General features: G+C 42.4%; 2 protein-coding genes across 2 annotated transcripts in view; one reads left to right on the forward strand and one right to left on the reverse strand.

The window, feature by feature from the left end:
• ASCL1 (achaete-scute family bHLH transcription factor 1) overlaps positions 1-2,154 on the reverse strand; it is a 2,183-nt gene extending 29 nt beyond the window's left edge. Inside the window, exons 1-2 of the mRNA XM_055336568.1 lie at positions 1,365-2,154; positions 1-1,022 (exon numbers count right to left, since the gene is read on the reverse strand). The exon at positions 1-1,022 is cut by the window's left edge and continues 29 nt beyond it. Coding sequence (XP_055192543.1) covers positions 1,412-2,110 — 699 coding nt within the window. The 5' untranslated portion in view covers positions 2,111-2,154 and the 3' untranslated portion in view covers positions 1-1,022; positions 1,365-1,411. The remainder of the gene's footprint in view (positions 1,023-1,364) is intronic.
• Positions 2,155-26,706: 24,552 nt separating this feature from the next.
• On the forward strand, positions 26,707-100,513 carry PAH (phenylalanine hydroxylase). The gene is made up of 13 exons (XM_055336510.1): positions 26,707-26,865; positions 32,861-32,968; positions 50,442-50,625; positions 64,522-64,610; positions 77,089-77,156; positions 81,664-81,860; positions 84,034-84,169; positions 85,242-85,311; positions 90,743-90,799; positions 92,663-92,758; positions 93,220-93,353; positions 96,445-96,560; positions 98,682-100,513. The coding sequence occupies exons 1-13, from the start codon at positions 26,809-26,811 to the stop codon at positions 98,723-98,725; spliced, it is 1,356 nt and encodes a 451-aa protein (XP_055192485.1). The 5' UTR covers positions 26,707-26,808; the 3' UTR covers positions 98,726-100,513.
• The last annotated feature ends 43,666 nt before the right edge of the window (positions 100,514-144,179 follow it).

Consider the following 144,179-nt stretch of genomic DNA (forward strand, 5'->3'; position numbering starts at 1 on the left):
ACCTATCAAAACCAACTGGCTGCCACACTTGACGTTTGGACAGTAGCTGCATAAACTTTGTTCTTCTTGAACAGTATTTAATAACATCATTAATACATTAACAAACTTTCTATAAAGTAAGACACATTGGTGCTGAAGTACATCTGGTGGCCTTTTGATCTCACCTATGAGGAGAGTTCTTTACAAAACCACATAGGAGAAATGGCAGTTGTAACGTGAACTACACATCTAAAATATGCAGAGGTAATAGCATTACATGTTAAAGTATCAAGATATACACATTTTAAACCATTTGTACAAAACTCTATAAATTTTTTCTCTTTCTCTCTTATGTACAAAAATATCTTAATATATCCCCAAACTGGTTAGGATAGATACAAATAGATTTTTCTTATAATAAAAAAATTCACAAAAGATTGGAAGCATTCTATGATGAAAATGGTAGAAAAGATGATGTGAGGAAATGGGGATGTAGGGAGCCCCCCCCCGCCCCCGCCGAGGATCGGAGTTTCAAAGGACTGAGTAGAGCATAATTTCACTGCAGACAGATGTCCACAGCTTACAGGGATAGGATGGGGGATGCTTCGAAGAGAGACACCAACCCATTTCTATAGGGCTAAGAACTGCGCTTTCACAGAGGGCAGGGAGGTGAAGGCATCCTAGCGAGTGCTTTCGGTGGTTCTGCCTGTTACTGGTGGGTGGGAGTTTCTATAGGGCTCTGCTGCTCCCTTCTGCCGGGAGCCCAGTGCCTTTGCACACAAGCTGCCTTCTGCGCGTTGACTCAGGTCCTAGTCACCCTTCAGAGCTCCGGCGACAATTGGAGTGCAAAGATACAGTTCTGAGCGCATCCCTGTTTTGCCAGAGCCTTGCTTCTCAGGCAGGCAATGCTTGGTTGGTCTTGGGGTCGGTTGCCTGATGTTATTTTATTTTTTTCCCTTCTTTTCTTCTTTTCCTTTTTTTCTCCCTTCTGACATCACTGGCAAGAAAGCATGAAAGATGCAGGTTGTGCGGTCCCCCTGTAACTTAAGAAGAAGGGGAGAGGTTAGTGTGAACTTGGTGGTGTGTGTGGGGGGAGTGGAGGTCTGGGAGAGGATCTGTCAGGTAGAGCACCTCTTCTGACAGGTCGGAGCATCTCCCCACCTCACCCCACCCTGAGGTCTTGGAGAACTGGGCAAAGCCCGCTCAGAGGCCAACACTGAAACTCACACACCAGAATCTGAAGTCGACAAAGTTTAACAAATTCTTTAACTGGGCCCCGCGAATCTCCGTGGAGACACCCCCCCACACACACACACAGACACTAAGACGGAGGGAAAAAGGTGTAGGAAAGGAAATCGTCCCGTTCGCTCCCAAATGCCACCTACCTGCTTCCAAAGTCCGTTGGCACCAGGGCCTGGCCAGGCCGAGCCCCTCAGAACCAGTTGGTGAAGTCGAGCAGCTCCTGCTCCTCGGGGCTCAGGGGGTCGTAGGAGCCCTCGTCGGACGAGTAGGAGGAGACCGGCGAGCCGGCCATGGAGTTCAAGTCGTTGGAGTAGTTGGGGGAGATGGTGGGCGACAGGACGCCCGCCTGGAAGGCGGCGCTCACCGCGTCGTGCTCGTCCAGCAGCTGCTGCAGCGCGCGTATGTACTCGACCGCCGAGCGCAGCGTCTCCACCTTGCTCATCTTCTTGTTGGCCGCGCCGTTGGGGACGTGCTCCCGCAGGGTGGCGAAGCCCAGGTTGACCAGCTTGACGCGGTTGCGCTCGCGCTCGTTGCGGCGCGCCACGGCGGCCGGCTGCTGCTGCGGCAGGCTGTAGCCGAAGCCGCTGAAGTTGAGGCGGCGTTTGCAGCGCATCAGTTCGGGCGAGGACGAGCGCTGTCGCTTCACTTGCTTGGACGCTGACTTGTGACCGCCCCCTGAGGGCTGGCCGTCCGCCGCCGGGCTCAGCTGCGGCGCCTGCTGCGGCTGCGGCTGCTGCTGCTGCTGCGCGCTCTGCGCCGCCGCCGCCGCCGCCGCCGCCGTGGCGAAGAAGCAGGCTGCGGGCGGCAGGAAGGGCTGCGGCTGCGGCTGCGGCTGCGGCTGCGGCTGCGGGCCGGCGCCGCCGCTCTCCATCTTGGCAGAGCTCTCCATGCGCAGCGGCCGCGGAGGAGTCGCGGAAGGGGAGAGGCGAGGCCGCGAGGTGCGGGCGCGCGGGGGCGGGGGGGGGGGGGGCGCAGGCAGGACCCGGGTGCGCGAACAGAGAGGGGAAGAAGGGGAGAGCTGAGCAGTGAGGCCGGAGGGAAGTTAAAAAAATACAAAATCCCCGGAGACTTCTTAGGGTGGGAGCAGAAGAAGGTGCAAACGCTTTTCCTCCTCCCTCCACTCCTCCTCCTCCCTCCCCTCCTCCCTTCGCGGGTTGGCTTCAGGAGCCTCGCGTGGCGCTCGCGTGTGAGGCTGCCGCTAGCGCCTTCTTGTTTAAAAAAAAAAGAAGAAGAAGAAGCAGCAGCAGCAGCAGCAAAAGTCAGTGGCGAGCACGCTCTGCCGAGTCTCCCGCTCCTCGCCCCCTAGGGCTGCGCTCTCTTGCGCCGGCTTTCGGTCTCTCCAGCCGTGGCTCAGGCTGTTTTTATTATTTTGTTAACTCCCTTCCTTTCTCTTTTCCTTCTTTAACTCGCCCTCCCTGGCCGCTTCCCCGTCGGTGCGCCGTCCACGTTCCCTGGCCAGAAGTGAGAGAGTGCTGGGCGGCTGGAGTGCGGCCGCCTTTTCAATGGGACACCCAGCCCCGAGCGCAGCGCTGGCCCCGCCTCGCCCCCCACTCCCCGCTGCTGCAGCGGGCGGCTGCGGCCCCCGCTCCCTCCTCCTCGCACCTCCTCCTCCCACCCACTCCCTAAACTCTCCCTCCGCCTCCCCCCTCCCCCCGCCCATTCCTTGCGCCCGCTCCTTGCAAACTCTCCATTCAGCCGGGTTTGTTGTTGCAGTGCGTGCGCCTGGCGCGTGCCGGACTCCAGGCTGAATAAACAGGCGGCGCGCTCAGGGCGGGCTGCGGCCGGGGGTGGCTCTAGAAAGGGGGGGCCAGCGTCGCTGGAGTGGCCAGTGGCCCTGGGAGTTGGGGGTGTCTGGGGTAAAGGGTTTGGGGTGAAGGGCCTCGGGATTCTCCTGAGAACGTGGAGCAAAGCCCAGAGAAGTGTTTGAGCCAAAAAAGTGCCAACGGGCGGGCTGCGTGCGGGTTGGGGACAGTGGGGCTCTATTTTTCCTGCTCTCTTCTCCTATTTACTGTCATTCTCTTGGGGGTCTTCACTGTTTGAGGGTGCTGAAGCAGATTTGCGATTGGAGTAGCAAGATGGGGAGAGGAGAACTCCATGGGAATTACTGGACTAATAATTAAATTATTACTGGACTTGTAAATAAAAGTACTGTGGAGACTGGGTCTCGCTAGCTCTGTGGCCCTTGATAAGCGGCATCCTCTCCGAGCCTCAGTTTCCTCATCTGCAGCAATAGAAGTTTGAATGAGATGGTCTCTAATGTCCCACCCAGGTGTGGAAACTAGGATTTGCTCCCCTTGGCTGAGCAAATGTAGGGAGGTGATGTCACTGAGGGGTGATTGTGATCAGCGCTTTAGGTAGCTGGAGGGCAGTGATACCCCCCAGGATGACCTCAGTTGCCTCTAGCATCGCCCCCCCCCCAGGATTATTTCCGGACCAGCTGGGGGATGCCTAAGAGGGGAGCCCTCTGGGCTATTCCTAGGGTGAATCCGAGAAAAGAGATGGGGGTGGTGGAGGTTGAGGGGCCGGAGGAGCTTTTCTGGTTGGTCGGCGCCGCCGCAGGCACCTCGGCGGCCTTGGCGCAGCTTCCATCCCGCCCCAGGCGTGTGCCCGGCGGGCCGGTGGCAGGCGACTGGGAGCGGAGCCCGGCGGGGCCGCGTGCTGGCGCCGCGAGGGAGGGGGAGGCGCTTGCAGCGGTCGCTTGGCCGCTTGGACAGCGCCCACCCAGGCGCCCTTCCTGGGCCTCGGCCCTGGCGCTTTCGGGCCGCAGCCAGGTCCAGCTTTGAGACGCCTTGGGACGCGGCTCTGCGGAGAATGAGGACCAAGCCACCGGGCCCATCCCTGCGCATCTCTGGGGGAGTCGGGGGAAGGAGGCTGGGGCGCGTCTACATGGAAGGATAAAGAGGCTAATCATTCGGTTGACTTGTTCAGTAGAGATAGTTTTGATCAGAGGCCTGCAAGCAGGGATGATTGTGGGGAATTATCCAAATAATTGCTTCCCGTTGGACTTCCCTTTGTGGAGAAGGGTCTTTCTAAAGGATCTGTGGGGGTGATCCAAGGAGCCACCTTTAGTTTGTGTGACTGGCTGCGGGTGTTGCCAGAACAATAGCGCTGGTGATGGGCTGCTAGGACCGATGGCTCGGGGATGAAGCTCCTCTCTTCTCCGGCTCACTTTTCTCTTTGAAAATGGGCAAGTTTGGGAAGCAGCAGAGGAACCCTGCGTGCAGAGAGCAGTTCTGTAAACTTCCTACCGCACAGTCCCCTCTCCGCCCTCCCTCCCCCGAACCTCAGGACTGCAGGGCTCCAGGCTCTGGGGGCTCGGTGGGATTTACACCTCTGTTCTCTCCCCCCACCCCAACCCACGCCAGAAAAGGTGTTGGGAGGACTCCAAGATCACTTGTCTTCCCTTCTGGTGAGGACAGGAGGTTGTGGGGCCTTGAACAGAGCCACACCACCCCTTTCCTCCCCAGGAAGCCTCAGACCATCTGGCCAAGCCTTGGTTAGGAAGGCCCTTCTCCCCACCTATGTGCCCCAGCGGAGGGGGGTGGTGCAGGCCTCTAGGAGGCATCTAGGAAAAACCTCCTGGACCCGACCCACTTCTCGTGAGCAAAATGTGGGGAGTAGCTAACACTGAGGCCTCTGAATGCTTTTTCTCTTGCAGGCTGATTCAAGCTCCTTTCCTTCCAGTTCAGTCTCTGTCATTCCATGTTTGATGAAGGTCCACAGCCTTGGCTCTGGCGTGATTTTGTGTTGCAACTTGGAACAAGCCCCTCTTCCTCCACCACCCTCAGTTTCTCCATCTGTGCATGCGGCATACACACCCCGGCTCATTTTGAGATGTATCTAGGACTGTGGAGAATCTGCCAATAGCCAGCAGGCTCAGTTTCCATTTCAGTGCGGACTTCTCAAAGAAGGCATAGAGATCCTAATTATCAGGGACTTCAAGGCCAGAGCCTACTCCCAACCCCCCCACACACCATCAAATGGGCGCCCAAATGGAAGCTCCAACTCATGAAGCCCTGCATTGTAGTGGCCCTATGCCCAGGAGAAAAGACAATGGGCCTGGGATCCTTCCGCCCGCCCCGAAACATTTGTCCCTATTCTCCCCACTCCAGCCCAGAGCCAAATCTCATCGTCACCCTCCCCACTCCTGCATCCTCAGCCTGCTTCTATACCGGTTTTGCAAAATCTCCTGGAACTCAGGTGTTCCCTTCTGCCTTCTGGATTAACGCGAAGAATGTTCCTCCTCGCCCTATCCCTCCCTAACCCAGCAGTGTCCTCTCCATCTTTTCCAACGGGGAGGCAGAGTGGCTCAGCATAGTTTTGTTAGGTGCCTGGCCTCTGCTCTGGGGACTGTGCACTGCCAAAGGGAGCTTTCCACTGAAATTGCCTTTCTGGTGGTGTCACCAGTTTCGAACAAAAGACTGGGGCTTAAGAGCCCCTGAGAATCCTGCCTCTGACCCAGAGACCTAGATTATGACCCACTCCTGCATGCACACACATACTTGCATACACACTCTTGAGAGAACCACCATGTACTCTTGTGATGGGGTGGTGGCAGGACACTGACCTCCTTTGGTGGGTATTTTCCAGAATGTAGACATCCCAGAAAAATGGGAAGGTTTCTCTTTTTCCTCCCAAACAATAGAAGCCCTTACCTTCTGTAGCATCTCAGGCCACTCTTCTATGTTAGGGAATCCTGGAAGTGGACCAAACCTTAGATGAAACCTTGCCTGCCTTCAGCACTGGTATCTACATGGGGAGACACTTTCCTAGTATTGCCGGGGGACCTGCTGCCTGATGCCCCAAGTCTGCCACTTTAATTTCCACTCACACACCATCCTCAAGCTCCAGAATTGTGCACCTTCTCTCTGTGGAAAGGAGAGATGCTGCATCTTTTTAAAAAGGCTCCATCTGTGCTTTTTCTTTATGGGAGAGGGGAGTGAACATTAAAAGTGAAACTAGATTTTTCCATTGAAAAGATCACTTAATAAAATTTTATTTGTAACTGCATCCCAAACAAAGAGCAAATAAAGTATAAAGAAGAACAGAGGCCTTTGATTCTTTATGTGGAGATAAGATTTTAAGTGCAGCCCTCAATTTGGGTGAGCGCTAAGCCCCAGAAGCCACAGACGCTTCAAGAAAAGTGAGTATATGGGGTGCCATAGCAGATACTCGCTTTCCAGTAACTTATAACACAGTGCCTCCGTCCTGGGGTGGAAGTTGCTCTAAGCTTGTACTTGACACCCAGGAAAGAGGAAAAGTTTCTTACTGCTTAATCTCTTTTCTCCAAGCTCACCCTTCCCAAGGTAACCTCAGAAACCTGCTGCCCAGGCTGAGTTGGGCCTCATGGGCCTGGAATGGCCTGAAAAAAGGGGGGGGGTAGTGGGAGGCAGGCCAAATACCATAAACCACGGATTTGGCTTAGCTTCTTGGTCACAGCATCCAGGCCTGCACCTGCATTAAGGAATCCAGGCTTCAAACAAATCTATTTGCTTATTCAATATGCCTTTAAAAGGAAAAAAAAAAAGCTGGAAAAACAACAACAACAAAAAGCACAAACTATTATTTTATTGTGGCTTTTTTGGTTAGGGAGGGGAGATTCCGGTGGGGTGAGGGAGTAATTTGCAGCCACTCTCACAAGTCCTTTTGAAGTTCTCCAAATAAGGAGAAGTAACGCTGCTAAATCTTTATTTTTTCTAAAGCCCCATTTATATTATGATTAAATACCTTCCTGGGATAAGCATAAAGAAAGTCGTTAATCTATATAGCTCTCCAAAGAATCAATACATTCTAAACTTTTGTAGGATTTGTTACACTCTATTTTGTTACAGTAGGCCAGCTCCTCTCTCGGTCTAGGCACATGGCTCTCTTTCCCTCCCCACTCCCCACCTCCTCCAAGAATGAAAATAAAGTAAAGGTCTTTCAGGGTAAACAAAACCAGCTGATTCTTCACAGAGACCCCATGAATAGCTGGGAAAGAAAAAAAAAAACTTACAATAAATGGTGCATTTTTTTCTCTGCTGGGTATAGTATTCAAGGATCAGGACAGTATTCAAACAGAGGTCCATTTTTTGCTCAGCAAGAGAGTTTAGAAAAGAAGCGTGGGGTCCATTGAGAGCTTTCCCCCCTTCACAATCACAGGGTTCTATGAAACCTATATTCCATGCCTTGTCGGAGTGTTTCTGGGGACCAATTATTGCTTTGTTGCAGGGCTTCTTTGCTGAATCTTTGAGCAGCAAGAAAAAGCGCTCTCGAGTCTACCCTTATTTTGACCATTTCAGTCATTACTCAGTGTAATAATTAATATGACAACTGGACGCTTGAGTTTGTATAGAAACACCTCAGCTATAGGAGCGAGCGTGCAGTGGGTGGTAACGAGCCGCACATCAGCCAGAGAAGCCACACACACAAAAAAAGGAATGAATGGCCAGAGAGAAAGAGAAGGAATAAAGATAAAATAGTTGGCACAACGCAGAGGAACATAAAACAGACTCGAACTAACGGAGAGCGGGAGGGGCTGAGGGACAATTAGAAGGGGAGGAGGGGAAAACACCCTACAGAGGTTAACTTATTTTGAAACTGTTTTCTGAATAGAACCCTGGACGGGAGTGGCTGGCTTTCAGCGGCGCGTGTCTCAACGCTCTTGGGGGCGGGGGGCAAAGGAGGGATCCCCCAAGCTTTAGGTTCCCTCCAGGGCAGGCACCCAGCAGACACCAACCCACCTTCCAGCTCCTCATTTGGCCAACATTTTTTCCCTTTTGCAAAAATCCTGTTCCCTGCGTTCAACTTCGGTCTTTGGAATTGGCAATAGAGAGAAGATCAGGCGCCAAGTGTAGACGAAGGAGATGAGTGGGATGGATTCTGGGGAGAGGGCCTTTCTGCTACACCCCGACGCAAGGCCGCCTCAGGAACAGCGCCCTGCGGGGCTCCCAGCAGGGAGAGTCGGGCCCTGGGAGCTCCGGGCCAAGATGCACCCACGCCCCAGCCCCGCGCACTGCCCGCCTCTGCGGGTCCCCGCAAGTGCGCCCCGGGGTTGCGACCTGCTACGTGAAGGCATAATAAATAATTAGAGGGTTTAAGCGTGTTAGCCACAGCTCATGCTAATGAGCCAGATAAGGGCTCAAGGCTAACTCGAAGTGACAGTTTGCATATAGGAGGGAAGAAAAAAAGCCCTGCTATTTTCCCCCAACTTGATTGCTCCTTCTCAAATTCAGACTCCCTCAACCACCTTCCCCCTTTCTCTCCTCCTACTTCCCTACCTCCCATTGCACACACAACACACACTCCACCCTTTATGACCCTTCTGTGGGGTTTCACCCAGCCCGGTGTCACAAAATCCCTGGGTGCCCCCATTTGACTTGCGGAGCAAGTTTGCTCCCATCGCGGCCTGGCAGCTCTCAGCCTGGAGAGGAAAAGGTTCATGAGCCTTTCCTGACACAGTGGGGAATGCACCCAGGCTCCCATGCTCCGGAAAAGACTTTAAAGCTCAGGGTTAGGGGCCTCGGAGAGCCCTGGGGGGCCCCCCTGAGCGACCCTTGGGTGCTCTCTGCACTCAACAAGGTGTGGGGAACTCTTGCCCGGAGCAAAGGATGCAGGCTCCTGGGGTTCTGGAGTTCCTGAAGCGCTCCTGCCACCTCCCTAAAGCAGAGGCAGTTTGCCGAAGTGGCTGAGGTCAGTCGTGTGTCCCCATTGTGTGGCCACGTGTCCTGTGTCCATCATCATCTCCTGAAGTCCGAGCTCAGCCCGACTCCTTGCGGCGCTGCCCGGGAGTGCTGTGGCCTATAAATCAGGCAGGCGGCTGTGAGCCGCCTCCACCTCAGTGAAGACCTGGACCACTGCCCCAACCACTGCCTGGAGGGCCCAGGGGAGAGTCTGCTTATGGGAGGTTAGGAAGGAGGCCACCACTGGGCCCGCTGTCTACCTGGGAAACTGCCAGCGCCCAGGTGGGTTGATTAACTCTTTCTTTCCCACCACTCTTCCCTAGGCCTGGTATGTAGAGGGTCTTTTGGGGGAAGAGGAGGTGGAGGGTGAGGAAGAGGGTGATTTCTGATACATTGATATTTCTGACATGGGACCTTAAAGAAACAGCAACAAAACCAAAATTAAATGAGTTGATATTTGTAATGTGGTGAAAACAGTATCTGGCACACAAACACCGTCTGTGCATTTGTTAGATAAGTGCAAGAATACTGAATAGAAACAGGAGGTATGTGCTAGTCATGCAAGACGTTAGAAAATGCCACTTTGATCCAAAAATGATCAAGGATGGTACGCCCATTGATCCATCAAACAACGACAGAACATAGTTAGAGATAAATAAGACAATCATTGCCTTCAATAAGCTTTTAGTTTAACAGGCAGAAAAGGAGGCATGTAAGAAAAGAAGGTCTGTTAAAACCACAGTAGGACAACAATGGAGAGCCCTCTGTCGAAAACCCCCTTAGCCTGGACTCTCAACCTCCCTTGTCCAACAGGTTACCCTCAAGTAAACACACAATCTAGTTAAGAAGGGTGGATTTGTTGTATAAACACATCTTAAAGTCATCCAGCTCCTCCTCCCCAACCAAATAGTCATCCGAGGCTTCTTCCAAGTCATAAGCAGACCCCAGTGAACTAAACACATGGACACCTATAGTGTTAGGTGCAGCGAAAAAGCAAGTGACTTGAAGTCAAGACACAGATTCCAGGTTCTGGAACCTTCTAGCTCTGTGTCCTCTGGCAAATTACTCATCCTCTTCCTAGACTGTTCTTCATCTACAAAATGAGGGACTGTAAGATACCTCCCCTCAAGCTCTGACTGTATAGACAATACAGGCATCACCATGGGACCCTCTAGTGGCAATGGTGCCCCTCTTTGAGCAGACAAACATCATTTCCAGTTTTTTTTATGGGAAGAACCTTTAGGGAGCAAGTGACCTCATCCACAAACTCATGATGTAGACCAGCACCTGCTGGTACCAGGATTATGGCTCCAGGGGAAAGAGAAAGAAGTGAGCCATTGGCTCACCAGGATTCAGGTGTAAAGGGAAGAAACACCTCACTCTCACCAACAGCTTTGCTAGGGAAACAGGATTGTCCTTTACAGGCCAGAGCAGGTTTTGGTCAGGGATTCCGAGACCAGGAAAGCTAACAGTCTTCCTTTGTGGGTTGTGGGAGTCGCTCGCCACCTGCCGTGTATTTCTAAAACTGCAGGGAGGACTGCATGAAAATCTTGCAATTAGATTCCTTCCTTAGGGGTCCGTTCTATAATTTGACCCTGTATGGTAATTCAGTTCAACCATACAGGTCCCTACAATATCCACATTAGGGATAAATGAGGTGCCTGTTAATTCTCAGATTACTTCGTTCCAGTCAAGTGACAATCTGGGGTCAATCCGCCTTTTTGATAAGCTATAAACTTTTTGTATTCTGAAGATGGAGTACTAGTACTCTAGAGGTTTTCGAGGTGATAAGATACAGCATCCATTGTTCAGAGCTGTAAATAACGTACCTCTTCTGATAAAGAAGTTACACTAGCCCCACAGATACACTTTCTTGGCAAAAAGGCATGCACTAGTGACTTCTGCAGGGGGTGGAGAGGATTGGTAAGTTATTACAGAGATAGTCTTTGATATTGGCCATATCTGTGTTGCATCCCTGACTTCTGAGATTCCAGCAACCTTAACCTCCACTCCCCTTTGGCCACTCCTTTTTGGGCCATGTCTTGGGCTTTGTCTACAACCAGAACAGCTCCACCTGGGAAATCTTCGCTTTCCATTCTCCACTCTGATTCCTTCTCATTCTCATTTCTGGACATCTCTCCAACCTCCTTTCCTAAGTTCTTTTTCTTCCTAATCTGATCTCTCCTCAAGTCAGCCTGGAAAGCTGTGACCGGTTAATTCCTAGCCCTATAACATAAAATGCTTATCTTCCATCCTAAAAAATAGTCAACCCATTCCTTGATCTTATGACCACCTTCACCTCTCAGTCAAATATCTTAGAACAATACTCTACACCACAGTTCCATTTATTTAACTCCAACTGTCCTTCTAAGGTTTGTCCCCGTCCCCACCCCCCAGAGTCCCTCACTTGGAAGGTTAGTTTTACAGTCAACTTGACTGGACCATGGGTTACTCAGTTATTTGGTTAAACATTATACTGGGTGTGTATCTGAGGGCAAAATTAACATCTGAGTTGGTAGACTGAGTAGATTGCCCTCCCCACTGTGGGTGGGCATCTTCCAATCCACTGGAAGCCAGAAAACACCAAAAAGCATGAGTAAAGGAGACTTCTGTCTCTTTTTCTTTCTTTTTCTCTCCCTAAGCCTTTGGACTCAGACTAGAACTATACCATTTTTTTCTTCTGGGTGTCCAGCTTCCTGACTGCAGCTTTTGGGGGACTTTTCAGCCTTCATAACCATGTGACCAATTCCTTATACTCTCTCTCTCTTTTTATCTATTATCTATCTGTACAAATATAGATAGATACATGGGATGCCTGGGTGGCTCAGTGGTTGAGCATCTACCTTTGGCTCAGGGCATGATCCCAGGATCCTGGGATCGAGTCCTGCATTGGGCTGCATGCAGGGAGCCTGCTTCTCCCTCTGCCTGTGTCTTTGCCTCTCTCTCTCTATGTCTCATGTGAATAAATAAATAAAATCTTTAAAAAAATAGATACAGATATCTCCTATTGGTTCTGTTTCTCTGAAGAATACACACTAACACATTCAACAATACTCCATTTTGTTAAATGTAATAGCTACTGAAAGTCCTGCACGTGGCCCTGTTGATTGCTGACCTCTTTTTGATGTTCTCTCTTCCTTTGGCCACCATGATTCTTATCCCTTGGTAATTTTTTTCTCAGTACTAGTTTTTAGTTTTCCATTCCCAGAATAAAGTCTCCCAATGGCACATATTGTCTGTAAGTTTTAGCTTTCATGTCTTTTGCTGATGACTCTCAAATTCTTATTTTTACCCTGGACCTCTCTCTGGGTCTCAAACTGAGTGACCAGCATTGCCACTGGGGTGCTCCACTGGTATATCCAGTGTCACATGTGTAAAACCGGACTCATTGTTCTGACTCCCTCCAATCTTTACCTCCTTTTTGTTCTGTAATTCAGGGCTTGGCACCATTGACCCATGAACTGAAAAAAAAAATTGTGGGAGTTGTCCTACACTGTCACTGTTCTCTCACACTGTCTCCAGAGTTGCTGAGTCTTAACTGTACATAACTTATTTCATTGTCTGTTCATATAATTTATATAGTTATATCTACCAATTTATATAAAATCACATATTTATATAATTAAATATTATATTTATATAAATAAATAAATATCATTTCCCTCCTGTCTATTTTCTCCTCCCTTTTTGTGCTAGTGTGCCTCTTGATGGATTTACACAATGAGAAATCCAAGACTTTGTATTTTATCAGTCACTCATTGAATTGTGTGCATTTTGAGATATAATTCTTTTATGATTTTAAAAATGATTTTTTATGGTTGCATCTATTATATGAATGAACTATAATTTAATTATTCCCCTACTGCTGAAGTTTTAATTTCTCCCCAAACCTTTTTGCCCTGAACAGTTTTGTGTATGTTTTTCTACATTTATGATTAAACTGATATGAATTGAGTACTTAGTATGGATCAGGCATGATGCTTAGTCTTAGAATTTAGAAAGACTAAGATTTGATCTCTGATCTAAGAGCTCTTAATCTAAAGGGAAGGGACAGAAGAGTGACAATAAGACAAGAGAGTTTATGAGTTTAATTATAAAGGAAGTTTCAAGATGCTCTCTGAGTTGATTTGGGGCAGTGAGTCAGAGGCAGCTTTTTGGAAGCGGTACTTGGGTTAACCAATTGAGTATTAATACTTAGTCCTGAGTCTCACCACTGAGGCAGCCTCCCTTGGCTTTGACTTTGGATTTTTCTTTCTTTTCCTTCTTTTTCTAAGATCTTATTTATTTATTCATGAGAGACACAGAGAGAGACAGATACACAGGCAGAGGGAGAAGCAGGCTCCCTTCAGGGAGCCCAATGTGGGACTCGATCCCAGGACCCTGGGATGATGACCCAAGCCAAAGGCAGATGCTCAACCCCTGAGTCACCCAGGTGCCTGACTTTGGATTTTTCTTCACACTGAATCTCACCCTGATCTGCTTAGATTTGGTGTTGTTACCCCGTTGACCAATAGCTGAGCCCATTCTGCCCTAAAACATTTTCAGTTACTGTGCGACATTGTTGTCCTGCCCTCTGAGGAATCTGGCTTCAACCCAGTCCTGCTTGTATTTTGCAGCCATAGTTATAGTTCAATGGGATGTGGTAAATGTGTAGCAGAGGACTGACTCTACTCCTGATTTGTGGTGTATGCTGATTTCCATGGTGCAAATATTCCCACTATGGCAGATTTCAGGCTACCAATGTGAACGTGTTGCTGAGGAGAGATGTGCAGTAGCATATTATTATGCAGTATTTATACCACACACATGTAACAGGCATAAAGAACCTGGAGAGCATGAACAATGACTCAGTAAAATAATTATGAAATGAATATTCATTATCTTGTTTTTAATATACTTATTTAATTTTAAGTTTCCATGATTTAGTTTTTAATCATGGATGTGTTTAGTAACAGTCTCACAAAACCTCTGGAAAATCAGCTGTCACAAGTCTGTGTGAGCTGGCTTAATACACTATTGGTCGTAAACACAAGAACTGGGCCTACCCACCTCTTCTTCTTCTTTTTTTTTTTTTTTGTATAATTTTTGTTGGAGTTCGATTTGCCAACATATAGCATAACACCCAGTGCTCACCTCGTCAAGTGCCCCCCTCAGTGCCCGTCACCCAGTCACCCCATCCTCCCGCCCACCTCCCCTTCCACTACCCCTTGTTTGTTTCCCAGAGTTAGGAGTCTCTCATGTTCTGTCACCCTCTCTGATTTTTCCCACTCATTTTCTCTCCTTTCCCATATAATCCCTTTCACTATTTTTTATATTCCCTGTATGAGTGAAACCATATAATGTTCGTCCTTCTCTGATTGACTTACTTCACTTAGCATAATACCCTCCAGTTCCTCTCAATAGATGCAGAGAAAGCATTAGACAAAGTACAGCATCCATTCCTGATCAAAACTCTTCAGAGTGTAGGGATAGAGGGAACATTCCTCAGCATCTTAGGAGCCATCTGTGAAAAGCCCACAGCAAATATCATTCTCAATGGGGAAGCACTGGGAGCCTTTCCCCTAAGATCAGGAACACAACAGGGATGTCCACTCTCACCACTGCTATTCAAGATAGTATTAGAAGTCCTAGCCTCAGCAATCAAACAACAAAAAAGAAATAAAAGGCAAAGAAGAAGTCAAACTCTCCCTCTTCGCAGATGACATGATACTCTATGTAGAAAACCCAAAAGCCTCCACCCCAAGATTGCTAGAACTCATACAGCAATTTGACAATGTGGCAGGATACAAAATCAATGCCCAGAAATCAGTGGCATTTCTGTATACTAACAGTGAGACTGAAGAAAGAGAAATTAAGGAGTCAATCCCATTTACAACTGCACCCAAAAGCATAAGATACCTAGGAATAAACCTAACCAAAGAGATAAAGGATCCATACCTTAAAAGCTACAGAACACTTCTCAAAGAAATTGAGGAAGACACAAAGAGATGGAAAAATACTCCATGCTCATGGATTGGAAGAATTAATATTGTGAAAATGTCAATGGTACCCAGGGCAATTTATACATTTAATGCAATCCCTATCAAAATACCATGGACTTTCTTCAGAGAATTGGGACAAATCATCTTAAGGTTTGTGTGGAATAAGAAAAGACCCCGAATAGCCAGGGGAATATTGAAAAAAGAAAACCAAAGCCAGGGGCATCACACTGCCAGATTTCAGGTTGCACAGATTTCAAGCTGTGATCATCAAGACAGTGTGGTACTGGCACAAAAACAGACACATAGATAATTGAACAGAATAGAGAACCAGAAATGGACCCTCAAATCTATGGTCAACTAATATTCAACAAAGGAGGAAATACTATCCACTCGAAAAAAGGACAGTCTCTTCAATAGATGGTGCTGGGAAAATTGGACATCCACATGCAGAAGAATGAAACTAAATCATTCTCTTAACCATACACAAAGATAAACTCAAAATGGATGAAAGATCTAAATGTGAGACACGAATCAATCAAAATCCTAGAGGAGAATACAGGCAACACCCTTCTTGAACTTGGCCACAGCAACTTCTTGCAGGATACATCTATGAAGGTAAGGGAAACAAAACCAAAAATGAACTATTGGGACTTAATCAAGATAAAAAGCTTCTGCACAGCCAAAGAAACAGTCAACAAAACTGCCCACCTCTTCAAACTCAGCACACACCTCTCTCCTCTCCATTCTTTCTACTTCAATCACAACGGGCGTTTGTCCCTAAAAGAAGTCCCATGTGTTCATTATTTCAGAGATTTTGTACAGAGTTTCCTTTCACTGGGAACCTCTTCCCTCAGGTCTTTGTATTTAGAGTGAAGCCTTCCAATAATTCAAACAATGCCATGTTGAATAGGTCTTCTTGTGCATCCAACTTAAATCAGCCCCTCCAAAACCAATCACTTCTATAATACCTCTTAAAAGTATTAAAACTTTAAACTTTATTTCTTCTTAGTCATTATCAGTACTGAGTATATCTTGCCTTTTTTTTTTTGTCCGCTTGTGTACTGGGAACTGTTGTTCCCTAATAGAATGTGAAATCAATGAGAGCATTGACTGTCCTGTGCATTATTATGTCAAACAGTGCCTGACACATAGTACATTCTCAACAAATATTTGTTGAATGAATGAACATATGAATGATAGCACTCAGTGACCTCACTCTGATGTTGCCAAGAAGGAATGCTAATGTAATGGCTTCGAAAGTCTCCAGAATACACACACACACACACACACACACACACACTTCATTTCATTTAATAAACCTTTTATCAAATGCACTTGATTTGCCAATTGATTTTATTATAATCCAAAGAAATGTCTAAGTTCTCCCCAGACTTCCAGGAATAGCCTGCTTTGAATTTTTTTTTTAAATTTATTTATGATAGTCACAGAGAGAGAGAGAGAGAGAGAGAGAGAGAGAGAGGCAGACACACAGGCAGAGGGAGAAGCAGGCTCCATGCACCGGGAGCCCGACGTGGGATTCGATCCCGGATCTCCAGGATCGTGCCCTGGGCCAAAGGTAGGCGCCAAACCGCTGCGCCACCCAGGGATCCCTCTGCTTTGAATTTTATTTTGGTTAAAACCACAACTTCACACATTGATTGCATTTGGTTTATGTGGGCATTTGTGGATGGTGATCTTCAGGTTTCTGGGTTGTCTGTGTGGGAGAGGTTATACTAAGAAGTACACCATAGAAATGAGGACCTGAAGAAGCTTGCTGAGAACTGATTTTGCTGGGTGAGAACTTCCTAGTTGTTACAATGAGACATTGCATTATTCTCTAAATCCGGATGAGAAAACAGGAGCTCTTGGACAGAGAAGTTCATTATAAATATCATTTCTGTGTCTCTCGTATTGTCAGAATTGGATTTGGCTGTGAGTGACAAAAATTTCAAAATAACAAGAGTTTAAACAAAATAGAAGTAAATTTGTCCGTATATCCAAGTCTAGTCAGAAGTCCAAGGCTGCTGGGGTAAAGCTCCATGGTGTCACGAACCAGGCTCCTTTTATCTCTATCCTTCCCTCTTTTTATTCTGAAAACTGCAGCCCCCATTCCTACATTTACCTCATAATCCAACATGGCTGCTCCAATTCCAGTCAACATTTCTACATTCCAAACTGCAAGAAGGAAAAAATAAAAGAAGAAGGGCATGCCTCCTGTAGGGACACTTCTGAGATGTTGCAGACCTCTACTTTTTCTGTTTCTTTGGCAAAATATTAGACCTGCAGTTACATCTAACTTGAAAGAAGGAAGGAGAGTGTAGTGTTTTATTCTGTGAAGTCTTGGGTTTATCTGGCTAACATTTGGAGCTTCTATTTCCATGACAGAAAAGGAAAGAAAATGCTGGCCATTATTGCCACATCTCTTTTTTTTCCCCCATCAAGTAGATCAAGTATTTCCTAAACATCAGTGTAATTCTTAGGATGAATTGCCATACTTCCATGAAATTGGCCAGCAAGGAAATAAGCCCAGTCGATATAGACTGTTTACTGCTCAAAGTGGGCAACATGCTTGTCATGTTTATATTGGTTCCAGAGTAGATCCAGGTGGATGCTGAGTATACACTGGATCTGTGTCACAGCTGAGGAATGTTGAGGTTAGGAAACCCGTATCTTCTATGGGGGCAATGGCAACTCTCCCATCCTCCTTGCCAAAGAGAGGCATCATCTTTACTATGGGATGCAAGCATATTTTCTCCAGGGAGAGGGGAAGATTTTATTACTATGGAATATCTTTAGGGAAGAGATCTCAATCTCTCATACCGGTCAAGAACCAAGTCTGCCCTTGGACCCAGAGGGAGACACCATTTTCCCTCTTCCAAAGCTGTTGCTGTGCAAATGTCCTTGAAAAAGCAGTCCAAGACATAGTCCAAGAAATGTCAGGGAAATACCTCTCAATTTTCCCCTTCTCCAAATTCTGCATACATGCATAGACCTAATTAAGTATTTAAGGGAATATTTCAAATTTAAAAACATCCATTTGTCTAGTTACTACTCTGATTATGTTAAATGTGGTTGTTTTGTGGCCATTATTTTGGATTCTCAGACTTTCTATGCAGGACTTGCTAAGCGATGGTAAAGCCCATTTTGCAATCCTTGACTCAACACTCACTTTAAAGATTTTTAAGGGCCTACTAGGACACTGACCCAAGTGACCAGAGAGAAAGAGGTTTATTAAAGAGAAGTTTATTAGTGTGCTGTGACATTTCTCTTTTCTTTCCAGACATCCCTTTTCTTCACCTTATGCCAAATCTAGGAGGGTAAAAAGAACCTATCAGAGAACTCAGCCTATGTCCTCTGAAATTTGAGGGATGTAGGGAGTATGCCCAACTCATGTATAAAGCTAGGAAGCTATCTAGCTTCTTTGAATATTAAACATGGACAGATGGTCACAGTGAGGACAAGCTGGACTCCACCATTGGCAGGACAAGGTATGTTTTTCTTGAACTAGCTTGCACCATGAGATGACCCCCAAAGAAACAGAAATTTATTGTGATATATCCTTCTTTTAGTCAGGAGCTATTACCTGAACTATGTTTAAAAGCTCTCAATGGGTAATCTTCTGGGCACTTACAAAACTCCCTATGAGAAAAATAATCAGAATTTGGATATTTTTTTTGGTCCCAGATGACAACAGTACTAGATTGTGACTGCAGATGCTTCCATGAAGAACATATATCTTCCATGGTGCAGTGTATCTGAGTTGTGGGTGGGAGGTAAGAATGAAGCTTAGGCCAGTGTCCTGCCTGGAGATTTCAAAAATAAAGGGTAGGGATCTAATCCAAGGTACAGATGGTTCACAGAAAAGTAAATAGAAATAACCTTGCTCAAAACAAAAGATTTGTAGTGAAACTATAATGAGTTTTTTGTTCTCCAGATTATCAAAGACTTAAAAATCTGAACTGCAGGAGGAGCTCATGGCTGGTCTAAAGGCCACATGTCTTGGTATCTAACAATTATTCTGGTCCCATAACAATAAATCTGTAAATGTTCTTAGCCAAGCAGTTTACATTAGTGTGAAGAGTTTGAATGTGATACGTGGGAAGCTGGTTCTGAGTTTGCTAAGTTTATGCTGTAGCCTCTTCATCAGCCTGTGCCATGTACAGCTGAGATCAATGAGTTGGATCAATGAAGTTATGCTTAGTCCAGGCAAGATCCTGTCCAGAACTACTTTAATCTCATGGCCGTTAGTTGGGTATAAGGCGGGTGCTGAGCTTCCAGAGGTAAGATATATCTCTCATTCACTCAGATACTATCACCCACAAGTGTATACTCTTTGGTGAGGTTTATGGGCTGGAAACTTATACCCCTTTTTGTTCCAAGATAATATTGATGATCTTTTTGCTGTGCATATTGACTCAGCAGACTTGTTTGATTTACTCAAGTGATGTCTGGTCTTTTTGTGTATCTGAGCATACTTGCTGACATTTCTTAATACTGAGGTAAGCAACCTCATATGGGTTGGAAAAGTTATAAAGAAATAGACAGTATCACATTTTTTCTTGTGTAAATAGGTAGAACACATATGGATTGGGGGACCATACATAGCAGTTTGCCTGTGATAGTCTTGGTTGATACCTGTTGTCTCCTTATCTATACCAAAAGTACCTCTTTTAGTCTCAAAAAATTCCAGTTTGGGTAGTGAATCATATGGCCACTGGAGGAGGATTTGTCAATAGCTATTAAAATGATAAATGCCCATATTTTTTGACCCAGAAATGCTGCTTACAGCATATTTTCATATAGACATGTTCTGATATGTGTGCAATGGTGCACGTGCAAAATTATTCATCATGGCATTATCTGTAATAGCAAAAGACTAGAGACAACAACAGTGTTAACAGAGTACTGATTAAATTATGATAATCCATACAAAGAAACACGATCTATTAAAAAAAAATTCAGGAAGATTTTTCATGTCATAAACAAGGTGATCTCAATATACATAAGTTAAACACGTATTTTTTTTAAATTTTAAAGAATTTTAAAATTTATTTACTCATGAGAGACACACAGAGAGAGGCAGAGACAGAAGCAGGCTCCCTTTGGGGAGCTTAATGCAGGACTTGATCCTAGGACCCCGGGATCATGACCTGAGCTGAAAGCAGATACTCAACTGCTGAGCTCCCCAGGTGCTCCATAAGTTAAACATTTAAAATGGCAAGGTGCATAACCATGTACACAATATTGCCATCTGAAAGGGTGAGGAATATACACACACAAATACAAGCACATATTTACTTAAAAATCTCTGGAAGGAATTTAAAAATATCATATATACATACACACATCTATATCTTCAAGAAACAAAGAATACCCATTCTTCGCCAGCATACCTGAAAAATTACACAAATGGACCATGTACACCTGGTTACAAAGCTTTTTTTAATTTTTTTTTAATTTTTATTTATTTATGATAGTCACACACACAGAGAGAGAGAGAGAGAGAGAGAGAGAGAGAGGCAGAGACATAGGCAGAGGGAGAAGCAGGCTCCATGCACCGGGCAGATCCACCACTAGGTGAAGGCCTCCTCTCTGGTTTGCAGATGGCCATCTTCTCATCATGGTAGAGAACCCCACTCCTAAGGGCTCCACCCTCATGACTTAATTACCTCCTGAAGGCTCCAAACACCATCACACTGGGGATTAAATATTCAACATAGGAATTAGGTAGGGCAGGGAGACACAAACATTTCAGTCCCTAGCAGCCAGAAGAGGAATAAAAATAGAAAGGATAACTTTCAAATCAGCAAGAGAAAACCTTTCCTCCAATGGAAGGTTAAAAAGGAGAAAATAAATAGAAAGTATGGGAAGTGGAAAATATGAAATAAAATGGCAGAAATATGAACTGGCATAAAAGTTTTTATAATAAAAGTCATGGGCCAAACTTACTAATAAAAGAAACTATTAGATTAGATTAAAATACAAGTTATATATATATATATATAATCACACATATTTGTAATCTATGTATAAACACATGCTCTGCAACTTTGACTGATTTATTAATTTCTGAAATAGGAATTTAAAAATATCATATATACATACACACATCTATATCTTCAAGAAACAAAGAATACCCATTCTTCGCCAGCATACCTGAAAAATTACACAAATGGACCATGTACACCTGGTTACAAAGCTTTTTTTAAATTTTTTTTTTAATTTTTACTTATTTATGATAGTCACACAGAGAGAGAGAGAGAGAGAGAGAGAGGCAGAGACATAGGCAGAGGGAGAAGCAGGCTCCATGCACCGGGAGCCCGATGTGGGATTCAATCCCTGGTCTCCAGGATCACGCCCTGGGCCAAAGGCAGGCACCAGACCGCTGCGCCACCCAGGGATCCCCTGGTTACAAAGCTTTGATAAATTCCAAGGAATCAAAATCATGAAGACTGGGTTCTTTAACCGTAATATAATGCAGTTAGAAATTTATAAAAACGAAAGAAAACCAAACATATCTCAAGTAACTAGAATTTAAATAATATACTTCTAATAACCTTTGGGTTATTGAGAAAATTGTATTCCAAACTTAGAGCCAAACTCAAGACTGTATTAAATTAATGACACACAGCTAAAACACTACTTAGAAAAATCTCATTTTAAATGCATTTCTGAGGAAACAAAGAATGTTGAAAACAAGCTAAGTGTTCAATTCAAGAAGTTGGGCAAAAGCAACAGAGCAACAAAGCAAGCTCAAACAAGGAAATAATAAAGAAGTGGGGAGAAAATGCAATAAAAAACAGCACAAACATTAGAGGAGATCAGTCTTATGAATGCTGATTCTTGGTGGGCAACATGTGGCAAGATGATGGAAGATGCAAATAAATATGGAACTAAAAAGAGAAAATTAATACAGGTACGATAGACCTTTTAAAAATAAGAGAAGAAAAAAATAAAAATAATAAAAATAAGAAAAGAATGCTATGAACCGGAATATGTCACTTTTGTTGAGACCTTAACAGACTGACTTAATTCTTGAATGAGAAGAAATAGAAAGCATAAATAGGCCAATAAGAGTTAAATGAACTAAAATATAATCTTCTACTTTTCCTGACCCCTCAAATTTTAGATCCAATGTATTTATAAGAGGTCTTACCAAATTTTCAAGGAACTAATAATTTCCATCTTCTATAGATGTTCCAAAAATCACAAAAATAGGGAAAATTTTTTACAGCTCCTTGAGTAAGGCTACTGTAGTCTTGATTTCAAAGTAAGATAATGACAGTACAAGTAATAAAGTGGCAGTCTCATTTCTGTAATAAACATAAATGGTAAAATCTTACATAAAATATAAGTTGACCATATCTAATAATGTAGTAAAAAATAATAAATCAGAAAAAAGGAAAGTTTATCCTAGTACGTAAGACCTTACACCCAGAAACTCTACCAATGTAATTTGCCATGTTAATAGACTAGGAGGGATCCATCATGTAATTTTGCAGAAAAGGCCAACTTGCTAAGTTCAACACTTTGTGATAAAAACAAACAAACCTCAGTATACTAAGGACAGAGAGGATTTCATAAATTTTAATGATGGTTCGGACACCAAAACCCTATATCATGCATAATACTAATGGAGAAATTTTGGCTGCATTTATCATAAACTGGAATCCAGCATGTACATCTGGTATTACTACTATTATTTGACACAATGTCCACAGATTAACCAGTAAATTCAGAGCCAAATCAATAAAAATTTCAGCTATAATATGGAAGAACAAGTGTGCATTAACAGATAAGTAAACTGGGGAAAATAAGAGCAAGAAGGGAGACTTGCCTACTCAATATTAAGGTACACTACCAAACCATTCTGTAATATTAATAAATGCAGTATGATAATGACATAGGAGGAGACATAATGGAATAAGCCAATGGAATAAAATTAAAATCTCAGAGATAGATTCAAGTATAAACGGTGATTTGAAAAATTGTACACATGGTACCAAAAATCAAACGGGTGACTCTTAATATGCATCTCTGAGAAGAGGTCATTTCATCTCAGTTCAGAAAATTCTGATGTAAAAATTCAGTGAGGAAAAGTCTTTGTCCATATTGTCAAAAAACTGATTCATGACATGAAGAGAGGAGAGAGAGAGAAAAACAAAACAAAACAAAACAAAACCCTGGGTCATGACTGTATCCCATTCACAAAGATGCAGATAGATTAAAGATCCAAATGTGAAAGAGAAAACTAACGATGATGAAAGAAGAGAATATCTTTGTGACTTAGAGATGAGGAAGCGCTTCTTAAATAGACCCCCCCCAAATTTCAAAATATGTATTTTTATTACATCAGAATTATTTTTTTTTCTCAAGGAAGAATGCCAGTTGACAGTTAACTGGCAGTGATGTATTAGGACAGACAGACTAGTGACTGAGAGAGGCAGTGCTAATATCTAGACTCTACAAATTATTCCTGCAAGTCAACATGGATAAGTAGGAATCCCTTCAGAAAAATAGGCAAAGTATATAATGAACCATTCACAGCATTGGAAATCCAAGGGGCATTAATGTTTAAAGAGAGGCTCAAACCCAGTTGTCATAAGAGAAACGCAAAATATGAACAGCAAGGGCACACTTCTTCACTTTGATCAGATTGGCAAAGAATCAGATGTTTGGAAAATGCCAGATATTGGGGATATCCACCACCAAGAAGCATTTGGCCTTTGGTAGGGATGTAGACTAGTATGAGCCATTCAAGGGACCATCTGACACTCATGCAGTGAAGAATGCATGTTCTCTCTGACTGGGGATCCCACCCGTCTATTCAAGACAAATTCTCACACAGGTCCCTAAGGGGACAGCATGAAGATGTTTATCACAGAATTGTTTGGGGTGGGGAGAGTTAGGGACAGCCTAGGGAAATGGAGAAGTCAAGTGTGGTGGACACTGACGACAGAGGACTCTACACCAGTTAGGAAAGCAAAGACCTAGATGCACATTCACAGCATCCTAAGAACAGGGTGAAAGAAAGAGAAACTATGAGATCTAAAGTACATCTATGTTCTATAGCAAAGCTATGCTACAGCATCACTTATATCTATGAAGAGTACACTTGTGCACCGATATTCCCCTGCAATTAAAAAATCCAAGCCTGGGTATTAGAAATTTTAAGGGTTGTCACCTCTGGGAGAAGGGAGTGGAGGTAGGGAACGAAGATAAAAGAGAACGAATAAATAAAACAAGAAGGGACCTTGTAGTTTTTGATTATGTGCCATGAAACAGTAGATTATGATTAACTCAACCCTCCACATAGGAGGTTAAAATGAAAAGGGATTGATAACCTGCAGCGGTTGGGAAATCTTCAACTTTCAAATCAGCGAAGGTCAGCTCTAAGTGTACCAGCTACACAGCTTGCGACACGGTGTCCCTCTGCGTGGCCATCCACAGCATCTGAGTGGCCTGCAAGGCTGAACTCTGGGATGCTCCTTTGAATTAAACAAGAAGAGTTTAAACACCCTCTACAAACTGCATATCACAAGCAATGGGGGTTTTTATCTTAGTGCCTAGAGAAATTTTCCCTTTTTTATTTTTTTATTTATTTTTAAAGAAGGTGATCACTGGTTTTCTGAAGTAGCTGAAAATTAACTGTGCTCTACTCCCACTCCAGGTCTGGGGCATTTTTAGGTGAAATTGGATAAAGACTTCCGATTTGGAGAAAAGAGATGTACTATTATTTTGCTGTTGTAGAAATAACTGTTGTTTGTATCTCAAAAAGGAAGAAAGGAGTATTCAAGAGCAAGCATCTTGGAATTGGGTGGAAGGTGGTTTGACTTTGGACTGCTTGTTTAAACTTCCCGGGGCTCAGTTTCCTTATATGTAAAGTGGGGATGCTTCGGGCTTGAGGTTGTTGAGCAGAAGAAATGACACAATGTGTGTGGAGAGCTTGGCTCACACACGGTGTGAGCGTAAATAAGTAGCTGTCATTGTTCGCTTTCATCCGCGGCCTGCCCCTGGAGTACAGGTGTCGTCACACTCCTCGTTCTCTGCAGTACGACAGAGAGGGATGAATGCTGCTTGTCAGGCAGCTCCAGGGCTGAGAAAAACTCATTTCAGGTCTACCACATGAAAAAAAACACTGGAGTCCATGGAAGGATACAGAATCTCCTGTGGGTGGAGGTCAGGGTTTGCCCTCCCATGTCCAACAACACCAAATTTCCAATTTACCAGATATTAATATTAGGAAATATTAATCAGATGCTCAAGGGCTCCCTTTGGACAGAAATCACACTTCATGATGTCTATATTCTTAGCGGCCAGTTGGAAGCCTGACACCTCATAGAGACTCAAGGAATCCTGCACAACAACCCTTAAAATCCCCATTTTAAAGACTAAGAAACTGAGGCACGAATTTGAGCAAAGCTACACGGCTCATCAAGGGTGGAACCGATAGTCTGTTTGTTTTGAATCTCAAATATGACAATTTTTTCCCCTTTGGCAAATGCTTGATGGCTCTCACAGAATGTGGGAGGGGCAAGGGGTGGATTTCTAGCAACCTCTATTATTGGTTTGTTTTCTGGCCATCAAGGCTTTGATGTTCCTGGTTTTTTTCCACATCTTTTGTGAACCTCTGACTTTGTGGTATCCTTTTTCTTTTCCTGCTGGCAATGAATGCCTCATCTCAGCCTCCTCATCTGAACAGACCGGGGTGCATGATGTCTTCCCACCTACTTGGAGTCTGCTCTCCAATGTCCACCAGCTCAGTCCCAGCCCCTACTCCTGTTGTATTTTCTTCTGAAGGCTGAGCTCTGACTAGGTTCATTTACTAATTCATTTTCTGTCGCACACACATAACAGTAGCCTGGCTGGGGAGGCAGGGCCCTCGGTTTCACTCGCTGCTTTTTCTTCGGTGCCTGGAATGCCACCTGGCCCCACAGGAGAGGTGCTTGGTGACCCATTGTCCCACACTTTAAAATAGGCTCTTCTATTTATTGAGCGTGAGGCTATTCGGCAAGAACCGTATTCAATGCTTAATGCGTTTCCTCATTCTTTTTTTAATAATACATTTATTTTTTATTGGTGTTCACTTTGCCAACATACAGAATAACACCCAGTGCTCATCCCCTCAAGTGCCCCGCTCAGTGCCCGTCACCCATTCACCCCCCACCCCCCGCCCTCCTCCCCTTCCACCACCCCTAGTTCGTTTCCCAGAGTTAGGAGTCTCTATGTTCTGTCATTCTTACGCTTACTAATATTCTCACAAGATCCTGGCAGGGTGGCAATGCCACTGTCTTTTCGGGGCGCCCAGCAGGTGTGTGAACAGCTCAAGGACAGGCGACTGCATCTTGAACCAGGTTGTGCTCTTACCTTTGCTCTTTAGCTGCTGTTCTCAGCGTTTACAATGCTCCCTTCCCTCCTGATTAGCTCTCTGAAGTCAAAGCTCGGAAAGATAGTTGGCTTAATGGTTAATAGCGGGGACCCTGCCCGCACCAGTCATCGAAATCTAAATTAGGATCCTGGCTCTGCTCCTTTGGGGACAGGGGTCGGGGAAGAAAGGATGATTTCTTGCAACGCCTGTCACCTGTCACGAGCGGAGGCAAGGTCATTTGCACTGCAGAGAACCCACTCCCAGGCCTGCAGTCCTGGGTTGGCCAACCCCGCCTAACCCCGGAGGCTGCGGGGAGCCTCAGCTCCTTGCAGAGCTGGCAGCCAGGTTGGGGCTCCCCTCCCCCGCCCGCAGCACCCTCCCCTCCCCCCGGGGCGGCCCGTGCGCAGCCCTGCGCCCCTGCGTCAGGACAACGCCCACCGGGGGGCGTTGCCGTGGACATCCTTGGAATCTGTCCTCTCCTCCAGCACCAGGTTTAAAACCTCAGCAGCACGGGTCGCCTGAAGAACTGCCCGCCACCAAGGCCCCAGCGGTAGGGACCAGGTGCACAGGGGCCGGCATGTCCGCGGAGGTCCTGGAACACCGGGGCTCCGGCAGTAAGCTCTCCGACGGGCAGGTGCGTTGGGCGGCCTGGTTGCGCCAGGAGGGAAGGGAGTTTGGGCCTCGGTGGAAAAGGGCCCGAGCAATGCAATGGTGGGTGTATCCTCCTCCCTTAGAAGCTCACGGAGGAATCTGAATTTATTTGAAGGTGATAAAAATATCCAGGAAGCAACAGATAGCGCAGGCCCTCAATGCCTGTTCCCGAGGGAAGGACACTTGTCCTGTGCGGCTTTAAGGGAAACAGTGCTGTGATCTCCTAGAGTCTTGGATCAGAGCTGTGCGTCTCTGGGCAGGTCACTGTCCCTCTCTGTTGCCTGCTTTCTCTGTCCTGCCCTGCAGTGGCTGCATCTTAATGATCTGGAACGGGAGATGGGATTTTTCTAGATCCACTTTCCTGTAATATTCACGAAGTGCTCTCAGCCAGCTTTCAAAATGGCAAAATTGGAAGAAATTGTATCCTTCTTCAACTTCTGGAGAAAATGAGGCCCGAGGAAGTCTCAGACTTACTCAGACCTGGGGAAAGAGAAAATTAAACAGAGTGGAAGATGAAGAAGGCTTAGCCCTGAACTGGGAATGTGAGAGAATCCTAGATGTGACTGGGGATCACGCTCGGGGTGTGTTCTGTTCTCCGAGATTCATTGCCTTTTCTCTTGAGGTGAACAATTGCAGAATACACTCTGTGGCTGAGTATTGCACTCCTAGGCTCTAGGGTTCAGACTGAAAGCCCAGCTCTGGGAGATAACACCGGTTTATAGACGTGTGTCATCTGCAGGATTAGTGGGAGCGATCTAGAGAACAGATAGGCAGGCAGTGGGGGGAAGGATGGTTGATGTTTTAGTACAACTAGAGAGACCACAGAACTTTGGACTGATTTTATTTTTTTTTTTTTTGAGTCCTGTGAGAAAGACTTCCTTTGAAAAAGATGTGCGGTGCTTGGTAGAGAGACCTTCATGTTGAGGAGGGACAGGACATCAGACAAACCCCAGAACAAATGCTGGCTCTGTCATTGTTTAGTTCCAGTGCCATTGGCAGGGGGCCCCCACAACCATGGGGGGATGGGGGGAAGTGATCTGGTTAGGGAGCCATGGGAGGTTAGAAGACTGAGAACCATAGATTGTCACTCTTGATGACTGGGGGATAGGGAGGAACGTTTAGAGCAGGCCTGGCATTGAAAGCAGGATAGTTAACTTTGCAAAGCTTCAGGTTTTTTCATTTTGAAATTGGAATAAAAAACCCATGTCCTAGCATTGCTATAAGAATTAAATGAAATAGTATCTGTAAAGCTCTTAGCACAGTTCCTGGAGCATGGTGTCTAGCCAGAACTGGTTTGTTTGCTCAACAAAATGTGTCTGGAGCATTGGCAAGAGAGATAAGCACTGAGTCAAGCACCATGGTTGGTATACCTACACCAGGGTGGGATCCTGGGTATGGAGTCAGGAGCCGTGAGCTCGTGTCTTTGGGCTACTAAAGCTGTGGAGTGGGGAAGTCACCCAGCTAGGAGGAAGGGGCTCAGTCTGATATCTGTAAAACTGAGGTGGTGGTGGTTGAGGGGGGGCAGTTTGGACTAGGTTGAGGGGGGACAGTTAGGATTCCTTCCGGCTCTGAGAGTCTGCAAAAAAGACATAGTTTATGCCTTCTCGAAGCTCCCGACATAGATGAACAGAACATGCTAGACATAATTCGGACACGAGCCTGGAAAGCATGTGATATGTCAAGTGCTCTACACATAACAACCCTACAAGAGCTGTTTGGTCCATTCGTTCACCCAGCAGGCTCACTGTGCATCTACTATGTGCCAGGCACAGCAGAGTTTCTGCACCAGTGAAACGTGTATTCTAGTGGAGGAGAAAAATAAGACAAAAACTAATCAGACGGACACATCATTTCATGTAGAGAAAAATGCTGTGAAGAAAAATAGAACAGGGCAGTGGGGTACAAGGTGAGGGGAATCATAGCTCTGAACAGCGAAGCCAGTGATCAAATGCATATCTCACCTCCATACCTGGGGCACTCCTGGAGCACACAGCTTCCTCCCGCAGAGACGCACTGGAATCTAGAGTATGATGTGTCCACGGCAAGATGTCTGCATCTTGTTTCCTGTCATCTTGTACCGTGGGTGTGTACGCATTAATCACACACCTGATTACAAGCTTCCTACCATAGCTCCAGAAAGCACTAAGATTGAAAGTGCCCCTGGAATACCTAGCTAAATCTTGCGTGTGATTTTGAAAAATGCTCTTTTCCAAAGATTACAGAGTGTATTTGTTAGACACAACCATGGAGATTGTATTTTTCCTGTTAAGTGTATTGCCTTGTGATCAAAATTCTTTCCTTGCTGGGTGCTAGTAAAGTTAACTTTCTCTGCCCTATTTGGTTTCTGAGATACTTTTCTCTATTTTTACCCATCCTGGGTGTACATATATTTCTAAGTCTGCTCTCATGCCTTTTGAAAACAAGATATAGATGATGAGCCTATGTTCTGGAAGAGATTTGCCCAAGGCCCCATGCTGGATCAACATGGCGACACTAGGATCTGAATCCACCCAAGGCCATACCATATCACAAACATCCATGAGCTTTCTTTCATTTAAAGTCCCTCAAGTTTTGAAAAGGGGAGCTGTTGTCTCAGTTGGGTGTGTCACTAGGAGGCAGAAGGATGTGGAATTGTTGGATCTATGTTCAAGTCCAAGCTCTGTCCCTCATTAGCTGGGTGTCCTTGGACAATCCACTGAAACTTGCAGAGCTTATTTCATTATTTGCAAAATAATAGCACCCACCTCCTGGTGCTATTGTAAGGACTAGAGGGCTAATTACCTGTAAACTCTTGTAACAGTGCTAGTTGCTGCCAGCGATGATGTTCATTAGCTATAAAAAGCACCAAGTATGGCTCCTGGCACACAGTGGGTGTTCATTCAATGGCAAGTCCTATTATTAATATTAATAACAAGAAAGAGTAGTATCTTATCATATGGTAAATGTGAATTTGAAGATACATTTGGGAAAAGTCATAATTAAAAATAATCTGTGCATTTACCAGTGGTTTCAAAGTCTTCCATGGTTAAGAATCAGCTGGGGTCTTCTGAAAATGCAGATTCTAAGATCCTACCCCAGACACTCCAATTTAATAGGTTAGGGCGGTGGGGCCCAGGCATCTGCACTTGAACAGGGCATCATCCCCAGGTAATTTTGAAGTGGAGAAACAAGGAATACTCATTGAAGAACTCTGATCTAGGAAGCTTATGGGAAGAAAGTGAAGGGGACAGATGTGGGTAAGAGTAGGCTGTCAGGAGTAGTGTTGAATACCTGGTCTGCAAGAAACATGAGCCTTAATATGAATATATTGCCCGTAGCAGAAGGAATTATCTAGAATGATATTTAGGAGTCTGGGTAACTGACCTGCTACGTTCCACCTGTGGGACTTCAGAGGAGTCACCCCTTCCTTTCTCTGGCATTGTTTCCCCATCTGCCAACTACGGGGGTGGAACTAGATGAATTCTAAAGATAGGGCCAGCTCTGCGAGTCAAGTGTCATGTGGGCATCAGAAGCTGAACGGAATGCTTAGAACCAGGAGGGAGTATTCATGTCAGCTTGGGAATACTGAGGTCTCCTGTAAGGAGGAAGACCCAAGAGGACTTTTGAAGGGGGCTAAGATATTTGAAAAGGGAGGCAGGAGGGTGGTGCAGAGCATTTGCTTTAAGGAGAAGCTGAAAAGACAAGGAGAAAGCTGATTTGCTGGTGAGGTGAGTCCTGTGGGCGGAACTCGGGAGATGAGGTACTGAGATACTCCTGAATATCAGAAAGAGGTATTTTATCCTGCTGGCCATGGGGAGCCTTTAAAGAATTCTGAGCAGAAAGAGGACACAAGAGAAATTCTGTTAGGCTGGATGGATACAGATCACTAAGAGCTGGATTAGTGTGGGAGCAGTGGGAACAAAAGAAGGGCCTGACCTGACCCCGAGGGTCATTTCTGGAAAAGGTCAGTTAGGACTTGGACATGCACAGGAGCAGGAAGGTGGTGGTGATGGGAGGGTTGGGGAGGGGTGCATTCAAGGCTGAATTGCCCTAGTCATAGGTGGTGGCTGTTAAGGTGTACCTGGAATGTGTTACTTTTCTTGGAGGCCAACAGAAGAGAATGTTGCCAATGGACCCGAAACGGAAATCTTTTGTCATTTCAGTGAAACCAGGAAGGACTAGGGGCTCAGTGTGCTCTGGAGGAAGAAGAGTGGTGTCAGAGACTCCTGTGCATATCTCTGGCAGGGTTTAAAAAGGGGGAGGCAGGGCAGTGTCCTGCAAGAAGCTGTGAGTCACAGACGGATGTAGGCTGGGGTCCCATGGTGTGGGGTCCTGCCCTGGCTCTGTCGCTGACTGCATACCTAAGGGCAATTACTTACCTTCTCTGATACTTCTTTTTGTTGTCAATAAGAGCGGACACTTGGTAGATAATAAAACCTACCTCCTGAATCGTACCAACATTCAATGAGATGATCCGAATCAAGTGCTTGTTATAATGCCTGGAACATTACAGACTCTTCATACATGGTAGATTAACTATACTGGAATTAAAAAAAAAAGACAAAAAATCTGTATTCAAGAAAAATAACATCATGGTCCATTTAAGGGTATGTAACAGTTCAGTTTTCCCATTCACTGAAGCACCCTGCTGATGATTTTGGTTTTTGCCCCACACCTTTGGTTTTGGTGGAGTTCTTGGAAAATATTAATTTTTTGAATGAAAAGAATTTCATTTTGAGGGTCTCAATATTTCAGCAGGGCTTATGATGATGCTGAGTCACTGGGAGAGCGACTGGGAGAGTCATTGGGCAGGCTCTCAACAAGGCTTCTCACTGAGCTGATGTAAGGCCCATTCCACTAATTTCATTAACTTTCTTACAAGAGAGTAATTGTTCTGCATGGTTTGGTTTTGTTTTTCTTCCTGGTTTTAGGCACATGCTATTTATTTGTGGGTACACAGGGAACTTTAGATATTATTATAAAACTTGACTGTATAGTTTTTAAAGATTGCAGCAAACCCTGCAATGCCAACCCTAATTGCACCTTAGTTTGCTGTCATATGAAGGTGGAAAGTGCTATTTTATTGTCATATTTTATTTAGTGTAATATTTTATTCTGAATGATTCTGAATGATGAAAATAGTGTCATATTTTATTTAGTGTAAGACATCCATCTTCTGGCAGGTCATTTGTGTTACTTTTATGTATTTTTTGACTCTTTCAATAACTGGATATCTTAGATCCTAGCTTACAGGACATACAGCTTTCCTTTTTTTTTTTTCATACAGCTTTCCTGAGCATGATGCTTCCCTGAGATCCTTGCCAAAGGCCAAACAATCATTCTTGTGTATTTATAATATTTCCATCATTTTTATATGTAAACTGTTCTATTGTTTTTTTTCATCATGTGAATACTGCTTACAGAGCTTATTATTAGCATGATTTTCTAGATGAGGAAACTTAAAAGGCCAAGCTATTTGCCCAAAGTGTTTCAGCTGGTAATTGAAAGACAGAAGACTTCAACCCAGATCTTTGGTCTCAAACACCTATTTTTAGTACTTTGAACACTGTATTTTTCAGTGTTTTCCTGAACAATTTTTGAACTGTATTATACCATCTCTGAGGATCTCCGTGTTGTGTGTCTATTACGCCAAATATCGAGGCCCTGAAGGATGAGGCATTGTCTTATTCATTTTTGGATCTTAGAGCTATAATGGTGTCTGGCCCTTGGTAGGTGCTCATTAAAAGCTATTGAATCTATAGGATGACCGGTAACATCACTGAATAAAGGTTTCTGAAATTGAATTCTGACCTAGGACCATCATTGAAAATATCACTTCCCTTGACTTACTTATCTTCTCCCAGAAGTTGGGTCCTTCTGTGTAGAATATATGTAGCTTGTTGTATTCCAGGCCTTAATTAGAAGAGAAAGTTTATGCCAGACTCTTCCTTGAAGATTTCACAGGAAAACATTGTAATCAAGACTACTTCATCTTGTAGGAAACACGCTACATTGAAGACAACTCCAACCAAAATGGTGCCATATCACTGATCTTCTCACTCAAAGAAGAAATTGGTGCCCTGGCCAAAGTCTTGCGGTTATTTGAGGTAAACATTCATTTCTGCCTTGGACAATGCATAGCAGACTTCTGGGTTATTTTCTAATTGCCAGGAGAAGAACATGGGATCTGGAACTGAGAGGCTTGATTTTCAGCTCAGGCACTTAACATTAACCAACTGTGTGACCTTAGTGAAGTCTTCCATTCTGTCGAAACTGCTGTGTCTCTATTCACAGAATCAGAATCTGTGAATCATTCAGAATCACGAGTTGTACACATAGGAAGCTGGCCATGGTTTCAGACATCTTTTATCAAGCTTTTCCTGAATTAATTACTATCTTTTTGGTATTCCCAAAGCACTTTACTTTTAAAGTGCTTCAGGCAGAGAACCTTGGCTTAGTCATCTTTATATCCTCTACAGACCAGTTTTATGCATATTTAATGTTCACTTAAGAATGAAATTAATTAGAAGCAAAGCAAATTAGGCTTTATTTTATTTTTTAATTTTTTTGTCCTGGATTTTAAGAGGGAATATTTTTGAACCAATTATTTTTAACCCTAAATTCTTTAATAAAATTATATCGCATGGGTACCTAGGTAGCACAGTCAGTTAAGTGTCTGACTCTTGGTTTCAGCTGTGGTGATGATCTCAGGGTCGTGACATGGAGCCCCATGTTGGGCTCAATGTAGAGTCTGCTTGGATTTCTCTCTCCCTCTAACCCTTCCCCACCACCTCTCTCTCTCTCTCTCAAATAAGTAAATCTTTTAAAAAATTATATATGGTGACTGAATACATAAATCAACGGAGAAGAGACACATCTCTCATGCAGAAGAATTCCAAATAATTTAAGTGGATACTCTATACTCAAAGAAGAACAGCATCACTCTCCACTCTTTAAGTGTGGGGGGCACAGTGTGACTTTCTTCTAAATAGGACAGGATGGAAAGGGGATGGAGAACCCAATACACAGTAGCTCAGCCAGGTGATGAAGGTCAGTATCAACAGTGATAAGTCATGTAGGTAGGAAGAACCCTTGATAGGACTTGATAACAGCACTTTACCTTTGTGGTCTTCCTCCTCTGAAACCATAATCCCAATCTAGCTAGAAGAAAAACATCAGACAAGTCTCAATTAAGGGGCATTGTACAAAATACCTGACCCACACTCAACAAAACTATTTAGATCATCAAAACCAAAGAGTGTCTGAGGAACTGTCACAGTCAAGAGGAGGAGCCTAATAGGATATAACCTCTAAATGCCGTGTGGGTCTGGAGTGGGAGCCTGGTACAGGAAAAGGACATTAGATATAAAGGAAAAAATTAAAATACAGTATGGTCTTTAGTTCATGAACATGCATCAGTATTAGTGCATTGGTTCTACCACACATTCCACAATAACATATGGTGCTAATAGTAAGGGAAGCTGGGTGCAGAGTATACAAAAATTTTCTATATGTCATCTCAGTTTTTCTATAAATCTAAAACCTATCTAAAAAAATAAAGCCTATTTTTAAAAACATTGAACATGTCTATCCATAGGAGGTGGGGGGGAGGGGGATGTCTGCCTGAATGAGAGCAAGCAACAAAGAGAAGAAAGAGCACTTTCTGAATGACAAACTGTTCATAAGGAAAAATGAATCTGTAAAATGCTCCTGTGCAACATTCTAGCCTTTGTATTATACAGTTAATCAGCATTTTCCCTCGAGAGGTCAGGCCTTAATCAGTTAATAAATTAAATAATAGTAAATTAACAGGATGTTTTCAACCTAATAAATAAACCACAAGCAACTAAATTACCAGTACTAGATAAAATGCACCCGGAGGGTGTGTGTGTTGTGTGTCTGTGAGTGTGTGTACTCTGGATGAACTTTTTAAAGCATTATCTAAAACTCAACTGCCATGGTCAATAAGTGGTATTATTATATACATCTACAGAGGAGGAAGTAGAAGTCACCATACTGGGATTGGTGGAGGGGCTTTTTGTCAATGTGTATTGTGTTTTTTTTTTCAAATATATTTCAGAACTTGCTCTAGACATCAGCTTCCCTTCTGCCCTTCCAAACAGACTGGCAACATGCAGAGTTAAGTTATCCTCCTTCCTATCCTCATTGAAGGAAGATAGGAAATTGAATTCTAGGGCAGCCCCAGTGGTGCAGCGGTTTAGCGCCGCCTGCAGCCCAGGGTGTGATCCTGGAGACCCTGAATCTAGTCCCACGTCAGGCTCTCTGCATGGTGCCTGCTTCTCCTTCTAAGGCCTGTGTCTCTGCCTCTGCCTATCTCTCTCTCTCTCTCTTTCTCTTTCTCTTTCTCTCTCTGTCTCTATGAATAAATGAATAAAATCTTAAAAAAAAGAAAGAAAATTGAATTCTAGTGTCTGTGGAACCACTGTATGTGATGTACCAGGCATAGCAGATGCTTGATTCTGTCCCCATTCAACCTGGTGGAGAAGATATGACTATGTTTTATGTGTGAAGGAAGTGGGGTTCTGAAAGGTTGAGGCATTTGTTTGAGGTCACACAGCTAACCTATCGCGGTGACGGGATCCTGGATGGGCAAACCAGGAGCTCTCTCTGGTGCCCCATGCTTCTGCCCAAATACAAGTGTCCCTGCATATCTGAATACTTCTGGAGGTTTTTTTTTTTTAATGCAAATATCATGGCTCCATCCTCCTAGTCTTTGAGAGAAAGGGACCGGTCACTAGGTATTCCTTCTTTCTTTCAGATTGAAACAGGTATCAAAGCGCAAGAAAAATAACTACCTACGTCCCTCTCATCCCTATCAGCCACTATTAACATTTTGACAGGTGCACTTTCATTTTTTTTTCTTGTATGATTATGGTATCAAACATTACACATCTTTATAAAGAACTACAGCATTAAAGATGTGTGGCAATCCTTTCTGATCAATCCTGTCATGCTGCAGACTTCCTGGCCAACACAGCATTATTCTGAGTTTAGTATACTTTTTTCTATATTTCAGTCCTTAAAAAAAATGATATCTACATTGACAAGTGCTGTGCTGTTCACACTTGTCCTGCAGCCTCTTGGGGTCGGCTCAGTAGAGCCCAGAACATGGACTCTGCAGAGACAGCTGTGGCTTTGGGAAAATTGCGTAATTTCTCTGTGCTTCGTTTCCTCATAATAATACTAGCATTTGTTTCAAAGGGTAGTTGATAGGACTGAATGACTTACTGTAGGCAAAACCCTCTGAGTAGTTACACAATTAAATATTCAGGAAGAATTGCTCTGTATTCTTTTCCGAATGCAGTGATTTTGAGATACATACATGTTGATACATCCAGATCCACTTAATAATTTCTGAAGAGTAGTTCATACACGTACCATATATTATTTATCTGTCCCCCTATTTTGGGCATACGTGATATTTCTGATTTTCTGAAGTCACAGACAATTCTGCAGTACTTTGTTGTTGTTTTTGGTATGCAATGTGCAAATTTTGGGGGGGCATTCAATGAGTTAATCTTTATTAAACTATAAATATGAAGATCAATTATGCCTATTCTAAACAATAATGATAGAGAGCTTCTTAGATAAAAAAGAAAGAACTACAGAAAGAAACAGACAATAAAAATCCAGCACTTTGCTGTGTACACATTATAGAGCAAACAAAATATATGCACAAATTTTGAAAATAAAATGCTTAGCTAAATCAACTCACATGCAAATACAAATTGAAAAAAGCAAGGGCTTTGCTGAATGAAATAAGTCAGTTGGAGAAGGACAAACATTATATGGTCTCATTCATTTGGGAAATATAAATAATAGTGAAAGGGAATAGAAGGGAAGGGAGAAGAAATGGGTAGGAAATATCAGAAAGGGAGACAGAACATGAAGACTCCTAACTCTGGGAAACGAACTAGGGGTGGTGGAAGGGGAGGAGGGCGGGGGGTGGGGGTGAATGGGTGACGGGCACTGAAGGGGGCACTTGACGGGATGAGCACTGGGTGTTATTCTGTATGTTGACAAATTGAACACCAATAAAAAATACATTTATTCATAAATAAATAAATAAATAAATAGCAAGGGCCTTCAAGGATAGCATTTGGAAAAGAAAAATTTAAGCTAGAATTTTAATTGCTGGTCCTAAGGCTTGGACATTTTTAGTCTTATTTATTTATTTTTTTGAGAGAGAGGGAGAGAGACAGTGAGAGAGAGAGAGAGAGAGAGAGATGATGATGAAGGGGAGGGACAGGCAGAGGGAGCCCAACTTGGGTTCGGGTTCATGACCTGAGCCAAAGACTGATGCTTAACAGACTGAGCCACCAGGTGCCCCTCAATATATTGTTTTAAAAGAAACTTCTAAGTTGTCCTCTAAACTACTAAATTACCCTGTAACATTTATGCTACCTTTAGTTTGCTGCGGGAACACTCATTTCTCTATACTTTTAAGGTTATTTGCTTATCATTGCTTTTTAATCTTAGACAGTAGAAGGAGTAGGATGTACCATTCTATCATTTTAATTTTTGTTTCTCAGATTACAAGTGAGATGATAAGGTGTCTTTTCATATTACAGGACCTTAGATTTTATTCCTTTGTAAATTGTGACTTGTACATTCAGATTTTAAATTTTTTCTGTGGCAATTTTACCTTTTCCTTACAGATTTCTTGACATTTTATGTAATCTGAATACCATTCTGTAGAATGACAAATATTTCCTCCCAGACTCTTTATTTTACTTGAATTTATGGTATCATTATCATACTGAACTTTTAAATTCTAATGTAATTAATATTTTCGGTCACTTCTTCTATCCCTTCCACACGTGATCTATGAGCCCTGTCAGAAATCTTAGAAAAAGTATAAAGATCAGAAGGATGCTAGAAGACTAGAGAGAGCCCAAAGCCTTGATTTTTTATTTTTCTTTTCAAAACAAGGTAAAAAAAATCTAGAATGAATTACTTAATATAGTTTGTCAACGTTCAAAAGGAAATAACAAGGACCAAGAGTCAGGCAGGGCAGGGCCATTAGAGGAAACAAGAGTAGCTCAGTAGAGCAGAGAGACTGTGAGGGCCCCAGCGTGTTTGTTGTGTATTTACATCTCTCGTGATATCAGGGTGACTGAGGTGGAAGAGCAAGTATTAGATGGAAATACAGACAACACCCCTACGTCATGTAGTTGACACTAAACCTCTGGACCATATAAAATGAAGCCAAAGATAATAAAAGGTAAAACTAATGAAAGAATCTAAACTACACTTTATGCAGTGTTTCCTAAATAATATTCCTTCGAATTCTATATGTGAATAGGTATTTTATTAGAAGAGAGATCCAAGGGTGAATAAATCTGGAAAATTCTCTGTCTAGATTTTGGAAAGCCATCGCACACATAAACATATTAAAGGCCCTGGGAAGCCCTACAGAGAGGGTATTTATCCAAGGTTATGGTGCCCGGTATTTCCCAAATGTATTTGGCCAGGCAGTCTTGTTCAGGGAAGGCCTACTGATATTTTGCAGGCATTAGTGTTCCACTAGATTCATGCTGTTTTAGAGTTATGAGCTCCAGACCATCAGTTATAACCTAGGTTTTGGGGGCCCAAGGAGTAGAACAGCATTGGGTTAAGAGCATACTGTCTAGAACCAAACCGAGTTCAACACCTTGTTGCACTGCCTATGAGCTGGATGAGCTTGGAGCAGTTACATGACCTCTTTGTGGCTTAGTTTCCATATTTTTAAAAATAAAGGTAATAAGAATCTTTCACAGGGCTTCTGTGAAAATCAGATGAATTAATGCTTGTGGAGTGTTTGTTAGAGTACCTGACACATGGTAAGAGCACAATAAATGTTTATTCTCGTTTCTGCATATCAGTTTTAAAGAGCCATTGAACTTCAGGGAGTCTTAAGTTCTCAGCAATGTGAAAAGGTGTTAAAGGATTAGGATTATTTGTCTTGAAGAGGGAAGATGGAGCAAGGACATATTTGAAGGGCTATTCTGGGAGAGAAATACTACTTATTCTGTTGCTTCAGAGGTAAAAGTTAAAGGTGTAGAAATCACAAGAGGCATATTTGGAATCACTTAAAGGTAACATTTCTACTGTGGAAGGGTACCAGAAGGCATTACACAGAAGTATCCCCACTGTGAAAACAGCCAGTGAAAGGCAGGGCAGAATCTGAGCAAAAATCATGGTGTAAATAAGACTTACTTGTTCTTAATAGAGACAAAGGCCACAAATCTATCCAGCTCCCCTAAGATTGGTGATGGAGGGAGAACATTACATATGGAGAATCCCCTGTACCCTAGGAGTCCCTCACTGCAATCATATCCATTTTTTTTAAGATTTTATTTATTTATTCATGAGAAACACATAGAGAGAAAGAGAGGCAGAAACACAGGCAGAGGGAGAAGCAGGCTCCATGCAGGGAGCCCAACATGGGACTTGATCCTGGGTCTCATGATCAGGATCAGGCCCTGGGCTGAAGGCTGCACTAAACTCCTGAGTCACCCGGGCTGCCCAATCACATCCATGTTTGATGACAGGACCATCCTTCGATGGCTTGCAGCATAGCAGACATGCAGCAGGGACATTTAACTACACCTTAGTACATGTTCAGAGTAATAAACCAAGGACTAAGAGTTGTGTGAACCTAGATGACCTGGACCCCTGTCCCAACTCCATATGGTGACAGCTTCATTAGCCCCTCGCCGTCAAGAGTGCCTATGGCAATCCCAACTCCTCAAACAAAACCTGAGATCTGCAGAGTGAGGGCAGATTTCCATGGTCAGGCTTCATTCTCTCCCTGGGAGCCCATCTTTTCCTCGGATGATTAACACCAAAATCGCTGTCCCATGAAGGGAAGCTGTTACCTGCCAGTGGGCCTGTGGACTTGTTGACCTCAGCTAGTAACAATACCAGAATGTAACACAATCACTTGGGTATTTATAACAGAGATACAGAAGTACTGTGTTGGCTACATGGGGAGAGACTGAAGCAGATGTTTTCATGAACTGGGGTCAAATAGTTAGGAAGACACCAAGATGCCACCTGTGAACTTGAAAACATCTCACTGTCCTCAGTTGTTCTGATTTTCGATTCTTCATGCATTTATTTAAACATTATCTGTAGCTCTCTGTGTTTTTAGCCTCTACTAGCTCGTGTCCTGCTCCTTTGTGGAAAAATAGTCTCTTGAGAGTCTTCGCTGCAAGTGGCTTCGTAATAGGCTGTAAAATCAGATGTCAGGCCCCTGGGGAGGTTGCAAAGAAGAGGTCTCCCTCCCTCTGCTAGAATTCCACTAATCACCTTACTGTAAGTTCTCTAAGGAAGGGAACGAGCAAATACATGGATGGAGAGTACTGAGTTCATGGGTATTCTCAATTAGCACCTTCTACTTGATGAGGACACAGAGGTCCGACTAAGCAAGCTGCCCAAGGTTAGACACTTAACCAAAACTTCTTCAGAGGTCACCCCCTGTCTTCACGATGGACGGGGCTTTTGGAAACAAATGGAAAAGGCCCAGTCGGTATTGGCCACATTCACATCCTATGCTCCGCCTGTACCCAGAGGACCTGTGCCTTTTCCATATCAGATATTCAGTGAGCTCATCCTCTCATATTTATGCATTCAATTAATGCTTTTTTTTAAGCATCCACTGCTAACAGATCCTGTAAAGGTGCTGGGGAGATTGGGGAGAGTCATGGTTGTTCTCTGCCCCTACAGAAAAGAGAGAAGCTCAGGGGCCCACAAGGCAGAGTCAGCCAGGAAAGATTTCTTGCAGATGGAATGTTTGAGCTGACACCTGAAGGGGGTGGCCAGGAGAGAGAGGAGGGGGGAACTGAATTCCAGAACAAAGAACCACATCCCTTAAAGGGAGAGAATAAGCAAGCGGTCAGGCCGTAGAATCCTCACATCCTTTGTATCTGCCCACCTCAGAGTTCCTGGGGACAGAGGTTAGGTTGCAGGGTTACATGTAGGCAGATATGCCATGTTTACTATCTGAAGTTTGGACTTTAAGGTCCTGCCTGTAACCTCTGGGCCTGGAGAGCAGGAAAGGATCTAGAATGAATCACGAGGGTTGCCTTGACCCCACTGACCGTAGATCCAGAGCAGTCGTGAGTGGTAAAATGTCTACAGGAACACTGTTTCTTCAATCAAAATAAGAAGAACTTTGAGCTCCATTAAGGGTGGGGGAAAAAAAGTTCTTACCACCCAGATGACTTCTTAAAATTTTCTTTAAAGGCCCTAATATGGATCATGATACAAAGATCAGCCATGTAACTCACTCCCTGCTTAAGAAATGACCAAAGTCCCTGGGCTTCCTCCCCAGATGTAGGGATTAATCTGAATCTGATATTATTCCCACCCATCCTCTTAGACTGTGCTATATATAGCTGCCCATTAGTGATGTAGGGCACAGTGCTGCAAGCTTTGACTCTTCGTAAAGCTGGAATTGTATGACGACTGTCATTCTGCAGTTTTCTCTCCTGATGATGGCATGACAAACGTTGCCATGATGATCTGCTCAGTGTTCTCATTGGTTCTCCCTGCTGTGTGTTCATGTGCGACTGTACTGTATCCTGTCCCACTGGTGGGCATTTAAGTTGCTCTCATTGTCCACCCGCACAGGTGGTGCAGCACTAATCCTCCTGCACGGGCAAGGGTTGACTACAAGGACTTCATATTGAACACTGGTGCGGGTTTTAGCCGCTCAATCACTTAGTGCTGGACGTGTCTGAGAAAGAGCAACACAGGATATACTTTCTGAACCTTTATTATGAAATTCAATCCCACATGGTGACAATTTAAAGAGTGCCATGACCCCAATCACATGAGTTGTGATTGTTCTTCGGGAGCCCTGGACTGAAACTGGGCCTTTTCTATCTTGTGACCCTTGGGGTGAGCAAAAGTATGAAGAGGAACACAAGGACACAACTGTTCTTTTCTCTAAAGAGGCTGGATTACGCTGCTGCCCCAGTTCTCCCCAGAGAGGAGTCTCCCCTGAGTTGGATGCAACCCCAGCTAAATGAGGGGAAGGTGAAGGGATAATCTAACAGAGACGGAGAAGACAGAGGCCAGAAAAGGCCCAGAGATGACAACGGAGATTTTTCCAGTGGGATCAAGAGTGTGTCCCTGAGGACGGGCTCCAGAGGGCATGAATCTGGCTGATGGTGCAGCTTGAACCCACTTGAGGAGTCTTTTCCAGGGCAGGGTGGGCAAAAATATGGTGCTCACACCACAATTTCATCTTGTGGCCCACACTTTTCTGACGGTGTTTGATTTCCTGTTCATCCCAGTGGATTTACTTCCAGATTATTGCTCTACCAGGGTGGTTCCGGGCCCTCTCACAGGACAAGATGGGCAAAACATCTGAGAGGACCTGCCTGTCTCCCCCTCTCTCTACTCCTGTAACTATCATTTCTTACCCCAAATACTATAGGTGCCTCCAGACTGCTTCTGCCCTTGGCCCATGAGGCTACTCTTAAACAGACCACCTCTTTCAAAGTGCGAGTCAAGAAAGGTATCTTCTCTGCCTCATTACCTTCCAAAGCTTCTTATTACCACTCTGAGCGAAACGTGAAGTCCGGGGAAGGTCCCATAGGTCCCTGTCAGTGACGGCTCACCTCATGTCCTGTTGCCCATCCTCTTGCTCATTCTGCTCCAGACACTCTAGGCCTGCTTGGCCTTCCTCAGCCATATTGTGTGCTGTCTTACCGCAGGACCCTTGCACTTGTGGTTCCCTCATACTTTTCTCTCTTGTTGACTTCAGATCTGTACTTACAAATCATCAGTTTATTTTTTGAGCTGTTCCTGTTTAAAATAGCACCTTTGGGATCCCTGGGTGGCGCAGCGGTTTGGCGCCTGCCTTTGGCCCAGGGCACGATCCTGGAGACCCGGGATCGAATCCCACATCGGGCTCCCGGTGCACGGAGCCTGCTTCTCCCTCTGCCTGTGTCTCTGCCTCTCTCTCTCTCTCTGTGATTATCATTAATAAATAAAAAAAAATTAAAAAAATAAAATAAAATAGCACCTTTATGGCAGCCCCCCCACCCCAGAATATTCAATCCCTCCTTCCTGCGTTATTTTTCTCCATTCAATCTGAAGATTGTCTATTCTAAAAATAAGTAGAAATATATATATTTCTACTTATTTTTCATAGTTACTGTTAATCTTCTGCTTCAAGAATGTAAGCTCAGGAAGAGCAGGGATTTTTCCCACCCTGTTCGCACATATCCCAGCACCATGAACAGTGGCACATGGAAGATGCTTGGGTGAATGAGTTGTTGAACGCTCCTGTCGGTTTACGTGAGACCAATGATTTGGGACATTTTTAGTGAATGTCTTTGATTTTCCCCCAGAAACCTCTGGAATAGGCCAGAGCTTAACTTTGTTCAAGTTTATTCTAAGGCAACAGCCTGTAGTGGTGCAAGAGACTCTCCTTTCCCAGCCTAGTCTTGTCTGAAAGTATCTTCTGCTTTTCTCTCTCCTTTTTGAAACACGCTTTAAAGAAAGAAGCTGAGAAAAATTTAGGGTAAAGCAAATTAAAAGGGAGAAACATCTCATAAAACATAAGGCATCTTGCCTCCCTGGAGAATGTATATCTACATCAAGTTGAAAGAGGCGAAGCATAATAGTAAGTCTTTATTGTATATCCATCAATGAAGCCAAAATTGTGTGAGGTGCTTTTCTCCTCCCCCCCCGCCCCCGAGCTACGAGGTTATATTATTGTCTTTATTTTAACCATAAACCAAAGTTCAGGAGGACCAACTGTTGTGTCCAAGGGTGGAAAGCAGCAGAGCCAGAGCTTGAACTCAGGTTAGTTTCCAAAGCCCACTCTCCCCACTGTACCCTTCTCCTTTTCTCTAGCAGTGAAACAGAAGAAGAAGGAATGGACCCGAAGCCAGAAAAGACCCAGAAGGGCAAATCTATTTTTCACCGTTGTGAATTCTGTGCATCTGTAGTTTTATTCACTAGTGACCAAGCTCCCTATTTAGAAAAGTTTTCCTCAAGGATGGGAGCAGGAAGGGGTTTCTAGCTAATCCTTATTGAAATCAGAGGTTCATTTCAGTTTCTTTTTCTCTGAGTCCCCATGCTCTCTGCTCAGGCATCCTGATTAAGGTGTTACCTTGCTATCTTTTATGAGTTGATTCTGTTGGACAAATCATGAAATTGTCTTCACAATATCTACCTCCGAGCTTCCCTTGCCTTCACTCAGATGTCTGTGATGTGGTCAACTTGTAAACCTACACAGACCCCTTTGCCTAAAAATAAAAACTAATTTACTAAAAGGTAGCTGTGATCATAATTGGGTTTGGAGGTTCATCTCTAAAGCCTCTCTTAGCAACCAAAATTATTGGTATCTAAGGATCCACACTGATAAGCTGGACAAACTCCAGTAAGGAAATTGCATGCCAAACTTGAGAGTTATTTATTAAAAAATTGATTCAAATGGGAAAGAAATAGTTTAAAGAGTTTGGCGGGGTGTCCTTAGCTGAAAACTTCACTCACATTTAAAAGATAAATGTCTCTTTTCATTATAAGTCTGATATTATAAGGCTTTTGGCAACTAAATAGAAGTTATACGTAATCTCATAATAATTCACTTGGATGCATTTTATTCTAGTCTTTTTCTTTTGGCCCAGGCATAATTTTTTAAAATGTGTTTTAATTATCATATATGCATCCTGAGTATTTTCCCAAGTGGTTGTCATTGCAACTATTTAAGAAATAAATTTTTCATTATAAAAGTAATGTGTTGTTTTTAGAAAAGTCAAAGTATGATAAAAAATAGAAAGAAGGAAACAAAATTATCTGTAAATCCATCATCTGTAGACTACTACTGTTAACATATTTCGGAGTAGATTACTGACATGGCTTTATGCATGTTGTTGTTACTTGTTTTTTTTAAGATTTTATTTTATTTTATTTTGTGTGTGTGTGTGTGTGTGTGTGTGTGTGTGTGAGAGAGAGAGAGAGAGAGAGAGAGAGAGGGAGAGAGCATGCGCTGGGTGGTGGGGATTGAGGGCCAGAAGGAGAGGGAGAAGCACATACCCCCAGGACCGGGATCATGACCTCAGCCAAAGGCAGAGGCTCAACCAACTGAGCCACCAGGTGCCCCATTTGGTTTTTTATTTTAATTGACGTAAAATTTACATACACCCTGTCAGTTTAAGGTGCACACCATAGTAATTTGATATTTTTAAATTTTTCAAAATGATCCCCACCAGAAATCAGGTTACCATCGTCACCCTCCAAAGTCATTACCATAGTATTGACAAAGTCCCTGTGCTGTACATCACATGCCCATGACTTATTTTCTTTGTAATTGGAAGCTTCCACCTGTTAATCCCCTTCATCTATTTCTCCTGCCTCCCAACTCCTACTTCCTCTGGTAACCAACGTTTGTTTCCTGTATCTATGAGTCTGTTTCCGTTTTGTTTGTTAGTATTTTAAATTCCTCATGTATGTGAAGCCTTATGGTATTTGTCTTTCTTTGTCTGACTTATTTCACTTAGCATAGTACCTTCTAGGTCCATCATGTTGGTACAAATAGCAATCTTTTTCTTTAGAGTTTTCTTTTTTATGGCTGAGTAATATTCTACACACACACACGCGCGCGCACACACACACACACACCACATCTTCTTTACCCATTCACCCATTGATGGACACTTAGGTTGCTTGCACGTTTTTGGCTATCATAGTGAACATAGAGATGCATGCATCTCTTCAAATTGGTGTTTTTGTTTTACTTTTTTCAGATAAATACCTGGAAGTGGAATTGATAGACTGTATGGTAGTTCTGTTTTTATTTTTTTGAGGAACCTCCATACTGTTTTCCATAGTGGTTGCACCAATTTACGTTCCCACCAATGCTATCCAAGTTCCCCTTTTTCAACATCCTTGCCAACACTTGTTATTTCTTGTCTTTGTGATAATAGTCAATCTGACCAGTATGGTTTTGATTTACATTTCCTTGATAATTAATGATGTTCAACATCTTTTTATGTATCTGTTGGTATGTCTTCTTTGGAAAAAATGTCTATTCAAGTCCTCTGCCCATTTTTTAATTGAGGTGTTTTTTTTTGATATTACGTTATGTAAGTTCTTTATATATTTTGGATACTAACCACTTATTGGATGTATGGTTTGCAATTATCTCCTAGTTGCTTTTTGTTTTTGTTTTTGTTTTTTTTTGTTTTTTTTTTTTTTGTTTTTTTGGTGGTTTCCTTTGCTGTGCAAAAGCTTTTCAGTTTGATTTAGTCCTATTTGTTTATTTTAGCTTTTGTTGTCCTTGCCTGAAGAGATTGGTTCAAAAAATACTGCTAAAACCAGTGTCAAAAAGCTTATTGCCTATTTTTTTTTAGGACTTTTATGGTTTCAGGTCTTACATTCAAGTCTTTATTTTGAATTTATTTTCATGTATAAGATAGTGATTTAGTTTCATTCTTTTGCATGTAGATGTCCAGTTTTCCCAGCACCATTAATTAGGGAGACTCTCCTTTTCCACATTATATATTCTTTCTCCTTTGGCATAGATTAATTGACCATATATGCAAGGGTTTATTTCTGGGCTCTCTCTTCTATTTCATTGACCTATGTGTTCATTTTTTATATATCTTGTTTTATTTAAATTCAGTTAATTGATGTATAGCATATCATTAGTTTCAGATGTAGAGTTCAGTTATTCATCAGTTGCATCTAACACTCAGTGCTCATTACATCATATGCCCTCCTTAGTGCCAACCACCCAGTTACTCATATATGGAATTTAAGAAACAGAGGATCATAGAGGAAGGGAGAGGGGAAAATAAAATAAGATGAAATCAGAGAGGGAGACAAAGTATAAGAGACTATTAACTTAGGATCTGTGGGTTGTTTTCGTACCAGTACCATACTATTTTGATGACTATGGCTTCGTAGTATCATTTGAAATCAAGGCATGTAATATTTCCAGTTTTGTTCTTCTTTCTCAATTTCTTTGGCTACTTATGGTCTTTTGTAGTTCCATACAAATTTTAGGATTCATTGTTCTAGATCTGTGAAAAATGTCTTTGGAATTTTGATGGGGATTGTATTGAATCTGTTGATTGCTTTGGGTAGTGTGGACATTTTAACAATGTTAATTCTTCCAATTCATGAGCACAGTGTACCTTTCCATTTATTTGTGACTTCTTCAATTTCTTTCATCACTGTCTTCCAATGTATAGGTTTTTCACATCCTTGGTTAAATTTATTCCTAAGTATTTTATTCTGCTTGAGGTAATTGTAAATGGGATTGGTTTCTTAATTTTTATTCCTGATAGCTCATTATTAGTGTATAGAAACACAACTGATTTTTGCATGTTAATTTCCTCTTCCACAGTTTTACTGAATCTTTTTTTTACTAGTTCTAGTAGTTTTTTTGGTGGAGTCTTTAGGGCTTTCTATATGTTGTATCATGACATGTGCAAATGGTGATAGGTTTACCTTTTCCTTTCCAATTTGCATGCCTTTTATTTTTTTTCTTGTCCAATTGCTGTGGCTAGGGCTTCCATGTTTTGTTTTGTTCTTGGTCTTAGAGCAAAAAATTTCAGCTTTTCACTGTTGAGTATGAAGTTAGCTGTGATTTTCTCATATATGGCCTTTATTATGTTGAGTTATGTTCCTTTTATGTCTGTTTAGTTGAGAGTTTTTTGTCATAAACGGATGTTATATTTTGTCAAGTTGATTTTTCTGTGTCTATTGAGATGACTGTGTGATTTTAATCCTTTGTTTTGTTAATGTGTTAATGGTATATAGCATTGACTGACTTGTGAATGTTACTTGCTTTTCGTTGGTGGCATATCTCCATTGAGTGATTCCACTATAATTCTCCTAATCATTCCCCTATTGTGGGAGTTTAATTAGTTTATAAATTTTGGTGAATTTTTTCCCCATAAGTTAGATCTCCAGAATTATAAAAACTGAGTCATGGGGCATATGTTGTTTTATGGCTATTCCTAAAGTAAGAGGCTTCTCTCTGGAAGTGCTTTTGTGAAGGATGGAGTGTGGATGTTGAACACAACCACCAGTCTGTCTTCCAGGCTTTTTTCCACCTCCCACCTTTCTCATCCCTTACACCACCAGCTGTACTCTTGCCAAAGAGCATGCCAGAGGTGTGTCCACTCTTGGTTTATGGCCTTGCTGTATTTTCTGCTCTACATGAGGCAGGAATTGATTATTTCTTCCTTTAAACTTTCATCTTAGGTAAATAGCAGGTGGAACTTAACCCCTTCTCTTTCTATCTGAACCAAGAAGGATGACATTGCTCTTTGCTTTGTTTAGGAAATTACCTCTGTTTGTCTGGAAAGCTTCAGAGCAACTGCTATCCCTCTGATCTTACCTCCTCCACATACTTTTTCTCGCTTTAGTTGGGACCCTCACATTGGGCTACCCAGTCACCACTGTCAAGGGTGTATTTCAGCAGTTGGTGCCCATAAACAATGGCTCCATCATGTGCCCTTGGGGATTATGAAGAAGAGAGTGTGGCAAGAGTACCTGTGTGAGGTTACTTATTATTGTGCTTGCTATACTAAGGGGTTTTCATTTTTAGTGCTTTGCACATAAGTAAATAATAATGATAAAAGCTGATGTTTGTAGAATCCTCACTGTATCCCTGACAGGAAAGGCATTGAACAAGGTCAGAATACCAGTAACTTTCTGGCCACTTCTGACAAAGCACCATCATCTCTGATTTCATGTTTTACAACTTAACCTACTCACAGAACATAATTCTAAACTATGAAGTGATAATCAAAATGAAAAGATGTCATCATTTTAATTATCCATGTTTTCTCTTCAACTGTATGCCCTTAACAATCAAGGAGAAAATGCACTTCCTGGAGCACCTGGGTGGCTTAGTTGGTTAAGTGTCCTACTTGAGTGATTTTGGCTCAGGTCATGATCTCGGGGTAGTAAGAATAAGCCCTGTGTCGGGCTCCACACTGGATGTGGAGCCTGCCTGAGATTCTCTTTTACTCTCCCTCTGTCCCTCCCTCCTCTAAAAAAAATGATATACTTCCTGAACTATAATATTGATGAATTTCATTTTTTGGAATTTTAGAATTAGTCGAGGTAGATTTCTTTTCAGGGTACATTTTGTTCATTTAAATGTTTGGGACAACCTCTATCATTTATTTGTTTTAAGAAACTATAGAGCATATTCTTGGCTTTCCTCACAAAGAATGGCTCTGTCAATGAAATCAGACTTTCTGAATGAGAAGCAGATGACTACCATGCATTTAAATTTGAGAATCAAAATACATAAATGATTTTTTTTTCATGACAAAATTGATGATAGCTGAAACATCACCAGCCAAAGACACTAAAGTTGAGTAGCTATACTATTTTTTTTTGGCACTTAATAAAACCCACATATACATGAACCTTCCCATCTCAATTAGGCCTTGTGTGTCTACCCTATTTAGTACTGCAGCTTGTCCTTGCCTTCCCCCAGGACTGGCTATCACCTTCACTTGCTCTGCTTTGTGTTTTTCCCCTTGGCCTGGTTTTATCATAACCATTACAAAATAATACAGAAATCAGTTATCTTTTGTTTGTTATTTATCTCCCACAACTTAAATGTAAGCTTTGTAAAGGAAACTATCTTGGGTCTGTTTTTTTCACTGATATATATCAACAACCTGGGTTGATCAGTACCTGGAAGGTACAACATATATTTTTTGCATAACCTGAGTGAAAAGTAATTGTATAAAAATATGAATGGTAGCTATACTAGCTAATTTTCATTGAGCATTTACCATGTATCCGAGGGTATGTATACATCATCTCTACCAATGCTCCCAACAAATTTATGAAGCAGGTATCATTAATATCACCAAATTACAGACAGGAAAAGGGAGCTTTAGAAACATGAAAGTAAATTGTCTAATCTTATAATCCCTATGAGAACTTTGATATAAACCCAATAAGCCTGACTCTTAGGGACTCTATTTAAGCTGGGCAATGTTGCTTCTGTGTTATTAACTTACTGAGATATTATTATTGAGATTCTAGAGGATTTCATTTGGGAAGAAGGTTTCCCTATATAAACATTTTTGGCAACTGCTTCCCTAGGTATATGAACCAAACCAAAGTCTTAGGTTTACAACTCTAGGCCTTTAGCTGATTTACATGTGATTAAATTCTGTAGCATTTGCACTATTTCCCCCACTTTTGTTGCTTGGTTTTGTAAGGAAAAGTAAACAACTTTCGCTACTTTAAGGACTTTCTTTTATATATATATATATATATATATATATATATATATATATATATCCTGTTCTTCCTTTCTCTGTGTTTTATTGTGTTGTTTTACTTTGGTTGTGTGTGTGTGTGTGTGTATGTGTGTGCTTGTATTTCAGGTAGGCTCCATCCTGGGCATGGAGCCCAATGTTGGGCTTAAACTCATGACTTGAGATCAAGACCTGAGCTGAGATCATGGTTGGATGCTTAACCAACTGAGCCACCCAGACACCACCCTAGTTTCATGTATTTGTCTGTGTTAATTCCAGTGATTTTCTCCTTCACACTCCCTCTTCTCTTTTCTAGGAGAATGATATAAACCTGACCCACATTGAATCCAGACCTTCCCGCTTAAAGAAAGATGAGTATGAATTTTTTACCTATCTGGATAAACGTAGTATGCCAGTCCTGGGAAACATCATCAAGATCTTGAGGCAAGACATTGGTGCCACTGTTCATGAGCTTTCCCGGGATAAGAAGAAAGACACAGGTAAGAAACAGGGATTCTACAACACAAGCAACTCGACATTCTCATCAAAAAAATACTAGAAAAAATAATATCTACCACTGCAGGGGATTAAGCTACAGAAGGTATGTTAGGGACCTAGAGGAGTACGTAGCACATTTTAGACATTCAATAATTTTTTTTTCACTTCTTCAAGATAGTTATTTCTTATATTAATAATTTTCTTTCTCTTGCTGCAATTTTATATATTTTAAATTTTAGCAATCATGAATAAAGCTATTATGAACATTCATGTGCAGGTTTTTGTGTGGACATGAGTTTTTAGCTCATTTGGGTACTTAGGAGAGTGATTGCTGAGATGAACTGTTTTTTTCCCCAAAAAAATAATCAAAACACACTTTTTTCTACTGTAAAATCGAAAGTTTTTTTTCCCCCCAAACAGTGAAGACTTTGGATCAAGGGGGTTTCAAGCTCTGTAGCTGAAAATAACATTCTAATTGGCAGAGATGTCTTAAAATGAGGAAAGATGTGGGTCTTCCCTTTGCACAGGCCATTGAAACATTTTCTAAAAAATACCCCCAAGGCCTTCGCAGCAGATCTCTTCTCTTCCTGCCCTTGTCCTCCTGTGGCTATCACCAAGACAAGGAAAGTTTATTCCTGGATTTTGCCCCTGCAGAGTGTGGAAAGCCAAGCACACGGGCTCAGGTCACTGAGAGGCAAGCACTTGGAATTCCTCCTCAGATCAACCCTTATTTGCCTTCCTTTCCTTCCACCTCCCAAGCTGCTTTGCTGATGACCGCCTTCTCTTGCTGTTCCGGCCACCTGCTCGCAACAGGAGCTGCAGGCCCTCAGGACAAAGGGCCTGCCGGATCTTGGGGCAAACTCTGCCTCTGCTTGGAGCAGGTGGAGGCTGGGCCAGCTGGGGTCCTGGGGTAGGAAATCAAAGCAATTGATGAGCAGACAGGCAGCTCCTTGGGGAGCCAGGAAAGATGTATGTAGATCAGCTGAAGGGCGGGTAGCCTGAACTGGAGGCTCAGAAAAGAGGTTCTTAATGGAGATGTGCAAGAATAGTTAGGACTCCAGAGGTCCGGAACCAGAGAGTACTACACTTGGTGTGACTTTGGGCAAATGACTGACCTCCACGATCTCCCACTGCATCAAATGGGAGTAACAAGAGTCTTTACCTTGTAGGATTGATGAAATAACACTGGTGGAACATTGGGAACCCTGTAGAGTCTGTTTAAGAATTTAATAGATGTTCTCTATTCTTACCATTATCATCATTGTTATGATAAATCATGACCCAAGCACAGGAGCCATGAAAAGCCAGCCTGTACACAACTTTTTCTGAGAGTCTGAGAACTGGCAGATGACCTCAAAGGTCCTACAGCCCAACAGACTCCTTAATATTTCATTGTAAAAAATCAGAGGCCATGACTTGCCTTAAGGCACAGAGTAAACTATGTGGTTGTGGGTAAGCCTGTGTCAAGCCACCCCTGTGCAGCAGGCATCGCGGTAGGAGCTGGGGGGAGAAAGTCTCGATACTACCATTTTGGAGGCTGCAAGGGCAACAAGACACCTCGGTGAATACAGTCTAGGGACAGGTGTTATGATGAGGGCAAGGTGATGGAATCTGGCAGAGTGCTGACATTTGAAACAGTTGACATTTGAGCTGGTGAAGACAACACTGGTAGGTCTAACCCTTGAAAACAACACGTGTCTCATTTTATTTATTCAGGTTGTTGGTCATCCCAGTGCCTACTGGCTGCCCCTATCTGACACAGCTTCTGGACCCCAGTGTCCTCAGAACAAAATAGTGGCTCAGGGTGCCCAGTCCTGAAACAGCACTGTCATGCCCCTGCAGAGAAGGGTGGCTCTTTGGATTTCTCAGTTTTGTGAACTGGAGTGTGGGCCCAGAAACAGATCTTTATAGGGAAAACAACCATCCCTTTGCAGAGTTGTTCTTTCCATGGAACTCAGTGGGAGAATGATTAGAGGAAGAAAAGCATCATGGTAGACCTGAACCTTTGATTCTTTCACACGACAAAGTGCCCTTTCTTTTGAGGGGCTCAGATCTCAGGAGAGAGTCTGACAGCAGGTTGAAGTGGGAGATCTGAACCCCTTGAATCAATTAGGCTAAACCACTTTCCACTCTCATTTTTAAACCATTCAAAAGGCCATGTGGGTGATAGAAAATGAAAGTTTTCAGTTTCTTAATTGCTAAAGTTCCCCACCCAAAACAGCTTAAGGGAAGGTTAATTATGGTGACATGTTAAAGAAACCTCAACCTTCTAAAATGCCTCCTGGAGAAGCTGATGTGACTTTAATAGGATTTTAATCCAGAGAGTCTTTTGAATACTTGAGGTCTATTCTCTTGCTACCCTCTCTCCTGAGGACCTCAAATCCTTCTTCTACCCAACATGAAAGAGCATTAATATCTTCCATCGATCAATCTACTAATCCTTTTACCTTTCCCTTTGAGTCTTCTGCATGACATTATGTTTAGAGGGGGGATGGAAAATCCCTACGTGGAGGCAGATTGCAGGCAGGAGAAGCAGACGGACAGAATGTCTTGGCTAGACAGAGGTCTAGGATTATCACCTTTTGAGAAATTTATCCAATTGGAGCTATTTTCCAAGAGCAAATGGACATCTGGTGGATTTTGTTCAAGTTGTGGTAATTATAAGAGTCCTGCGGTAGAGGCAAAGGGAGTCCAAATTGCCAGTATGACTATATTTTCTGTGGGGAGTGGAAGTGCTGTTTATATATTTATTCATCTCTCTGTCTGTCTGTTTATCTGTGTTTCTATCTGTCTGGCCTGGGAACACTTAGGATTTTGTCTTTTTTATTTGTATCAATTCCTGAAGCAATGATTTAAGGGAAAAAGTTACTGTGAAGAGACAAGAGCAGCATCATTACACTCATTCCTTTCTCCTTCCCAACACCCCCCCCGCCCCCATCCTCTGGCCCCCTTGCTGCTCCAGCAGTACTGCCAGGATGGGCAGGGCCCTGAGAAGGCTGAGGCTTCAGAGAAGTTATGGGGGGAGGAAGGATAGAATTCCTTGGAGGAGCCTGAAAAGCCCCTAGGGTTGTGGGCAAGATGGTACACATGCGTGAGTTTCAAAGAGGTCATGGTTCCCAAGGAGGTGAGGACCCTTAGAGAGAAGCTGCTTAGGGCTGTAGGGGCTCCAGATGGCTGGGCCACCCATGCCTATCTTTCCTCTCTCCCTTCCTCTGTGCTTCCATTCTTGCTGCCCTCTTCCATTTGTCCTCTTCTTGGTTCCACATCTTCTCTTGTGTGTTTCACTTTGCCCCAGGGGCATCTCTCAGTGCTGAAGGTGCACATGGCTCTGGGTCTGCAGGAGACCAAGGATCTGCATGTGTGTAAAAGGATTGACAGCCTTTTTCAGTCTACCTGGATGCTTGCTGGGTGTGTGGATGTTGTCCTAAGTCATGACAGCTGGGGATGACACTTCTATTTCAGCAGAAAGCCTTATGGGCACAAGCAGACCCTTGGCTAAGAGGATAAGCCAAAGCAGGGGTGTGTGTACCAAGCCCAGAGATGGAAATGGAGCCTCTTGGTGTGGTTGGTATGGGGCTTGCTCCCTCACAGTCTATGAGAGGCAGCTCTATTTGCTGGTGAGCAAAGATCCAGGGCAAACCCAGTCCATTTGCCAGATCACATGGCTCCGAGCTAAGGAAAATCATAAATTTATAAGCACTCTCTCTGTAAGAGGGATCCCTCATTTGGCTGCCAAATCCAGTGTTTTCAGAATTCTTTCCTGTTAGATATTTAAGCTTCACCACAGTCATCTCAGATAACTAGAGCAAGCAGATGCCACTATTCTCATTTTCAATATTAGGAAATGAGACACAGTGCTCATTTGGGACAGTGGAGACTCCACAATCCATGTGGCCATTCCAGTTTACCCCGTCAAATACCTTTTCTCTGTGTGACAAGTGTGTTCCCTCGGTTGAAGGAGATGATAAGAGAATATGAGATGATTGTAACAACGTTGGTTTGCCATTCATGTTGGATTGAGGGAGCACATGATAGCCACTCAGAAAGGGCCATGAACGTTAAGAGTCAAGACTTAGGGTTTGGACTCCTATTCTGTGTACTGCCAGCTAGATTTGAATCCCATCTGACCCTCTGACAGCTGAGTGACCTCATTACCTCTTCTTCCTCATATGCAAGATAGATCTAAGACTGACTAGGCCACTTTTTAGGGCTTATGGGGAAGATCATGGAAGATAGTCTGAAGGTTATGGCATTTGATGGATTGAACTTGCTTGAGTTGAGTAGCCCTTGAACTTAAACATCTTCAGGCCTCAGTAGAGAGGGGCTCTATGACCTACAACACCAGCCCACCATCAGGCTACTTGACACCATGAGCTGCACCGGTAGGGGCACTGACCAAGGCTAATGATTTAGAGTTGATGGCAGACACACCCTGGCTGGGTCCAGCCTCCCCTGGCAGCCAGAGAGACTACTTCATGTGTGGGATGATGTGGGGGGGAGGGGCTCTGGGAATGACCTATCATTTCCAAACATTACTTCCTGTGAACACGATTTTGATGCTTCCCCTTAACCACTTGGCTGTGCGTCATGTTAGAAATAGCACTAGTCTAAGAGACAGAAGGCCAGCTTCTCCTGCAGGTTCCCTTCCTTCTTCACTACCTCCCTCTGTTCTTGCTTCCTTCTTTCTTTTCTTCTCCTCTTCCTTACCATTCTGACAATAACCATTACCCAAACCAGTATCGTCTTTTTTGGTTTGTTTGTTTTAATTCTCTTCAAAATATTTGTAGCATTTGGCCATGATACCCAAATCTTTAGTATTTTATAAATTATGTGGCTCCTACCTATTAAAATCCTAACTCTTGAGGGTTTCTTTCTCTTTCTTTCACTAACCATGGTTGGCTTTGCCATCTTCCACTCTTTCATTCATATCTATACCCTAATTCAGTTAATCATTCATCACTGAGCACCAACCCAGTGTCAACCACAGGATAGGGATGCAGTAGGAACAAAGATACTCACGGTGCCTAGACCCATGTGCCTTATTATCTAGTAGGTAGCTCCTAGGTGGCATGATATCTGTAGGAATAGGGAAGCGTGGTTTGCATCAGGGGCACTTAGGCACACAGAAGCCAGCCTCAGGCATGGTAGGGAGAAGGGGGAGCAGGATCAGGGAGGGACACCTGGAGAGACACAGACATGATAAGCAAGAGGCTTTAGATCGGCCATAACTCCGATCTAAAGATCTAAGACTGTAAGTGGCAGGTGCTCAGACTGAGTGCAGTGTAAGCTTTCAGGAACCAGAATTCAGTATCTGGGGATACAGTGGGCAAGTTGCTAGTATATTTGTTTATAAGATACGTGACATCTTCCAAAGGATATTGGAAGGATAGTGTCAGTTTAGGATGATAATTGGAAAAAGGATGCTGTGGGTCATTTTTTTACTTATTCATGATATCACACATTGCCATTCATCCATTCCATCATTGATTTATTTCAACACATTTTACCTCTTTACTTCATGCTAAGGTGCTTTCATTCGTTTGATTTTCATTCTTATTTTTTTTCACTCTTATTTTAACATATGAATGGAGAGATCACATGATCGGCCTGTCATGTCACTGATGAAAGTGAGCCCTGAACCTACCACTCCTCTGCTCTGTCTAGGAGGAGGCAGGAACACTTGGCTCACCCGATCTTGCCAAGACCCTCCTGAGAGGCATTCCTTCTCTGGAAAAAAAGCAGAAGCTCCTTAGAAGAGAAAAATAAAACCCTCAAAAGTCTTCATCCTGCAGGATGTTGGCACACTACCCTTTTCCTTTTTGGGGAGTTTCTCTGTGAGGCTGGAGGCCATTGCCTCAGAGGAGACATCCAGGAGCCTGGGATGACGGGGTGGGAGCACCCTTCTATTTTGGGTCTAGGAAAGGAGGATTTATTGCTCTCCCTGAGACAGGCTGGAGGCAGAAGTCGGGGGGAAGGCTGGGTGCCTCATTGACTAGACCCTGGGGCTGATGTACGTCTGTCTGGTGAAGGGAGGGGGTTCACCAGAACACTCAGCCTGCTCCTTGAACTGTTATAAACTTAATAGGCCTTCTCTGACCCATTGGTCAGGAAGCAGGCTCCCACCAGGCCTGTGGGGCCTCTTGCTCAGGAGCGCTCCTGAGCCAGCCACCCCTTGGCGTCCGGGCTGAGCAGTTGACCCCGACTTAATGAGACCACGACGTGGGTGTCCAGGGCCAGCTCTCTTGCAGGCTGCTTCCCTCGGAGCCAAATCAATATTTATTAATGATCTGTCCCCCTCCAGTGCCTCTGGCTTCACAGAGGGCCTCTGTTGTACCAGCCTGCCCGAGTCATTCATTAACGCCGAGCCTAGTGGCCGGTGAGGCGGTCAAGGGGCCCACAGAGGCCAGCCCACCGTGGAGATATTTGCAAAGGTCATTAATGAGCTAATCTGATTTAAGTTTTCAGGATGAAGGCCCGGGTCATTGGGGTCAGTCTCTATTCCCAGCACTCTGCCAGGGGTGGGCGGGGGAGAGGCCCACCACCGCCACTGAAGAAGAGAAAGGAAATGTGAAGGTGTCTCCGAGGAGCTGAGAGCTTTGCTGTTAAAAAGCTTCTATCCTTAGCTCCAGGGGGTCTTGGAATGGGAGATGAGGAGGACACAGGACTGTCTTAGGGATTTTCTTCCAGAGCTTTAGATTCCTTCTCTAGTTCATGGCCCCCTTTCCATCTCCAGCTGGGAGATCAGGAATCTAAAATCACCCCCCTGCGACCTCTCACCTTATTCTAAGCCTGCCCAGCAGAGTCCTCATTCTGTAGTGAGCTCAGTGGTCTTGAACAAGTCCCTTCCCTTCTTTGAGCCTCAGTTTGCTCATCGATAAAGCAAAGAATCACATCTACCCCCTAGCATTGCTTCAAGAATTAAAACAGACCATGGAAGTAATGCACTTAGCACAGTATCTGTTGCATCCTAAGTCCTCAAAAAATTAACTTCAAAGGAAAAAAACGGTAATTGTAATTTTTGGTGTAGAGGTTAGGGACTCAAGTATGAACTCCAACCCTGCCACCAGCGGTCTCTGGGACTATACTTAAGCAGAGAAGTGTCTCTGGGTTTTCTTCGTGAGATTCAAGTATAAGGATGGCAGATGGACCTACTGTGGGTAGGTTAATTCTCACCCCAACCAAGGAAGCAGGGCAGGGATTGGCTGCCTCACCAATTTCATAGAGGGGAAGCCAGAGTCTCAGGAATTTAGTAATTTGCTCAGAGTTACAGAGTTTGTGGGTGAGAGACAGGAAAGTTGGACACAGATCTGCCAGCTTCAAGCCTGGGGTGTGCACAGCATTTGTACAGGATGAGGTGTAGGCTCTGCAGCTGGGCCTGCAGCCATTTCACCTGCCCTGGGTCCCCTCAGCCTCTCCAGCTCTGAGGCCAGGTGAGTGTCTTCATCTACAGATGAAAGGGCCCTGCTTCTGCGGGACACCTGCTTCATCAAGGTGGAGGTGGCAAGAAGGACTCGCGTCTACCAACCATAGGCTTCCGCTGTTCCGCTGTTCTCTGAAAACTAGCCATCTGCCCATCCTTGAGGGGCCCACCTTTGGTCCCCTATGTTGTACATTGGCCTTCCCTTCTGTCTCCAGCCCGGTCTCCAGCCCTGGGGACTTCAAGCTCTGGCATCACACAAGAGATTAATGGTCTTGCAGCTTCATAGAAATAAATATGGATCTGTAGCCACAGAAACATGCAGTGGCTCTCCTAACTCTTGAGATACATACCTGCCTGCATATACGAGACACATACCTGCCTGCATATACGAGATGTATGATATATGCATATAAATACATGCATAATGTTGAAATAATTAAATGCAACAGACTGTAAAAAAAAAGTGCAGGCTTCATATAAATATGTCAAGGCTTGGTCCTGTGCTGTATGGGGTCCTCTGCAGTGTCCACACTGCTTGCTTCACAGCCTTGCTGAGAAGGACCTCGCGTCCCCCATTCCCAACTGCCAGAACCTGCCTCTCGGGTCTCATTTCCTTAAGCTGCGTCCTGCTATCTAAGGGCTTGGCTGGGAGACCCTTTCTCTTAGTTGTGAGGCCTGCCTGGAGGCTTCCTTCTCCCGCAGATGACACATAGGCTTTACCCAGCGACCTCTGGGAGATGATGCTTTAACCTCAGGTGAGGTCTGGAGAGGGGACAGGGGAATGAGTCCAAAGGCAGGGCTGAGCTGCTGCCTGGAGAGTGAACCAGAACCATCATTCCTTGTCAGTGGGCCTCCTACAATGACATAAGGATGATGATAAATCCAAATACCTACAAAGCACTTGCATGTGCCATGCACAGCACTAAGCATGATTCATGCGTTCATTCCTCTAACCGAGTGCACCCTGTTATCATAGTCATTTTACCAACAGGACCCTGGAGGGCAAAGAGGTTAAGTAGTTTGCTCAAAGTCCCAAAGCCACCAAGTAGCAGAGGCAGGATGTGGACCCAGGTGGTTCAGCTCTGAAGTCTGCACGGTAAGCCACTTGTGCAGCCTGGCTGTGTTCTGGGCCTTTTTTGGGTGGCGACAAGGCCCCAAGGGTGCAGGTGGGCGCCCCACAGCCTTGCAGGACTGCCTGCGAGTCCCTCACAGTCTCTGTGTCAAGGCCTTGGGCTCTATGGGCTGCTTCTACCTGTCTCCTCTTTGCTGAGACGTAAGTCCTGTGAGTTCTGCGACCTTATCATGTTCTTTGATTTTTTTTTTTTTCTTTTCCGTCTAGAGATCTAAACGAAGTCATGGGGTCCAACTCGTGTTCTCCCTTTGGAGGAGAAAACAAAACAAAACCTTCCCAGAGCTGAAAATATGCTGGTTCTGCTGCCCTCTAGTGTTGAGTAGGGGGAGGCCCGCACCTACCTCTGAATGGGTGCATCACCTCTCTCCCTGGGTGAGAGAAGAAAGGGAAATGGGATGGGAAGGAACACGGAGGCTGTCGTTCTGGAAGCAAGCAGGGTGGACACACTGGTGGAACTGCAAGAGTATTTTCATGTATTTCCCCTCTGGACAGCCTCAGCCTTTCACAGACATTCCTGCGGGGCTCAAAAGACAAAATCCAGAGGGGATTATGGCAGTACCCCAGGTGTAGAGAAGGTGGAAACGGAGGCCCAGGCTGGGGAGTCTGCTCATATCAGAGCTGGACTGCAACCCAGCTTCTGACTCCAGTCCGTGCCCCCCCCTTCTTCCTCTTCCTCCTTTTTCTTCCTTTTTATCATCATCATGAAAGTCTTTGCACCTTAATGGTTGATGCAGATAAGCACTTACTGTGGACCCAGTCACTGCGCTGGGATGTGTCACATTTGCTGTGACATGCAAAAGTGCAGTAATATCGAGAGATATTCTAATCCATATTGGGAATAAAAAGTCAGGCTCTGGGGCACCCGTGTGGCTCAGCGGACGTTTGCCTCTAGCTCAGGGCGTGATCCCCGCGTCCTGGGATCGAGTCCCACATCGGGCTCCCAGCAGGAAGCCTACTTCTCCCTCTGCCTGTGTATCTGCCTCTCTCTGTGTCTCTCATGAATAAATACATAAAAAATCTTTTAAAAAATCCACTCAGGCTCTGAGAGATAAAATACTTGCTCAGTTACACAACAAAATAAGCCACAGACTTTCTAGTCTTGCTGGAAGACTTCCTACTCTGCTCTCTGAGCTAAGGGCAGAGTCAAAAAAAAAAAAAATTCCAGGAGCTCACAGGTGAACAATAGCAGTACTCACTACGGGCCTGTGCGGTTGCTGGTGAACCCCACGTATCCCCTCCTTTTACCTTAGATTGTTCCAATGAAACAGGGCTGCAGGGAGCTACCATCATCCCCATTTCACAGCTAGGGAGACCGAGGCACGAAGAGAGTCAGTAATCCACTCTGGGTGCCCGGTGCTGAGTATGGGGACAGCACGCCAGCCTCAGGACTCAGCCTCAAGCCTTGTTCCACAGTCTTGGCGGCACTCGACTGACTGACCTTCCCTGAGGTAAAGGGAGGTAGGTAGCTGTGGACTCAGGATGGACCCAGGCTGCCCCAGACGCCCTGAGCTACGGTGGGCAGGCCAGTGTCAGGCCCAGACCCTCGCCCCGGGGCCCGGGGTCACAGGTGATGCATGAACCAGGGTCTCCCTTACTGCCTGTCTTCTCCTGCCACTGTGTCCGTGAGGAGCCTCCTGCCCTGTTACTTGTTTCCAGGTACTTACTGCTTCTCTCCTGTCACCCGCCCACTAGAATGAAAGCCCCACAGGGTTGGGACCCCCCTCACATCCTGTGCCTCCGGAGTAGGCCTTGGAGATGTGCTTGGGGCACCTTTCTGACAGGGTGAGGGGTGTCCTGAATCAGAAGGGGGGCAGCAAGATGAGGCCGGCGAGGCCAGTCCCTGGGGGCGGTGGCACCTGCTGGAATCATGGACTGATTCCCAGGGAAGAGACATGCCGGGCTGGGAAAGGGTGCCCTGGTGGGGAGCTGATGGGGTGCTGACATTGGGAGAAGCTGGAGTGGTCTCGGGGGGACCCTGAGCCCTACTTGAAGACAATAGGGTGTCCTGTCTCAGGTCCTTCCAAACCCCAGTAAGGAAAAGACCTCGTTTTCAGGGCTGACAACTGAGCTCCGCTGTACAAGGCAAAGAAGTGAAGGACTCAGGAAGAAAGAAAAGCCTGGGGAAAAGTCCAAGAGACCAAGTGGGGAGCCAGGTGCCATGTCAGGTGAGCTGGACACGGTCATCGCAGAGTCCAGAGTGCAGCAGTCGGGCCTCCAGTGGCCCACGGGCGGAAAGAATCATCCTGGTGGCTCCGTGTGCTCATCTGTAAAATGGGAAGTGAGGACACCCGGGCCTGGATGGCTGTGCGGGTCAGGCAAGGTGGCTCCCGTGATGGGTCTAGGACGGTGCCTGGTACCACATCAGGCCGGATAAGACTCTGCCGGAATCCTGCTGCAGGGTCCAGCCTCGAGAAAGGGCTGGGCCTTGAGGAGAGGCCTCCAGGCTGAGGGCCGTGGGCATGAGGCTCGGGATGCCAGCCACAGCCAGCTCCAACGCCCCACACTGGCGGGATGCATACGTGGTCAGGAGGGAAGCACTGGGTCGTCCAGGCCTGAGTGCGGATCCGGGCACCCCTTTTCCTACGGAGGAACCCAGTGTTGGGTCTGCCACCTGACCTCTCTACGCCCCCGTCTGCGGCCTGCGGACACCGCCAATGCCCGCCTCGCCAGTTAACCGTTCGGAACAGCGCTCGGTGTCGGTTGTCATCGCTCACGGCGGCGGCCGACGGTTTTGTGCCTCGTATGGATGGAACAGGGCTCTGGAGGGACCGTGGTTAGTGCTGTGGAAATGGCACCGTGCTGCGGTGGCTGCCTGCCTGCAGCGCGGACGGCCAGCACAGGTGGCACTTCCGCAGTCTGGCCACTAGATGGCAGGCGTGCGCTTCCCCGTCCGCCTGGCCCCGCGGACCCCAAAGACCTGCCCGACCTGCCCGGACCTGCGGACCGGACCGCGGACAGACAGAAGCTGCGCCCTATGCCTGCAATGTCCTGTGTCCTCGCGGTAACGCTCGGATTGAGAGATACCTGAAGGGATGAGCACTGGGTCTTAAACTGTACGTTGGCAAATTGAATTTAAATTTAAAAAATGTAAAATAAAAGAGCTATCCCACCAAAATGGTAAGTGCGGTGGCAGCGCACGGCAAGGCCTCGAAAAATCACCTGCTACTCTTCCTGTTGATGTTGCCATTATGGCCATTTTCACAGTTAGGACTGAGGCTCGAGAGCCGAGGATGCAGCCTGGATTCCGAGCCAGACCTTGCTGCCTACAAGGCAAAGAAGTGAAGCTTGGCTCTTGCTCTAAACCTCGTTTCATATAATGTTTGTTCTTCTCCGGAACGTTGTATGGTCTCATTCACTTGGGGAATATAAAAAATAGTGAAAGGGAATAAAGGGGAAAGGAGAGAAAATGAGTGGGAAATATCAGTGAGGGTGACACAGCATGAGAGACACCTAACTCTGGGAAACGAACTAGTGGAAGGGGAGGTGGGCGGGGTGGGGGGGCAGGGTGACTGGGTGACGGGCACTGAGGGGGGCACTTGACAGGATGAGCACTGGGTGTTATGCTATATGTTGGCAAATCGAACTCCAATAAAAAATGTAAAATAAATAAATAAATAAATAAATAAATAAATAAATAAAGTCTCATTTCTGGGGGAGCACCGGGGGGCCTTGGCGCCGCCCCCGCCGCTCCCCTCCTCCCCACCCCCAGGTCTCTCTAAGCTCTGTGACTTAGTTTCCCTAGAGCCACCGCTCACTTCACATCTTGTGTGGCTTCAACAGGTCGGGTCTTGTAGGCTTTCAGGGCCGCAGGGTTTCATCTGTACAGGAGAAACCTGACGCTTTCCTTGTTTTAGAGATTCTTCAGAAACTGCCAACTGGACCAGACCTGACACCCCAGGGATGGTTGCTGTCCTGAGCACCATGGAGTCAGCATGACCAGAGCTCCCTCTTCCTTCCTCGATCCCTTCTCCCCACCCCCTTCATTCCCTCTCCTCCCTGAGCACCTGAACTACAGTGTGCTCACAGGTCCTGGCTTCATGCACCTTATAGGGTGTCCTAGTCTCCCCCCATTCCTGCGACCATTGCACCCCACCTGTGTCTTCTTCCCCATAGGCCACACTGGCTTGTGCATCATCCCCTCTCCCCACTAGGGCAGCTCCAAAAAACAAGTCTGCAGATTCTTTACCTACTACGGGGCACCGTCAAATCCTAAATGGCTTGACTCCATTTTGCTTCATCAGTGACTTTCACACTGGCTTTGGCCTCAAAAGATTCTTCCAGGATGATGCCTGGGATCCCATAGGAGGGAAACATGTGATGGGAAGGTAGGATCACGAGGGGGGTCTTGTGGGCTTATCCTGGCTTGGAACAGAACAGCTCTGGTTTCATCTAATTTGTATTCTGAGGTTACATGCAATACTCTTCTACTAAAGAAAACCATAGGGGACACCTGGGTGGCTCAGTGGTTGAGCATCTGCCTTTGGCTCAGGGTGTGACCCCTGGGTCCCAGGATCAAGTCCCACATTGGGGTCCCCGCAGGGAGCCTGCTTCTCCCTCTGCCTGTGTCTCTGCCTCTCTCTTTGTGTCTTTCATGAACAAATAAATAAAGAAAGAAAAGAAAACCACCAGAAACCATGCTACTATACCATCATGGAGGGGAGGGAGGTAAATTTTGAGATAATTCAGAGAAAATCTTCAGGAAAGAGATTATACAGGGGAATATGTTCTAAAATTATTTTCCAAGGTGCTAAGTGAAATAAACCAGACAGGGAAAAACAAATAAAGCAAGGTATCCCCTATACGTGTACCTTAAAAAAAGCCTACCAACTCATAGACATAGACAGTAGGTGAGTGATCACCAAGGGCTGGGGGCTGGGAGAGGTAGGGAAGGGTTAGTAAAAAGGTATGTTTCAGCTCTAAGGTGTGTGAGATCTGAGGACCTAATGTAAAACACGGTGACTGCAGTTGATAATGCTGTATTATATAACCGAAGTTTGCTAAGATAGTAGAACTGAAATGTTTTTACTAAGATAAATATGTGTGAGTTGATGGATGTGTTAAGTAGATGGGGGAAATGTGTTCGTGATGTATATCCATGTAAGGTCATGATGACGTGCACTTTAAATATCTCATGATTTTATTTGTCAGGTATACCTCAACAATGCTGACATTTAGGAAAGTTAGTTTTCAAGGAAAACGGGAGTTAACTTTTGTATTAATCGGGTGGTTATATGGGATACCACTGGCCCCGCCAATTGCGGCTGATTCATGTTTCTGACCTTGGTGAGGCCTTTGGCCGTGTCCTGCCAACCTTCTGTTCAAGGCTTTGCCCTTTCTGTGTTTCAGTGCCCTGGTTCCCGAGAACCATTCAAGAGCTCGACAGATTTGCCAACCAGATCCTCAGCTATGGAGCTGAACTGGATGCAGACCATCCCGTGAGTCCCTGCGCTGGTGGCCCTCCCAATGAGATCCTCTCAGTCCTCCCTGCCCTGACTATGCTCCACTCCCTGATCCCCGGCAGTGTGTCTTCATCTGTTTGCTTATATGACAGACATGTATAGAGTGTCTTCTTACAGCCTGTCACCACCATTGTTTCATGGTCAATATCCTTGATGAAGCAAGTATGGATTGGCCTCCAGAAACCAGCGTGTGTGTATATACATGCACACACACACACACACACACACACACACACACATCTAAGTAATCTTTCTTTCTGACTTCACACAAGTACAGAGGTTTAATTCAGGAGTTTGGGAAACAGTAAACCACTGACAACTCTACGAGGAACAGCATGGCAGGGGTGACCTGGGAGCTGGGTCCTAACACCTGAGCAAAAAAATGCAAAGAGAACAGTATATGCAAAGGCTCAGTTTCCTGAAAGTATCCAGACTATTTTGTGAGGGCTGGCTGATACCTTAGGTGGGAGGGCCAGATTTTTAAAAGGTCTGATGTGGGGCCCCCGGGTAGCACAGTTCATTATGCACTGGATGCTTGGTTTTGGCTCAGGTCATGGTCTCAGGTCATGGTCTCAGGTCATGGTCTCAGGGTCATGAGATCAAGCTCCATATCGAGCCCTGCAGTGGGAGCTCTGAGCTCAACAAGGACTCTGCTAAAGCTTCTCTCTGCCCCTCCCTGTGCTTGCTCCCTCTCTCTCTCTCATTCTCTCAAATAAATAAATGAATAAATAAATAAATATTTAAAAAAGAAATAAAAAAACAAGAGTCCTGATGTATCAGACAAAGAAGTCAGACTTTGTCCTGTGTCCAGAGAGCAGGAGAGCAGGTCTTCTGGTTTCTGATAAGAGGATCAGGGTAGGGGAACTTCATCACCATTTTTCGTGAGGTGGAGAATTCAGTCTGGACTCAAGGCCAGGGCCCATTCTGACATTCTCCAGGTGAAAAATGCCACCATGATATTGGCTGTCACTCACTCTCTGCCCAGGCAAATGGCTTCTTAATCTCTACATGACTTGGAGCTGTTGTCAGCTACAGCAGTTTAGTGCAACTCTGAGAATGTCTGCATGTGGCCTGGAGTCTGTTTTCTTACATCTCCAGGGGCCTTTACAGGTGAGTAGTTGTGAACTTGCTCTTCACGAAGGCTCTTTGCAGTAAGCAGAGCAGATGTGTCCACTTCACAGACGCACTGAGGCCCAGTGAGAGTAAAATGACTTTTCTAAGGTCCTGTGCTAATCTTTGTGTCTTAAGACCTTTAACCCAGTGTTCGCTGTGCTAGAAGACAAAGGCCTAGCCAGGGGGCAGAAATTGCAGTGCTTTCCCAGAGGCAAAGAGAGCGCTATTTCTAGAGTAGGCCAGCATTTTAAAATACAAACAAGTGTTGCTAATTCTAGTTCACATAGTAAACCCCTTATTGTGAACTTAAAAATACAGAAAAGCATGAGGAAGAAAATGAAGATCACCCATAATTCCAATGATTTCTCTTTTCCTCTTGGTGGCATTTTGCACTTTTCTTTTTTTACAGTGAGAAACTGTTTTATTAACAGGAACAAAGGTGAATTCCCTTATGATACCCAGACTTCAAAATAGAAAAAAAAATTCACCTATTGTCACACTGTCCCGAAATAATTGGTGTTGATTTTGGTGTGCTTCCTCCCTCATCCCCCATCTCTTTCCCCCATCTCTTTCTGTTATTTAGATATTAATATATGTAATCAGATGAGGCATATCATGAAATTATTGTATATGTGATTTTTTTATGCAATGTCATAACTTACTAAGCAGCCCCTATCAGCAAGCGTGTTTCTAGTCTTCCCATTACAGTCGTTTTCTGGTCCTTGCATCCTGACAAGGAGGTCACACAGCTTCCTTGATTCTCACTTGTGAAGCGACTTAGTCTCAGGATAGGAATCATATTTTAGTTTCCTAACATATATATATATATATATATATATATATATATATATATATATATATACTTCAGTACCTTCTCCCCCAAAACACTAAAGGTAAGGTTGGATGATTTTGATCCCTCTTCACCTTTCTGGGGACAGTGCAGCCTTCTCCTTGTGAGGCCTAGGGGTACGAGACGTGCCCTCTGGGAGAGGCTCTAGATCCCCCTTGAGAGGTCTTTGGCGGTGGACTGTGGGAGCAAAGCATCTGCAAAGAGATCACTCCTCTGAAAAAGCCGTCTGGCCACATTGACCCAGTCGGTGGAGTCCACCCATCAGAACGTTTTCTCCTCTTACCAGCCTCCTGCCCTGACCCTAGATCCTTCTGTTGGCCACACTTGCTGCTCACTTGGGGTGGAAGGGAAAGAGGGAAGAGGCCCCAGACATGGACACGTCCTTCCTCTCATTCTTATGTCTCCTCAGGCAGATGAGCCAGTCTTAAAATTCTCTGGAATCTATTTCTCCTTGCAGACCCAGCCCACATTTTTGGTTCCCTGGCCTCTTGCTCTGATGAATTTTATCATAAAGGAACAATTTTGTCAGGTACATGGTCTTCCCTATAAGGAGGCCAGACTCTCTCTGTTCCGTCATTAGATCCTGGGAACCGATGGGCCAAGGACAGAGTAACCCTTCAGAGCGCTTCCCCACACCCTCTCAGGCCCCACAGAACTTGGCTGCCATGTGTGAGGAGTGACAGGATGTTCTTCCAGAAAGGACCCTCTGTTCTGCTCCATCATGGTGACGGGCAGTATGCTCTCCTGCCCTTGGCAGTGTACACTGATGTTTAACTCGACATTTCACTTCAAGGCCTCCAAAACAGCCGCCCTGAGGAATGCAGCCAAGGAAGGATTGTTCCTGAAATGGAGAGTAAAGGGCATTTGCCTCTCAGTGTCAGCCAAGTGGGAAAATGAGCTAGGAGAGCTACATCCCTCTCTGTCTTTTCTTTGGTTGCCAGTGTCTTGCCCTCCCTCCTCCCCTCTGCTGTCCTCCCTTCTCCGAGCACTTACTAATCAAACGATGTTCATAGCCTCCATTTCTAGAGCATACAATGGTGTGCCAGTCACTGCGCTAAGGGCTTTGGCAGCATTTTAAAAATTTAGCTGTCGTAGCCATCCCAGGACGGTTGTGTTTTCTCATTCGGATGGGAAATCGCAGACAGGGAGGGCCATGTGGCCCATACATGTGCGAGCTGCATCCCAGGGTGAGGAACGGAGCCTAAAATGATTCACAGTACATGACCCCTGTCCTCCAGGGGCCTCCAGGGCTGGAATACAGGGAGTGGCCATGTCTGCTCTTCCCAGAGGTGACTGGGTTACAGCTTCACAGTTGGACAGTTGCTTGGTAGGCAGAATCCAAGGGGTCTATTTGATTTCTGTGCTGAAATGACTCTTCTTTCTCCGGCCGTTCTCCAGCCTCAGGGGTCCTGTCCACGCTGTCTCCTTCACCTGGGATACCTTTCCTTATGCTCTCACCTGCTCTTTCCCTGCTGCAAAACCTCTACTCGTTTTGTAAGGCCCAACTCATACGTGCGCCCCCCTGAAGCCTTCTGGCTGCCTCTTTCCCAGGCCAGGTTCTTGACACTGATACCGTAGAACTGTGTGCATGGTGTTTCAGGGTATTGAAGACAAATAAATCCACTTCCTCATGATCTATGACTTCACAGAAGGTATAAGACATAGATGTATAGACATATAGATACACAGACACATACACACACGAGTGAAAGGGTTACATGCATTCTTTCCAAACAAATACGTGAAAAAAAATCTCATGATCAAACAGAGAAACACCATATGCTAGAACTCCATTTTAAGCATATGTGAGTCCTGTTATCTCATTAGAGACTTTGGAAAGTCCTGCAAACATAAGACTCAATCAACCTAATGTTCCTCAAACTTTTTTTGTTTTACTTACGGAACCTCCTTTTAATGGAATACCTAGCAACATTATCTTAAAGGGTAGTGTTCCATGAAATGCAGCTTGGGTAATATTTAGTTTAAATCATGAGGCATAAAAGTACATGATTAAACACTAAATTTAATGAATCAGATGGCATGTGCTATCAGTTCTAAGGTCACTGTGGACTGGAGTGGTTAGGGAGGACTTCTGAAAAGACGGAGATGTGGACTGAGCCCTCTTAACAACCACAGTAGGCTAGCCACTTATCAAATAATCCCCAAATCCTCATGGCTTAACCCAAGGGAGAGTTATTTCCAGTGTAGGTCAGTAAAGAAATTGCTGTACACAGTCTTGCAGAGACTAAGTCCCTTCTACTTAATGGCTACACTTTGCTCCAAGTCCTCAGAGCCCTTTTCATTCTGCCAGCACTTGGGGAAAAGGGAGCGAGAATTGCTCCCGGGTTTTTATGAGCCAGGTCTGGAGGCAACTCACATCTTTCACTCAAATTTTATTGACAGTAGCCCAGTCACATTGCCACTATGAACTTCAAAGGAGAATGAGAAAAAGTGGCGAATGATGTTCTATGAAAGGAGGATGAGACATAGAGCAGCCATGGAGCACCAGCGGCCTCTGCCACACAGACCCTAACCTCAGAGCTCCCTATTCTAGTTCCATTGGCACCTATGCCAGTGTTTAGGCTGAAGATCAGCATAGGGAAGCTTTTTGGGAGAGAAAATATTAGTCTACACAATTGTCCTTCTGCATTTATTTCTTCTACTATCTAAAGCTCTCAAACTATTTTTCAGTTTTTCAGATGTAGATGTTGAGTTTCTCTTCTCTCCAGAAAGAGCCTTGTACTTCCCAAGCTCAGGGCTATACTTCTGGTACTTCTCTCCTCTTTCTTTCTCCCACCTAAACTTCTTCACCTAAGGGCCTCAATGGAGTCTGTTCTAAGGATGTCAGCCAACTGAGTCATCAAAGACTTGTTGTGCTCCTCCTCAGCTGCTCTGCCAAAGCATAATTTTCAAAAAGTTAAAAACAACTGTCATACAGGTATATAGTCAACGTTTGTCAAAAAATCCATTAACTCAGGAGAGAGGAAACCAGCAAGATGAAACATTGGTGTGAAGGGAGCTACAAAAGACCAAAGTATGGATGGTTGTTGAAAAATCAAGTGCTGGAGTGAGATCATAGAGATAACTATACAAGTGATTAATGTTCTAGAAATTAATAAAGCCATAACTGTGAGTGTTCCTTTTTCTACTGGACAGAAATCATAACTTGATCATAAAATAGATATTTTGCTACTTGTCCATCTTCTATAAGTCAGCATCTCACTTTAAGAGTTTGCACCTTACTAAGTAATAAATTGCATATCAAATTAAGTATACATGCCCCTCAAGTGTATAGTGGCCTTGGTAAGCAGTGATTTAAATTTTTTGCATAATTTTTGATAGTTCCTATTCAGAAGTATGCTGAGTATGTCATGCACTGGAAATCCAGTGATAATTAAGACAAATAGAGTCCTGAGTTTAATGATATTAACAAGCATAATGATAGTCTAAAAGGAGAAATCCTCAGATTGCCAGGAAAGTGTATTATAGAAGAAAACCAATAAACTTGGAAAAAAAAAAAAAAACAAGGAAGGTCTTTAAAAATGAAGTTTAACCAGGATGGAAAGGCCAAGTAGTAGCTTATTGGTCTGGAAGAGTGGGGAAGAATATTCCCATAAGAGGTAATAGCATTGTGAAGGCCTTAATCAGAGAGAAAAACCTGGCATGTTTAAAGAATTAAAATAAGACCAAATTGGACAAATTTGGACTATAGTATGCAGAACTTCAACTGTAGTTCAACACAGAGCTGAAAACACAGGTAGAATCAGATTGTGCAAGACCTAGTGGACGGTGTTAAAAATTTTGGACTTTTCCTACAACTGATGAGAGGCCACTGGAAGCTTTTGAGGAAGGGAGCGACCCCACCAGATTTGCACTTTACAAATCTACTTCGGCTGCAAGCCTGGGGAGTCATGGAGAAGACACAAAGAAAGGCCACTTAGGAAGCAGTTGTGGTAGTCCAGGTGAGAAGTGATGGGGTCCTGAACTAAGGGATGGCAGCGAGAATAAGGTAAAAAGGACAGACTTAAGGTATTTGGAAGAAATAATGATTATCACAAAAACTGATTATCAGATATGAGAGAAGAGTGGAGGAGGAGAGAGGTAAAACAATGACCCCCAGGTTACTGGCTCGGACAACCAATTATCTGAATTCTTCCCAAAACAGACTTCTTGGCCTTATTGATGGCGGCCACAGCCAGCATCAGAGAGTGGGCAAGGGGCAGGGCTGCCCTGGTCTATTGGTTTGCAGATCTCTAGCCAGTGCCTGCAGGATGGCAACGGCAGATACTGTACCTTTTTGAAACTCTTACCTGCTGTGTGCCGTCCTTCATCCAGTTGGTGTGGGACTGATGGAATACAAAGAGCCTCTCGTTATTAGCATAGATGGAATAGAAATAGCAAGGTAAGAGTTCTACAAAGGCTGTTTAGAAGGCCTAAGATTGGGTGATGGGGCACAGTGACCCATTCCAAACTCTATCCTTTTTGTGTTCTGAGTCAGATTTCTCAGCTGTGGATTTCCCACCATTTTGCACAAATGGGTCATTTTTTTTTTTCTTTTTAGACTCAGAATTTTACTTGGTTCCCTGCCTATGTTACCTGATCTAACTCTCCCAACACTGTGAGGTAGCCCATGGTCTCATTTTACTGATGAAGAAACATGGGCTCTGAGAGTTAAACTGATCAACCTCAAGCCAAGCTCCTAATGACTGGGGTTAGTAATCCACCCAGCATGTCTAACTTGAAGCCACTCATTCTCCTGGCTAGTTTAAAGATGGCATTTCTAAGGTTTAACCTCAGCCATGAACATCAAGAAATGATTAAAGATCTTAGTCTAAAATACCCAGAAGACTTTTCCATGTAGTTACACACTCCCTGAAATTCCCACAAAAACAAAACCACACACTCCAACCCTCAAGTTGCAAAAATTCTGACATTAAGGAAAGTGATTGAATGCAGACTGCAGGTGATGTTCTAACTTTGCATCCTGTAGAATTCTCTCCATTTTGTCTCTTCTACTCCTCCCTACTTCCCCCTCCTCTCCACTCCTCCTTCACCAACAATATATTTTCCTGTCAAAACATACTTGGTTACATGCAGTGCAACCAAAATTGCTGCTATTAGCTTAATTGAGACGGGGTGATTATAAATAAATTACATGCAGTGCTACTGAAATTGCTGCTATTAGCCTAAATTGAGACAGGATGATTAGTCATCATCAAGTAAAGCTTAATTCAGAGTGTACTTAATTCAGAGTGTACTCCACACGGCTGCAGAGGCCCTGTGGTCATCTGGCAGCTCAAATGATGCAAGGCCAAACCACCAAGAGATGGACTTCAAAGCCACCATTCTTTTTCACTGGTAACTGAGGGACAAAGGTCCTTGTAGCCTGGTTGGTGGGGGCTTCTTAAAGGTTGTTAATGAACTTGTTAGGCACTTAGAACTAGAGAGGACTGTGGTTAGAAACTTTCCCTGTGGAGGATCTGTATAGTATGCTCTGCATGTGTGTGTTGATATATCTCAATGTGTGAATCTTGTGTTACTTCTTCATAATGATTTGAGATGGATTTGCAGTACTATTTTACTTTACTAAAGAAATCCACACTCACAGTACAAAACTTCAAAAGCATAAATAGTATAGAAGAATACCAGTTATTGTTTCCCATTGTCATAACATTTGTTAGACTCTGGTGTACTTTTTCCATCATTTCATTTGTGTGTTCCAACAGAGTTGATACCTACAGGATATACAATTCCACACAAAGCTTTTTTTTTTTTTTTTTACTGATGCAAATATCTTTGAACTACTAGACCAACTACCTAGATGAAGTACATTAAAGATCAAAGATGAAGAGCCAAATAGAGAAGAGAAATTGTCATGGGCATCTCATTCCTAAAGGCAGCCTGATAGAGTAGAAACCTGTGGGTTCAGGGAAGTCTTGCCTCCTCATCCTGGTTTCCTGCCTCAATTCTCAAACCTCAGTCTACCAGCATGGGTACAAACAGAAAACCCTAGGGGAGGTGCTGGTTCTGCAAATGGCTCTATCAGCTTCATTTTCCTCATATCTAGATCAAAATATAGAAACAGATATTCTCCAAGATGCCTTACAGGTGCAAAAGTCTGTATTATGATTTAAGGGTTGTAGAGAGCCATTTATTATTGTTAAGTAAGACTGGTAGGTGAAGATAACCGTGATGATCACTCCTTAATGATTGGCAAGCATTAGGTTTATATTTTGAGTCCTTAGTATGCCGATCTGTTCTTCATTTAGCCTGGTAGGTAGGTTCCTAAAGGGATACATTTAATGCTGCTTGGAAATTAAATCAGGGCACCTGGCTTCCTGACTGTATCATCTCAAGGCAACTTACCTTTGCCCAGTAGGAGTGCACCAAGGGTAGTTTTAAATTTTCAGATTCCTAAGCCTTCCTACCTGTAATTAATGATTCCAAACCATTCGGTACTCTAAGGAAAACAGAAGAGTGATGCTTTGTAGTAACTGTGTCATGGAATCTTTTCTAAACTAAATAATCACTTAATTTGGGAGTGTACTATTGTAGTTAGGTTTGTAATAAAAATATATGGTATTTTAATTTTCCAGTGTGAAACATTTACATTTATCCATTTCTCAAAATATATCTTAAGAAACAAATTCTTTCTTCCTTCCCTCTAATTGTCCCTCCCTCCTCCCCTCCTTCCTTCTTTCTGTCATTTCCTTGTAGTTCTTTCTGCATGACAGGCTCTATGCTACAGATTCTCAAACTATGTATATATATGGACCCCTGGTTCGTTGGAATTGCTGGCAAGCCCTGATTTAAAACAATGACAGCATAGGGGAAGAGAGGAAAAAATAAAACAAGATGAAATCAGAGGGAGACGAACCATAAGAGACTGTTAATTATAGGAAACAAACAGGGTTGCTGGAGGGGAGGGGGGTGAGGAGGTGGGGTCACTGGGTGATGGACATTAAGGAGGGCATGTGATGTGATGAGCACTGGAAGTTATATAAGACTGATGAATCACTGACCTCTACCTCTGAAGCCAATAATACATTATATGTTAATTAATTGAATTTCAATAAAATTTTAAAAAGAAGAAAAAAGAAGAAACAATGACAACAACCAACCAACCAGCCAATCAGATAAAACAAAGCAAAAAACAATATCTAAAAATCGGAGTATTTGTCCCTTGAGAAGACTCCTTTAAATATTACACTTCACATTGCAAGCTCTTGTTTATGATTCATTAACACCTTGGTTTGGAGGGATGGTGGGGCAGAGAAATTGCAAGGTAAAGTGCGTGGAAGGAACGAAGGAAGTTCTACAGTGATGATGCTAAGTCTCTAGTCTTTTTTTTTTTAAGATTTTATTTATTCATGAGACACACACAGGAGAGAGAGACAGAGACATAGGCAGAAGGAGAAGCAGGCGCCATGCAGGGAGCCCGATGTGGGACTCGATCCCAGGTTTCCAGGATCACACCCTGGGACAAAGGTGACGCTAAACTGCTGAGCCACTGGGGCTGCCCTCTAGTCTTTCTAAAATTCAGATTACAGTCGTTTCCTTTTTGTAAAATACCCCCTTTCCAGATGTATTAATATATATTTGACATATCACATTGCATGAGTTAAAAGTGTATATAATACAATTATTTGATAAACATATATATTGCAAAGTGATTATGACAATAAGATTACTTAATACTTTTATCACTTCACATGATTACCATCTGTGTATATGTGTGTGTGTGATGAGAATACGTAAGATCTACTCTCTTAGCAACTTTTGAGTATATAATACAGTATTATTGATTATAGTCACTATACTTATGTTAGGTTCCCAGAATTTATTCATGTTATAACTGTACATCTATACCCTTTGATCAATATCTGCCCATTTCTCCCAGCCCCAGCCCCTGACAACCACCATTCTACTTTGTTTCTATAAATTCGGCTTTTTTAGACTTTACATAGAAGTGAGAGGATACACTATGTTTTTTTTTTTTTTTGATACACTATGTTTTTGTCTGACTTATTTTACTTAACATAATAGCTTAGTCCATCGATGTTGGAAATGGTAGCATTTCCTTCTTTTATGGTTGAATAATATGATATATATTATGTCTGTGTTCTACTATTATACTAAATATCATATATTATAATATATATATTTTCTTTATCCATTCATCTATTGACAGACTCTTAGATTGTTTCCATATCTTGACTTTTGTGACTAATTCTGCAGTGAACATGAGAGTGCAGATGTCTCTTCAAGATCTTGCTTTCATTTCCTTTAGATACACCTCCAGGAATGAGATTGCTGGCTCATTGGTAGTTCTGTTTTTAATTTTTTGAGGAACCTTCATACTGTTTTCCACAGTGGCTGCACCAATTTCTACTCCCATCAACAGTATGTAAGGGTTCCCTTTCTTCCATATCCTTGCCAAAACTTGTTATCTCTTGACTTTAAAAAGAAAAGATTTTATTTATTTATTTGAGAGAGAAAGAGAGAGGAGATAGAGAGCAGAAGCAGTGGGGAGAGGGAGAAGCAGGCTGCCTGCTCAGGGAGTCCAACCCCAGGATTGGGATCATGACCTGAGCTGAAGGCAGACATTTCACCACCCAGGTGCCCCTCTCCTGCCATTTTTATGACAGCCATTCTAACAGGTGTGAGGTGATATCTCATTGTGGTTTTGATTTGCATTTCCCTGATAATGAGTGTTGGGCATCTTTTCAGGTACTTACTGGCTATGTGTATTTCATTTTTGGAAAATGCCTATTTAGTTCCACTGCTCATTGTTTTAATTGGAATTTTTTTGGCTGAGTTGTATAAGTTACTTGTACTTTTCAGGTATTAACCCCTTATTAAATATGTGATTTGCAAGATTTTCTCCCACTCTTTTGATCTCCTTTTGATTTTGTTGGTTGTTTATTTTGCTATGCCAAAACATTTAGTTTAATATAGTCCTGCTTGTTTACTTTTGCTTTTTGTTGCTTGTGCTTTTGGTGTCATATCCATAAAAATCATTGCCAAAAACAATGTCAAGAAGTAATCTTGAAAAGAAGAACAAAGGCAGAAGTATCACATTTCCTAATTGCAAATCGTATTACAAAACCATGGAAATCAAAACAGTGTGGTACTGGCATAAAACAAAACAGACCAACCAATAGAACAGAATCAAGAGCCCAGATATAAACCCATGTGTATGCAGTCAATATTTGGCAAGGTAGCCAAGAATACTCAATGGGGAAACGATGATATCTCTTCAATAAATGGAGTTGGGAAAACTGGACATTCACATGCAAAAGAATGAAATTAGATGCCTATCTTATAGCATTCACAAAAATCAACTTGAAATGCATTAAAGACTTAAATGCAAGACCTTAAACCATAGAACTCCTAGAAGAAAGTGCAGGGGAAATGCCCTTTTACTCAGTTAGGCTCCCTTCCGACTAAGGGATATGTTGCACTCACACTGAAAGGCACTGTTGGCTTCTTTTCACTGTTTAGAAATATGCTGCTAATGAACTGTTGGGGAAAGGCGACCTGCAGGTTAGCCTCAGAGAAGTGATCATCATCATCTCTATTGATTGAGCCCCTGCCATGGTGTAAAGTTTGACAATTATTGAATTGTAGTGAAAAGAGCATGAAACTGGGTGATTCAAACCCTCTCTTCATCTTCGCTTGACTCCTCTTTCCCTGGGTCACTGTTGATTTGAGAAGGATGGGGATAATCATACCGATCAACCGTACAGGTTTTTTGTGAGACTTATAAATAAAATAAGTCCCTAGCCCACACAGACAGGCACATAGTAAGCACTCAATGAATAGTATTTTAAAAAATTACAATAGCAGCAAGTGTGTATTTGTTTGTTTATTAAGAAGTCAGGAAGCAGTGCTAGACACATACCACTCGTTAGGAATTTAGTAGAAGGGGGGAGGGCGGGGGGTGGGGGTGAATGGGTGACGGGCACGGAGGGGGACACTTGACGGGATGAGCACTGGGTGTTATTCTGTATGTTGGTAAATTGAACACCAATAAAAATTAATTTATAAAAAAAAAAAGTTCAAGCAGAAGAGCTGAAATAAAGAGAGATGTTATCTGTTCCATACCTTCAAAAAAAAAAAAAGGAATTTAGTAGATATTGTATATTTTCATCATGAACGTTTATCCTACTAAGGGCCTAATTTAGCAAGTTTGTGAGTTAGAAATGCTATAGATGAGGGTTTTTTTTTTTTAAATCTGTACACTGTTTGCACTTTGAAGTTCCACAGCAGAGAGGCCTACTGAGTTGAAGGTGTTGCTAATGCTGTGCCATCCATAATACCCAGTGGGAGAGCTTACCCTTTGTTTCACTGAAGCTTTATTTTCAGAATGTAAATCTGAGGAAGGAGAGCTAGACTGTCAGGGCTCACAAGCCCCCATTCGAATCGTGCATAAATATGCTGGATGTCCCTGCTCAAGCCTTGAGAAATTAAACATCTTCTTTCTCCTAGGGTTTTAAAGATCCTGTGTATCGAGCAAGACGAAAGCAGTTTGCTGACATCGCCTACAACTACCGACAGTAAGTCAGCTCTGCTTTGTCTGGGGGAAAAGCGAAGAAGCACACACCTAGCTTACCTTTTCCTCATCCGAGTTTGGAGAATACTAGCATAGAGTCCTGCCTTCTGTGTGTGTGTGTGTGTTTAAACCTTCCCTTTAATAACACTTTTTTTTTTTTAAATGCTGGTAGACAAAACAAAATTACCCACTGCGCTGGGGCCCAGCCCTCTTCTCAGCTTTGTCCCGTCCTTAGGCACTAATGTCTGACGTAATTATAAAAGGCCTCAGCCTTGAATAAAACAGCCTCTGGTATTCTCCACATTAAACAGGGGGAAAGGAAAAAGAGAATCATTTGCATTCAAGGAGGAATTGGCTGCTTTACCGAAATAATGAATGAATCATTTGATGTTTCAGATAAGCCTTGCCTCAGTGTTCTACTTTTATATGACCCAGCTGTGTAGGATAATTTTTGGATGAGTTCCTTTTTTTTTTTTTTTTTTTTTTTCTCGTCTGGGATTCTACCCTATTTTAGCCAAAGGAAAATGCAAATATCAAGGATATCATTTGGGAAGAGAACTGTTTTTGCTATTTTGAGTCCTCAGGGACTACAGAAATGCCACCATGGGAAACATGGTGTTTGAGGCCTGAGCTCCATTCCTGAGTTAAGGACATGAGAAAAGACAGGTTCAAGAAGAGACTTAAAAGTTGACCAGAGCCCTGAGGGAATGGTACTTGAATAGCTTTGATAGACTATGGGGAAGATAAGGAAGAGGGTAGGGTTCTTTTTACTGGGTACAAAGTTATCTTCCAGATGGAAAGACCTCCAGAGAAAGTAAGACAATTTCCTTCTCTGAATGACTCCCAACAGTGGAAAAATTCAGAACTGTGCTGACCTTGGTTAAATCTAGGTGCCTTTGGGCCTTGGCTTATAACAAGCAAGAATCATGGAATATGGCAACCCGCCCTGTCCCTGTCTTTGCTTTAGCATGGTCGGGTGGACACCATCAAATCAGGTGTAGACAGGAATCCTTTTTCAGGTAATCAATAAGTAAATTGTATTTATGATCTCCTTGCTATGTCTGAGGCTTAGCTAAATGCTTTGCTTACATGATTTCATTATTTCATTTAGAATTCATAATAACTCCTTATGTTTCAGATTGGAAAACTAGTGTTTAATGCAGCTGAGTAACTTGCAGAGATCATATAATTCGTAGGTGGCATTGTCCAGTTTTGAACTCAGGTTTCTTCAACTCCAAAGCAAACTCATCCACTTCACTGAGTGCTGGGATTCTCAGTCAGGAGATCACATTTTTCATATAAGCCCGGGGCTTCTTAGGAAGTACATTCATTTACTGCTTAGCTGTCAGGATTTGAAGGAAGAAACTGATCCCCTAGCTTCTTTTCCATAAAAAATGTTAAACCTAATGAAGAATCATGGACTTGATTGAATGCCTCACCATCCTGGATGTTTATCAAGTAAGTTAAATTGATTATTGAGAACCATCTGTGGATGGAACCATCTGTGGCTGGCTCTCTGAGGAAATTTAGAGATCTAGTCAGTTTCTTGATTTTTACAGTTGAATCTCAGATGGTTAAGTGATGTGGCCAAGGCCATGTGATTAGTAGGGGTGAATTTGTTCTCAAATTCAGAGCCTATTTCAGAACTCATTTTAGTTCCTCTTTTTAAAATTTGTGATGCTGTTTACCATCCCTTTCTTCTTTAAAATAGTTTCTTAGCTCAGTATCTGGCACAGTGAATTCCCATTATTCAAGAATTATTTGCTTAGGGCAGCCCAGGTGGCTCAGCAGTTTAGCACTGCCTTCAGCCTAGGGTGTGATCCTGGAGACCCGGGACTGAGTCCCCTGTCAGCCTCCTTGCATGGGGCCTGCTTCTCCCTCTGCCTGTGTCTCTGCCTCTCTCTTTCTCTCTCTCTGTGTGTCTATGAATAAATAAATAAAATCTTTTTTTAAGAAAAGAATTATTTGCTTACATTTATTTGAGACCTCCAAGTCGATACTTGTGGCACTTCTGCAATTATTCCCAGACATGCACAGAATGGGGAAAAATTTGAGTTGCTTGCCTGATACACAAGTTTCCAGGTCGAACAAGGTGACACCACCTTCTTATTTCAGCTCTTATACTATAAATAACTACCTTTTGAGATCTATTTAGAGTCACGTTTGCCAAATTTTTGTACTTTTTGTTGATAATTTTAACATTTAAAATGGCCCCCCAACACCATGGTAAATAAAGTGCTGTGTGGGGTTTCGAAGTGCAAGATGGCTGGGATGTGCCTTTTGAAGAAAATGTGTGTGTTGGGTAAGCTTCGTGCAGACATGAGTTACCATGCTGTTGAGTTCAATGTTGATGAATCAACCATATATATTAAACAAGATTTCTTTATATAAAGGTCACACAAAACAAGGTTCAGTATTATCAGTTGATAAAAATGGGACCAGAAGCTCATGGGACCCTAGTCCTGTGTTTCCTTTTGGACCAGTGGTTTAGTGTTCAGAATTCATGATGACTATATGTAGGATAACTATCACATACAATGAGAATCGAATGTTTTCCCCACTCTCCACTGGTTTCCCTCCTTGACTTCTGGGGCTTCTTCTCAGTTCTCCCTGGCTTGTTCATCCCACCCCAGAAAATGTAATGTCTTTCAGGACTGAACTGTGGCCTTCTTCCTTGGCTTCTGCCAATAGCCCCCACATTCAGATCTCTGGGGCTTTCCTAATCATTATTCCACAAAGGGAATAAAGCATAAACTCATGCTTCATGAGTCATAGAATCACAGGATATTGATCAAGTGATAAAACATATCTACTAAGTTCCAGAGCCTATCCCAAAAGTAAGACAAACAGGGTCCACGTCCTCCGGGGGAATACTGAGGAAGACAATGACAAAAGTGCCGACACTTTTAATGACAATAAATGTGATAGGTATTACCGAAGTCAAAACTTGGGTGTCATGAGGCCATATCATTAGGAGTTTAAATGTAGACTGAATGAATGGGTCAGCAAGAAGTAACCTTTAGGCTGAGATTAAAGATTGAGTTGGAGTTTATAGCCAAAGAGAATGGAGGTAGTAAATGAGAGGAGGGGGCTTGTTAGCTCCCTGCAGAGATCCTGCTTCTCCCTCTGCTTGTATCTCTGTCTCTTTCTCCCTCTATGTGTGTCTCTTATAAATAAATAAATAAATAAATAAATAAATAAATAAATAAATAAATAAAATCTTTTTAAAAGTTTCTAGAGGCTATTCAGCTAGGCACTGTCAGAACCAACTAGTGAACCCATCCCTGTTCATCATCAAAGCCTGCTTTTTACTTCCATTAGCACTTAGCCCTAAAATAATGGTGCATCCTCAGGCAGGGGCTTACCTGATGTGCTCTTCACAATCCCTAGTGGCCATTATAGGGTCTTCTGAGATTATCCTGCTTCCAATTCTTAAGCAAAAATCTTTCACCCCTAATCCCTGCCTACCTTTCTGTGGAACATACAGTGACTGTGTTAATGCCCTTGGATGAGCTACAACTTTGAAAGGGCAGGAGAAACCTACTTTGGGACCTGAAGATGATCCATAATTTTGAAGTAAACAGCTCTGCCTTGTCCCAGACATTGTGTACCCTGTTAGGAAATAGGCCTACAGTGCAAAGAACAGTGATTGGTTTTTAAAGTCAGGCTTTGTTTGATTTCCATTTGTTTTTACTGTTGAGAACACAGTAAAATGTTTTTCAAAAATACCCTTTGAACTAATGACTCTCAAACTATACTCTGTCCCCTGGGAGCTTATTGGAATCCAGATGCCTTGGCTTTCCCTCCCCAACAGATTCAGGATCTCTGGGGCAGGATCCAACATAGACTTGAACCAGGTTCCTGTAGTTCTATGTGTCATAGCAGAAGATGCTACGTAGGCGGATCTTACACCTAGCATGTGTTTAAATACCTTTATAGCTTCCTAAGGTCAGAAATAGCAAATCTAGCCATGCTCACTAAGCAAGGGTCTCAAACTCACAGTCTACATATTAAATTCACTTTACCCCCCAAGATATAATTATGTTAGTTGACACAATAGAAACCAGGACATTGCTTTACTTGAACTTGGATGCCTTTATTTAGAAACAGGATGCATTCTTCAGTTGTCTTGGCTTCACCATCTTATTGTCCATACCTACTAATTTACCAATTCGTGTTACCTGCCGGGTCCCTGCAGTTAAGCAAACTTCCACCCTGGTAAAAATTGGAAAACTGGGAGAGCTGAAAGTCCAAGTGATTTCCAAAAGTGAGGCAGAGATCTTCTTGGTGTGGTTGGTGAGTTGAGAGCTTGTATCATTGCTTTAACCAAATTGTATGAATGTTTCCTATATTATGAAGTAGACTTTTCCTCTTACAGATAACTTTTGAAATCCCCTGTAGTCCGGGTGGCAGTAGCTCACAGACCCTGAACCTATCTCTCTCTGCTAATACTCCTTCCTCTTCTTTACACTTGCCCTACTGAGGTCAGATATTTCATACCTGTATTGCAGTGGGCAGCCCATCCCTCAAGTGGAATACACTGAGGAAGAAAAGAAAACATGGGGGACAGTATTCAGAACCCTGAAGTCCTTGTATAAAACCCACGCTTGCTACGAGCACAATCATATCTTCCCACTTCTGGAAAAATACTGTGGCTTCCGTGAAGATAACATCCCCCAGTTGGAAGAGGTTTCTCAATTTCTGCAGAGTAAGTCTACTTCAGGAACAAAAGTGAGGAGGAAAAGGGAGGGGAAAGGGAAGAAAGTAAATTGAGGCCAGTGTGAGTATATTTGTGGTAAATAATACATGCAAGTTGCTTCTCAGAAAAACAAAGTTCACTCTTGTGTCTTGCCTCACCATTATCTTCCACTTTTTGTGGAAGGCATCATCCAAGACAAGGCATCATGTGTAGATTTTCCCATATCCATGTCTCTGAAAAGCACTTTTTCCTGTACTCACAGCACCAGGTGCCCAGGAGGGGCTCTACTAGTAGTTCCCGCTGTGTTGTGAGATGGTTGCTATGTGCATTTGTGTAAGAAATGTACTCTCTGTGGCAATGCTGAAAGCCCTGTGCTCTAAGTCTGTGCATTCAACTGGTATGACTCTTGCTTTAACTGTCTCCAGTGGAGGAGGACTTGCCTCAGTTTTGTCATCTGTCAAATAGAGACTATCTCTTGGGGAAACTGTGGGAATAAAATAATACATTGCAGTTGAAAACACCCAGCATAGTGCTACATATACAGTAGGTGCTCAGTGAATCTGGACTGATTGGAATCTGAGTAGCTCTGTGGGGAAATACATTATTGGGATGACTGACCTCTGCATATTATTTCCAAGTGAGTTAAGTATTTTCCTCTCTACCAGGAAGCATTAATGAAACAAAACCAAAATAAAACTATCAGCTAACACATATTAAATGCCCAGTATGTGCCAGGTAGAATGAGAGAAAGTGGGAAGATAGACCACAGGTTTACAGAAATGAAAAAGTTTCTATGCCTCCGAGCTATGTGGAGATGGTATGTAGCCAGCTCTGGAGCAAAGAGCCAGGGAAATTCCGTGGCAGGGAGGAAAGTGGAGGCTGGGATAGTTTGGGGATGGGCTAGGTGACCTTTTGGGTCCCTTCTATTTAGATAGTCTCTAGTTATCAGATAAAGAAGGGAACAAGAGGTCAAGCAGGGTGAATTTCAGTCTGAAGTTCCAGAGAACATAGGAAGAGGGGCAAGGAGGTCCTAAAGACATTCTCTGGCTGATTATCCATGTTTCCATGGCCAACAGTGAGACAATAAAATGGTGATACTAGCAGCTGGGGAGTTATGGAGAAGTAATTAAGAGGATAGATTTTGAAGCCAGATTGATCATAGTTGTAACCTTGGACAAGAAATTTAACTTCTCTGTGTCTTAGCTTCCCCATCTGTAAAGAGGAAAGACTACGAGCCTATAACTTATAGGGTTATTAGGAGAATTGGTTAGTATTTATAAAGTTCCAAGAACAATGTATGACATATGGTGGGCAGTATACAGTGTTAGCTATCTTCTTCTTCATCATCATCATCATCATCACCATCATCACTGTGATTATTATTCTCCTTCCAAGTTTGAAACAAATTGACAGACAGATATAGGAGCCAGAGAGAGGATCAACATGTCAACTTTATTACTTCTAAAAGCTACTTGGAGAATGTAGTATGGATATACAAACAAAATGGAATTTCTAATGCTTCACCTCTGAATTACATAAACTTTCCTGCCAATTCACTGTTGAAGTGTAAATTCTGTTGCATGGCCCAAAGGAGACCAGAATGCTCTCTGTGCTCTTCTGTGGGAAGACAGTCAGGGGAGAAAGGGCCAAAGAGGTCAAACTGAGAATATTCCTTTTCTTTTCCCACATGTTCCAATCACAGAAGTTCCTGCTCTTTCTTGAGTGTAGTGTGTGAGGGGCAGTAGAGAAGCTGGAAGTGTTCCTTTCGTACTCTTCCCTTCTGGAAGAGGAATGAAAATTCCCTCCCCAGTCTAGATACTTGAGAAATAAGGAATACATATTTCATCTTAATAAACATTAATGAAAGCTAAATTTGTTAAATGTCTCCAATGTGCTAAGGCTCTGTGCTAAGCACTTTATTAGCTCACTTGATTCCTGAAATAACCCTAGTAAATATCTATTCACATTTTTCAGAGGAGGAAATGAGGCTCAGAGAAATGAAGTTACTTGACTCAAATTGCCCAGCCACAAAGTGTAGGGGCAGAGATGTGAAGCCAAATCTACCTGGCATCAACACTGATGCTGCTAGACAGCTGGGAGCATTGCTTCCTTACCCATAGGTATCCAGGAGCCTCTGGGCTCTGCCATGATGGGCTTTGAATTTTCTTTCTCTGCATCCCAGCTTGCACTGGATTCCGCCTCCGACCTGTGGCTGGCCTGCTTTCCTCTCGGGATTTCTTGGGTGGCTTGGCTTTCCGAGTCTTCCACTGCACTCAATACATCAGACATGGGTCCAAACCTATGTATACACCTGAACCGTGAGTATTATTCTCCTGTTACCAGTATCCAATCACAGTAAGCAGCATTGCTTGTCACTCCAGGAATGATGTTTGCATTCATGGATGGCTGATCCACAGGACTAGTTTTCTGAATGGTTTGGTGGTAGCACAAAGAGAGAGATCATCTCTCCTGGGTATTTTCTCTGTCCAAATAGATCATATTGATTGGTGATTTGGGCATCTTGTGAACCACCCATTCAGATCCTCCCTGGTCATGGGGATATGAGATAACATTCAAACGCCAAAGGGATTGTAGGAGTCAAAACTATGATGATCCAAATGTGAACAAGAACAAGTGGTGGCCAAACTATCTCAATACATCCAGAATATACATCTAGTTGATTCTCATCTTTTTATGTCTAGATGTGTCTTATCTCGAGGTAGAGAATGGCTGACCACTGTGCCCCTGACTTTGGGATTTAGCCATCTTCTTAATAAAATAGAACTTAAGCAATCTATACAAAACATCAGTAGGATGCCCCAAATGTTTTTTTTCCTGTCCACAAGGTTTATAACTACAAATCAGAAAAGATCTCTTCCCAATGAACCTGGCACATAAAGTGTCAAATAAATGTAAATTTTCTTTGCTGACTGACTGTTGCCCCCTTCTAGAATAAGAAAAGAACAGCACTATTGTTTAAATTTAATTTTTATTTCTCATGAGGAATAATTAAGCAAGTTGCATCTACCCAGGATGTCAATAACAAGATGAAGACTTAGGGTGGAAAGCGTTCGTGGTCCACAGTTTGCTCAGGTGTATGGGAGGAGGTCCATAGGAATATTGGCTCTTCTGTTCTGCACCCCACTGAGCATGTGCCTAAGACCCCTTGGTTGTTGTTCCCTGACTTGCCTCTTACTTTTATTTCCCCTTCTTCCTTTTCTTTTGTATGTTACCTCATCTGATCCCAAACTTTGTACACCACTATGAGTGGGAGTGAGATCATAAACAGCATACTTGCTTTCTACCTGCCCATTTCTCATGTAGAAAGACCGAGTCTGGCTTGGCTTATAACCCTAATTACTTTCAAGCTCTATGCTTTATTTCTTTCAGTGACATCTGCCATGAGCTGTTGGGACACGTGCCCTTGTTTTCAGATCGTAGCTTTGCCCAGTTTTCCCAGGTAAGGAATGGATCATTTTGGCCTTTTAATTAATCATAGGATTGAGACCTGGATTGCTCAAATGAATTGAACCCATGGAGGGGCCCTTGTGTCCTGAGCAAGAGTGGAAACCAGATACAGTTTTGTGATCCCACTGGGATGGGCATATGGTCCCATGGAGGTTCTCAGTCCAGGGACCACAGCATGGGGTCGGTGAATCACTCATCCTCTGAATTACATATGTGCTGTTGAATTTGCTAATCTCACTTGTCCTACCAGGCTTAGTTTAAGAGCCTTTTCATCCATGAATGCCTGCTTGATCCCCACATGGAAGTAACTTTATCTTCTTCCAAGTTCTCCTGGCACCTGTCTTCTCCAATTTTGGGACTTGCCACTTCCTACCTTGTCAGGCAGTCATTCTTATATGCTTCAATTAAAGAAGATAATTATTTGCTGAGAGTCCAATGCCAATAGCCTAACTCACAGCTGGCAAAAACTGATGAAGTAGTTGTTTTTCTTCCTGTCCACAAAGTTTATAACTACAAATCAGAAAAGATCTCTTCCTAATGAACCTGGCACATAAAGTGCCAAATAAAGGTAAATTTTCTTCTCTGACTGACTGTTGCCCCCTTCTAGAATAAGAAAAGAACAGCACTACACTATTGTTTTAATTTAATTTTTATTTCTCATGGGGAATAATAAGCATGTTGCATCAGCCCAGGATGTCAATAACAAGATGAGGACTTGGGGTGGGACTCAACAAGATGACATTACCATCAAAGCAACAAGCTAGGCCTTGATTCATCTACCATAATAGTGAGCTTTTTACATGAAAGAAAGAATCCTAATAATTCCTTCAGGGCACTGAAAGGCTAAATCATGGTTGGGTAGCTGGGATTATGGGAAAATTTAATGATGCACCCACACATCACACCATGTCACCAACCAGCTGTATGACCTGTGTGCCTCAGTCTCCACAAATGAGAATTAATACAAAGCTTTAACTATCAATCTTCTTCCTCATAGGGAAGGTTAAAAATCTGATGGAATGAGTATAAGCAAATATTGGACCAAATATGAATTTCAGAGTAATGGGATTGTATGTGAATTTTATAAGCCATTTCCCTCAGCTAGAAGAAATAAATATTTTCATTGTTGATTAAAGAGACTACCACTTAATATCTGAAACAAACAAAAAAAGATGAATTAACTAAATGCCTACTATGTAAGGGAGAATTCCACACAATCTCTCCAAACAAAGAAAACTTGCTTTTATGTGAGGTTTGGGGAACTGTGGTGTTCAGATATTGTTGGAGTTTTACAAGTGGAGTGCTTGGGGATTGGCTGAATTTTAACTCAGAAGTGTCACCATTGGGCAGAGGCTGTTGTTGACTGGCTGACTTGACTTTCAGAAGCATGGTTCCTGCTGTCAAGATGTCACTGATTGCTTGGAACTGGGATTTGTTCCTATGGTCAAAGAATAATTAGTCTTTTTCTTAGAGAATAGGAACTTTTTATTCTCACTACCAGGAGCTATTTTGCTCAGTCAGAGGCTAAGTGACTGTCCTCCTTAAGCCATTTCCATTTGGATGGGCCCCCAGAGGAATGGACAATTATCTGAGTCAACAGATAGATGCTACTGGCCCAGTAGTGTCACATCCTTCCAACTTACACCTGGACGGTCCCAAGGCAGGGTGTCATTTTGAAAGTTCCCTGAGCACATTGTTTTCTGAACCTAAAAGGAGGACTTGCTTCCTACTAGAGTGCAAGATGGAATGGGGATGAAGCACAGGGAAGTCTTTAGACCCCTTATTTTAGGCAAGCTTTGGGCTCACAAAGCGTGGTGACCGTGAGGGGCATCTGGGCAGCTCAACTGATTGTCTGCTTTCGGCTCAGGTCATGATCCAAGGTCCTAGGATCAAACACTGCATTGGGCTCCCAGTGCTCAACGGGGAGCCTGCTTCTCCCCCTCCTTCTGCTCTTCCCACTGCTTGTGCTCTCTGTCTCTCTCTCTCTCAGATAAATAAGTAAAATCTTAAAAGAATTACTTTCTTAAACAAACAAACAAAAAGAATGGTGACCATGAAAACAGAGCACTGTTTCAATGGCTTTTGTTAGACTCTGGTATGCCTGGACAGGATGGATGGAGCAGAGATGACAGGAGGGGCAAGAGAGGAGAGCCAGGTCATCTGAATTTAATGCACTTTAACTCAGCATTTTCTCAGCATGTAATATGGGCCAGGGTTTGGCCCAGAGAGGGATACAGAGATGAAGACCATGTGGCCTCTTGCTTCAAAGTAAGCCCAATTCTTTGTCCTTCTCTGTCTATACCAATTCCTTTGATTATCTCACCTAAACTCATGGTGTTAAATGTCCTCTCTATCCTGATGACAAAAACATTTGTATCTTCAGCCCAGACTTCAGTCCCCAAACTCAAACTCATGTATCCAACCACCGACTCAATCTCTCCACTTGAATGTCTATTAGCCATCTGTGGTCATACTGTCCAAAACTGAATTCCTGATCTTCCTGTTAAAACCTTCTCCAACCATAGTCTTCTCTATGTTAGTTCATGGTAACTCCATCCTTTCAGTTGTTCAAAACAAAAGCACTTAGAGGACATGTTTTACTTCTTTCTCTCTCCAATACCTCTAACCAATCTTTCTGAAAGTTGTATGTGTTTTTCCTTCAAAATATGTGTAGAATTGGACCATTGTCCATCAACATCCACTGTTACCAAACTGTTCTCAGCCACTATTGTTTCTCACCGTGGGACTGAAGGGGCCTCCTAACTGGTCTATATGCCTCTACTCTTGATCCCCTACACCGTCTTCTCACATAGCAGCCAGAGTAAATCTTGGATGACATAAATCAGATCTTGCCGCTTCTTTGCTCAAAACCTTGCAGTGGCTCCCATTTCACTGAAAGGAAAATCCTAAACCTTAAAATAGCCAAAAAAGGTTCTATAGGACTAAACTCCAGATCCCTCTTTTTTTCCCCCTTTGAAAAAACTATTTACTTTTTTCCAAATAGTATTCCAAGTATGTGTTTTACAGACAAAGGTCACTATGGTTCAAAAACATCCCATGGCAGAAAGTATCTTTATAGACATTGGGAAATAATTTTAATAAAGGAAAAAGTTCATATTTATCTAGATGTGGCTATGTTCCATAGGAAGATTTAAGCAACCAAAGTGCAAAGACAAAATCACAGTGGCTTTTCTTGCCACACAAAATATTGATAATCTTCCCTTATAGCATACTCTTAATTGTGAATTGAGACAAGTAATAGATGGCATATGATCTTTAGAAGTAGAGCTCCAACGGATAAGGGGACAGGAGAGTCAAGCATCAGAACGAATTCAACTGAAATACCAACTGGCTTTGACCCCAACCAAACTCAAAGTCCAGCTAGAGGCCCATTAGAGATAAACAGAAATTGTAGTATCACTTTTACATGGTTGTGCCACTTAACACTATTAAACCCAATCTATCTGGATCAAAGCTAAGCACACCCCCACCGCTAGTTCGGTCCTCGTCCTATCCCATGTTTATGAAGGCTCTACATTATAGCTTAGTTCATCTTGGGGGAAGAAGACCTTCCAAGTTCTCAGAAGAAGCCATCTTAAATCTCTGTCTGAACCTTCTTTTACCCTGCCCTCCCATCTCCCACCCTGAGGCAGGTCAGTCTCACCAAAGAGGTATGGCTTCTGTCATCATCTCATGGAAATTAGTTCTGAATAACACTAGAGAAAGATCTGTGGGAGCAGCATTTGGCTTTAAGACAAAGGAATGCGCCTACTCCAGCCCCTCCCAAATCAGAATGAATTCCATATTCTCCCTTCTACTGCTATAAAGATCTCCCATCTAAAAGCTCCCCCTCTTTCTCCTCAGGTCCCTCTTTGATAGAACCTGCCACTCTCCCCACTCTTATTCTGTTCTACCCTTACTGGTCCCTTCCTGTTATTTGAACTTACTGACATTTCTCCTACTTAGAGAGCTGTTTTACTGGCTGTACATGTGATCTGTATGATGCTCTTCCCTCAGGTGTCAGTAGAGCCAACAACCTTGCTTCCATCAACTCTTTGGTCAAATATCATCTTCTCGATGATACTTGCTCTGAAATCTTTTTCAAATTTCAGTCCCTCCTCCCCCATTCTCCTGGCACTCCCACTCCCCCTGTCCCTTTCTTCTTTTGTTTCTTCTTTCCAAACAACTTATTTCTCCTAATATACCTAATATGCTTATTATTTATTGTCTGCCTCCCCCCACTTAAATGTAAACACCATGAGTGAGGTCCAGGATCTTTATTGACTTTGTACACTGCCAACTACATAAAAGGCATTCAATAAGCATTTTGGAATGAATCAATGTACATAGTAGGGAAGGAAAATATGTTCATTTGTATATATACACTCTGTCTGATACAAGGCAGGCTGGAGAAAATTTGTAAAAAGGACAAAGACAAAGAGACCACTAGGGGAATTCTATAATTGGAGCTGTAATGAGAAGTGGTCCATAGCATTTCATACTCTCCAGCTAGTATTTATCTGGAAGTATGTATGGCAAGCATTTGTCAGCATTTCTCCTGTGGTGTCTTCAAGATACATGATTAAGGCACTCATCTTGTATTCCAGGAATGTTCCTCTTGAGCTTTGGGAAAATAATCACTGAGCTGGAATCAAGGAATGGAGTTTTATTTATTTTTTTTTATTGGAGTTCAATTTGCCAACATATAGCATAATACCCAGTGCTCATCCCATCAAGTGCCCCCCTCAGTGCCCGTCACCCAGTCACCCCCACCCCCGCCCACCTCCCCTTCCACTACTCCTAATTCGTTCCCCAGAGTTAGGAGTCTTTCATGTTCTGTCTCCCTTTCTGATATTTCCCACTCATTTTTTCTCCTTTCCCCTTTATTCCCTTCTACTATTTTTTTATATTCCCCAAATGAATGAGACCATATAACGTTTGTCCTTCTCCAATTGACTTATTTCACTCAGCATAATACCTTCCAGTTCCATCCACATCGAAGCAAATGGTGGGTATTTGTCGTTTCTAATGGCTGAACAATATTCCATTGTATACATAGACCATATCTTCTTTATCCATTCATCTTTCGATGGAGACCGAGGCAAGGAATGGAGTTTTAGACACAACCTACTGTGTGACCTTCAGTGGGTCACCTCCCTTCTCTGTGCCTCAGTTTTCTTATTTGTAAATACAAAAAAAAAATACAAGTGATGAAGTAAGGTTTTCTGCTCTGGAGATCTATAATTCTATGATGTGTGGCTAGGGAAGACTTAACAGAACAATCAGGGTCTCTCTGGGCCCTTCTGAAGACATCTAGTTACTCATCCCCTTCCTATGGTCAAGCAGAAGGTTGGAGCTGAGGGTGAAGTTTGAAGTTAGGAAGACCCAGCCATGCCAATGACTCTGTTTCTCTACAATTACAGGAAATTGGCCTTGCTTCTCTTGGTGCACCTGATGAGTATATTGAGAAACTCGCCACAGTAAGTCCTTTCTGCCCCTGGCGGATAGTGAGAATGCAATAGGCTATAGCACTCAGGTTTTCACAGCCTTGATCCTCCCTCTGAAAGCCAGGTCACTGGGGGGAAAATATCAGAATGTGCTGACTTACATTTACACAAGTGAAATGTATATAATTTCCTTAATGTTCTGAGTTTGAAATCAACTGCATGCAAAGTTTACATGTAATTTAAAAAGTAAGTTCAACACCAATAGGCTGTAATGATAGCCCTAGAGAACCTTTGGGCATAAAGTGTGTGTGGTGTGGGGTGTGGGGGTGTGGATTCATGGCTGTGAAGAGGAAATATTTACTCTCTATCTTTGTGCTGGAGCCAGCGTTGGGAATCTTTCCTTTATTAGACGGGTAGAAATGGAGGTGGCTTTCCTCATCTTATCAAACACTTCCTTCTCCCCAGTGAATATGATGACTCTCATCCAGTGAAGCATGGAATCAGCTACTCTGCACAGGAGGGGGTTTTCTTCCTACAGACTCTCTTCCAACTTGAGTTCGTCCCTCCCCAGCATCTGAGCCATGTTTCCCATAATTTGCTCAGCCTAGAAGATGAAAATTAAAGCTTTGTAAGGGAACTAGGGAACACAAATGAATACAAATTTAAATTTATCATTAATATGTGTCAGTTTAGAAGTTTATGAATTCGGTTTATCAGAAGGGCAAAAACTCCCAGAAGTTTCTCTCTCACTGACCAGCGCTCTGATATCCTGAGCAAGTGACTTCTGCTTCCTCATCTTTAAAAATGATTACATTAGTTTATGTTCTGGAAAAAGTATATCATAAGATTCTGAAGAGTTAAGTGTGTGTGTGAACATGAATTTTTAAATATCAGATTCCATGTGAGAAGCAGCTTTTAAAGAAGTTGAGAAGCTTAATATAAACGCTCACTTGTAGGAAGAAAATAAACTCAAAACTCATAGCATCATGTCACCTGCTGTGACAATGATAAGAGTAGTCATTGCCAACCTAACTTCTCAAAAAATTATCCAAAAAAATTTTTTTCCTATTGATCCACTGGGTTGGGAACAGTTCTAGGTTCTTGCTCTTTGATCTGCTGTGTAACTGGGTGCATGTTGCTTGACCTCTCTGGGCTGAAAACACATCATCTGTATGTGAGGTCAGGCTGACTAAGCTGAGAGGTTTCTCAGATTTAACATTATCTAGTGCAATAAACAGACTTAGCTAGTAACCCATCTCTAATTCTCCGAAACTATAACTGTCTCCAGCAGCTAATTGACACCAAAGTTTCTCTTGGCCCTGGTCAGTAGGATTATGCCTGGATTACAGAATCATCTTCCCCAGGCCAGGCATCTAGGATATGTTGCCCTGGGAGCTGTTTAAAGAAAAGGACTTGGCTATTCGAGGAGGATAAGTGCAGTTGTTGGCAGTACATCAGAAACCCCCCAAGTTTTAGCATGGATGGCAGGATGCCCTCAATGATTTTATCACTAGGTAGTGATCTCCTACCTCCCATGACTGAATTTTATGGGATTGCACAGTAAGTCTGACCAACTAAAGGGGACATCTCATTTTAGTTAATGCCACAGAGAAGAAAGCAAAAGGAGTTGAGGAGTTCCTGTCATATAGGGTTACCCATTGGGATATCTTCTTGAGGAGTTCTCGATACTTCTTCTCTGCTTCGTATCACATCTTACATTCAGCCAACTCTGGATTCAACCAGTGACTGGGCAGAGTAAGACATAGGACATGGAGAAGTGACCCCAGGTCATGGTGATTCAGAGAACAGAGCTGGGTAGTGCCTGTCCTTAGCCTTGAGGCATCTGCTACCCTTCCCTTCCTTGGAGTGTGCTCTCAACTTCACTTTCCATTCCAGATTTACTGGTTTACTGTGGAATTTGGCCTCTGCAAACAAGGAGACTCCATAAAAGCATATGGTGCTGGACTCCTATCATCTTTTGGTGAATTACAGGTATGACCCCATTTATACCCATTTTGAGATTCAACCCAGGGGTTAATCCTCAAGTGATTGGTATCTTAGCAGCTATGATTTGTTCATGACTTTGGGTGTTAGATGTAGAAATTGAGCTGCAAGTCTATGGGTCTACAAAGCAGAAGGGCTTCCTGACCCCCAAAAGGCTGAGCTCTGCATACAGATGTATGCAAATACATATGGTTGGCCCTCACATCTCTACTGATCACCTCACATGAAAATGGCTAGAGGGATTTACTCCCTTCTATCTGGACTGGAGACTTTAGATGGGCCATGAAGGGTAGGATCTAGTATAGGGAAATTTAGTTTACTGAATTTGGGTTGGGATGTGGAAAGAATCGGGACAAGATGGAAGAAGGTATACAAATAGCCTATGGAGAGGTAGCAGAAACACTTGACCCTGATTTAACTGTGAAAACTTTGCACTTGCTGCCCTGCAGTACTGCTTGTCTGACAAGCCAAAGCTTCTCCCCCTGGAGCTGGAGAAGACAGCCATCCAGGAGTACACTGTCACAGAGTTCCAGCCCCTGTATTACGTGGCTGAGAGTTTTAATGATGCAAAGGAGAAAGTAAGGTGAGGTGGTGACCAAGATGGGGTCAGAAACTCTTGGGTCCTCTGGATCTGGCCTCATGCTTCTGTGAGTGGTTGTCCAGGAGAGTGGACTCCAATGCTTATAGCAATGGTGTGCAGCAGGCAGAGCTTCCCAACCCCTGTCCCTTTCCATTCTCTGTTTGGGAGGGGTTCTTTAATAGGACCCCATATCACAGATTATTGTCTGAACATATTGACCCCTGCAGACAACCCTGCCACTGGATCTATGCTTTAGTCCAGCTGCCAAGTCCAGGCACTGAACTCTCCTGTGTACACAGTAGCCACAGAAGGCCCCCAACAACTCATTCCTAGGAATCTTCTAACCTGGGGGAATCCTTAGTTCTCTTTATTCTCCTGCATCATTCACCATGCCAACTCCTTCAAATATTCACCCCCATGTAACCTTCTCTGTGTGTCTTTCTCTAACCAATTTGTTTAAAACCCCTACCCAGTCCCACCCCATACTCCTTACCCACTTCTGCAATTTATTTTTCTCCTTAGTACCTGCTAATGCTGAATATAGTATATGACTTAAGCTCCATTTGTGTAGGAATTTTTGTCTTTTCTCTTTTCCTGTTTTTTTCCCAGGCTGTTTTTTGCCCAATATATAGTGAGCATGCAATAAGCAATAGGCAAATCATCAATCTCAGAGGCAATTCAACAAAAGGCTTATGGAGATGGAAAGGTAGCAGGACTCCCATTCTCCCCTCTGAGCTGAGAGGGCTCAGCATATATACATATATATGTTTCTGCAACCCCATGAACCCCATTTCATATATATATTTCATATATATACATATATGTTTATATGTTTATAAACATTATGTACATTTATATATGTATGTTTCTGCAACCCCATGAAGTTGGGTGTGCCAGCTTCCACTGCACTGTGCTTTGGTGATGGAGTGTAAAAGCTGGCCCACAGGTCCACATGGTTGGGCCTACGATGACTCTCTCGTATCTCTCCAGGGCCTTCAAGTTCTCTTAGTTACTTATTTCTAGTTAATTCCTGAATATCCACCCCTTACTGGGAGCCTAACCTTCCTCTAATCCTAATGATCCCTCCCTGCCATTCCTGGGACCCTTTTATGGTTATAGGTTTCAATGGATTTTTCCATTACCCCATCTGGGTAATAATAAGAAGGAGGAAGAGGAGAAGCAAGTTAAATATCCAACACCTAGTTATGCACCAAGCATTGTTCTAAATGCTTTTCATGTACTGATTCATTTAATCTTCAGATAAGACTATGAAGTTTGCAGGTGGGGTGCAGAAGTGTAGAAGGGATAGGAGACTCACCCAGGGTCATACAGCTAGTAAGTGGTTGAACCAGGGTTTAGATCAAGGCAGTGGGGCTTAGAGCCAGAACCCATAACCACTCAAATGGGCCCTCCTGATGATAACTTTCTAACCTGAGAAGAGATCAGTCCCAGAACATCAGGGAAGAGCTTGCAGAACCTGGACTTTTGGGCCTTTGAAATCCCACCTGCTATGTCAGTGCCCACAGCCCAGAGGAGACACCCACAAAAACTCCATCCTACTGAGAGTGACTCACAGAGTCAAAGGGAATGCTGGAAAACAGGGTTCAGAAAAGGAAGTGATTCTCTCAGAATCTCCCACCTAAGAGAAACCAGCTTCAGCTATTTTCAGTTTCAAGATTCAAGTTCTAAGCATAAAGAAACAATGCTGGGTGTGGTCACGTGCCCACTGCCTGGCTAGAGGAAGGGTGGGCCCTGAGACAGACTGCCTAGCCAAAGCACTTCTAGTGGCATAGATGCAGATTGCCTGAAACAAAGATGAGGTGAACTATGGGAATAAGAGCGAAGAAGTGCAGAGTGGGCCAAATCACAGACATGCATTATATGCTTCATGTCACCAGCAGGGCTGAGGAAGCTCTTATCAGAGGAGGAGAGTTGGAGAGACATAGTTAATCATTTGTTCTTCATGAATCCCTAGTAACTAGTGAAAGAGAGCAGCTAACACTCATGTAGCACGTACTCTATACTATAATAGCACTTGCTACGACCATCTCAGGTAGTACTGCTCTTGCTCCAGTTTTATAGAGGAAGGACACTGAGGTGCAGCCTGCAAGGGCTGTCATTGGCAGAGGTGAGTTTGAGCCCAGAGCCTGGCTCTGGAACTTGGGTTTCCAGCCACTATGATCCACCACTCTTGCCAAACTTGGGGAGCCCACTATTTTCCCTTAGAATTATCTTCTCAGTATGGCAGCTTCAACACTCAGCAGAAGCCAACTTAGAAATATCATTTGTGATGTTCTTGCAGTGGGGCTATGTGGGGACATCTTATTAATTACATTGCTTGATGTCCCTCATAAGGCTCTCCTGGTACATTCCTCCCAGACCCAGAAATGCATCAAGAAGGCAAAGAAGTGAAGAGCACAGACCAGAGTCAGACTACCTGAGTCTCTTCTCAGCTGCACGATTTATTGCCAGTATGACCTTGGTAGTCATTGAACCTCCCCAAACCTCAGTTTTCTCATCAGTAAAATAGATATAGTAGTAGTATCTTCCTTCTAAGGGTTTTATGAAGATTAAATCGGGGATGATAGTTGTAAAGAACATAGAACAATTAGGACTTCACATAGCATTTAGTACAGAAGAGGCACGCAGATCATGTTAAATTGCATTAATAACATAGTGTTTTCTTCCATTCTTGAGAGCTGTGTTTCCCTCCTTGGATTGATTTCCGAGCCTCTCATAGCTTACTTATTTCTATAGCATTCTTTGGATAGATTTATTTGTTCTTTTGATTTTCTTTAATGGTAAGAATTTTGGCCTTAATGTATTCTGTGCTTTTATTATAAGCTTTCTCTGCCCTTTTGGAGATTGGTAACTAAATAAGCATGTGCCTATGTGTGTTTGTATATACACTGAGACACATATGCAGCACACAGAGGCTGCCCAAGGGGATCTCACTAGAACTCCATTTCACCTTTCAGCCTGGTTTCTAAAGCCCCTGTTCTAGTGAGATTTAAGTAAAATGCCACTGAGAAATCTTTTAGGATTTTTTTCACTGAATTGTGCCCTTTACTGAGCTCTGTGGATTTGGTTTCAGGAATTTTGCTGCTACCATCCCACGGCCTTTCTCAGTTCGTTATGACCCATACACTCAAAGAATTGAGGTCTTGGACAATACGCAGCAACTTAAAATTTTGGCCGACTCCATCAACAGTAAGTAACTTACACCCCAGGAGGCCACTCTCTTTACCAGAAATAAAGTTGTATTTCCTAACCCTCACCATAGGAACAATAAGAAATTAATCATAAATTTCACCATAAGAAATTCATTAAATATTGAATGAGGGAGAAAAGCATCTCCAGGTAAGCCATTTGTTTGTCAAGGGAGGAAAACCTTGGGATAAAGGCCAGAATTACTTTAAGTATCTTTTCTTCTTTAACTTTCCTAGATTCCACCCTATGTCCTACCACCGTATCAACCTTCCACTCTGGCAGGTCACTACCATGTTCCTCTTTCTCCTTTGCCTCCACTGTGTTTCCTCTAAGCATACAATGGGTATTGCTGTGCCTGGATTTTCAGCCCTTATAAGGCAGGTTCTAGCTATTTTATTGGCCATCTATTAGCTCATCCATGGGCCTTCCACTCTTCCAGGACAATGAGGATAGTATAATAGTTGCTCATAAAAAACAACAGTGTTAAATTGTTCTTCTTTGGATTCTCCTTCTAGTACTTCAAACTCCCCTCCAGCAACACTGACCAGCTTTTACTTCCCATACTGCCTCCTGGCTTCTGGCCTTTGTTCATGTAGTTCTTTATGTTTATTTATTTATTCATTCATTTTTATTTAAATTCAATTAGCCAACAAATTCTTTATGTTTAAAATACTCTCATCCCTATTCTTGTTTAGATGTCCCCAATTCCAGTTCAACTTTTAAGTCTTTTGTAGGTATCTCTTCTGTAAGAAGACTAGTTTGGGTGTCCCTCCTCTGTCTTGGCAATCTCACAGATCCCTCACTCAGAGCACATATCACTATATTGTTTTATAATTATGTATTTGTCTGACTCTCCAACAAGACCTGAGTAGAAGACTAGGTTGGGTTCACTGTCAAATCTCTGGTAACTAGCCCTAGTCCTAAAAAAGTATATTAGGTCCTCAAGCATTATTAAATGGATGAATGAAACCACTGAGGGAACGAGCAGCCTAAAGGGAGGAATTCTAGGCCAAGTGGAGTTTCCTACCTTATGTAACACTAACAAAGGCCAAAAAAAGGCAGATGGGCTTGAAGTATCCCTCTAGGACCCCACTGATGTTTCCTGTGGCCACTTCCAGTAGTAGTAGAACCATCCCTGGCCATTGTAGTCATTCCCTATTAGGTATAGCCCCATGTGATCAGACAGTTTGAAGAAGTCCAAGGCTTATTCATCACCACCTCATAGACCCCATTTTGGACTCTCAGCTGGAATAGATATGTTCACCTGAGGAGGCCAGCCAACTGCTCTAGGGGCTGGAATGTAAGATAGAGGGGTCAGTCCATAGCTGCTTTGTCTCTCTTTCTTATTTGCCCTGAAAAGTTAAAAGTAACTCCAAAGGCTATTGTTTCTTAGAGAACTTTCAAATCATAGAATGGCACATTTAGGAATTAAAGGGTCCTTAGTGACCATATGTAAGACCCCATTGCCTTTCTATACTTCTGTTCCCTCAGGATCTAGGAGAAAGCAAGGCCTGTCCATCTCAGGGCCCCTTACACTTCTTTGAAGTGTCTTTATTCCTGTGGCCTGTTGGCATGTGAATATGGCATGAATAGGAGCAGCTCCATCTTAGTCCAGTAGTCTAGCAATCTAGGCTGAGTTATCTATGGAGATCATGCATTCTCAAACCTAGTATACATCAGAATCAGTTGGAGAGCTAGTTAAAAATAAACAGTGCTGATTCATAGTCTCAGATTAAATTTACTAAATTGTGGTAATTTGTGTGAGTTTGTATTTGTAATAAGGCCCTAGGTGCTTCTGACACAGGAGGTTCATATGAACACACTTTCATGTTTCATGGCTTAGGTCCTTGTAAGTACCTATAGATGGTACTGTAAAAGAAAAACAGAGAAAACAGTTAACTCTTTCCAGGAAAGAAGGAGCTAATTACATTAAAGTTTGTAAATCCCTATGCTGTAACTGCCCAAATCCTGTCACCATAACTAATTTGTAAGCTCCTTGAAGGTTGGGGTGGTACTCCGCGTATTCTTATATCCCACTGATTCCCTAATGTGTTACACATTGTAGAAATTTAAAGCATGTTTTATCATGATGTGAGTGGCCCATTGTTTTTTTCTTTGTAGGTGAAGTTGGAATCCTTTGTAGTGCCCTCCAGAAAATAAAGTGAAATCCATGGACAAAACCTGTCAACTGAGAATCTGTTCATGGAAATCCAACTACTTTCATTTCATCTGAAAAAGTTTGAAAAGCAAACCTTAATTTGAATTGACAGCCTTTAATCCTTTTTGGAACAAGATGGAGGATGAACAAATCAAAATAACTTGAAATGACAGCATATTAATACATACCCCAAAGCATAATCTTTTGGGGTCATTTTTTGATTTAAAGATGATAATCCTATACTCTCAATTCAGTTAAAATCAATAATCTGTCACATTTCATCAAAGTTAATTAAAATTGGGACCTGATTTGCTTAAGTTTCATATATGCTTTTGTTACTTGCCATAGAAAATTCCTGAAGGAATATATATCACTCAATGTAAAACACAAGCCTGTCATTAGAATTGAATTTGTTGATTTAATGTAAATCTTAACCTACAAAAGTCATTTTCTATTTCAGTAAACTATGATTCTAGTTATTGCTGTGCCTTACCCATGTAGATTTCCTTTAATTCATGAGCCCATTAAAATAGTTATAAAAATCGAAGTTCATAGCATAATATGAAAACATTTCTGTATAGTTTATTGGACTTATAGATACTGTTGTAGAAGGTAATAGAACTCCTCACCTGACTCTCACAACTTTCAATATCATTTTCCAATTAATTGTTATCTGGTTTGGAGATATTTTGCAGACATGTGTGATGCAACAGATGCTAACCAAAAGCTTAGCTGAGAGATATTCCATTATACTCATTGAAATAATAAGGAAATACATTATTAAAAAGCAAATCCTCAAACAAAAGTGAGAATTTTAGTTATGTTTAAAAAAAAAGACTAGTGGTTAGAAAATTTTGCAGTTTCAAATGTTTCTTAGAAGGAAATATTCATCTCCATTGCCTGAGAAATACTTTAACTGGATAATCTTGTGACATGAAAAAATGATCAGCCTCAGATTTTCAATCCATTACAGGTCACCGTGATAACCTAAGTTATGTCTGGATGGTCAACAGACTGATTTCTGTCGGCATATGTTTTACTGAGAAACAGCAGGGAGAATAGTAGCATCTTTAAAGCTATGCTGAAATTTCCATGCCACTTTAACACTTTATTTTGGAAATAGTTAAATCGTAAAGGATTTGCATAGTATTTCTTCACATGTGATTCTCAGACCAGCTATATCATCATCAACAATAAATCCTGGGCACATCCCAGTTCTATCCAACTAGAATATCTGGGGATGGAGCACTAAGATCTGAATTTTTAAGTATCCCAGGTGGTTTTTTTTTTTAAATTATGGCCAGCCAAGTCCATTTGGTACATTACATTTGAGAAAACTTGACTTCTTGTGGCCAGTTTTGCCAATTGCTGATTATGTTGCCTTGCAAAATTTACTTTGGATCTCGGTTTTACTTGAGCAATGAAGGAGTTTAACTGGATAAATCAAGTTTTCTTATAGTCTTGGAATACAATTCAAATGCTGACATATGTCTTTAAACAGATGTCCCTGATCCACTAACAGTGGGTAATAACACCAGCCCAAATATCCTACCTGGGTGGAAAGAGCAATTTAGTCTGATGTATCTGAGATCGCATTGTTTGAAGTTGGGTTTTCACCCCTGTGTTTATTTCTTCATGCCTCTGTAGAATCCATTGACAAAGGTTTATTCTAGAAATGGTAATGTTCTTTTTTCTGGTTTCTTTAGACCCCAAACACTCTGCAAAGGGATTATTTTGATAAATATCTCTGTACAATAAACATATATCAGAGAACCTCTTGATTTTGGAACTAAAATATTTTATAGTATTTTAGACTAGATATCTTATTTTGTAGTGATTTTTAGTCTTACTGAAAATAATTTAATGTGTTTTAAGATAAAGCTTAGGTTTAGTTTGCAATTTTGCGGAAAGAATTACATACTGAATAGAAGATAGTCTTTGATTTTTTTAGTAATGTGTTACCTAGTACTTAGCTCTTTTTATCTGGATATATAAACCCAACCAACAGCAAAGGATTCAATATATTTTCATGTGTCAGTATTATCATCTGTTTAATATTTAGTAAATGAGTTCTTTTTAAAGAAACAATAGTAATGCTTTACTGGTAGTCATCCTATTGTGTCCAAAAAGGAGAAATACATGTAAGAACATTCAAATTTTTAGTACTAGTGTTCAATAAGTTTCTAAAAGGATGAATTTAAATTTCAGTTCTAGGTTCCTAAGTTATATGACTTAACTGTGTATCAAAAAATCTACACTAAAATGTCAACTTCATAATATCATGAATCTTGCCTGTCTTCATCTCTAAAAGCCTTAGCATGTATTACATAGTAGGTGCTTAATAATCTTTAAAAAAATTTCTGAGTGAGGCAAATCATAGATGGTGTAGTGAAGATTATCTCACAAATAGGCTATTTTGCAAGAAAAAGTTGAGAAATAACTAAATTTGCAATTTTTCCCTTTTAAATGCTGTAGAACATTTTGCATCTTAATCTAATTTATGGTCTTAAAAAAAAGATACTGTGCTTTTAGACTAGATTATGGCTAGGTGGTTTGTATATATACTGCTTCAACAATAACTGGCATATGAAAGTTCTTAATAAATATTTATTAATTAATATAGGAAGCAAAATTGCATAGATGAAATGTTTTGGTTACTCAGTGGGGCTGACATGGTCAAAAGCAATGACTGACTTGCCTAATGATTGCAAAAAATTACAAAGAAAAAATAAGAAAGGGTATAAAAATGGACTCAGCAAAAGAAAGAGAAAAGAAAATGATCAAAGCTTCTTTCTAGTGGAATGTGTACCCACCCCACTCCCACCACACACACAAAATCCCTGCCTTTTAATAGCTTTCCTGTGTAGTTTCTTTATATGTGCTGCTGAAACAAGCGCATTCTTGTGTAGTTTCAAAAACCATAAACAAGTAGATTTGATATATACTAGTAATGGTTATCATAGTTTCTGTGCTGTGAATTTTCTCATTTGTAATCTCACATTCAACTCTTGTAGCTCCAAGATACAATTTACCATCTCACGTGTAGTAAGCTTGAAGAATAAGTTCAGAGTGATAATTGCAGAGAATGTTAAACCTAGCTGTGCACACACACGTGCACACACACACACAACTCTTCTCTACAGTACAATTCCTCCTGGTTCAGGGTTACTTTTCAACAATTCTTCTTCTGTATGTTTCTTACACATGGTTTCCTTTATGATAAAAGTCTCTAAATAATAGAACATTCATGGGAAAAAGTACAGAAAGATGGACCTCCCTGAGTCCTGGGATGGAGCCCTGACTGGGGTTCTGTGCTCAGCAGAGAATCTGCTTGGGATTCTCTCTCCTTCTCCTTCTGCCCTTCTCCCTGCACACAATGCTCTCTCTCTCTCTCTCTGAAATAAATAAATAAATCATTAAAAAATTGTACCTTCCAGAAAGATGGATGGATTTCTTAAGTCTCTGAGTTGAAGATGTTGCTGCAGGAAGTGTAACACCTGCTTATTTTCCAGTTTGCCTAAATGGATAAAAGGTAAATGATTATAGCTTGAACTTCAGCCTTTATTTTTTTTCTCAGATAATTTTTTTGGAGATAAGTGACACCCAAAGAAAGTAAATACGTCGGTATCCTTTATTGAGTTTATTGAAATTGGTGCATACTTTGGATGTCTATGATTTACTCTTCCTAGAAGTAAATTTGGAATATCTACTTTAAAAGAAATAGTCCTCCCTGAGCTTTCTTCATTCCTAAAGCTTCTCAAAGAAATATCAGCTGCTCCTGTCCTTTTCTGCGATCACATTTTATTATGCAAATGGAAAGGTTTGTGGCAAAAGGCCAATTTCCACTATTCTTTGTGAGTGGGGGTGGGGAGTGGAGTTTGGGATTAGGAATGCATCTTCTTTAGTCTTTGAATTTTTCCCTTATGTCTCTAAAGTGTGGGCTTTAAGTTTCTTTGAGAAGTTATTGATCCCATCACACACACACACACACACACACACACACACACACACACTATCCCTTTGACCTCTAAGAAAGACACAAGATCATTTGGAACTGAGTTGAGGATTCTGCCAATACAGGCATAGAGTGGCTGGTCCTTTCCATTAGCCTTTCCTACCCTGTTTGTGGGAGAATGTATTTCAAAGCCATTCTTTGGAAAGTCTTTGGAGATTGGCACCACCCAGAAGTGGAGAATCAGCCTGGAGCCACAGCATTACTTGGAAAAGGTAACTGTTGAACTATGAAGGCTTTCTAGCTCCCCCAGGGTCCTAATTAATACTCTTCTCTGCCACCATCCCTAAGGCTGTGGTGCCTGGTGAGTTCCATTTCCCTGGCCTAACAAAACGTCAAATTTTGGAGTAGGAAAGGAGACAAAAGAACCTTTCCAAAACTTTCCATTCCCTGAATGTCCTTGGTACAGTCGGACAGACAAGAGGCTCTACGCTAAGTCCCTCTTGGGGAAAAAAATGTCTCCCAGAGCAGAGGGTAGTCTGGGATTAGAAAATAGTCATTTTATGACACGATGTACCTCCTAAGAGAGCATGCTGGGGGCTGGAGGGGAGAGGACAAGAGTATCCGGGCCTCCCAGAGCAGAGCTTCTCAGCACCGCGGACAGCACCCATGCCAGTGAGGTGCCCTAGGTGTGGGAGTGGGGCAAAGGAGCCCCAAAGCCTGTCCTCTTATGGAACAAAGGTCAGGATAGGCTAAGGGCTGTGACGAAGTTAGTACAGAGGCTAGGAAACATGACTCTGATTGTTGTCTCTGCTCACCGTAGATTTGACATTTTGGCTGAGTAACGGAAAGACAACAGAACAAGTGTGACATTTATTCCCTCGGTGGTAATGACCATTTTTTGTGCTTTATACAGAGTAAATCCAGGTCTTTCTTTCTTTCTTTCTTTTTCTTTCTTTCTTCTTTCTTTCTTTCCTTTCTTTCTTTTTTTCTTTCTTTCTTTTGTGGTGCACTCCCACATTATACTGTTTGAAATGGGAAGATGGAACATTTCTCTGTAGCACTGCTCTGGCAATCCTGATTCAAATGCCAGTTTTTCCATCAAGCTGAACCTAGTTGGGCAGACTCTTACTCTCCTTAGGTCTCATTTCTTCATCTGTAATATAGGGAGGATGCATGCCTACCTCACAAGATTGTCACAAAGAGCAAATAACATATCACGTATATAGAAGCCTCTCAGTCACTTTCAGCAGCATCTAGCAATTTCAAATTATATTATTCTGTTATAAAGCACAAAAGACCTCCCTTTAGAATTGATTATTAATTTTTGGTAGTCCTGCTCCAGCAATAAGATCTCAGTTGATTCCTCTTTCAAGAAAGAAAAAAGAAAGAGAAAGAAAGAAAGAAAGAAAGAAAGAAAGAAAGAAAGAAAGAAAGAAAGAAAAGGACAGTTATTGGAGTGCCCTACATAAAGACTCTCTGGCTTCCACTTGAGAAATGAATTTAAAGCAGAATTTAAACCTTTCAACACAGTCCAAATCTATATGTACATATAAATTAATATTGTGAGCAGGAAAATAAGAAATCTGTATCAACTTGAAGCTAAAATTATATCATGAACAGGACAACTTTGGAGATTGAAACGGAAATGTTTGAAGCTAAAGGTAAATAGAACTTTACTTTCTACCTTCATTTCTGACATTTTCATGCCATTAGGCATTTCTCTTCATCCGGAGCTGTATCATTACCAATGCAGTTTTACATCACAACGTCCAAAAAACTATCATTTATTCTGTTGCTAAGGACAGCATTTCTCAACTGAGAATATCATGTTGTGCTCATTTTATGAAATAGTTACCAGAAACAAGATTTATCTAAAAAATGGTCATCCTTTAGAAGTGCTGTTTTACTGAGGAACCAATACAAGAAAAATACACTTTGCTTCCTAATTTTAAGATCACCTTAGGAGGGGGGAGGGGCAAGATGGCGGAAGAGTAGGGTCCCCAAATCACCTGTCCTTACCAAATTACTTAGATAACCTTCAAATTATCCTGAAAATCTATGAATTCGGCCTGAGATTTAAAGAGAGAACAGCTGGAATGCTACAGTGAGAAGAGTTCGTGCTTCTATCAAGGTAGGAAGGCGGGAAAAAAGAAATAAAGAAACAAAAGGCCTCCGAGGGGGAGGGGCCCGCGAGGAGCCGGGCTGAGGCCGGGGCGAGTGTCCGCAGGACAGGAGAGCCCCGTCCCGGAGAAGCAGGAGCTGCACCAACCTTCCCGGGGGAAAGGGGCTCGCAGGGAGTTGGAGCAGGACCCAGGAGGGCGGGGATGCCCTCGGGCTCCGGGGACACTAACAGACACCTGCGCCCCGGGAGAGTGCGCCGAGCTCCCTAAGGGCTGCAGCGCGCACGGCGGGACCCGGAGCAGCTCGGAGGGGCTCGGGCAGAGGAAGAGGCTCCGTGCGGAGGGGGCTGCGGGGCGGGAGCGCGAATCCACCAGCGCAGGCCCTGGAGCACAGGGCGCCGGGACACAGCCCAGGATCCAGCCTCCCCCCCGGGACAGGCAGAGGCCAGGAGGGCCCAGGACAGCAAGGACGCTCCTGCCCCGAGCTGAGCAGATCAGCGGCCCCGCCCCGGAGCCCCCAGGCCCTGCAGACGGAGAGCTCTGGAGCTACTGCGGGAGCTGACTCCAGGGCTCCAGAGCCGGCCGCCGCCACTGTGGTTGTTCCTCCTGGGGCCTCACGGGGTAAACAACCCCCACTGAGCCCTGCACCAGGCAGGGGGCAGAGCAGCTCCCCCAAGTGCTAACACCTGAAAATCAGCACAACAGGCCCCTCCCCCAGAAGACCAGCTAGACAGACAGTTCCAGGGGAAGTCAAGGGACTTAAAGTATACAGAATCAGAAGATACTCCCCCGTGTTTTTTTTTTCTTTTTTGTTTTTTTGTTTTTTTTTTTGTTTTTTGTTTTTTGTTTTTTTGCTTTTTGATTTGTTTCATTCCCCCACCCTTTTTTCCTTTCTTTCTTTTTTTTTTGATTTTTCTTCTCTTTTTTCTTTTTTCTTCCTTTTTTATTTTTTTCTTTTCTTTCCTTCTTTCTCTCCTCTCTTTTTCTCCGTTTCCCAATACAACTTGTTTTTGGCCACTGTGCACTGAGCAAAATGACTAGAAGGAAAACCTCACCTCAAAAGAAAGAATCAGAAACAGCCCTCTCTCCCACAGAGTTACAAAATCTGGATTACAATTCAATGTCAGAAAGCCAATTCAGAAGCACTATTATACAGCTACTGGTGGCTCTAGAAAAAAAGCATAAAGGACTCAAGAGACTTCATAACTGCAGAATTTAGAGCTAATCAGGCAGAAATTAAAAATCAATCGAATGAGATGCAATCCAAACTAGAAGTCCTAACGACGAGGGTTAACGAGGTGGAAGAACAAGTGAGTGACATAGAAGACAAGTTGATGGCAAAGAGGGAAAATGAAGAAAAAAAGAGACAAACAAAAGACCATGAAGATAGATTAAGGGAAATAAACGACAGCCTGAGGAAGAAAAACCTACATTTAATTGGGGTTCCTGAGGGTGCCGAAAGGGCCAGAGGGCCAGAATATGTATTTGAACAAATCATAGCTGAAAACTTTCCTAATCTGGAAAGGGAAACGGGCATTCAGATCCAGGAAATAGAGAGATCCCCCCCCTAAAATCAATAAAAATCGTTCAACACCTCGATATTTAATAGTGAAGCTTGCAAATTCCAAAGATAAAGAGAAGATCCTTAAAGCAGCAAGAGACAAGAAGTCCCTGACTTTTATGGGAAGGAGTATTAGGGTAACAGCAGACCTCTCCACAGAGACCTGGCAGGCCAGAAAGGGCTGGCAGGATATATTCCTAAATGAGAAGAACATGCAACCAAGAATACTTTATCCAGCAAGGCTCTCATTCAAAATGGAAGGAGAGATAAAGAGCTTCCAAGACAGGCAGGAACTGAAAGAATATGTGACCTCCAAACCAGCTCTGCAAGAAATTTTAAGGGGGACTCTTAAAATTCCCCTTTAAGAAGAAGTTCAGTAGAACAATCCACAAAAACAAGGACTGAAGAGATATCATGGTGACACTAAACTCATATCTCTCAATAGTAACTGAACATGAATGGGCTTAATGACCCCATCAAAAGGCACAGGGTTTCAGATTGGATAAAAAAGCAGGACCCATCTATTTGCTGTCTACAAGAGACTCATTTTAGACAGAAGGACACCTACAGCCTGAAAATAAAAGGTTGGAGAACCATTTACCATTCAAATCGTCCTCAAAAGAAAACAGGGGTAGCCATCCTTATATCAGATAAACTAAAATTTACCCCAAAGACTGTAGTGAGAGATGAAGAGGGACACTATATCATACTTAAAGGATCTATCCAACAAGAGGACTTAACATTCCTCAATATATATGCCCCGAATGTGGGAGCTGCCAAATATATCAATCAATTAATAACCAAAGTTAAGACATACTTAGATAATAATACACTTATACTTGGTGACTTCAATCTAGCTCTTTCTATACTCGATAGGTCTTCTAAGCACAACATATCCAATGAAACGATAGCTTTAAATGATACACTGGACCTGATGGATTTCACAAATATCTACAGAACTTTACATCCAAACTCAACTGAATACACATTCTTCATTCAAGTGCACATGGAACGTTCTCCAGAATAGACCAAATACTGGGTCACCAATTGGGTCTGAACTGATACCAAAAGATTGGGATCATCCCCTGAATATTCTCAGACCATAATGCCTTGAAATTAGAACTAAATCACAACAAGAAGTCTGGAAGGACCTCAAACATGTGGAGGTTAAGGGCCATCCTGCTAAAAGTTGAAAGGATCAACCAGGAAATTAAGGAAGAATTAAAAATATTCATGGAAACTAATGAGAATGAAGATACAACCATTCAAAATCTTTGGGCTGGAGCAAAAGCAGTCCTGAGGGGGAAATACATCGCAATACAAGCATCCATTCAAAAACTGGAAAGAACTCAAATACAAAAGCTAACCTTACACCTAAAGGAGCTGGAGAAAAAACAGCAAATAGATCCTACACCCAGCAGAAGAAGAGAGTTAATAAAGATTCGAGCAGAACTCAATGAAATTGAGACCAGAAGAACTGTGGAACAGATCAACAAAACCAGGAGTTGGTTCTTTGAAAGAATTAATAAGATAGATAAACCATTAGCCAGCTTTATTAAAAAGAAGAGAGAGAAGACTCAAATTAATAAAATCATGAATGAGAAAGGAGAGATCACTACCAACACCAAGGAAATAGAAACGATTTTAAAAACATATTATGAACAGCTATATGCCAATAAATTAAGCAATCTAGAAGAAATGGACGCATTTCTGGAAAGCCACAAACTACCAAAACTGGAACAGGAAGAAATAGAAAACCTGAACAGGCCAATAACCAGGGAGGAAATTGAAGCAGTCATCAAAAACCTCCCAAGACGCAAAAGTCCAGGGCCACATGGCTTCCCAGGGGAATTCTATCAAACGTTTAAAGAAGAAACCATACCTATTCTACTAAAGCTGTTTGGAAATATAGAAAGAGATAGAGTACTTCCAAATTCGTTCTATGAGGCCAGCATCACCTTAAGTCCAAAACCAGACAAAGACCCCACCAAAAAGGAGAATTATAGACCGATATCCCTGATGAACACAGATGCAAAAATTCTCAACAAGATACTAGCCAATAGGATCCAACAGTACATTAAGAAAATTATTCACCATGTTCAAGTAGGATTTATCCCCGTGACACAAGTCTGGTTCAACACTCATAAAACAATCAATGTGATTCATCATATCAGCAAGAGAAAAACCAAGAACCATATGATCCTCTCATTAGATGCAGAGAAAGCATTTGACAAAATACAGCATCCATTCCTGATCAAAACTCTTCAGAGTGTAGGGATAGAGGGAACATTCCTCAACATCTTAAAAGCCATCTACGAAAACCCCACAGCAAATATCATTCTCAGTGGGGAAGCACTGGGAGCCTTTCCCCTAAGATCAGGAACAAGACAGGGATGTCCACTCTCACCACTGCTATTCAACATAGTACTGGAAGCCTCAGCAATCAGACAACAAAAAGACATTAAAGGCATTCAAACTGGCAAAGAAGAAGTCAAACTCTCCCTCTTCGCCGATGACGTGATACTCTACATAGAAAACCCAAAAGCCTCCACCCCAAGATTGCTAGAACTCATACAGCAATTTGGTAGCATGGCAGGATACAAAATCAATGCCCAGAAATCAGTGGCATTTCTATACACTAACAATGAGACTGAAGAAAGAGAAATTAAGGAGTCAATCCCATTTACAATTGCACCCAAAAGCATAAGATACCTAGGAATAAACCTAACCAAAGAGGTAAAGGATCTATACCCTAAAAACCATAGAACACTTCTGAAAGAAATTGAGGAAGACATAAAGAGATGGAAAAATATTCCATGCTCATGGATTGGCAGAATGAATATTGTGAAAATGTCAGTGTTACCCAGGGCAATTTACACGTTTAATGCAATCCCTATCAAAATACCATGGACTTTCTTCAGAGAGTTAGAACAAATTATTTTAAGATTTGTGTGGAATCAGAAAAGACCCCGGATAGCCAGGGGAATTTTAAAAAAGAAAACCATAGCTGGGGGCATCACAATGCCAGATTTCAGGTTGTACTACAAAGCTGTGGTCCTCAAGACAGTGTGGTACTGGCACAAAAACAGACACATAGATCAATGGAACAGAATAGAGAACCCAGAAGTGGACCCTGAACTGTATGGTCAACTAATATTCGATAAAGGAGGAAAGACTATCCACTGGAAGAAAGACAGTCTCTTCAATAAATGGTGTTGGGAAAATTGGACATCCACATGCAGAAGAATGAAACTAGACCACTGTCTTGCACCATACACCAAGATTAACTCAAAATGGATGAAAGATTTAAATGTGAGACAAGATTCCATCAAAATCCTAGAGGAGAACACAGGCAATACCCTTTTTGAACTCAGCCATAGTAACTTCTTGCAAGATACATCCACGAAGGCAAAAGAAACAAAAGCAAAAATGAACTGTTGGGACTTCATCAACATAAGAAGCTTTTGCACAGCAAAGGATACAGTCAACAAAACTCAAAGACAACCTACAGAATGGGAGAAGATATTTGCAAATAACATATCAGATAAAGGGCTAGTTTCCAAGATCTATAAAGAACTTATTAAACTCAACAGCCAAGAAACAAACAATCCAATCATGAAATGGGCAAAAGACATGAAGAGAAATCTCACAGAGGAAGATATAGACATGGCCAACATGCACATGAGAAAATGCTCTGCATCACTTGCCATCAGGGAAATACAAATCAAAACCACAATGAGATACCACCTCACACCAGTGAGAATGGGGAAAATTAACAAGGCAGGAAACCACAAATGTTGGAGAGGATGTGGAGAAAAGGGAACCTCCTACACTGTTGGTGGGAATGTGAACTGGTGCAGCCACTCTGGAAAACTGTGTGGAGGTTCCTCAAAGAGTTAAAAATAGACCTGCCCTACGACCCAGCAATTGCACTGTTGGGGATTTACCCCAAAGATACAGATGCAATGAAACGCCGGGACACCTGCACCCCGATATTTATAGCAGCAATGGTCACAATAGCCAAACTGTGGAAGGAGCCTCGGTGTCCATCGAAAGATGAATGGACAAGGAGATGTGGTTTATGTATACAATGGAATATTACTCAGCCATTAGAAACGACAAATACCCACCATTTGCTTCAACGTGGATGGAACTGGAGGGTATATTGCTGAGTGAAATAAGTCAATCGGAAAAGGACAAACATTATATGTTCTCATTCATTTGGGGAATATAAATAATAGTGAAAGGGAATAGAAGGGAAGGGGAAGAAATGTGTGGGAAATATCAGAAAGGGAGACAGAACATAAAGACTCCTAACTGTGGGAGACGAACTAGGGGTGGTGGAAGGGGAGGAGGGCGGGGGGTGGGGGTGAATGGGTGGTGGGCACTGGGGTGGCACTTGACGGGATGAGCACTGGGTGTTATTCTGTATGTTGGTAAATTGAACACCAATAAAAAATAAATTTATTTTAAAAAAAGATCACCTTAGGAAATGAGATTTGGGGGCACCTGGGTACCTCAGTGGTTAAAGGTCTGCCCTAGGCTCAGGTCATGATCCCGGGATCCTAGGATAATGGACTTTCTCCCTGCTCAGTCTGGAGTCTGCTTCTTTCTCTCCCTCTACTCCTCCTCCTGCTTGTGCTCTCTCTCTCATAAATACATAAATAAATAAATAAACAAACAAACAAATAAATAAATACTTCTTTTTAAAAAGGAAGTAAGATTTGGGAAGCTATTTGACTTCTAAAATTGGAGACCAATTTTAAAAATAAAAGCTGTTTGAACTGTGGTAGAGCCTTTTTCCTTTCTTAGTATTTTGCTCCAAAGCCAACTCCTAAAAAGCCAATGTATAGGGTGAAGTGGAAATAAAGATTCTTTCAAAATAGGTGAGGACAAATTAGTCATTCAAATAAGTGGATGTGATAAGAAGGAATACTTTTCTTCTAAGAAGATTGTTCCATCTCCATTTATTAAAAAATTGTACAATAAAGGTCGCCAGAAATCTGCCATCAACTGTATAGTTTGACAGGGGGAAGAAAGAAGCAATTAAATTAAAATGATTAGAATAGCAATTTATTGCACTTTTCAGGATTAATTTGACAAGTGTTTGTTTGACCGGCTATCTCCTGTTCAGCCAAGACCTGGAGCATTAAAATGTTTCCTGTGAGGGCAACTCAGGAGCTCCTCAAAGCCCCACTGAGCAGAGCTGAATTAGCAGATCGGTGTTTCCACCTATGCACTACTTCATTCTTCAGTCTCTTTTTTCCTTTTCTTCCCCAGGAATAGCCTAAACTGAAAGGGAGCAGTCCTGGTTCAGCTCAGCTCAGATGAAACTGCAAACACATGATTTAATTAAAGAGGTTTAAACCTCATTGTTCCAAAGATCCAGTTTCTATTTGATGACATTAAAGGTTCATCTCCTCCATACCCAGCCCAGTGTAGTGGGTTTTAAGCCAATCCCAGCTTCAGCCTGCCCTGACATTATCAGGATCAGCATGATGGCTTGGGGGCCCGTAGAAAAGATAACAATTGCACGTGGCTATGCAGCTTCACCTCCTGGTGTTTTTCTCCTACATCCAGAGGTGGGGCAGGGGAGGGAGCTGGAGGAGGAATAGATTCCGGGAGGGGGGCAGTGTGAGAGGATGGGAAGCATCAAACAAGTTAAAGTTTTTAAAATCAGAACATGAGAGACTCCTAACTCTGGGAAACGAACAAGGGGTGGTGGAGGGGGAGGTGGGCGGGGGTGGGGTTGGCTGGGTGACGGGCGCTGAGGGGGCACTTGATGGGATGAGCACTGGGTGTTATTCTATATGTTGGCAAACTGAACACCAATAAAAAATAAATTAAAAAAAAAAACCTGGGAGCTGGCCCTGAGGGGGAACGTGGAAAGAAAATTTCCAATTCGCCCTTGCAATGACTTATGCTCCGGAGGGCGCGGAAACGTGACTCTCAGACCTTGCCTGCGAGCAGGCTCTTAGCATCAGGTCCAGCTCAGAAGCCTGGGGCTCCCTCATCAGCTGCAATGGAAGAGGGGCGGGCTGTTCTCAGCCTTAAAAATCCCCGCGTCCACATCGGCCAGGACCGCGGACAGCTCCCGCCCCGCGCCCCAGGCCTCGCCGCAGGTGCGGGGCAGCCTCCTGTTCCACCAGGAAGCCGGATGCCTGACGCCAAATCGGCCCCTTCTGGCTCTGCTCCCTCCCCCACCATCCCTGGGTGTCTTCTGCTAGCCTGGGATTAGTACTAGAGCCAGGCGCCCACAAAGGGCCGAAGCCAGAGAACCAAGAGTAGGGAGCCCATGGAGACTGAGGTCGGCAGCTCTCTGGAAGCTCAGCTCAGCTCCCGCCCGAATGGCAGCACCCAGGAAGATGATCATGGGGAGTAGGCGGCTGCAGGCCCCGCCAGGCGACTGGGAGGAAGTGGCTTTGCTTTTCCTCCCTGAGGGAGACTGGTTGAAACCAACCCAAATCCTTGAGGTACCGCTTCTTGCTTTAGGTCCATTTTTGCTTCCAAGTGAGGGATGGTGGGGGGGGGGCGCGGGGGGGCCGGGCAGTTGAGAGACTTATCAGAAGCTTTTCTGCACAGCAGAACTGAGATTTTCTCCGGTGATGAGCTCAGCCACCCTTTACTTTTCCCTCCACACCCCAACTCCAGCCCTTCCTAACCGGCTCTTTGGGGGCCAGATGTGGAATGCCCTCACTCATAGTCTCCCTTTCCAATGTCTCAGCTTCACCATCACCAAGTGGTCTCTGCACTCTCCACCTCCCCTCTTTCCAGATCCAGCAATCTCCAGACCCTGTGGAAGTAGCTGAGAGGAAGGTTGATTACCATTACCAGGCGGAGGGTCGAGGCCTGGGGGTTCTTACCTTCTGTTGAAAAATGGAGAGAGAATGTGAGATTATTCTACTTCAAGTTAGCCTTCTCTGCTGGCTTCCATTATTAATGTGAGGCAGAATGCAAGGAGAAAAAGCCTTCCTGTTTCTCCAACACTGAAGAATCATTTCACAGATGCAACCTGTGTTCAAGGAGCTGGACCTTTTGTGGGGGTGTAGTGAGGATAGGGAGAGAAGTATGGAAAGCATATTTCAATTCAGCTGAGCAACAGCTTCCAAGGCTTTGGTCTCTGTGAATCCAAAGACTAAAGGCTGGTCCTGGAGATAATGGTCAGGTTGGAATTCTACACTTAGGTGGAGGTGGGAGATGGGGCAGAGAAGATGGAGGCAGGAGGAAGGAACGTGCCTATTAACTAGGCTTTTTTCTTGGTTGGGTATTGGAATGGGAACGCAGACACACCATTGCCTTTAAGGATTCATAATTTACATCTTAGTTACTGGTTATAAGCATTTTAACTAGAATCAGAAGTAGAAAGTATTACTGGAAGGAAGTTTGGGAATCAGAAGACTAAATACTCCATTAGACTGTACCTTGGTTAGTTTGAAGGGGGACAATCCCAACTATCTGACATCTTTCATGTTGAATAATCTAAAAAGACACCTCTTGAGGAGCATAAAAAAGATACACTAAGATGTATCTTAGTTGGCAGCACTTTCTGTATTAGCAGGTATTTTTAAGCAAGTCAAATGTCTAAGAGATTGTTAAGGTAAATTATAATCTGTATAATGAAATATTGTGCAGGAGCTAAAGCAAAATGAAGTAAATCTGTAAATGCTATCAAAGAAGTCTAGAAAGTATTGTTAAATGAAAAAATCATGATCACATTTTTATTTTTTAAAAAACCTATCAATGGTGTGTACATATGTACATGGCTCATTGATATATTTCCATAATCACAGAAGAAAGAAAAGACTGGTGAAGACCAGAATGTTGACAGTGTTGACTACTAGGGCTGGAACACGGGTTGGAGACTACTCTCACTCTTTACCTTATATTCTGTTTTTTAAAGAGAAGAAAAATGATATGATTTAAAATAATTTGAATTTTGTTTTTCTGTTGTGTTTATTTTCTTATTTCAAAATTTTCTGTAACAAACACTCCCAAAATCAGAATAAACAAATACGTGAAGCTGTCAATTACTGATCCATCTTTCCTTTTAGTCCTTTGAAACAAAGATCCACCGTCTAGAATCCAGATCTGCTCCCAAGGCCAAGAGTGCTCTGTCCCAGCTAGAAATATACATAAATATAATATCTCCAAGGCCAATGTTAGCCTGGTTTTTGATACCTTAAAACAAGAGTTTGGAGATGTATATGTTTATATAGAAGTAAGAGACATATCATATTTTTCTATTAAGAATGTAAATCAAAACTGAGTAGAGATGAAGTTCTATTTACCTAGATTTGTATGTTCACCTTGTTTCTATTTATTATTTATTTATTTATTTATTTATTTATTTATTTATTCATTCATTTTTTAATAAATTAGTTTTTATTGGTGTTCAATTTACCAACAACATACAGAATAACACCCAGTGCTCATCCCGTCAAGTGTCCCCCTCAGTGCCCGTCACCCATTCACCCCCACCCCCTGCCCTCCTCCCCTTCCACCACCCCTAGTTCGTCTCCCAGAGTTAGGAGTCTTTATGTTCTGTCTCCCTTTCTGATATTTCCCACACATTTCTTCTCCCTTCCCTTCTATTCCCTTTCACTATTATTCATATTCCCCAAATGAATGAGAACATACACTGTTTGTCCTTCTCCGATTGACTTACTTCACTTAGCATAATACCCTCCAGTTCCATCCACGTTGAAGCAAATGGTGGGTATTTGTCGTTTCTAATGGCTGAGTAATATTCCATTGTATACATAAACCACATCTTCTTTATCCATTCATCTTTCGATGGACACCGAGGCTCCTTCCACAGTTTGGCTATTTATTTATTTTTACCTTGTTTCCTTTTAAAGGCAGTTTCCAGAATTACTAAGCACAAGTCTATCGAAACTTTTTGTTTTAGAACTTTCTGATGAAGAAGACAGCAGAACATAGTGATCACACAAGGGAATTGAAGTCATACTAAACCACCATTTTCCCATTCGCTTGACCAATGACCTCAAGCAGATCATTTACCACATTGTGCTTCTGCCCCTTTATCTGAAATGGGAGATATGACCATACCCACTTCATCGATTTGGTAAGAGCTGTAATGAAGATAAACCTGTAAAAACTTAGAAGAATATTGAGTGTCAGCAGTTTTTATCACTAACTCTGTCTAGAAAGTGTAAATCAAAGGGTAATAGAAACCTGTTAGGAGCATCTTGGATCTTTTTTTTTTTTATTTATGATAGTCACAGAGAGAGAGAGAGAGAGAGAGAGGGAGAGAGAGAGGCAGAGACACAGGCAGAGGGAGAAGCAGGCTCCATGCACCGGGAGCCCGACGTGGGATTCGATCCCGGGTCTCCAGGATCGCACCCTGGGCCAAAGGCAGGCGCCAAACCGCTGCGCCACCCAGGGATCCCCGTCTTGGATCTTTTCTAAAACAAAACACACACACACACACACACGCACACACACACACGCACACACACACACAAACAACCTACCCTAGGCAAGAAAGATAGCCTAGAGAATTGGGAATAGACTGAGGAACATGAAGCTACAATCTGCATACATATATGGAACAAGGTGATGAGTTTTAAGAGTTAGAACCCCTGAATTCAACTCCTGGCTTTACTATTTATAGGATATTTGCACATGAACAATTACGTTGCCTTCCTTTACTTTTCGTTAATTACAAAATGCTAACAATAATAGTGCCCAGTTTATATGGTAGCTGTGATAATTAAATTAATTCTAAGTACTGAATACATGCTAGGTTCCATTTATCTCTTGTCCTCTAAAAGCAAAATTACTTCAGATGCTATCAGTGACCTGTTTACCCTTCCTATTTTAGAGCAGAAGGCTAACTTCCAGCTGGCAGATCCCGTATTTCTCTTTCTGAAAGTTTTATCAAGATTCTGACACCTTGCCTACCCTTAAGGCAGACCAAAATTGTCCAGAAATTAATAACTTCCCATCAATCTCCTACCAAGACACTAGCTCCCAGAGTTTCCTGATTGAGATTAAGCTCAGTTGCCCAAAATCGCAGCTGCTTGATAACACTCCCTTTAATTATTGCCTTTCCTTCTCTGTTTCTCTTTCCTACTTTTCTACCTTCAATTCTTAAGCTACTTGCACTAGAGTCATTTTCTCAGGGTCTGCTTCTGGGAGACTTCAAACTAGGACAGAGGTACACAGAGTTTTGTGATGAGGATGGCAGCATCTGTTGCTCACACAAGCTTCTGCATTATTTCTTTCCAAAACTGCCATTTGGAAGCCCATGTAGTATGCAATTATTAATTGAATAGCTTCTTACTATGCAATTGTTAATTGCATTGCTTCTTTGCTCTCACTTAACTCAGATATCTTCATGTCTCTTTCTTACAGTTCCTTGGTTTCCAAGGAAAATACTTGTCAAGATCTTGACAACTGCCACCATCTGGTAACTAAGGATGGACTCAGTTTGGACTACAATCTCCCCAGAAGTGAAATGCCCTTGCTTATCTGAATTCCATTCTATGACTTATGGTTTATATTCTCCAAAATTCCAAAAGAGGATTCCAAGCAGGCTTTTCCACTGCAGCGAAAGCAAATGCCATCATTGTCACTGGCACACAGGAATCTGAGAGAGGGACTCCTATCTTTTCAAAGAATAGAAATCTGAATGTGGACATAGGCTAGATACATGTGCACTGCAGATGCAGAATCCTAACCCAGACACATAGACAAAGGTAAATTGAACTCTCTTACTCATGAATACCACAGAAAGAGCAATTCCACATAGTAGAGTGGGGAGGCCAGATTTAGATAAGCTGGGGTCTCATCCTGGCTCCTCCACTATGAACTGTGTAACTGTTAGAAATGTCATTTAATCTCACCAAATTTGGTTCTCTTATTCACAAGATGAGGATGAGAATATATACATACATATACATACATACCTCACAGGGTTCCCCCCAGGGATTAAATATGCAAATATTTTTAAACGCTTAATACATCAGCATATAGTAAAAGTCCAAGAAATGTTGACCCTCATTTTCCCTACTGATAATAAAAACAACATTTCATAGAGGAAACATAAAGCACCATATAGTATGCACTGGATTTATAAATACTGGAAGCTGAAACAAGATCCTAGACATCTTGCAGGACAGGAATCCTCTAATCGAGGTAAGGTGAGGTAACAGTCTGGAGAGTGCACAATTGGTTTTAGAAAGCAAATGCAGCAATTGCTCACTACATGTTAGATATGATTGTTGGTATAGGTGTTGCTGTTGGAATTACATGCAAATGGGAGAACTAACTGGTTGTTGGAAGACTTTAAGGTTATAGATCAGGGCAAAGCACATTCGTTGTCACCTAGAAGGTGGCCCCGGGTAACACTTAAAACTAGCTTAAAATCGGGGACCCTTTCTCTTCTCTATGCCAAGAATGTGGACAGAGATCTATCCATCTTGGAAGAAGAGGAGGGACTTCCTGGGTACAGTTTACCAGAGGGAAAAATGGGTTTAATTAGTATGGCATTGAGATGGAAGTACATAGGGACAGAGAAGGGATTGTGACTTCTGCCTAAATACTCTCAGTGGGTTGGTGTCTAGATTCTCCAGTTGACTCCTTCTCTGGCTAGAATGAGTATCCACAGTTTGCCGGTCACATTGAGGCTGGCGGCACACATTCTGGAATTTGTCTTAGAAATTTCTGTCCCCGTGGATGGAACTGGAGGGTATTATGCTGAGTGAAATGAGTCAATCGGAGAAGGACAAACATTATATGTTCTCATTCATTTGGGGAATATAAATAATAGTGAAAGGGAATAGAAGGGAAGGGAGAAGAAATGGGTAGGAAATATCAGAAAGGGAGACAGAACATAAAGACTCCTAACTCTGGGAAATTAACTAGGGGTGGTGAAAGGGGAGGAGGGCGGGGGGTGGGGGTGAATGAATGGGTGACGGGCACTGAGCGGGGCACTTGACGGGATGAGCACTGGGTGTTATTCTGTATGTTGGCAAATTGAACACCAATAAAAAATTTATTATTAAAAATAAATAAATAAATAAATAAATAAATCTCAGAAAATGGAAACTCAAAGAAAGAAAGAAAGAAAGAAAGAAAGAAAGAAAGAAAGAAAGAAAGAAAGAAATTTCTGTCCCATATCTCCACATCCCTGAGTTGAAGACCTTACCCAGAGTGAACTGCTAGAACTCTTTCAGAAATTTTAATCCTAAACAAAGCTATACTGCCCTGTGGCCTGTCTTATCATAACATTGCTCTCTAAAGAAACATCATTTTCATGGCAAAGAAGCATTTTTGAACAATTTAATTCTTTACTGGAATCTTTGGAAAAGGGTTCAAAGGGAAATTTACATTTCTTTCCTTACAGCAGAACATCCTGGTACTCTACACATTTCTCTCCTTTCTCTTTCCTGTATTTTCTATCTTTCAAACCTCAGCCAATGAAGCTTTTTTCTTTCTTTCTTGTTTTCTTTTGTGTTCTTATCTCCTGATTTTCTGGCTCCAAAGATAACATAGTGTAATGCTTCAGAGCATAGTCTCTGGAATCAGATTGACTAGTTTTGAAACTAGCACTGCTATTGTTTGTGACCTTGGAAAAGTAGCCTAATATTAGTTGACATATATTGGCTTTTATCTTGTGCCAGGCATGTATTAAGTAACTTGCCCCAAATCACTTAGCCCATTGGGGATGGAGTTGGGACTTGAGCTCAGGAAGCTTGACTCCAAAGCACACACTGCTGGTGAGGATACTATTCTAAAATGCTATGCCTCAGTTTTCTCATCTTCAAAATGGGAATAATAATAACACCTCCTCATGGCAGGAAAGACAATGCTCTGTTGAGTGGTATGGCTGTGAACATAGTAATTTCCTCCCGACATCAAATGTCCTTAATGATTCCACTTTACTGAGTTAGCTGACATTCAGAGAAGTCAAGTTACTTACCTACAGTCACATTAGTAAATTAGTAAAGCTAGCTGGATTTAAGTTCAAATTTATACTACTTCTAGAGCAGGTATTCAGACCTATACTCAGGCATCTGGTGACGATATTTGGCATGTTTCTCTATCCCTCTGGGCCCCAGTTTTCTCACTATTAAATTAAAGGTTGATGATACCCTTCCTACCCTATTCACAAAGCTAATAAAAGAATAAAAATTAAATGTGAACATGTAATTTGTAGGCCTTCAAGTGGCATTGAACTTTAAGGTACCACTGGAGATTTCTAGAAACTTTCTCTTATGTTGCACACACATAGGGGATGAACAAATTTTGATGGAGACACTCAATACACTAAAATTACCCAAGGACACCACAGATGGTCATTCACTTTACTGGATGATCTACTAAGACATCCTGGGAGGAGGACAGAGAGATGGTTACCAAGGTCTTTGGTGCCAGAGACATAGAACTGGGGAGAAGCCCCTGCAATATGCTTGAGGATGGAAGAAGAATCTCTGTTTTATTGAAATAACGGTGTACTCCTATTCAACAGTTGAGCTCATGGAGAATCCAGTTACCTACACATCCAGTCTTCCATCATTCCTCTTGTCCTAACAGGATCGCTAGGATTACCTTCCCTTTGGGGGCCTCAGTCATTTGTTCAACAAATATTTGTTAATTGCCTATTATGTGCCAGACACTGATCCAAAAGATAGAAGTAAAGTTCCTATTTTTGTGAAACCTGCATCTTGGTATATGGGTAAGAGGGCAGGAGGGGCAATGCAAAATAAAGAAATAAAATAATTATTTTATGTGACAAGGGCTGTGAAGAAAATAAACACTTGGATTGCTCATTAAAATACTTCCTAATGATAGATCACTATATAATTTTGGCAGATAATCTGAAAGTATTCAAAGAATTAATAAACTTTATATTCTCATTTGCCTATTTATGTTAATAAGATTTCTCAGCACCTACAACTATAAAAAATTAAAACTCACCTGCAGAATAGAATCAATATTAGTTCCTATCTTATTCTAGTTGTAAATAAATCCCATATGAATTAATAGAGGTTAAAAATATATATCTAATTAATAAGCACATTTGCAATTGAAATGTACTTTTTTGGTTAATAATAATATATCTATACTAATATATGTATTATATATACTAATAATATTTATAGATTTTGCCAAGTCCAAAAGAAATATTTTAACCTTTAGGAACTTATGATAACAGGAATTTTTAAAAACTTACTTTTGATTTATATTTATATTTTTGTTGCAGAGACCAATAAATTGCTTTTAGAAATAAAGTACATTCGTCAGGATAAAATTTTATGAGCAGTTTGGAATGGAAGTAGGATTTAAGAAAACAGGAAGACATAAAATTATAAAACTGCTAATTATTATCAAAGAGCCTATTCACATATTTTGAATGGATTATAGTGAATATAAAATTGCAAGGGAATTCAGATTTCATTGGATATCTACAGAATGATCTACAGTTTTAAGTGTCAATATTTTAATACTCCAGGAATTATATTCTTTGCGATATACGTTAAATATTTTCGGATGATAACAAAATAAATGAGATGTATATACAATTTTTTATAGAACTTTAATTTCTTTTTTTTTTAAGATTTTATTTATTTATTCATGAGAGACACGGAGAGAGAGGCAGAGACACAGGCAGAGGGAGAAGCAGGCTCCATGCAGGGAGCCCGATGCGGACTCAATCCCAGGACCCCGGAATCACACCCTTAACCAAAGGCAGGCGCCCAACCACTGAGCCACCCAGGTGCCCCCAAAACTTTAATTTTTTATATAAAATTGTTATAGGGAATGTATGAAATATAGTTGAATACCACGTGTAATGTGAAGGCTGCAACTATGACTAGTGGCCTCTAGAGGGAGTCTCTCCTCACACATTGTCCTAGGTCCACTTCAAGGACAATTTGGAGGGGTAAAGAATTCTAACTTAAATTGATTGCTCCATAAACTGTTAGAAAGGCTCTGGATGGGAAGTTCACTGTAGGAAATGTGGCAGAGTGGGAACAGAACTAGTGGGTAGATGATAGATCTAAGTGAGTCCTGAGTGGGTAGATAAGAGATCTAATGTGAGTCCTGAGTCATCTTCTATCTCCTGGGCTCTCTGAACAGTGGTTTCTCTACTCGAAAAATGGGAATCAGCCAACCTACCCTTCCCAATCCACAATGTGATAGAATATAGTGATAAAGACCACACACTTTGGAATTTGACCGCACGAGCCCAAAGTCCAACTTCGCTATTTAATACCTGGGTAACGATGTAAATATTTTAAATTTCTCTCTCCCCTGTTTGCCATCTAATAAAACTATAATAAGTATAATAATATTATCTACTGAACAGAGTTGTTGTGATGCTTAACCAAATGAATATTTATAGACAAAGTGCTTTGAATAGTGTGTGGCGCATAGCTATTACTTTTACTTATTACCTTAGCTATCACTATTATAATCATTCACATGGCTATTTAAAAAATCAAATGGAACAATACATGGGAAATGATTTAAAATCTATGACTGCTATACAAATAAATGTGGATAAAACTATATTGGCTATGGTACTTTTAGCAGCAAATTGCAGAAAGACAAAAATTAAAAATGCAATTAAAACTGACTTAACTTTCAAGAAAATTTACTATTTCCTATAACAGTAAGTCCATATATGTGATAAGTGGGGCTCCAGTGCCATTACTCAGGGCTCTACGCTATAGGTGTGCGTTGTCTTCATAGCAATTTCCCTTATGATCACAGGATGGCTACTGGCAGAAGCTGAGGTTAGGTGCTTCCTTTCTGCTATGGTCTGAATGTTTGTATCCCCCCCCCAAATTCATTTGTTGAAACCCACACCCCAAAGACAATAACATTAGGACATTGGGCCTTTGGGAGTTTCTTGGGTCATAAGAGTGGAGCCCTCAGGAATGGGATCAGTGCCTTTATAAAAGAGATCTCACAGAGATCCTTCTCCTCTTCCACCATGTGAAGACAGTGAGAAAATGTCAGCTACAAACTAGGAGGGACTTTGTTAGATTTCAACCATGCTTATGACTTGCTTCTAAACTTCCCAGCCTCCAGAACATGAAAAATAAATTATGTTATTTATACACAACCCAGTCGATGGTATTTTGTTATTGTAGCCTGAACAGGGTAAGGTATCTTCCATAATTGGCCAACTTAGGTCAAGTGCCCATCTCTGGATTTAAAACATCTCTTAAGGGAATACCATGCACTGGTTGCCTTAATGCTGGGGGTCTAAGCTGATTACTGCTGGCAAATGGGCTACTGCAACTAGACTAGACTAGTCAGGAGCCAGCCCTTGAAATTGGGCATGTGAGTCTCATGATGTATTTGGATTCCAGCAAGAAGCAGATGATGTATTAAAAGTAGTTAAATAGGAGAATTTAATAAAGTGAGTATTTTCAAAGTTGTAGGCAAAGTTAGGAACTCAGTAATGGTGGGGTACCCAAGAGCTAACAACAATAGGGAGTTATTACTACTTCTCAGGCCAAGGCATAGGGAGCTGTGTTACTAGAACATCCATGCAGAGAATCGGGTGGAGAGGGTAACCCAACAGGATCTTTGTTCATTCCTAGAGAAATACTGTCAACCTGCAACTACTTAACCTGCTGGAAGATATCAGCAGAACAAATACCCTGATATTACTGTTGTACCACTTGGTGAAAGACCTAGTGCAAGGGAGCCATTGATGCCAAAATGCACACCCATCCCCAGGCCTAGGTAAGAGTGGAGAAAGACAAAGATGCATTTGGAGGAGCAAGTGGGATAGTGAACATCTGTGAATATTGAGCAGACCTGGGTGTACAAAAGAGGGAAGTGGTATCTTAAAAAATTGTGTCTTGGTAGGAAAGGGGAAGGGGAAAGATGAATAGATATTTAACAGGATTCACTGTTAAGTATCCCCATTCAAAATAAAATTAGCCTGTCTCCCTTTCAAATGTAAACTATCTTAAAATTTCAGACATCTCTTATTTTTAAGTAAAATTCATCCTCAAGGGAGCTACACAAGAAGATAGCAAGAGGCCGAACTGCCACTACTTGATGAGGGATTCAGGGAAAGAGGGATGTCCTGACCTTTCAGGGAAAAGTGAAGAAATCCATTCCCAGAAGGGGGAATTGCAAAGGAAGTGGTTGTTCCCTTAACAAAGCCAAAGAGGGCAAGCCTAATGAGGCCTAAGCCAGTTACATGGTGTAATTTACTGAATGGTGTTGGCTCTCTTGCAATATTTTAAGACGATTTTTTGGTAATACATGATTAGTAGGGAAAGATTTGGATGTTGCCATTTTCCAAAGGAAACTTGACTACTCTTAGTAATAGAGAAAAAAAAAATGTTCTCCTTGGAAAGTCTCATATTTCTATGCAAAGTGGTGTCCCAAGTCAGAATTTACACAATTTATTATTGCCTAGCATATGAGGATCAGCTAATTAGTTCTGAACTAAATGTCAAAATAAACAAACCCAATCTCTAAGGGACTCCAAGCTCTATGACTAAGTGGCACCATGAAGTGCCCATGAAGGATGAGGAGAGTCTACACCAGTGGTTCTCAACACTGGCTGCACATTAGAACTACTTGGGGAGCTTTAAAAAAATTTCCATGCCCAGACTCCACCCCAGAGTAAGTAAATAAGAAATTTTCAGTGAGGTCCAGATATTGGTATTTTTTGAAAACCTCCCTAAGTGATTCTAATATTCCACCATGGTTGAGAATTTCTTGTCTACTAGGTACTTCCTCATAGATGTAGCATGCCCCCAAATCAAGCAGTTGGGGCATGAGCTCACCAGTTAGTTCAAATAGCCATCCCCACATAGGGAACCTGTGGCTCTATTTTGCTGTGCCTTCCAGCCAGATATTGAGGTAGTACAGTAGATGAGTTAGGGATGGGGGCTCTGTGATCAGGCTACCCAGATCAAATTCTGAGCCTGTGTGACTTCGGGAAAGTCACTTAACCCTTTTGAACCACAGTTTCGTAATCTCTAAAATGGAGGCAACAGTAGATTATTACATTACAGCAGATTATTCTAAAGATTAATTTAGAAAATGTTTATAAATGTTTTAGTGCAGTGTCTGTCATAGAGTGAACTCTTAGTAAATGCAAACCATTCATTGTGTGTTCAGATTTAAGCTAGCTGGAAGTCTCAGAAGGATCCCTACCTTCTGCTCAATTGGCTTTGTAGAGTTTTCTGTGGCTGGGGGTAGGGATGGGAGGATATTGAAGTACTTGGATCTTTTGTCCCCTTTTGACTGGAAGTCTGTGGGTCTACAAGATGTTTTGAAGTCACTCTACATGAAAGGCTAGGGCATTAACAAAGAACAAGTAAAAAACAAGTATGCCATGTACTTTATATATTCTTTATGTTAGATGCTGTATACAGTCTGTCACTTAATCCCCACAGGAATTCTACAAAAATAGGAAGTATCCTTCACTTTACTGGAGGATCTGTTGGCTCAGAATGGATGAAAACATTTCCCAAGATCATCCAAGCCAATAATTGACCAAGTTAGGATTCATACCCAGATCTCTCTGGCTTTAGAGCTCAAACTTTGTCAACTGAGCCATGCTGCCTGTCTTTTATGACACTCCTATAACTTCTCTTCAGAAAAGGAAAAAAAAAAACACCTTAATGAACAAATGGGGCTATATTCCTAGGATAGAACTTCTCAGCCAGTCTCTTCCTTTCTAGGTAACATAGAGCTGGAGCACTGAAGTTAGAAGAAGACATTGTGGAACTGGCTTTGGGCTACAAACAATATGTAAGCCCCTTAGGTAGAGTTTGTGGGTCCAGAGCTTTCCCTGGAAAAAAGAATGATTTTCTTCATGGAAATATGTTATGAGCCAGCAGGTAGTGTTCTTCCAAGGAGAAGAAGGAGCATCTGCCTTTGGTGATTTTCTGAAGACCTAATCTCATTGTATTCAGGAGTGGAGGGTGACTAGTAGATAAAAGAGCTATTTATAGCCCATCTCTAAGATATTACCATGAGTCAATCCATAACATCCAGAACTTGCTGCTTACCTGCCACTGGGAGGGGCACCAGAGCCATTGTGACCCCATTTTCTTTCCCCCAAATGAGGTCACTTGGCCACACTTAATTTTCCTGATTTTGAAAAGTGGTTATGTGAAAACACTTACAAAGACAGCATTTTAAATCACATTTACACATATATTTTAATATCTTCATTACAAAGACAAAATGATGATAAGAGTCTAATTTTATTGAGGTTTTTTTTTTTTTTTATGGACCAAGCTTTACATGTATTAATCCATCCAAGCCTCACTGTTACCCTGTGGGCTATTAATCTGACCTTTCACCTGAGGAGACTGTAGTCCAGAGAAGTGAAACAACTGCCTGATGGATTTTGTGGTAGATCTTTGGTATCTATCAGGCCTCAGAGGAAACAGAAGAAACACTCAAATTGAGTAAATTGGGATAATTTAACACTGGGACTAGATACAAGAAGAGGGTAAGGGGTAAGGGCATCCAAAAGGCATAGAAGGTATTTCAGTCCATACATGTTGACTTCCCTGGGGCACAGAACGGGGTATATGGGGTGGAGAGTGGATCTGGAGGATAAAGTAGAAAATATTCAGCACACATTTGATCTCGGTTTGGCCAATCAGCTCCTCTCTCCATACTGGAAACAGAGAGCTGCAGAAACGGTCATGAGAGACTATTTATGGTTCATGGCAGAATGTCCATGAATCTGCTGCTGAGGAATCTTGACCGATCTGCTTCCGTTCCTTCTATATGTCGGGGTCTCAGCCTATTGGATGCTCTGATAAGGTCCTTACTTCTGCTTAACCCAGCGTAAGTCACTAGAGTTGTTTGCAACCCTAAGGTCCCTAACTAAACAAAGCCCAGGTTTTCTCGTCATTCTGTCTTCCCCTGATAGATCACTGCATTTACACCTATAATCCCCGATTGTATTCAACAAGAGCTCCTATTTAAGAATAAAGAGAAGGGAAAGAGGGAGGAAATGGGAAAGGAGGAAGAGGAGGAGGACAGGAGGAAGAATGATTTTAAAAACTTGGCAAGTAGGGACATCTTTGACACAATTCTATTGAGAATCATGGGTCCCACCTTCCAGTTTCTCATGTTGCAGCTTCAAAGGAAAACTGAAATATAGGGTTGTGATTTTTATGGATTTGATATTTTGGTTAATTAAATTTGCTGTTTGACTATTGAGCGCCTTTGAATTTTAATTCTGATTGACATCTTTGCTAAGATAGTATTAGCTTACTCTCCTTCTTTGGTGAGTACTGAATCATCCCAGAGAGAAAGTTCCGAGCCATATTACCTGGAATTTTATGTTCACCTGCATTTCCCTAAAGAGCTGACTGGAAAGACAACATTCACTTGACTTTTCTGTCCCTCTTTGTAATCAATCAATCATTCACTCACTAATTCTGCAAACATACGTTGACCACCTATGTTATGCTGGCCTGGATAGTATTCCAGTTGAGAGAATATTAAAAATGCCAACACTATGTCTTTTCACAGGGGGAAACTTAAAGCCTTAGCTCTTTGTGTTCCTTCTGCCTCGAAATATTTAGTTTTATATTTGGTATTTAAATAAAAAAGTTCTTCTTCAAACCGTTTTAAAACACATCTTACCAGAAAAATCATTTGTTTGTTACACTTTTCTTAACTGCACCTGTGGAGAACTTGGCTCTTTGGACTCTAGGTTTCTGGCCAACACCCTTTGGTCCACCTGGGGGCAGCATATCCTTATGAAGAAAAGCACCTTGGAGGAAACAACAGGCTTTCTGAATTCCTGGCTTTCAAACACAAGCTTTTGGAGTAGTGTTTCCCAGATGGCTGATCCCACAAATATTAATTCCGAAGAATCACACTTGAATAAATGGTTCTATAGTCAAATTAATTCTGTGTAACTCTGGCTTAAACAAAGTTCAAACTTGTTCTTCCTGCAGGACTTCTCAGAACCTTCATATGCTTTTGTGGTAAAAAAAAACAAAAAACAAAAAACAAACAAACAAACAAACAAAACAAAACAAAAACAAGAAAACAACCAACCAAACAAAAAGAACCAAAAACAATACTGGGGCATGCTCATACTGTGTCTGGCACTGCGCTAAGTGCTTTACCTATAACTGACCTATTTAATCCTCATAAAAACCCCATGAAGGGGCATTAATACTGCTTGTCCTTTTACAAATGAAGAAAACAGAGGTACAGAGACCCCAAATGGTAGCTGGTTTCAAACCCAAGCCGTTTAGCTACAAAATTTGCACATTTGACCACAATACTCTAATGCTTTACCATGTCAGACTCCAAGGGGGTGTGGTTTAACAGTTAGTGTTTGCTGAATTTATTTGACTTTGAAGCTCTTTTCTTCCCTTCAATCAACATAGAGGCATAATGTTTAATAGAACATGCTGTGAGGAATACTTCTGTCATGCGATTGTAATGTTATCCCTCATTTTAAAATGTAACTGGAAATCTAAATCCGCAGCTCCATTATGTAACTGGATGGTCAACATCCAGCATTTGAAATGGGATTTGATGGGGAGTCTCCTGCTATGTTCATCTCCGCTCTCAAGGCTCATGTCAGCAAACACAGAGTATGGACAGTATTTACTATAACAACAGTCAGAACTGTTTCCTCTCAGGAATAGAAGGCAAGGTGCAGAGAGGCATCATTCATCAGCGACAGGCTTTGTTTAGCAGGGAAGCCAAACACAGTGTGAAGTGTTCTGGGAAAGTGGGGAAATGCTCACCTTTTCATGAGAGTAAAAATAAGTCAAATTCTAAATAACGTTGGAGAATTAGGGTTGAAACAAGAGTGATATCTCTGACCAACATAAGGCCTTTTTGGAATAATGTTAAAAGAGTTGAAGGATAATCTACTGGGAGGTTGGATGCTAGATAAGCCTGGTGATTATTTTACACAGAATTTTCCAAGACTTAGTCACTTACATATTAACTTCATGATTTTTTTTTCCTATTGGGATACTGCTACTATTATTTATCTAGTATTTTCTATAAACTGTCTTATTTGTTGGTATAGATTTATTTTTTAAAGAGCCTAATATCTGAGAACTCATGGCTTTAAAAACAATAATCATATTTTTTCTAATGTATATAAATTAAAAAATAAATAATTGTCTGCAATCCATCTGAAGTGATATGTGTACCAGTCTTTGGAAATACTTTTCTAAGGGCTAAAAAAAAATCTGCCAGTGTTGTGCAAAGAGAAAATGGTAGAATTGAGATTAACTTGAAGGTAAAAATAAATTTGAAGAATAAAACTAAAGGTGAGTGATGAAATCTATGGCCACTTTGACATCACAATTTCAAATTCTTTTCATCGTGTGTTCTGAAATTATCAGTTGTTCTTCTGATTGTGTTTTAATACAGAGCTTGAACAAAAAGATAATCTACTTTCATAAACAGATGATCTTTTTCTTGGTTCTAATAACTACAACAAAAACAGCAAATATACTTGATATAAATTGTCAAACCAAAACGAATCTTTATTATTTGGGATATTTTATTTGTAACAATCTATATTGAAGTTTTGTGTTAACATTAGCTTTACGGTTGATTTGTAATTGATTTTGAAGCTTTTTGAAGGTTTATTTATTCCTAGAGGGAGAGCAGCGGGCAGGGACAGAGAGAGAAGTAGAGAATCTCAAGCAGATTATTTGACAAGAACAAGAGACTATCTCTATAGCAATACTATCTAATAGAACATTCTATGATGATGGAGAAGTTCTATATCTGTATGTGTAACAAATAGCTATTGAACTGGAATTGGCACAGTGTGATATAGGCCAAAGCATGAACAGTGATAGTCATATGGAAGTCCTGTATGAGTCACATAGTGGCAAACCAAAAATTTACCTAAATAACCTGTTTTCTGCCTGAACTCCAGATACATTGAACCAATGTCAACTCAATTTGGTCAGAATTATATACTTGTCTCTTTTCAGGTGGCTTAAAAACTATTTTCTTTATCACCACTTGGTAACAGTACAAAATTTACAAAATTGCTGCACAATTCATGAAGAGAATTTCTAAAATCATAGTGAACATATTATTTGTATAACTTTATTGATGGCCTTGCCATGCAGGTATGGAGAATTTCATTGCTCTCTATATATCAATCCCCTTGGTAATTTTAAGCAAGTGAGTAGAGAAGTTAAGGTTGGATCTAGCCTAACATTTACTCTCTATCACAAATGGATATTCTTAAATGATCCAATAGAGCCAACTGTATATCCCCTTTCCATTTAGCTGTTTAGCTAGTCATCTCTGGTCAGGCCACTGAATCCATTTCTTACCAGTGAGTTGATGAACTGTATTCAGTTGACCTGTTGGTAATGTGGACATAAATCCAAAAAATGATTTCTTTTTTTAAAAGATTTTATCTTTATTTATTCATGAGAGACACAGAGAGAGGCAGAGACACAGACAGAGGCAGAGGGAGAAGCAGGCTCCCTAAGGGGAGCCTGATGCAGCACTCAATCCCAGGACCCTGGAATCACAACCTGAGCCAAAGGCAGATGCTCAACTGCTGAGCCACCCAGGTGTCCCTGATTTTTTTTTTTATGACCCTAGAATAAAGAAACTATAATGCTTAGATTTCAGCAAAGATGTCTTGGAAGAACCTTGGACCTCCTGCTCAAGATGCTAGGAGACAACGTGATGGAATGAAACAGAGGATAGAGATGGAAATGCTAACTCTGTAATAAATGCTCGGGGATAATCAAACCACTGCAGCTTTATGGTTTGTCTGCCTTTTTGACTTCTTTTTTCCCAAATACATTGGTTCAAATGGTGGGTGGATGGATATATGGAATGTTCCAAATTAAGTGCCAAGTACTGTCCTAGGTGCTGAGGAATCCATGATGAGTAAGTCAGACACAGTCCTTGTCTTAAATTTGCTTATAGACTAATGAGAATACAGCAGACAAAATTGAATTCTAGCTCTGCCACTAACAGGCTGTGTGACCTTGGATAAGCCACTTTTCCACTGTCTTATTTTAACCTCTGGTTCAGCATCACCCTTATAGGAGCACCAATAGCCTTGAAGAGTGGTGGGCTACCATGTACACTGGTATCTCACTTGTGCCTCTGTCTTCCTGACAGTCAGTTATTGTTTAATTCCATGTTAGGCCATGCCAGCCCAATGAAAAGCCTGTCTTCTCCACATGGCCCCACCCAGGGACCCTTGGGGCCAATTATCTCAACCCTTTCTCGAAATTTGCTCTCCAAATTAGCTCTTATGTGCTCTGGCTATGTGAGAGGGTCACATCCATTACCTCATGGATGTGATGGTCCAGCAAAGCCCCCAGGGAGCTGTGCAGCCCACTGCAACCTCCTCCAAGGGCTTTCAGAGGAGTGGAGGCAGGATGCTTTTCCTCTGTAGTTTCACTGGTCCATAAAAATAAAAAAATAAAGCCAGAGTCAAAAGATTCACTTCCAAAACAGCCCCAGGGCTAAAACAAACTGTGGTGGCAGACTGGTGGGAAGAAGGAGATAGAATGATACCCATGGGAAGACAGTGACATTTGCGGATAAGGGAAAATATGCAGTTTTTTTTTTCCAATTGCAAGCCTAACCAAGTCCGCCAAATTCTAATGGGGGCATTTTTATGAACATTTAGGTTTAATTTGGGCTCCCTATTATTAAGTTACCCCAGAATATACATTCTGAGTTACATATAGGGAGTTAAATGGTCATACATAATTGTTGTTGATTTAACTTATATTGAGCAACTACGATGTGTTTGGAATCTTTGAGGACACTGGAGTAGAAGCATGAACAGAGTATCTTTCCCCTCATGCTATGTACATTCTACTTAAAGAAGACAGAAAATAAACAAATTAATTAAAGAGATATATGTGACATAATTTCAGGTGCTGATAAGTGCTGTGAAGGAAAGGAAAGCAGGGAAGAGAGGTAGAGAATAAAGAAAAGCAAGACTGCTCACCAACCTGGGGGTCAGGGGAGACTTCTTAACTGAAGTGACATTTAAGCCTAAACTTAGAAGGGATAGGGTAATCTAGGCAATTATCTGAGGAAAGAACATTCTACACAAAGGAAAGAGCCCTATCAAACATCTGGCTGGCTGCTATGTATTTTACACACTTTATAAATATGTGTTGAATTCATTCATAAGAAACAAGACAAGTGTTTTTAGGGGCACTTGAGAAACTGAGGTTCAGAGAGGTTAAGCAGTATACCCAGGCCACACAGCAAGTGGCGAGGCACAGCTGGAAGGCGACTCTACCTAAGTGCTCTTCATTCTTATGCTGAAATTTTCCTGGGAAAATCATTCCTAAACTTCCCTTGGATCTAATTCTCTGTTTGCCCACATAAAGCGTACTCTCCCACCATTCTAAGCTTCCATCAATCTCCATCTCTAGGAGTATGCATCAAGTTTCAGAATTCAGAGCTGAGAGAAGCTCTGTCTCATGTGCCCAAAGAGTCGTGGGTCTGAAAGCACCCAGAGGCATTACTGGAATTTGCCCTTGTTGTGCCACAGGAGGCCAGCCTCTCTGGACACTCAGGCTGCTGACTCCATTTCTTTCTTTCTGGGAGAACTGGGTGTGGAGAGGATGTCAGTCACACCCGCCTTGACTAAGGAAATGTGCAGAATGGAAAGACAGCCAATACTCCAGGCTGGCTATTGCCTCCTTAGCAACAATAGCTGTGTACACATTCACACACAAACACTGCACCAAAACAAGCAAAGGTCACTCTCTCTCGGTACTTCCAAGAATGATCTCAATTTTTCATAAAACAATGTTTATAAATTAGATGGAACCCCAGAGCAGTCCGGGAATAGAAATAACCATTTTATGAGGCTTTGTGCCATTACATTATTGCTTATTTGCTCTGAATGAGCAAAATACAGTGTGCAAGGCCACCCCTTCCAGAGCCAAGCAAAGACCTCTTCGCAAAGGTTCTAGCCAACAAGCTTGAATGGGAAGGTATCCTTGGTTCTCATAGGGACTTCCATTCATGGCCTTTTGACTGGAAATGCCTCAGAAGCTGGTACTGTATCCTGCTCATCTTCTCATCCTAGCCTTAAGCACAGCTCCTAGTATTGCAAAAGCATTTGAGAAATGATCTTGATTGTTGAATGAGTATGTGACTGACTCAATGAATGTAAAAATAAATGAATAATCTGATCTCCAGGGCTGGTACTAAAGAAAGGGGGATATGCAGTAAGACGACGAATACATCTGAGCCATTGTTACGTGGCAGAGCTTTATTTATTTTTTTACAGATCTTATTTATTTGAGAGAGAGAGAAAGAATGAGCTAGAGAGGAGGAGCAGGGGGAGGAAGATGGAGACTCCCCGCTGAGCAGGGAGCCCACTGGAGGTCAATCCTGGAACTCCAGGATCATGACCTGAGCTCCCCAGACACCCCAACATGTCAGAGCTTTATATGTGATGACCCCCTAAAAATGCCTCATGTTCTTCAACCTGCTTCCTGCTCTTCCTGGCTTATCTTCTGTCCCTCAAGGTCTCCATGCTACTTGCTATGGCCCTTGACCCAGGTTGTTCTCCAACCCTAATGCCACAATTTACTTGTCCTCTTTACCTATTAAAAAATTCCCAGTATCACAGTCCCCTGATATAACTGTCATGAAGAAAATAATTTGATAAACTAAACTAAACTAAATGCTTTAATTGAGTTTCCTCAGAAGCAGAACCTGAGCCAAGGATTCAAATCCATGTGGTTTATTTGGGAAGAGAAGCTGGAAGGGGAGACAACTAGTAAAGGGTCTATTATCAAGTAATTTACCAGTATGGGCAACTGGATCTTAGTCCCGTGTGGAAATTCTGAAAAATTATGTGGGACATATACCACCTTACTCCAAGTTATCCCACCCGGGGGCAAGTGAGCTGGGATATTTATACATCATCTTGCCAGTCACTGGTTGAGGGGTATTAATTCTGTAGTGCTTCTAGGCTTCCTTGCACATGGGCAGATTGGCTTTCCTCTGTTTTAGAGAAAGCACTCAGGTAAAGCAATGCTGATTCCAACATTTGGAAGTGACTTAGGCACATCGAAGAGGCAAATCTGAAGGATTGTGTGTAGGGCACTGACCACATTGGCCACCCTAACACTTACAGGATGAGATGGCTGACACCATGAGCCACAAATACCTTAGAGATATGACTTTCTGAAGAAGAGCTGGGAAGGAATAATGCCTTAACTCAAATGAATGTCTCTCATATTTAGGTTGAAAGATAAGAGAGGAAGTTGAGATCTGGTGGTAGGAAGGAGCAAATAAGTTTTGCTTAGATAAGGCAGATGCACAAGCTTTTCTTAGGATTCTGGGTGAGATGAGCTCTACTTTCATAAAAGAGGGATAATGCAACTAGTTTTCTATCTAGGAGAAGAATCTACCACAAACTGAATAGTCTGTATCAAACCCAAGCCTGTAAGCAGCACCTGAATGCCTTTCAGCTACTGGAAAAACTCTTGGCTCTTCAGAGAACCATATTCCTCACCTGCAGGACATGTTTAGATTCTTGAAAGGCAAACTTCCCTTCCCTTCTCCCCCATGCTCGCAGACTGATGAGAAAGAATTTATAGTTTCAAGGAGTCTTACTGATGTTGAAATTAGAAGGAATCTTTGAGGGTTATCTCCTCCAAACGCTTTATTTTACAGAGCTGAAGCTGAGACTCAGAATGGGGAAGTCACACAATGGTGAGGTGGTAGGCTGGTTTTATCAGGCAGGATTCAGAAAAGAAAAGAAAGTCACTCTCGATTTGTCGAGTAAAAAAAATATTGAACACGGGGAAATAAGCACTTACAAAACCATTTAAGGCTAAAATGTCAGGAGTCAGGAGGACTGCTGCTAACTTTTAAGTTGTGGTTTCAAGAGTACAGAACTTTGGATGCTGTCCAGAGCTTGGAAACCAGCTCCTGCCCAGACCTGAGGCCCATACATTTCAGGAGCCCACTATGAAACCTTCTATCTACATGGCGTCTCATCCTGCTCCTTCCAGAAGGGAATGGAGGCTACAACCTCTTTTCTACCTTCCACATCTTAGAGCAGTGGATCTCACTAGCAAGCTGGAAATTGTTCATATTTTGATAACACTGGGAGTGTTTCCCATAGGGAAATATGCTTCTCTGGCTTCCAGCTCCTGAGATTTAGGAGAGAACATAAAACAGGAACAATGAATATCTAGAACTATGGTGAGCCCCAGGCTGTAGGTATAGGAGTGAACTGGGATTTTAAAAGAGACCTCCACTTAGTGGTACATACTCCTTCCAAAGAACAAGTGGGAAAGAAGGACAGGAGAGAACACTGGCCTGAATTCTGTGCCTGGTCCTGCCCCTGGTGGCAGCTCTAGAGCCTCCGCATGAGAACTATTTCTAATGTCACTTCTGAGTCCCTCATGTTCACTGTCTTTGTTTTGCTGCCTTCCCCACCTGTCAGTCTATAATACTGCACCGTGAATGGGTAGTGACACATCTCAGTGGAAAACTGGGTGTCCTCAGGGTCTGTGTGACTACACAGGGAGCAGCTAGATGCCAGCATTCAGAAGGCCCCCATCAACAGAGCCTGCGGATGTTCCTCAAGAGTTCTTGTTTATGCTTCATTGGTGTATAGGTGTTTGGAGGAAAAGTAGCTGGTTAACATCCACCACCCCATTTGGGGTAACTTGATGATGATCATGGCTCTTAGCACTGATTGATGTATGTCTTTGGGCAAGTTCCCTAAGATTCCTCGTCTCTAGGGGAAATGCTGTTGGGCTACATCATCCATGTTCTCAGTCTTGATGCTCTAGTATCTTTACATCAAAGCATCCTAATTATGAGGTTGTGACATTGTCCTGAACCCCAGAGTATGTCAAGGTTTCATTAGGATCTGGAATTTTCTATTTTAAGGGGGAGAGTTCTACTCAGAGTTCTACTCCCTCCTTATACTTCCTCCCTTAGCTAGAATTAGGACTCACCCTTTGAGGCCGATAGGGTCACTATAGTGTTTGGTTCACAAACAAGTGTGTAAGTTATAGTGCACAACATAATTATAAGCATCCCCCCCCCAAAAAAAAAACCCAGGCTGTGAATCCCATGTCCGGAAAAGTCCCTGTGGCCAAAGTCTGAGACAAGGCTTTTGGGAGGACAAGACTTCTACCTCCTTTTAGGCTTCCCATGCCCTCCTGTTGCTCCCCTGATTCAAATTCTTCTGGTATGGAGGCATTATATGTCCCTCATCTCTTTTTTTACTAATCAACATTTGTCAAGTGTCACTCCTTCCTAGGCTCTTGCTTTCTGTTCTGAGATGAGGATGGCATTAGTCAGAAAATATCTCACAACTAATATGTGCTGTCTCACCTAATTTATTGAGTATTTGGATCAATTTAAAATGTGGCATTCATGATGCATTTATCAGTAGCATCACTAATGCCATTGTTGCTAAGTAACACTTAAATATTTTAAATATAATTATTATCATTACCAAATAAAAATTGATGATTATGATGATAATGATAGTATGTTATCTTTCCAGAGTTTTGTGCTCTTTAAATTGCTTTATTTTTAGTTTTCTAAGGATGGAACTGAGATTCAGATCATTAAGAGATTTTCCCAGGATCCCCAAAATGATTGGTGATAGAGCTGGAAATAAAAGTAAGTCGCTTGGCTTCCAGTTCATGCTCTTTTTACTGCATATCTCATGGTTGGCAGGAAGTGCTTGCAGAAGTCCCAGAGTAAGGATGACTGAGAAGGATGGATTAACCAAGTAGAGATGGATGCTGTGTTAGTATCCCAGGGTGGCATTAGACAGATTCTTAGTTCTTCACAGGAAAATACCCATACAAACCAAGCAGTAGGTTTAAGGGATGGTGTGATTTCTAAGTTTTAGAGGTAGTAAAACAGTAAATATATCAGTTTGGCTTCTTGTCTTAAGAAGCACAACCAGGCACACCATGCATGCATAGTGTATTGGTTGGACACTGCAGAACCCCAGGGAGCATACCAACATGATAGGCACTATATATTTATATATCTCCTATTAAAACTTTCTGGAAGATGACAGTAAAATGTTTTGTTCTATCAAAATCAATGTAGTGTAACAATTTTTTGAGAGACGGAAATGAAGCTTTTTGAGGAGTAAAGTTCTTGTTTCCCAACTCACTGAAAGCCAGATATAGGTGAGTGAGTATCATGGACATAATCTAGGGTCCAGATCAATGAAGGTGGAATGCAGCTTTCATTTATTTAGTTATTGATCTGTTTATGCATTCATTCATGTATACATTATCACTTCAAAAGTATACTTATGCTAGACATTGTGCCTGAAACTGGGATGCTTAAGACCAAATTACTGCTGTCAGGGTACTCAGTCTACATGGAGAATCAGACAAGTGGATAAAATACCTTATGGTAGTGATGGGTTTCACGTGAACCAAGATACAGGAAAGGTGACCCAGCCTTATGGAACAGACGAGGCGGGAGAGTCAGCAAAAGTCACTTTCCTCTCCAGGTAGCCTGAGGGTATTCCAAGCTGAAGGAACAGCATGTCCATAACCCTGGACATGGAGGTAATAGGCTGTGTCCACTGCACTTAACATATATTTTTTTCATTTAAACCTCAGAACCACTCTATCAGATAAGCACTATTATTGTGCCCATTTAACAGATGAGGGAAAGAGGCACAGAGAGATTAAATAACTTCCTCACTGATACACAGCTGGTAAAGAATAAACCTACCATTTGAACCCAGAGTCAGTTGCTGAGTTCACACTATGCCCTTCTCTCTCTCTTTTGAGGAGAGGCCAAGTGGGTAGATACTCAGACCTGGGGTTGGAGATAGCGAGATACAAGGCTGGAGAAGCCCATGGGTGCAAGTTTTAAGGAGCTTTCCTGCCTGGGATGATCTGATTCAGGGCTCATTGTAAGAACACAAGCCTTGTCTCTTGGTTACTTCCAGCTGATGACTCTACCTTTTCTTCTGGCTGCTTCTCGGAAACCACTGTCCTAGCCCCCAGGGGGCATATACCTAACAAACTGTGGGGACCCCAAGAAATGACTCATATTCCCCATTCCATGTCTGTACTGACTCCAGAGACATTTTCCAGAAGTTGCTTTGTCAATTCTTAAACTAAATTTCCATCTGCTTATTTGGTTGCTATGAGGCTTTTTTCCCTACATGTTGAATGATGGGAAAGGGGACCCAACAACTGAATTTCAGTTTTGCAAGGGTGATTCCAGTTTAATTGGGAGTTTATTGTGTTAGTGCATTATTTAAGTTCCATTACAGCTAAAAGGAATGCATACATTTCAAAATATCTATTGCTTGCTCTCTTAAGAACTTTTGGTCTCTTTGAGCACAGTCAAAATTTATCCTTGAAAGCTCATTAGAAAAAAATTAAAATTTAAATGAAAAAAAACCTTATTCTGTATTTGATATATATGCAATAGCACATTAAAATCACCATGCAAGTTCTTGCCATTGTTCGTATCTAATCACATGAGCAGAGAGTGCTTTTTTTCCTCTGTGTTGGATTCAATGATACAAATACCCAACTATTAAAATACCAGATCATTACACACACAAGTTACAAAATATGTTTTAGCAAACACTGGAATATTTCCACGTGAAACGTAGTAGAAAGATCTTAGTCACATGTCCCTTCTGAAAAACCAGTTTGGTGTGGTTATTTTGCTGTTGATAATGGAAAGCAAAGCTGTCTGTCACTTTGGTTCATTCGTGTGTGGGTGAGCTTCCATGTTGGGGCAGCCACCTTATTTTTAGCAGAAGCTGTACTAGCACTGGAGTCAGGAGGCTGGGGGAAGGAACTCTATACCAGTCCTGAGTCAACCATCACCTAAACCTGGATGAGCCTCTTTACTTTGGGAACCCTGGTTTCCATTAAAAAAATGGATTGATTGAACTCTATGATCTCTGAAGACACTTGTTTGCTCATTCTATGGTGAAACAAGACCAAAGCTTTGATACCGATATAGACAAGCAATCCTCAAGTAGCCCCACATTTTGTTTAATAGTCCTCCACACTCTTTTTTCTGTAAAGGACAAAGTGGTGAATATATATTAGACTTCATGGACCATCTTCTGTCTGTCGCAACTACTCAATGTCAGTGCAGCAGGAACGCAGCCGTAGATGATAGTACATTAATGACAGCATCATACACCCTATGGATTTACAACAAAAATAGGCAACTGGCAACCTGCAGGATTTGGCCAGCAGCCCTCTGAGTGAGATGGTAGCTGTTATAGGGTTAGGGGGTAAATAGTGGGGACAAAGTTTCAGCCTCATGGGGAGGCTACATGAACCTGCTCCAGGCCCACCTTACAAAGGCCATCAGAGCCACTCAGCCCAGGCCACCTCCATGGACCAAAGAACAGACCTGAAAGTGTCTCCTGCAGGGATGAACGAGTTAAGAAGGCAGGAACAGACACAATTGTTTCTTTCTAGGGAAACTATTCGGACTTGGGAATTTGCTCTGCCACACAGCTGGAACTCATTACTGCTAAAGTTTTTTAAGTTAAAAAAGTTTTATTTAGGCCCCTGCAAAGGTTTTCTTAGGCCAACAGTGAAACCCTGTGCTCACACTGCAAGTTCTCCCTAGCCAAGTGCTTTGGTCAGCCCTCCTATCATTCTCTTGCCCTCCTTCCCTTCCTGCTGACCCTTCTGCCACCTTGCCTTATCTCTTCCTCTTTCTTCTAGATTCCTTCATCAACTATTGTCCACATGGATCCTCTCTGGCAAGCAGGACTTGCCCGTTTCAGCGATACGGAAAATTGCATAACTGAATAATAGAAACATTCACCTTCTCATTAGCTGATATCCAAAAATGCTAATGTTTTAGGTGGACTCTAGAATCTCCCACCCAGTGCCGTGGGTACAGACACAGAGGGTGGGGTCCACAGACCATCGGAAGTCAGGTCAACACACTGAAAATTGAGTGAAGAAAATAGGCTCTTTTCCTTTCTTTACGGTTGATTCAGACAAAGGAGGCAAAGAGGTGGCTTGCCTGGTGTGAATAATAGTAAACCTTTGTGAACTAAAGCTTAATAAGTCATAGTAACCTTAGGTAACTAGACATCTTTGTTCTTTTTTCTTTACTTTTAGGCTAAAGAAGTAAGAGTGAGTTGCCAGCGGGTGTCAGGGCTTAATACATGGGATGTTTACAGGTAACCTGCTGGTGTCATTGTTTCTAGAATTTTGTCTACAGCCCAGATTAGTGATGGTGGACTCAAATGGTAATGATTCAGGTTCATAGTAACCCCTTTAGCACTGTACAGCCCAACTGCACTCCCCATCCTATGTGTCATTGAAGCAGGTAGGTACCCCCAGACTCCTAATAGGATGATCCATAAGTCTTTAGACAGAGGATTTCTCTGGTGAACCCCGTAATTCACCAGAAAACTGTTGAGAGGAGCAGTTCTTTTCCCAAGCACCGTATTAAAGATCTACTATCTTTAGGCAACCATCGGTAACCCTGGTCAGGTCAGGTATTCTTTTGGAAGTTTGGTGGCAGAGCTTACATATGCCTGGAGTAGAAATAGGACATAGGAGTTTGAGAAGCAAAGATTCGGGTCTGAGCTCTTACCATATAAATTCAGCATTCAGTATGCAAGTTTGGGGTAAACCAAACAAAATATTCTGGATTTGAAACAGGAAGATGATAATAGCAGTCATATTAGCAAATTAGCAATTTACTAAGTCTTTACAACACGGTAGGTTGCTTTCCAAGTATTATGTGAAGCAGATATAGCAGCTCCCATTTTATAGACAAGGAAACTGAGGATCACTTTCTCAGTGACACTGGGCTCCCATGCAGCTGGACCGGAATGCGGGCCCAGGGCTGGCTGGTTACAGTACCCAGGTTCCTAATGTCTCCACTCTGGGTAAACAGGAGGAAGAGTACCTAAATCAGACCTGCAACCTGGATTCTAATGAAAGGTATGCTACTAGCTGGGTAACCATGCAGCCAGGTGCCAGGACAACTGCAGTGAGTAAAACCAGGTGCTTCCACACTGGCAGCTTCCTTGCTCACAGAGTGACAAATGACAAACATGAAACACCTATGTGAATATAATGACTGTAGAGAGCAGTGGGTGCAGTGCAGAAATTAGAGTTAAAGAGGACCTAGAGGACGGGGCTTGAAGTTCAGGCTGTTCAAGCATGGTCTCTCTAAGGAGGTGACATTTGGAGTGAGACTGTATTAGGAGCCAGCCAGGCAGAGATCTGGTGGAAGCCAGGGAGTAGGGGCATTTGGCAGGTCCCTGTGCCCCCAGAGCCCAGAGGAGGAGCACATTCAAAACTCAGCCTGGGGCCAGGGCCTCACAACCACAGAGTTGGCATTTGGGCTAGGTCTCAGAGGTTGGATGAAGTTCACCAGGAAGAGGGCCTGAGGAGACCCAGGGCTTGGCAAGGGGCAGCAGGAGGGTATGTTTCAGGCAGAGGACAGAAGGCTGAAGGCCTGCTATCACATGGGGCAGTGTATGGGACGTGAGAGCTGAAGCTCAGAGAGGTGAAGCTACCTGCCCAAGATCACATGCCCGGTGCTGAGTCTCCCCCAATGCCTCCCACACCAGCCATAATATTCCTCTAAGCTGCTTATTATCCAAACCACAGGTTCATTGTCTCAAACAGTCATTCTGAATCCGCTTCCTGCCAAAGCACAGGTGGTGGGTGTCACTTGCGTTTTTGACAGATGCCCTGAGATGTGCCAAGATCAAACACTGAAATAGATGAGCTCCATTGTGGAGTATGTATAATATATGTATAATTCAAGGCTAAGACCCAGACTCCACCCCTTCCACACTCCAGAAAGCACATTGCTATGCAAATGAGCGAGAGGGAGGCTATTATAAAAGGAGCCAATTTTGAAAATCAGTAATGTGTTTTTTCTTTGCATTCTAATTGCAGCATTCCTAATTTCTCCCCTCTGCAGATGGATTTGCTAAGCCATGCACTGGGAAAAGCAAAAGTAAAAAGCACTTAATTATTTTCACAATATTACCCCATTTCACATCTTCCTTGTTAAACTTTGGCATACTCATGAATAATCTTTACTTATATGTAAGAGCCACCTCTTTCAAGTCGGTTGAGCTCAGGTCTGTACTGAAATATCTATTTTTCTCTCCATCCTCCAGAACTTCCAATCCTGTCTGGTGTTGATGATATCATACCTCCTACCACTAGGGATCAGTATTCAACTCCTAAAGAGTTTGGGCTCTCCCCCTGACATTGACTCCATGACTCCCCCAAGTTGCTCATCCCTGGAGTAGATGGACTATACTTAGCAGAACTAAACTACAATGGGTCCTAAAGTGTCAGGAGTGAGTCGCTTGGTTATCATAGAAAATATGGACTACATTCAACCCAGTCATCCTTCACGTTCCCCTCCCAAGCTCTTCGAATTATTACCCAGGCTCCTGCTTGCCTGGCTTAAGAGACAGAGAGGTACTAGATGAGCTAGGCCTTGCAAGATCTGTCTGGCTCCCTCTCTGCTTCCCAGGGATTTTTAAAGCAGCCTTGGTGTCCACAATATTACCTGTATTCTTGCTGACCTTGTTAGGGAGTCCCATCTTTTTCTTTACGGTGTCTCAGAAGAAGCCCCGGGTCAGTGAATTAGTGGTCTGACTTCAAGCTGGAATGGGAGTTTTTATATGGAATAACAATTAGTCTTCTAGGATTTTCAGAATTCAAGAAAGAGCTTCATGATAACTCATGTAGTTCCTCCCATCTGCTGGTTATTCTACATCTGTTTCTGACCTTGGCATGACATGCCTCCCTAAGTTTAGTTCATGCATTTGTTACTCCTCATAAGATATAGAAAGAATTTCCATAGACCCTGAGATTCCAGTTTATCTCAGCCCCTCCTCCCCCCACCCCAATGCAGCTGATCACAAGTTCACTCATCCAACAACTCAAATGTGCAAGGAAAATGCAATTTTATTACTTTATAACTAATTCCAACTTATTTCTGATGGCAGAGTGTGGGGAATATGTCCTAGCTTCTTAAAAACTTCCATAACACCTGTTCACTGAAATAGTCCCTTTAGATAGTGCTCAGTGTCTCAGAGTTTTGGTTTTCGGATCACATCCCTGGTTCTTCTGCAGGAGCAATCTGGTGTACAGGGTGGGGGAGGCTCATGTGACCTTGTGAAGAAGAGGAGGAGGTGGCTTCTAATGCTAAGCATTCTTTGACTTTGGGCAGTGCTCTTGGGGAGGACTGTCCATTCCCATCTTTGCTAACTTGGCTTTGTCTTGTTCCCACCTAACACCTGTTGAAGGATCATTTCACTCACTGGCCATAGAAAAGACCCTACCACAGTCCTCTTGGCTCTCAGTGCCATATTTACTCCAAATGGGAACAAAAAGCAGCTTTAATAAAAATCTCACTCAAGTTTACCTCCAGCCTGCCACACTGCTCTCTCAAGCCTACTTTGACTATGCCTCGGGATGCCCTGGGGAATCCTGTGATTTGACACCTTCCCAGGGCCTCCGAAGGGGAGAGAAAGACCCGAGATCTCCTTTTGTTTTTCAGAGTTTTCTCCTCTTTCCTAACATAACCTCCCTTTTCGAAGCCAAAAGAGAACATAATATCAAGGCACATTATCCATTTTGTTTTCTATCTTTACTTTCCTTTTTTCCTGAGATTAGTGCCTGAGTACATTGGGAGAAAGATTATGACTTTTATTTTGTACATTTTGATATCATACTCTATTGCTGTGAATTTCAAGCTTCAGTAACATATACGAGGGGTCTATTCACCACCCTACAGGAAAAGTCTTAGAGCCATTCTTCTTCTGAGAATGGCCCATGCTAAAAAGGAGACCAAAGGGTTGGAAAACTTTCTGAACAAAAACTCCAATACCACACCTTGCTTGCTTTGAAATCTTATTTTTAATGAACATTAACTGTGACCTCTTTTGTGACATCCCCTCTTCCCCACCAAATGAATGACCAGGTCAAGCAGAGGGAAGGTCAAGTCCATAGAAGGAAAGGAGAGTAAAGCACATTAAATTAAAAAAAATTATCTCTGTTTTGGTATGATAAAGATGATCTTAGGGGATCCCTGGGTGGCTCAATGGTTTGGCTCCTGCCTTTGGACCAGGGTGTCATTCTGGAGTCCTGGGATTGAGTCCCACATTGGGCTCCCTGCATGGAGCCTGCTTCTCCCTCTGCCTGTATCTCTGCGCCCCACCCCCCATGTATAAATAAATAAATAAAATCTTAAAAAAAAGATGATCTTGTATGCACTTTAGTATCCTAGCTGTTCTTAATAACAAACTGTTTCTTAACAGATAGTATCCATCAGGGTAACTGAATCATGCCTGGGAAATATATCTAGGCAATTTGTAGTCTAGCCTTATAAAACTTCATAGGCTTCCCAGTGATCTCAGGACATGGTGCAAAGTTTTCAATAATAAATTGCATCTCTTAACTTTCTAAGATGCATGGAGTTGGTGAGTGCCTGATATCTCTGAGTCATCATTTTGAACCATAATTGCTAGTTTAATTGCACTGAACACTGAAAGTGCAGAAGACCAAGCTGACCACGAATACTTTCTTCAAGCAGTCCTTTCCCCCTTGTGAGACTATTAATGCCACTTGATTTTCTTATCACTTCATTTTTTTTAAAATGTAGGATGAGAAGTGTCTAATTGAAAGATCTTTTTGCTTTGGTTCTAGTTAAGATGTTGCTATAATTCAGAAAAAGCAATCTTCTTGTTCCAAAATTTGAGGCAAGCCTCCCAAATTCTTCTTATGAAAACTGGTCTGCCAGCCATTAAAAATCTGCCAGCCATAGAATAAGCTTGCTTTAAAACTGCTGAAAGTCC

Source organism: Nyctereutes procyonoides, unplaced genomic scaffold (genome assembly GCF_905146905.1).
Source record: "Nyctereutes procyonoides isolate TBG_1078 unplaced genomic scaffold, NYPRO_anot_genome, whole genome shotgun sequence".
Classification (NCBI taxonomy): Eukaryota; Metazoa; Chordata; class Mammalia; order Carnivora; family Canidae; genus Nyctereutes; species Nyctereutes procyonoides.

What these genes read in the sequence shown, in the direction of transcription:
- PAH (XM_055336510.1), top strand. Translation starts at nt 26,809, where the DNA reads ATGTCCGCGGAGGTCCTGGAACACCGGGGCTCCGGCAGTAAGCTCTCC. An exon ending in GGATAAGAAGAAAGACACAG is followed by an intron (nt 50,626 to 64,521) that starts GTAAGAAACAGG and finishes TCTGTGTTTCAG; the next exon opens with TGCCCTGGTTCCCGAGAACC. An exon ending in ATATTGAGAAACTCGCCACA is followed by an intron (nt 90,800 to 92,662) that starts GTAAGTCCTTTC and finishes TTTCCATTCCAG; the next exon opens with ATTTACTGGTTTACTGTGGA.